At 40.0% G+C, this 139782-nt stretch overlaps 1 protein-coding gene across 1 annotated transcript; it reads left to right on the forward strand.

Moving 5' to 3' along the window:
* The first annotated feature begins 23562 nt into the window (after positions 1–23562).
* Positions 23563–119422, forward strand: ABTB3 (ankyrin repeat and BTB domain containing 3). The gene is made up of 17 exons (XM_089493004.1): positions 23563–24421; positions 84391–84540; positions 98471–98675; positions 106514–106666; positions 106983–107148; positions 107569–107658; positions 107970–108071; positions 108469–108562; positions 109200–109335; positions 109721–109941; positions 112656–112834; positions 116048–116153; positions 116681–116783; positions 117289–117370; positions 117560–117628; positions 118502–118615; positions 119213–119422. The coding sequence occupies exons 1-17, from the start codon at positions 23563–23565 to the stop codon at positions 119420–119422; spliced, it is 3039 nt and encodes a 1012-aa protein (XP_089349130.1).
* Positions 119423–139782: the final 20360 nt, after the last annotated feature.

Below are 139782 nucleotides of genomic sequence, written 5' to 3' on the forward strand. Positions count from 1 at the left end.
CCATACTGGAGCTGGATCCCTGAAAAAATTTTTTTGGGTAGAGGAGGTTCCAGTAAGGTGACCAAGAAGATCCAGCTCTTCTGCAGGCCATTTGGCCAAGGAGGGTAGGAAGGGGTCGTGTATCAGGATAGGTAATATGCAGTCCCCTGTCATGTGACGTGTGTCATGTGACTTCTTTTCTGCACTGCACTTGTCCAAACTTAAGAAAAAGTTACTTAATCTGATGGTTCCTTTTCCCAGCTCCAGGTTTCTTAGAATTCTCCTTTATCCTCGGATAATTCTGTGATTAGTGAGGACTAAAACATAAAACCGACCAGAGGAACTGCCAAAAACGTGCTAAGATTATGTCATGTTTTTAGGTCAGCAATAAAAATCAGGTTTTATACGTATATAAAGTTACAATTTACTCTGAATATAACTAGCTATTTCCTGAAGCGCGGCAGGGCTTCGTGTAGAAACGTTCCATCGTTTTTTTGGCACCACGTTCTCTATAATTGTGCCGCGGGTCAGATGTGCGAAAATCATTCTTACCGAAGAGGAAGGCGGAAAATTAGAGGGCAAATTCCCATGTATATATACTCCGGGGTTTTAGGGAGATCTTCTGGTTTCTGGTTATTTGTTGAAACAAGAAAAACATATTCACCTTCTACAATTCCGGATTTCTTGAAGGGTTTTTACTGTTGGTTTGAGTGTCAAACAAAGCAAATTTTCCCATTTCATGGAGCCAGAGAAAATATTAGCCAAGGAAATATATTTTTGGAGGCAATGGTGTCTTCCCACCCCTAGGACCTTGGTTGTTAGTTCCATGGGAGCAGATCTGGCTTCCCGGCACACCACTTCTCCTTAGGCCAGTTGGGGAGATCAGAGATCTCCATTGTAATTGGTACATCCTCCATGGTGACTTTACTCCATGCAGCGCATGAATCATGCCGAGATATGACATCATATCCCCACGTTCGACATGGTCGATGGGGCAGTTGAGATAAGTGGTAAGAGGCAGCCTTGAAGATGACCAAAAAAGATTAAAGATTTATTTATTTTTTGCAGACACAGCACATGACATCCACCCCGCCACCAGCCGTATGAAGGAAATTCCATCGCAACTCACGAGATACATGAAACGGGAGCTTCTTCAAAGTCTTCAAAGTCTGCAGGCATCAGAAAAACACCGCTCTCTGTGTAGGGCGCCATGTGACTCTACGGATCGCAGAAAAAAAACACAAAGTAGCTTTTGAAGAAGAGGTCAATGCCTACGAAAGAAAGAAAGAAAATAAAGAAATCACCATAGTATTGATTTGAGGGAGAAAAATCCTCACAATGCTTTTTTCTTGAACACTCATGATTTATTTTTAGAATGGAATATTGAAGCCATGCGCTACAAATAGTCCTTCTATCATATTCACCCCACATAGTGACTCAAACCTTCTCGTTTGCTGATGTACATACACAAGTCTTTTTTTTGTAGGCCTCCACAGTGAAAGCGGTATGAAGGCTCATTTTTACATTAAACTTAAAATATTTTTTAATGCTTTGTATGATTCTAACTAGTTACAGGCATAACTGGGAAGTTTCTGGCTCCCGCTACCTGGAGCCCCTCTTGCGACCATGATTTTCCCCTTAATGTCCTGCAGACACTAGGAAGCCTCCGGGCAACACCCGGAAAGTTCCCAGTCATGGTTAGAGGCAAACAATCAAGAAGTATATATTATATTTCTGCATTTTTCCCAAAAGTCCTGATTTTTCAGCATTGTCCCACTGTCCTGGGTACCTGATCCTCTGATATCTCCTGACTGGCCCAAGCACAGACCTCCATTGCAGCCGCTATGTGGCCACCTTGAGCGATGGTGGCTCTTCTGATAAGGCAGGTGAGTGGCCACGCATCCAGTCCGGCTTACTTCAAGATTCATCCCTGCCACCTGCAGCATAGCTCTGCTCTTCCCTGCTTCTTGCCAAACCACCCAACACAGATGTCCAGACTAGGACACCTGAAACGTTACTGGGTATATTTTGTGGAATAAAAAAGAAATGTATCCATGATGAATTAAACTTACATTGCTCCATACATTGCTCCATACATCTTACATCTGCAGCTCCAGTGGCAGATCTAATGCTGTGGCTGCAGGTTACGGCCTGTCATAGCTTTCTTCACTAGGCGGCCACCGGCCTTAAAGTGCCAGGTCTGTCTCGTTACCCCCAGTCTAGCCCTGGTTAATTGTTTGCCAACAAAGTTTTAACTAGGCATATGGGATCTGTGTGAGTGAACAATATGCACGAAAACTACACAGAACGTGGCCAATGTGACCTAGCATCAGTGGCATTAAAAATATGCGTGACTGTCATGTAATATCCTTCCCAGAACCTGCTTCTCTCTTTCTTTGCCCTTCCTGTATTCTATTTATATGTAGGTATATTCTTTATATAACACAGACTAAAACCACATAAGAATTTTTATAGATGTGCTTTGAAGTTGAAGCTTCAGTATAACACATGCAAGAATGAAACAGAAAACCCGACAGAATGGATTTAAAAGGATTTAGCATTGTAACCATTATTTAAAGTAAGAGTACATCATATAACGTGATCTACACATAAGTCTACCCCATTGTGACCCTACTTGCTTCATCCCATGGGTACCATGAGGCATCACTACAATTTAGATGGAGATTTTTTAATTTGCATATGTTGTCACATGATGATGTCAGAAATAACACATTTATTTGTAGTTCTGCTTCGGTAATGTATAGTTAATTTCTATGGCCTTCGTTCTTAAGGCCACATTGCCACCCCTGTTTGGGCATATCTTAAAAGATCTTGAGTTTTCTTACTCTGCTTCCTTGTGGGAGCTTAGTAGGAGCTGAGCCAGGTTGAGGAACGAAGGCCAATTCCTTTGACTCTAGAATGGTAGACACTGTGGGGGTCCTTGTTCCATCATTTGGTGAATGAAAGTCACAGTGGAAGACTTTGGTGCTATGAGCTTCTATCACGTTACGGATACAAGAGACCCTCTCTACTGCCTCCACTCCAAGGATAGGCAGGAGGGTAAGATGACGGGAACCATTGATGTCTACAAGGGGTGGTGGTTCTTACCACAAAGCCAGTTGTCAGTGGACACATGTTTAAAACAAGACAAAAAACTGATATATGTGATATAATGTCTCTGGGGCAAAACTAGTGACAGAGTACTATATCTTAAGTACGTATGGCTACACGCGTGGTAGGTTGAAGATTTTGACCTTTCCATAGTAATACCATTTTAGACAGGAATTGCTATCTTAGAATATTATCAGGGCCGGCCCGACAATGGAGCCGAGTGGGGCAACCGCTCCAGGCGGCACTTTTGAAGGGGTGGCACTTTGCCGCCCCAAGCCCTTTTTTTTTTTTTTTTTTTAAAGCGAAAGAGAGAGAAAGGGGCGCCGAGTGGTTTTCGCTTACCAAGCTGTCAGTACCCGCTCGGCGCCCCTCTCTCTCCTCTGCGGCGAGTCTCCCTGTTCGGTCTCGGTGCCGGCTTGTAATGCTGAGTGCAGGAAGATTTCCGGCGCTCAGCATTACAAGCCGGCACCGAGACCGAACAGGGAGACTCGCCGCAGGACTGCTGAAAGGTAAGTACAAGAAGGGGGGGGGAGGCAGGGACGGAGGGAGAGGAAGGGTAGACAAGGGGGGGGCAGGGACGGAGGGAGAGGAAGGGTAGATAGGGGGGGCGGCATTTTAAAATTCGCCCCAGGCGGCATTTTGCCTTGGGCCGGCCCTGAATATTATCTAAATTTATTGATGGGTAACAGTTTATGCTTTGTTCCAATTCTTTATTCTCAGTTAGTGATTTCTTCTATGAATGGTAATGGTCTGCAGGATCCCTAAACACATAAAGCGTGCACATACTAGCCACGTGATGCACAGGTCAAATACCCAAGAGGCTTCCTAGTGGTCTGAGGATTGATATCTCACAGATACATGTAATGTGAAAGCCAAAAAGCATACGTGGACTTGGGACACTGTTGGAAATTAATGAGGTCAACATTTGCTTTAATGTAAAAATAACAGACCACTCATATAGTGTATATTTTAAAATTAAAATAGTTTGTATCCACATCAATGTTCTAAATAGAACACTTTTGTTTTTTTGCACCAAAAGCTAATTTTGCCTTTTTATTTCATGGCAGTTAGGCCAGTTAAAGAAACCTGCCAGCTACTACGTCTGCCAGCTGCTTTCCTGGCACGCTGCTGCTGAAAATGTTACATTATTTAATTGCCAAATCATCAAGGGTGAGTCCAGGGTTGGCGGGACCTTGGTGCAGTATTTCTTCTAACACGCACACATACTAACAAGCAAATTCATTCTAACACTATACGTGCTGTCTACCTCATCCCACTAACCCTAGGCTCCATTCACTGATACACATACTCACACTAACACCCACACACATGCTAACACCAAATAAAACAGTACAGTAATACAAACTCAAGCTGACACCATACACTCTCACACACACATGCTAACACCATACAGTAACAAATCACCCTACTACTATACACTTACACATACAGACATACACACACACTCTCTCACTCTCACACTGCTGGCCTTAAAGTGCCATTGTGTGTGTTACGTCTCAGTCTGGTCCTAACCATGTCTATTCCGCTAACCTACCGAGTTTGGCATCACCCCTCCATGGCAAGCTTCAGGCTTGCCCGCTATCTTTGATGGGGGTCCAACCATGAGAAAAACTGTTAAGATCCACGACAGCAAGCTCTGCATCTACCACCCAGATAATATCTTTGTCTTTTAGCGGTGAAACGATAATAGAAGGTGAAAAAAGCTAAGCTCATAAGAAGAGGCAGATCAATATTTTAGAGAGATGGATTTGAAACTAATCCAAAACTTTTTTCTCGGCGCACGCCGCACGGCAATCCCTTTTAGAAATGGACTGGAGAACTTATTTCAATGAAGCCCTTGTACACCTTATATTTCATACCGAGGATACCAAGATCCACGCATGAACAGCTGAGCGCATGATGGCGGGGTATTGCGTTCCCTTAACTTCTGAATTTTACACTTTCCCTATAGTTAGGGAATGCAAAAGATTTCCAACTGGTGCGCTGGCTCCTTGGGGCTTAGAAAACAGGTGCTCATTATTCATTCACACATCATTATGGATTTAAACACACAGCAACAAAATGCCAGTCCTCGAATATTGTAACGTGAATCCTAAATTGAATCTGTTACTTAGCATAGTTTATAAAACACCAATTTGTTGTCTTAAACCTTTTTTTTTTTTCCAATGGTGGCTGTTGGTAAGATATTTTAATTATATATTTCTTTATACATTAGGATGAAAATATTAGAAGATCTTTATAATTGTACAGAATACTTGTTACGGAAGCCACAGATACATTATTTTCATGATTATTATTTTTTCTTAATAATAAATAGCCAGTTTAGCCAGGTCCAGAACCACCAGTAGCTCAATTTGATGACCCTTCTAATAAATTAGATTTATTTACCATTTGAGAGCTCCTCGTGCTTTATTAATAATGTAAATCGCTACTTCTCATATTTTTTTAAATGCCAACATACACGCAGTGTTCTGTTTCTATGTAACATATGCCAAGATACGATGCCTAAAGAAACATAGTCATTTTATACATTTAAAGTAAAAACATCAATAACGAAGTCACCGATCTATCTAAAAGCCTTATCAATATTTAATCAAAGCAGATTGAATGTTGCTGAAACTGCATAACAGCCAAAAATCCTGTTTTACATATTAAGTCATTTTCCACACAAGGTCAATGCTTTCGATGCTTTCTCCCTCAGGAAAATTAAATTTATATGTCAATGTGCAAAATTTGGATCCAACATCAATATAACCAAAACAACAGCAATGGCTGTTGTGTTATTGAAGGGTTGTCGCATGTCACCCCAAAGCCACAGGATCAAATTACTGCAAACCAGGGCCTAAATGACATACAGGTGGCCTCACACTATGGTATTATAGTCTTGTGTGTGGCCACCATACCTGGGAACTAATGAGCTCCGGCTACCCAGAGGGTATTCCCATGTGGGTCGTGGCCAGGACTACTCTGACATCAATGGGTGGTCCCGCTGACATTTCACGCAGTCCCACTGACGTCGATTGGCGGTCCCGTTGACGTCTATGGCTGGTTCCGCTGATGGCGCACGCAGTCCCACTGACATTGATGGGCGGTCCTGGTGACATTGCACGCAGTCCCACTGACGTCGATGGCCGGTCCCACTGATGACGCAGGACACATCCCTATTTAAGGGGGAAATGGGCGGGGAGTGGGGTGTGTCAGGATTCAGTTCATATCTGACTTCATTAATGTTAGAATCCGAAGAACATTCCTAAACTCTAACTTTGACGTATAAACCCTGCTTTAGACAGGTCCTTCTTATATATTTTTAAAACCCGCATCTCAACATCTTAAGAACATTCCTCATCCCCATGCCTATAATTCCTGGTGTTGTGTGTGATCTTCAAGCTGGATCTCTGAAATGCTCCATACCTCATCAGTCACATCTCATTTCAATAGTTGCCAACCGTTCCAATGTGGTTGGAACAGCAGAGCTATTGTACACTTGGCTAGACTGTCCTAATGCCATTCATAGTAGAATTGTTTTCACCTGTCACAAATCCAGACCTTACCGAAGCAGAATTGCCAACATCCGGTTACATAGAGCCAACGACCAACGTACAGAGTAAAATGTTTGGCCCAAGGGCGTCTGTCTAGATTCCGAGGAACTGATGCAACATTTATTGATACGTAAGAAGGATCTGCTTGCTGAAGCCATGTAGAGGTCACTTGACAGCACATAAATAAATAATGATCCAGTCATGGGAAACTACCAGCTGTGAAACCTGACAGACCGGCTCTTACGGGTAAGAAGAGGTGGAGGCCCGAATCCTCTGATGTCTCACTTGTTGCAAAGGCTTACAATGAAATTCTACAAAGTCTGTGTCCTAGCCGGCTGAGGTGTGGCATCACTTGGCCTTTTGAAGAAGATTGCTTGTGATGTTTGCAACTGCAGGTTTTATTAAAGAGAAATTAGGTGACACGAACTCGTGATTCATCAACTTTAGGCAGGTGATTAATTTATAATTGTTATAATTTTTAAAGTTCACATAATGACACGTAAAAAATGATAAAAAAAATCATAAGGCATAACAATAATTTAAAGTATTTTAAGTAAAATATGGACTGTAACGCCTCTGCTATCTTTGTAATTAAACTAATGTGTGTCTGTACCTACTTCACGGATAATCACCACCCAAAGCGTCCTTGATGGAACGTTTAAATGCAAGTCATACTTAAATTAAATAGCTTTTTGGAATATTCACAATTTAATATATCTACAAAATGCTACATGTTTTCACATATGGTAAGATATTTGGAATATAATGTCCTGGTTTACAATATTCTGGGGGAAGCAGTTATCCATTGCACTCCTTCAGTTCCTGTGCAGGAAATCATGCCCTACTGCCGCAAAGAAACGGTGCATAAAGTAATGGCTTCCCCCCAATTTTTTTTGGAAAACATCACATTAAATTTCAAGTATTTTAAATATATGTGGATTTTGGCTTATAATATGACTATAAGTGACTATAATGATATAATATATCATGTCCCTGTGATGACCCTGTGCATATTATATATCAAAGCTGACATGTTTCACCTAAATGTACAAATCTAATAAACTTAATGCAAAGAAGAAAACAAGCTTTCAGACAGGCAAAAGCGTACAGCATTTTATTGCAATTTCAATACATTACTATGGTTGGTTGTGTTATTAAGCAAAGCCTAGAGAGGTCCACAGCGGCTCCCAAGAGGCAAGGCCAGAATAACAAGCCAATGATGTGATAAACTCTCCACGATTAACAGCCACTGGTGCGTGGGAAAGAGTAATGCTTGGGGTTAATAAAGGGGAAAGCTTGCCAAACCCTGGGGTATCCAACACATAGTCCGCTGGCTGTCTAAGGACTATAGTTCCCATCATGCATATCCTGCACACTGAAAAAAATGGATAGCTGGGCATCATGGAATTGTTTTCCTATAAGAGCTGAAGACCATCTTAAGAGGTTAGGATAAAAAAACAAGAATATAAAAATAAGAGGACAAAGTCATTTATTCAATCAATCAGAGGCCAGCAGAAGTACCCCAACCCTACCACATTCATACCAAATTTTTAACCAACTTTGACAACCTTTAAAAATGTAGAATGTTGCCATTTTTGGGATCTGCCACCAACTATCTGTCCAAAGTTCGTACGTCTTTGTAAAATGTAAAGGTTGATTTCAAATTTGGAAACATTTCTGAAAGATTACTGGCTGGATAGATACTAATTTTAAAGAATATTTAATTTCCGATACTCTCAAAATACTCTCCTAGAATCAGGCATTATTGAGCATTATATGGTGCTAAGTTACAAGAATGTAGCAGGAACTTTGCAATGTTTTCCATAAGAACCGCTCCAAGTGTAGAAATTTCCCCTAAGTAATTAAAAAATAGTAGCCATAAATATTTTCATTAATCTAGTGCAACAAGTGTATTTTTATTGGTACTGTTATTTACATATATAATAAAAAATAATAAATCATATACAGTATTCTACAGCTAATGTAGGCTGTTATTGCAAATATTCTTTTTCGTATAAAAGCCGATAAAAATCTACATAAATATCAGTATAATACATGAAATTTGACAAAGAAATTATAATATTATTCTGAAAGTCAAATCAGAGCTGCTTTCAGGAAAAAAAAAACATTTGAAGATTTCAATAGAAAAAATAAAATGTATTGAAATGTGTTTTATCCAGCAAATAATAATAGGTACACCAGTAACATAAAGCAGCCTTGAATTTGTGTCTTGAATTCTTGTATGCAGTGCTGAACATTTTATATAAAGCGTTGATACAGATAACATGCAAGGCAACCATGGTGATGGTTTCCATGAGAAGTTCAAAACCACAACTTCTATGGCATATATGATGTTATTTGTCACAGGACACAGGCACGGCCTTCACTGAAAGGTCTACTCCAGCCTCCGGCATTGTATTTTGCTGCATTCAGTCGGGTGCGTCCGTTTCTTTGTTACTGGAATGAGAAAATTAGACTTCTGTCTCATTTAGCTCCTCCCCCAGCTGCCTCTACCAAAAACAGGAAGTGTTCTTAGGTACACTTCCTGCACATGCTTGGTTGTACTCCCATTCTCGTCAATGGGAATAGCAGGAGCCAATCACGTGTATACTAGCTGAACAGTGATGGTGGCATCAATGGGAGTGCTGCTGAGCATGTGCAGGAAGTGCTTCCTGTTTGCACTTCCTGGTTTCAGTAGAAGCAGCGGGGGAGGACTTAAATGACACAGAAGTCTCATTTTCCAACTCCATTAACTAAAAAATGCATTTGTCAAATGCATTTAGTAAAAGACACTGGAGTCCATGCAAAATGTACCCCAACATGTATTAAAAAATAAAAATACGATTTTGGGGACAAGACTGTTCCTTTAGTATTAAAAGCTGCGAGATAACGAGATATACAATATCATTGCCTTTGGGATTTAATTGAAATGCAGGTCTATTTAATTAAATTTATTTTTCATTGGAAGTCTACAGTAAATGCAGTTGCTACAATGTACAAAGACTCTTTAGTCATTTCAGCTTCTGGACCAAACTCGGAAGCCCTACGTAGAATGGATGGTTTGTTTGGGCAGCTGGTGATGTGGTTGAATCCTATATGAACATTTCAAGAAACATTTTTTTGGGGCATTTCTGTGGAAACAAAGGCAAATCTGTCTTAACTATACCAAAATGGGAGGCAGGACTCTAATTTATTCACATGGATGTATGGAATGTTCTTAACACTCACTAAATGGAGAATTGCAGGTGAGTTAAAAAGGTCCAACCTCAACGCACCAACTAATATAAAGGCCCAACAGTAGCAATCTTCTCAAATGTGACCCAGCTATACCCATGGATGGTTAATTATGTAACATGGAAAGAATTAAAATGATTGAGACTCATGCTTATACCGGGGAACGTCTTAAAGCTGTGCCCCCAGGAGCTTATAAGAAGCCCCAGCACACCTGAGAACTCTCCATGCTTTACTTGGAGTCTCCGGGTAAAGGATTGCTTACCCAGGTCTCCAGGTGACTTTGCTCTTTGTCTGGGTCACTTCCTTCCCAATTCAGCTCCTAAACAAATCAATGCTATCTGGGGCTAGCTCTGCCTTTATCGGCGCCTAACCACGCCCCTTGCACGGCTAACTATGCCCTTCATATGGCTAGCCCCACCCCTTTAGAAGTTGAGAGCTCCAGGTAGCCCGTCCCCGGAGGTATAGCCATGAGGGTGCATGGCCAAAATAAGGGGATGAAGTAGTTGTACTTAGGGGTGGAAACACTGCAATATTACTAGTGTGATTTATAGAAGGCACTGCAGGTGCACAATGGGGATACTGCCCAAAATTTCATTTTTGTTTTGTCATTTAATTTTGTATTTTTTTTTTTATAGATGTGGTCACTTTTTTGGACCTTTTTTTGCTCACAGATCCATGTCACGAAACCATTTATGCCGTGGCACATAATACATATTAATGTATTAATGTAACCTTATTAATATCCCACAATGTATCCATCTAGAGCCCTAAATCATGAACGAGGAGGCCAGTATAAATAGCAATTCGTGTTGTATATAAATGAAGATTTTTTGCCGCTGCACCTGCGTATGGAGGGACAGAGAAGGCGCAGATCAGATCAGTGATGGAAATATATATTGTATATATAACATGATTTGCAGAAAGCAGTTGCGAATGAATGAAGCTTCTCGCTCTCTTTCCAACTGGGATTTTTTTTTCTCTTCAGTGCAACAGAAGCACTGCAGTGAGACTGGTGCATTGGATTGCTGTAAGAATGCTGCATTTCATTAATTTGAACGGAATCTGGAGAAACCGACTGCTGCATTGAGACTATTGATTTAGACTGATTAGAGGCAGAGTCCCCGTGATGGATTACTAACCCCGCGTCTGTTTCAGTCGTCGTGAAACCAGCCATTGCAGTAAAGCTGATGCATCGAATGAAGTTTTGTTTTTTTTCGTGAGCTTCTTGCATTGACTCTGTAGAATTGATTGAGAAATGCCGTGTTCCATCAGAGACGTACACGGCATTCATCGACTGTAGTGAGATCGTTTGAAAGGATTAGGTCCGCTGCAATGACAGGACATCAGGGTGCAGTGATTAACACAACCAGGACGCTGGATAAGCAGCACTCACATGTCTGCCTTTAAGAAAGTAAAATCAGATTGGTTGGACATCACCGAATTCCGCTTCTGTGTTTAATTCTATTTCTGCTGGGGGGGGATCATTAACTCCTTCATGCTCTTGGGTATATAACCGCATATAAGGTTCTGATCCATTATGAATTTATACCTGTTTATAGATCAGGTCACTAGGCTGGCGATCATTGGTTCTGTCCGATGTTTCTTGCATTGGACCATAAGCTATAAGTACTAAAGGAGTTAATACCATAGTGCGCTACTGGCCGTTAAAGAGTTAATTCAGTAGAGCTCTGGATTGTGGGATATCCCAGGTGGGAGGTTTAATCTCCCTTAGGCTCTGCAATGTAATTTATGTTATATAGGTATTGTTGCTAGAGAAAATGACATCATTAGCAAGTGTGGGTATTCTCATCATGAGTCACAACTGACTAGGACCCTACTATACCTAAAGCAGGTTCAGGATTTTCTTATGGCATACATGGGATACACAAGTAATCTGAATTTAGAAAAATTTAAAATAGTAACCCTTTAATAGCTCATTGTGAAGATTTTATGTAGTGTATTAAGGAAATGGCTTTAAACATTCCCCATGGAAAACTTCACTTGTCATTACTGAAAGATACAGTTACCTGAGTCTCCTATAGTAGCATAACTAAAGGGGTTTCAGTGGACAGCATGAATGTGTAAGTGTTGTGAGATGGAGTGTGAGTAAGCATGAGTGGTGTGAGAGAGAGTGTGTTAAAATGAGTGTGTACGTGTGTGTGTAAATGTGTGTTAGGATCTGTAAATTTGTGTAAGTGTGTTGACCTACGTGTGCCAGAGTGTATGTTGGAAGGGGTACAAAGGGCAATGGTGGAGGAGATAAACTGTTTGGGGACACTGACAAGCTGGAGCAAAGATGGCACAAGCAGGCTGTTTGGGGGTAAAGATAAGCTGCTTTGGGGCAAATGTGGCACTCACAAGCTGTTTGGGGGCGAAGGTGGCACCATGGGAGATATTGCTGTATTGCTGCCGTGGGAGGCCCTGTAGTCACCCCCCTGGTCACCTGCATTCAAGAAGGAATATCAGCCATAACATAGCAAAAGAATCAGCCGCTTCAACCTTCAATCTTTTAAAGGAACTAAGCTTATACTAATAAATCTTCTTTATAAACTTGTTGTCAAGCCGACTTCTAGAAGATGGAGTAGGACAGACCAGTAAAGAAAAGAAAACGGGACGTGTCTGTGTGCATAACTCACATCCACCTTTGTAGGCACTGGACCTCCACACACTTCCATCTCATACATTCAATTAAACATACAGTGGAGAAACAACAAGTGGCATGTGGTCAGTGAAGTATCCTCGACTTGGGTGGCAGATTCAGGGGGCTGGCAGTTCCCCTGCTGCAAAACCAGGGGGCAGATAGCCCTGTTGAGTAACCAGTCCCCTCGGTGGGCTGCTGCTGAATGGGCCGTTTAAGAGGAAGATCTTTGATATCCCCAACCAGCCCAATTACACTATGGACCTGTAGTGAACCTACCTGGAAACTTTCTGGCTTCGGCTACCCGGAGACAAACTTATTCTATATACCAGAAAGATACATTTGGAAAAGTCTAAACCTGTATTTAAAAATGAAGCCAAAGCATATCCAATTTCCTTTTTTAACATATATTATAACTAGCATATTTTATTCCCCTATAGTTACAATTTAACATTTACAACCAGTGGAATTCTTTAGATGGAGTTCCAACTTCTTCAAAGCTAGACATTCTTCTCGGTCTAATAAGCTCTCCACCAGAAGAGTTGGCTAACAGCTAATAGGCTAAGAGCACATTGGCAAAGTCATATTAAACAAAGCCCCGTTATACTATTATATCAAGACCAAATTAACCTGTTATGAATGGTCTATCATCATGATATTGAATCATGAGCTATGTTTTAGTAAAGATATATCAAAGCCACACAGGAAAAGTGAGCAAAAAGTACTAGGAGAAGGGATTCACAGTTGAATTAATATGCCCCCTGGGACTATACTCGTTATTACCGTAGAGGGGGGGGGTTATTGCACATATGAAAATGGGAGATACTAGAATTTTCTGCCCCCTGGAAACTCCCACCAAAAAAAAAAGAAAACATATTTCTCTAGCTGAGCTTCCATAGTCGTTTGCACCACTTCAAAGGGAACGTTTTCCAACCTTTCATCAAGTTGTACTTCACTACGACGCTTTGGCTCCGACTTAGTCATAGCTCCTAGGTTGCTTTTCATCTTAACCGAATAGATATATAAAACGGAGAAGGTCCTTCTATCCATCTCTAACTAAATCTTGATTATAAGGAGTCCCAACAAACAAGAAGAAGGACTGGAAGTTAGCAGGCCATCATATATTTGCCATTTTCAAATTCCTATGAAAGTTACTCCTGTGGATGTCAGATACCACGTATAGTACGTAGAGCAGTTTAAAGATGTTTCATCTGCTTACATTATGGATATTTTTTGAGATGGGACATGTACCTGACGAATGTGGTGAACCAGAGTCTGTATTTATTAATAATGTCAAAACTTGGACCTTGAAAGGATTTCCAGGTATTATGCACATTTACGGTGGTTGGGTGCCATAATTGCCCCGTGGTTTCGGGTGCATTGTAGGTGATGCAGATCTACACAGAGAAGGCAGTCCCATGCCACCTACATTTCAGGTGCCCAAATTGGGACATCTACGTTGGGTTGTGTGGCTAGAGGGACCAGTTCTGGGAGAGGGTGGAATCAGGGACATGGTCACCCACTTTTCCCGAAGAGCATGTGTTAGTTGCATTGGTTTTACAGCTCCCAGGGCTGGTCAGAAGAGATCAGAACATCTTCCCAACCTGCCACATGTTCATCATTGCCTGTAAAACCAGGACAGAGGTGCAGCTTTGCGATACAACGGGAATATGCCTGAAAATCAGGACCGTGAGGTATGCCGTTCTCCAGCAGAATGAAGCGGTAGCAGAATACAGGTGTGTGAAAATCTAGATAGAGGTGGCCTCACCTATATTCCTCAAGACAAACGTTGAGTTTTAGTCTTCTGGTGGATCACTTAGGGTCAGACTGTGGGGAAGTTCAGCTCTGGTTTCAACATCAGACTAACGACCTCACCTTAAGTGCTGTCATTGTCTGGAAGGTAACAGATTAAGCTACCTACAGAATGATTCACAGCTGAAGAATAATATGTTGACTCATAACCCAGCATAGGAATTTCCCTAAGGTATGACATTCTATTTGACGGGACAGGGGCATTGTAGTTTCAGGAAGCAGAGATTAGCCATGAATATATACATGGAACAGCTTTCCAGTAGAGGTGACGCTTATACATCACTGCGGCCGTGGCTTTGTAGATTATATCACTGCCGTCAGATTCTGTGTATCTATCAACATATTAACCTAAACAGGCTTCACAGGGAAAATCCCATTATTTAATAAAATGCCTTAAAACAGCCTGAAAAGAATATCTTTTATTGGTATTATTGTACAGTTGGAAATCAGCAGAGGGGATCAGCTCTTGCGAAGAAATCTGTCTTCAGATTGTATATAATCATCTTCATGATTAATGTCTTTAGGAATATAATTTGTTTTTTCACAGTTGTGTGTGTTTTTCTAATTTGTAGAAAATACTAGGCTTGACTGTTGAATTTCTTGTAATAAGTATATATATAATAAGTAAGTTTTCCAGGAATTGAGCCACGCAGACCACCGATTGACGGATATTATTAGATTTTGGCGAAATGCTTCCTCCACATCTGAAATAAAAAAAAATTAAATATATTGGCATAAATTCACATGTCCTTCTCTTTTAATTTTTTTAACATTTTTTTGTAGGTTTTATGGTGGGGGAGTCCCCGATGAATTTTTTTTTTTATTTTTTATGGGTTTTTTTTTTGCATGCTGGTCAGCTGCCCATCAGCTTAGCGGCAAATACACCGGAAGTGGGTTGCAATTGGGCAAAATGGACAACGTTTGAGTGGGACGACGTCTATGTGTCATGTGTCACATGACACATATATGTTCCCAGCATTAATATAGAACCGGGACATAATTTGACATGATTAAATAATTACTTCTGGAAAAAGTTACTAAATTAAACAGAACAGGGGAAAACGGGACTAAAATATTGAGTTCTACATAAGAGTCTGGTCTCCTTTATGATGAATTATGATTATTTTTTAACCAACCTCTAAAAAAAAATAGCACTTTCTGGATAAAAGTGCCATTCAGTTCACCAGCAGAGTATGTAGCAGATACAGTAAGGCGTCCAGACACCGGTTCCCCGCTGCGTTTCTCTCAATCCGGTCACGGCGGCTGATAGTGGATGGATTCACAGACGTTGAATGTCTCTTTTAACCAAATCTTACCTTTTTTTTTTTTGCTTTGTGTCTTGATTGCAGGTTTACGTTGATAATTCTAGGATAACAATAGGATTCCTTCTTCTCTTTTGTTTGCGTCTTCCTCTTGGCTTCAGTTAGAAGCTACAATCTACCACTTGCTACACTGTTTTGGAGTTAAGAAATGTACAAAAATTGCCACCTTGTTACAAGAGATTTATGTTCTTAAAGCTAAACAATGTGTTGTAAATCCACGTGGGGTGAGGTTTGTTTAAAAGTCACCCGTTTCTTTATTCTATGGAGGAAACGCTGCTCTTCAGACGTGACGATGGGATTTGGAGTAGACGTGGGTAGCGGTGCGCCCCGGATATGACTGCTGCAGTTATATACTCTTTTGTAAGATATCTTCCCCATTCTGGAGATTTCATTGTATTTCAGCATCCTTATTGGTCCACTGCTATAAGACAGCTAAGATCCCTGCTTGCATTCAGGTGACTGGAGTTACAATATCTGTACCAACTGGTTTTTCATATGGACCAGTTGAAGAACCAACTGGTTGCAACCATAAGTGAGTCACTACAACAGAAATGTTGTCATTGCCAGAAAAGGTTAATATTTCAAAAGTCCAAAGGTCAGTCCCCAGAAGAGGAAAAACCCCCAAGTAGGAGATTCTCCAGTGTAACCCAAATGTTTCCATCCTTCTTTTCTCGGATCTCAGGAAGTTTTTGTCTTCAGAAAGCATCACTCAAGGACTGGCAGCTATCATCAAGTCCGAAATATCCAATAAAAAGTCTCATTGAATGCCTGCCCCCGACACGCCTCATAAAGTGCCCCGTAACCCCACAAAGTGCCCGCGTACTATAGTATCATCGCATGAATGATGCTGCATGTCACTTTCGTGATTGCGCGTCCCTTCCTCGGGTCTGCATTCTGTTACGAAATGCAACAGGAAATTTTGGGCATGTAATGAAGTCTTTGTTCCTGCGGCTTTCACAACCCCCCCCCCACCCCCTTCCTATTTGCCAAACCTGCCCCCTCTCATGTTGAAAATAGAAAGCAGAGGATGCCTTCCAATGCCTCTGTGTTATGATGCAAGGTAAACAGAGAGCTTGGGCATCCGCCGGACGGTTTGAAGAACACGTAGTCCTTCAGGGGACATCCTAAAACGTTGAACGGGTCACAGTGTGCCCAAACGTCACTCAACTGCGTCAGGACTTTGCACAACCTACGTTTTTAGTTTTTTAAGTAATATTTGTACTTCCCACATTGAAAATGAGTGACATTAAGCATGTTGGGGTTTTTTGGGGGGGAGGGGAGCCTAATGTACAAAAAAGAACTTACACATTAACCAAGTTCCTCCAAACTTTCTAGAATGCAAGAGTCCATCAATCATTCCCCATAAAATGGTTCTAATCAGACGTCAGATTCTACAATTCTATGTTATAATGCCATGTTCTACGCAGACAAAGGTATTTCCCACATACATCATACATGTAGCCCCGATGGACATACTATAGAATCCTAGGGGTTAAATGATCATAAAGCCCCAGTGTTGTTTAACCACAAGTTTCACGTGACGTGTTATGTGTATGAAGAATATAACGTTGCTTTGTGGTTAGTGCATTTTTTTCCCACTTTGATGTAAAAAGTACAAAAAGTCCCTTTATAACTCTAGTAATAAATTGCTTACTCAATTAAAATGTATGCAAACCCACCCCTAATATCATGTAAAGCCCCTTTAAAAACCCCACGGTTCAATGTCCCTTTACAAAATTTCAGCCTTCTCAGATTTAAGCCTGAATTATTTTTCTTACTACTACCTACAGCTTGGGTTTTTCTGTTCAGGGAATCGGGGTAAATGTTGGTATTTGGCTTAAAAGATTTACCTTATAGAAGTTGAGATCTGTAGCAAATGGTGGCAGAAATAACATATTCATTTTCTGGTTTTCCCTTCTCCTCCCCTTTTACGAAGGCAACAAGAATACGTTTGCTGCCATCAGAGGGAAAGTAACACAAAATAATACTGTATAATACTCATTTCCTAATACTGTATGGTTGGTGGTGCTAATAAAGTCCAATCCACCATAGACTTTCATTTGTCAGAGAGTCTGGCTGGGTGAATAATACTGAGGCATTCTATTCTAGGGAGTATGATAAGGAGTCAGGGTGTTTGCCTACTAGATTGGGTTTAGATATAAGATCTAGAACACATACATAATGATATTAGTGTACCTAAGAGCAGCCATTGGGAAGGCTGTTTCAGGGGTAGAGGTGGCACAGGCAGGCTGCTTCAGTGGCAGAGGTAGCACCGGCAGGTTGTTTTAGGGTCAGTGGGGGCACAGGCAGTGCCAGGGGCCTACCATGTCAATGTCTGGCTTAGTATATAGTGATGAGAGTTATGCTACACTACCGTCAATGTCTGGCTCAGTATATAGTGATAGGAGTTATTCTGTACCACATGCCACATACAGGAACCGCCCAGGTGCCAAATACTCTAGATACACCCCTGACTATATGGAAGCTGCCTGAAAACATTATAATATGCAAAAACTAGGAAAAGGTTCATGAAAGAACACAATATTTTTGTAGTAGTAAAACATTTTGTGTGGTAAGACACTGAGCTGTGAAAAGTAACTTTTAGGGAACGTTTAGAAGAACCTGGACCTTCCAAACTAAAACTTAAAATTTTACAGTTTGTAGATAATTTTAACATTGTATGGATTATTTGCACATCAGGAAGGCACGACGTGGGTTCCAAAGTAGGGCCGCTCTGCGCATCACTAGGAAACACAAAGGGGCGTCAATTAGGACTGAAAATGATCTGAGCATTTTCATCCCGAGCCATTTTTCCCATACCATGATGATTTAAGTAAAAGCCATGGTCCACAATGGCCCACCAGCGTTTGCCCCTGTGTTGGGCAGCCAGAGTGGTGCTGTGGCTACGTCCCATTCTCAGTGTTCAGATCTTTGAAAATACTGTATTTCGGTTTTATACACATATACACAGAGGTGGAAATATTCCTCCTACACATTATCAGAACATAATCATAGTCATTTACACCATGATCTTTCAGCTAGAAGGGGTTCTGTGAATTATAGGAGATTGTTAATGTTTAGTAACGAGTCCCATGAGTGTCATTTGGAGGCATGTTGCATAATGTGTTGGTGTGGTTTTCTACGGCTACAGCGATCGTCCGAGATAAAACAAGGTGGAGAAGAGAAGGAAAACCTTCTGTTTGAAACCGAAGGGAAATGGGAACCATTTTGAAAGAATTATGAGAATAGGCAATCGAGAGAAGTCCTCAACAGAGATATTAAGTAGAACCTTTCGTGGAAGCTGTCTTATTTGGTTTACACAAGGGACAATTTCACAATATGACCCAAGACTTGGGTTTGTCACTAGGGTGGATGAACTCAAAAGGATCAAGACAAGACTTTTTATGAGGAGAGAGTGATTATTTGTTATCTGGTGCACAGGAAGGATACCTCATTGTTTTTCCATCAGTGGAAGGATCAGCATTTGTTTCCCACTGATTCTCCTTCTTCTAATTCTAAAGATGTCACTCATTCAGACTGAATTTGTCACCTCCTGGAAGGCAGCACCATCGGCTCCACGAAGCATGAGCAAGCAATGTTGTGCACAAACGCATCGGGGCAAGTTCTCCACACTGTCACCAAAGGAGCAATTTGGGGTGGGGGAATTCTATCATCATGGAAACCAACGTGTCCACTTATGGATAAGTTTGAGTTTGGTCTTTTTAATGTACTATGTGTTAGTCCTAAGAGGACATTTCTTGATGAGCTGCAGACTCTGGTGAGATGTCAAGTGCAAGCTGCTGTAAGGCGGGCAAGCTGGCCGTAGCTGGCGTTCAGATAGACCTGAAAAGTCAATGAGCACAAGCTGGGCAGAGACAGGCATTGGGCCCAATCCCACCTCAACCCACCAAGCCTTAAATCAATGCACACGTTCAACTCAAGTTGAGTTGTATCACTTGAGTTTCCCTTAAACTCTAACTGATTTACCCCCAATTTTACCTTGGCATGAGCTGAGAAAAGGCCAAGTCAGACCCCATGGAGCTACACATGACTGAGCTAGACTTGTGTGCCGAGTAAACACTGTACTCATCGGTACAGAGATATGTGAGGACCAAAACACTGAAGTTGAGGAGATAGAACTCCACTAAGTATGACCAGCTGTAGTGTCCTGCCTAATAGCCAAGACCTTCCTCAGTCTCATGATCTACTGGGCTACAGACCTACACACGCCACACTTTGCCACAATCAGATACATTCTTTCTATGATTAATAAGAGTGGTAGAACAATGTCAAGCAAACAAGACACGGTCTATAAGAAGTATTGGAAGAGAAACACTGTTTATATTTGTGTGTTACAGGGGGGAATTAACAAGATGTAGGAAGTACGTAAAATGGTAAAAATTCCAGCATTTGTCAAAAATACTTTCTAAATTGCATCAACTCATTCGTTCAAATCAAAGTCTGGAGAACAGGTTTGTCGGCTTCCCAAGAATAAAAAAAACCCTTTAAAGAACAAAGCAAGTTCCCATCTTTTCTAAGGGGTGAGGCTCGTTGGATAATGTGATGATTTAAAGTTCTCCGGGAGCAGAAGGAAAACACCTGTACTAATGTATGTTTCATATTGAAAGGTCAATGCCATATAAGTGGTCTTTTTTAATTCCAGCTGATCGTGATAGGAGTTGTTGTGTCTCGTTTCCCATATCAGCGTCCCATGTAGATTTTAACGTGCAATTCAGAGCAAGGCAGTGTTTTCTATATCATTCTATATCTGCCTGATAGGCATACAATGTATGGATCTATATTAAAAAATATCCCTTTAATACTTTTAATATTTAAAGTATTTTTTAATAATATTTTTACATACTCCAAGTCCCTCTGCCCCCGAGGTAGTTCACACCGTGGAGCCGGGGGCTTTTATCAAATGGATTATCTAATCTTCTTGCTATTGCCCCTGCAGGTAACTAAACGGGTTCTGATCAGATAAGAATCAGGTTGATGTCTCTCCTCTCCCTTGTTGTTTCATACATACCTATTGTACAGTGCTACGGAATATGATGGCGCTATATAAAACAATAAAATATATATAGTATATATATATATATATATATATATATATATATATAGTGTATATATATATATATATAATTATTTATTTTATATATAGCGCCATCCTATTCCGTATCGCAGTACAATGGATAGACAGCAGATACCAAACAGTACATGACATAACAATTTGACTTACAGAAACAACAGGTGAGGAGGGCCCGGCTCAAACAAGCTTACAATATATTACTGCCCCTATAGATTTTAAGGTTGTGTCCCACTGTCTCTGCTGAATTTAACATTGTGTAACCAAACGCAGCATTAGACACACCATTAGTCCTTTTTTTTTTTGTCCACATTTTGTCATGTGACACTAAAGAAGGCACTGATTGGTTGTTTCCATAGAAGCGGAGAAAGCTTCATAAAACCTCCTGCATTGTTTTTAACCCTTGAGGTGAATAAAATGTCAGATCCACTAAGATTTATTTGTGTAAGAGCGCAGTTACTGTTTTGTCTAGATGGAGCTGTTAAGGTATTAAGCAATATATACATTGTGTCATCTCCGAAGCTATACACTAATTGCAGAAACAACTCTGGGGGTCTACAAGCTGAAACATATTCGTAGCGTTCGAAAAGGAGTTGTGTTTGCTTCAGGTAGTCCGGGGACCTTGCTGAAAAATGTTCTGTTTATTTTATCACTTTGAACATGGTAGAAAGAAGAAAGGAAGCTTTTTTCTCTTGCTTTATGTATTCTTGGAAGACTCAGACCTTAATCGGTCGTCGGTCTCGACTTAGATTCAGAATAACCATATGTCTATCCCATGCATGTTAAAATTCCCTCGCTGTATTAACCTCTACCACTTCTGCCTGGAGGCCGTTCCACTTATCTACTACCATCGCAGTAAAGTAAAACTTCTTACATCTTGACACTTTTGAATAATACTTAAAAAAAAACAGAACTAAAAATGCTTTTAAAAGGGGGAAATGTTTCCCTTTTCTCCTAGTACGGTATTAATCAGTCCCTAATGGCTGAATTCTGAGAAAGGAGTCAGTTAAGTGAAATAGAAAGTATAATAAATATACAGGAACATTTTTAGCAAGAACAGCTGTTACTGCACCTTCCCGTCCGCACCCTTCCCCCATATTCAACCCTTCAAGCAACTTTGTAGTGAAAGTTCTTTGTCCAGGAAAGACGCTTCATTTAATTAACCCCTTTAACACCAGGGATGGAAGCGCAAATCCCTACTTTTGCAGCGATCCTACAAAGTTACACCAAAGTCATATTACTAATCAGCGGGGAGATTCTTCCCTTTCTACATCTCGCACCTTTGATCCGGACCTCCGTCTGTTAAGCATCGTTTGGTGATACATACGGTACAAACTTTGTTATGAAAACACGTGGGATTGTTTTATTAAAGCAGAAGTGTAAAAAAAAGAAACAAAAGTGGAGAAAAAAAAACATAAAAAAAAATGGTAACCGTAATAACAAAATGATGAGTGTTTCACTTGGTAGCGGGTCGGTTGAAGCTTTAATATCTCCGAAATACAAAACTTGTTGGACTGTATCGTGCTGTATTGTGTATTCTACAACTCAATTTCACGACAACGTCATAGTTTTTTGGTGGGCAAAGTCCATGTTGGTCCACCGTAATGAAGACGTGAGATCCGTCTTTCCATACTCCCCTGTCTTGTAAAAGAAACAATAATACAAAGTATGACCTCATAGCTCATGTCGTGACTTAAGCCTTCAACAGACAAGTTATCTATTCATACCTGACCCCAGCGTACAGGGGTTGGAGGACACAGATCAACGCGATCAGCCAAGCCCTAAAAAAAGATTTTCCTACAATATCCACACCTTCCTGATTTCGTAGGAACAATCGGCGCCCGAGAAAAAAACTTCAGATTGTGGTTTTTTTTTAAAGGCGTCCAATTTTTTTAAGCTTTTCAGCTCAGAGGGAACACCGGTTATAGCGCAAAGCCCGTGGGTCAGGTAAGTAGTTGTACCCCTAACAAATCATGTTGTCTCGGCCGCCCTCAAAGACTGCATCTGAAAACCCTTACTTTTGGTTAAAAAAAAGCTATTTATAAAAAAAATTAATAAATAAAAAAAAAAGCAAGTATTCACTTGGCCGGGGTTTTTGTTTAAGAAATAGGAGTATTATTTTTTTTCCAAAAGAACCGCGTCCGAAGTGTCGTTCTGGTTCCTAAGATCCGAGACCCAGGAGAAGCTGGTGCCAACAGCTACTCCCAATCAATCGCTGGCAAAATGGGCTAGTATTTCCGAGCCAGGGGCTAGTGTTATTTGCATTGCTATAGCCTTTCAATATTGTGTTCTTATCCGCCGGGCTTCTTCATACAGAAACCAGGCTTGATCCAGAGACAAGAAGATGCCGGGGAGAATGAAAAGAATTCAGTCTCGTTTCTTATCTTCTGACTGTTCTCCAGGAACGTCTGTCTCACTACAAGACTGAAATTCCCAGTCCTGTCACTGCCCTCTTCCTTCTGATGCTTAGAACGCAGCGTTCTCATTGGTCACTCCCCTTTCTAGTTTGCATAGCCATGCCCAATTCACTTCAGTCGGTTCTAGAGCTTGCTTCTCTTTGCTATAATGCAGTGCAGGGCTGTGTGCTGGGTGGAAGGCGTTTTTGCTGCCGTGGAAGAAAAAATTGCTAAATTAAGAGCGGACTTTCTCTCCGATTTTGTTTCCTCCTTCGAGAGATAAAAAGGATCTTAGTCCTGTCGTGCCATTGAAGAATCGTCCGCAAAAGCCATCGCTCTATGAAGAGACGGCAAACTATAGCTGCAGAGGTGCTATTTTTTTCTCCTGTTTAGTAATAGTGGTGCAGTATGAAGTGCAGTTATGGCAAGAAGGGGTAAGACAACTGTGAGGACACTGGAAGATTTGACCCTGGATTCCGGTTATGGTGGAGCTGCTGATTCCATCAGATCGTCCAACTTGTCCCTGTGTTCTGATTCTCATCAGGTAACTTATCCCCATGGAGGAAACTGTTGGTATCTAACTGACTCCATGCACAGTAGACATAACAGCTTTGACACGGTCAACACTGTCCTGGCTGAAGACTCGGAGGTCCTGGACTGCTCGGGACAGTGCTCCAGGCTGCCTGACCTTGAGGAAGTCCCCTGGAGCATTGAAGAGGTGGAAGCTCTTTTGAAGAAAGAGCAAATGGTGGTTGGACCCAGCAGAGATGTCCTCTCTAAGCTGTCTACCCTGATCAGCAGGGCTTTGGTTAGAATTGCCAAAGAAGCTCAAAGACTGAGCCTCCGCTTTGCCAAATGCACCAAGTACGAGATCCAAAGTGCCATGGAGATAGTGTTGGCCTGGTCCCTGGCGTCCAGTTGTACTACTTCGGCTCTAAGTGCCCTCTCCCTGTACAATATGAGTACCGGCGACCGGCTCAGCCGCGGCAAATCTGTCCGCTGCGGCCTCGTCTTTTCAGTTGGAAAGTTCTACAGATGGATGGTGGACAGCAGGGTTGCTCTGAGGATCCACGAACACTCAGCCATCTATCTGACAGCCTGCATGGAGACCCTCTTCAAGGAGATATATAAGAGGGTCCTTGCGATGCCTCGGCCCGAGAAGGAAAACGAGGCCCCAAACTTTACTGCAGAGTCTTTCGAACAAGCGATCAACAACGATTCCGAGCTCTGGGGCTTATTGCAACCTTACCAACATCTGATATGCGGTAAAAACGCAAGTGGTGAGTAATGGAAACAAATTAAATGAAATCGTAACTTAACTCTTGTCACTTAAGAGTGGTCCAGAAGTCATTGTCTTTCGGAATGTTGTTTTGAATACTGTTCTGATGTGTTTAACCCTTTACGCCGCAAGACAGGTGGGTAGCACCGCCCACTGTAATGCATTTCCATCTCTCTAGCACGTTAAGGGGGTAATAAGAATAAGAGGTGGTCTCCTGCTTGCTGCAGGTAGCACTGTTGTGTATTTTTTTTTATGCCTGCTGTGATATCGCAACATACCATCGCCGACTACACAATCTCAACGGGTTGTCATATCGCATATAGCTATAGGGTACAGTAACATCACTATAACTATACGGGGAAGGGAGGCACAGGGCAGCATTAGCCATTCTATAGCAATGCTTTTATACGTACGGCCCCTCCAATGACATCAAACATCTTCCAAATCAGCAATCAGGAAAAAAAAAAGAAAAACACCCACTTTGGCTCAAATTAAGAGGCATAAGTATTGCTGTGCTGCCAAAAAGCTGCTGTTGGTTACGTCAATAAGAACATGATACGAATCTTAATAGAATGTAGTATTTTCCAGTAGTACGAGTAGAAGCAAACATACTTACGGTCACCTGTCTATCTATATGCACATATATATATATGTATAGATACACATAGACAGCAGTAACAGTATAAATATTTATCACATGCATCGGACTCGTTCTTGCGGTTGGTCTGCTGCTGTCTTGCAGCGAGCAGGTGTTGCATTAACCCTCCGGCTCTCAAAGGGTTAAGAATGTTGTTGAGTTTATCACGGCGTACGACGCTATTGCTTGGGTTGTCCAACCCCATATGTTTCTTTTAACCCTTTCTTCTGCTTTTCAACGTATACCCCCCCCCCCGCCCTGGCCCCCCCTCTTGGAAAATAATGCGTTTCTGTGTATAAGAACTGTTAGCTCTGGGTGTTATGAGGGATAAGCGTGTGTATGTGGTGCGGAGGGCTGTTTATAGAGCTGGTTTGGCCGGTGGTCGCTGCGGTCTCTCGTGTTTCCGTCCCCCATCCGGGCTGTTCATTCATGCTCGGATGTTAATGGTTTCAGTGCTGGCTTGTTTAAACATCCTGACACCAGCAGTCCATGTATCCTGGTCTGTGTATTTTGAGCATGAGCGTATGCATTCTCTCCCACACCCACTACTATCGCCTTATGTATACTCACATGCACAGACAGGTACGGGATCAGCTGATTATACAATACATATGCTCAGAGATACATATCTATTACACACACCTGTAATTATATCAATGTATACATGCATAAACATATATAAAAGGTGTGTTTATATTTATATGTGCGCATTATGTATCTATCTACCATCTATCTATTCATCCATCTATACATGCACACACACACACATATATATATATATATATATATACTGTATATATACAATATATCTATAACCATGTATGTATATATATATATATATATATATATATATATATATATATAAATACAATGATCCACCTACCAATATTTTACACATACACGCACACTGCACATGCTGTGTATATATATATATATATATATATATACCCATTGTACAGCCCTACGGAATTTGATGGTGCTATATAAAACAATAAATCATAATTATTATATATATATACTTTATATACACCATATATCTATAACCATGTATATATATAAATATATATATATATATATATATATATATATATATATATACAATGATCCACCTACCAATATTTTACACTTACTGCATATATTATATAATTTATATCTACAATTTACAATGTATATCTATGTAAGTACATACTGTAAACACATCCATACAGTATATAATATTTATTACCATCATTCATTCTAGACAATGCATTTAACCCAGGAGAACATTCAGTCCAGGCAGTTTAGTTACAGCTCCTTACTAAGAGCATAGCAGCCACATTTTGTTATTTGTTAATATTCCAGCAAGGAGCAAATATAATTATTTAACCAGGGAGAGAAAACAAAACTGTTGTTTTGTTTTTAATTATTATTGTTAATCTATGTTGTTGACCTACAACTCCCATGACTGTCAGCCAGCTCTGTGTCATTTTATAGGTGACTTTGAGTTTCCTCTGCAAAAGGGTGAGGATGATGGGAAATGTAGCTCATTCAACAAAGCGCTGTGCTATTCACTGCTGACTGAGCATTATGAGAGTTAGGGTTTAACAAATAGTATTTACTTAGTGAATGTCTTTTCCTCTGCAATATATATATATATATATATATATATATATATTTACACACACACATATATATATACCGGTATATATATATACACATATATATATATATACTGTATAGGTGTGTATAGGTGTGTATAGGGGTGTATATGTGTGTTTGTGTCATCTGGGGCTTCACAATGGCGCTACACCCACTTCTTTCAGGTAATTTCATTCACTTTGTAATGTAATTTTAAAATATATATATTCTTTGGACACCTTAAATGTTGGTGGGGAGGCTACGATGTCATAGTAAGGGGCTATTTTATACCTCAGGGGAACTAAGATCTGTGGCAAAAAGTGGCAAAACTAGCGTATTAATTAAGTCATCTCCATCCAGTCTTACAAAGTAAGTACTACTATATCTATGTTCTATAATGTCACTATGGATTTTTCAGAAAAAGAGTGAATAAGATGTAAATCCAGTAATTTGGGGTTGCAGTTAAAATGGGGAATCAAATTAAAAAAAGATGCCAATAATAACCCATAGGGCAGAAGAGTCTCGAGGACCACGTGGAATATAAATACAGCTCATGTCATCTTCACTAGTCCTCATCAAGGCCAGACGGGGAACGGCGGGGTGACCCCGGCACTTTAAGGCCAGCGGCCGCTAAATGACGTAAGTGTGGCAGATGGCTGGATATGAGAGGCCGCATGTTGTGCGGTGTGTGGCACCACGTATCCAATTGTTGGTGGCCACACATTGAGTGAGTATCGAGTGACGTCGGCCATTGGCCCACCAGACATTTACCCGGTGTGCCGGGAAGGCCAGTCCGGCTCTGCTACTCACGGATATCTATGTAACTTTCCGTGGTTCTTGTGGTCATACGTGGGAACTTTCTAAATGAGCCGATCCTTCTTAAAAGTTTAACTCTTTAACAGCCCATTGTGAAGATTCTATGTGGTGACTTATGAAATCTGTTAATTAAATGGCTCGAATACCGGTCGTCATGGAAACATTGACTTGTCGTTATTTAAAGATACACCTAATTGAGTCACCTGCGTTCAAGCAGGGATATCAACCGCAACATACTGGAAGCAAACCATTATACCAGCAAGGGAGAATAGGAAGGAGTGCCCCTGTACCCTGAGACCCTGAAACTGGGGCAAAAACCCTGAGACTCAGGCAAAAACCCTAGGAGTTCCCAGGTATGTTTGTGGTCCGGGTCCTTGATATATGTTAATTGGGCCTCATCTTTGGAAACGCTAAATTCGCTTAGCAAATAACTTTATTTTTATTGTCGAAGATACTCTTCGGCCATTTATATTCAGAGCTCAGGGTAGTCAACAACTCAAGTGTATAAAAATACATATTTATGAATAAACAGGTTTAGCGTCCACAGTGTAGCTGTCAGTTATTCGAATCCCATTTCTGGATTTACTACCTTATTATTTAGCAGGGAAAAAAAAAGGAAAAAATAATAATTCCCTGTTAATTAGCTGCATAGAGTCAAGTAACTGGTTAATACAGATATGCAAACTAAGCATGTTTGGCATGCAATAAAAAACATAGTCTAGTAAACTACAAACTGTGTAATTAATCACAAAAAAAGCTAAATTATATAGAAAAAATGTAGTGTTTTCTTGCTTAAAGCTATAAAAGAGAAATTGGGTTATAGCGACATTATAGAAAATGGATATAGCAGTATTCGCTCAAAACAAAATGGTCTTTAGTTGAAGTTGATACATTTTATTGGGCCAACATAGAAAAAAAAAATGACATAAGCTTTTGGGACCTCGGTGGTCTATTCTTCAAATAAAAGGTCTAGTCTTCAGAAGAAGAAAACTCTGATGTCGCGAAAACTTATGTAAGGTTACATCTTTTTTTTATGTTGGCCCAAAAGTATCAACTTTAACTAATGACTCCATTTTCTCTTGGCCTGGTACTACTATATCTATGTTCTATAATGTCACTATGATGTCAGAACTCAATTTCTGTTTCATATGTTGGTCCAGTAAAAGGTATTGACATCATATAAATTAAGGATAAAAAAAGCAAGTCCATCACATTTTCTGAGATCTATTATTCTAATTGATAAATAATTGCGCTCATGTTATTATAGAAAGTGAATCTTTTTTTTCAGATATTTATTAGGATATGGACGCAATTGCTTCACCTGAAGCCACTGATTCACGATGATGCATCAAACATGGCTGGTCCAAACCCAGTATATAACCAGACCAGAAACATAGAAATTGATGGCTATAAGAAATAAATAAAAGATAATAATAATAATAATAATAATAATAATAATAATAATAAATACCATTTGGCCCATCTAGTCTGCCCATTTTCCCTGCTTTAAAGACTCAAACTTAATTCGCTCTGTAGTCATGCCTTATATTCAGGATTCGGCCATAGACCGGTAAATTAATTATGTTACTTTCACATTTCTAAGTAATTTTTTTTAGAATAAGATCCAGGGCTGATGGAAATCTGCTCAGTGTCTGTAAACACGTCACAGACACCAGGCACGTGTTGAACATTTCAGAAGAAGAATGCAGACCCCCCCCCAGGCAATATTCATAGGAAATATAAACATTTTAGTGCCCCTCTAATCCTCCGCATGACTCTGTGGGCTTGCAATCCATCACTGCTTCATCTCAAGGGCATGGATAGAAAGAACAGGCCGCTGACTTAAATTACTTTTTTTTAGAAAATGTTAAGAAAACATTGTCCACTTCGCCCCCCCCCGCCATGTCTATGCATTTAATTCTAAAATAATTATTAGATATTAGCAGGTATTTTTTAATTAGACAGGATATGATTCTTGATCATATAGTCGTATTTTATGGTTTATCTGCAGAAAAAAAAAATATTAACAATAATAAATAAAATAAGCAATATGTAGGTGACGCTATATAAAAAAATAAATAATAATAATAATAGTGGAAGCTCACCTTAAGTTTATGATATGCAGCAGCCATATTAACTTCCTGTTCTTAGGATCTGCATGATTATTCCTGATTGTTTTTGATTGGTTGAGGCAGCCTTTGTATGAGAGATTGGTGGTTTTGACACATTGAGGCACAGATCTCAGCAGGACCGGGCTGGGATGACTAAGCGGCCCAAATCCCTCATGCGTGGCACCACTGGGCAGCGGGCCCACCAGGCATTTTCCTGGTGTTTCAGACGGCCAGTCTGGGCCTGAATTTCAGTTTCCACATGAAGAATTTTTAATTTAGATACCTCGAAAAGAAAAAAGTACGAGATAAGAGTTGACGTTGTACAAGAATGTCCTTGTAAAGCGACCCCTTTCTCTTTAACACAGTCTCGGTTTAAGAAGTAGTGGTGTTCTATGCTAATTTCCGTGAGAGTGTTCATTAAAGCCTTTAGAGATGATGGATGCTATTACATAGAAATCTACTAATGTTATGGCTTCTGCCCAACCCTAAGGCACAGGCAAGGCATATTTTTTCCAAAGTGCCAATTACACTATAACAAATCAGTTCACATGTGTAACAAAAGCACTTTAAGTTATTATTGAGCTTGTTCCAGTTAAGGGGATGGCAAAACAAAACTTTAATTCAACCACAAACACAAGTTTGAGATGCTCACCAAGAACAGGCAGCCGCTCCGTGGCCTGTCCTATGGCCGCTTCCATGGCCTGTCCTATGGTCCATCCCTCGCTTGGGAGCATCTCAAGGTTTAGCTCTCCTGTGCCATCACATATCAGTCTGATCCTGCCCCAAGGGGCAGTCCAGAACTGAAGTGTGAGGTATGTTTCCCTTCGGGGATCTTTTGGTGCCCATCCTAAATGAGGGGTGAGTCCAGACGTGGACCTTCTTGCTCTCTTGTGCTTTGAGGGATACCAACCGGACCCCACTGGCGATGCCCATGAAGGCCGAAATGTATGTTTGGGGTTGTCGGGTAAAACATGAGCTGCTCCCAATCTAGGTCGCAATTTAGGACAACCTATGAAGCGGCTGCCCGTTCTTGGTGACCATCGCCAACTTGTTTTGTATGGTAAAACTTTTATTTTCTAGCACGTACAGTAGGTAAAAAACCCACCTTCAGTCTACTAGGAAGTTCTAATCCAAATTGCTGTTTTTTTCAGGATGGTGGCCTATAACAAACTTATTGATTTCTCTCATACATGTATGAACAGATTTAAAGGCCATATTTAGGGATCAGCACATTACTGGGAAAAGGGTAAACTGGGTTACTTTCCTTTAATTCTGTATTCAGAATTAATGTTTATTTATGAACATTCCATTTATGTCCATTTTCTATGCATTAAAATGGGTTGAAGTGTCACAGATTACAAAACATTCTGCTGTATAAAGTTCCAAATATTATTTTAAGTTTCCCACCAGGTCACTGAAGCACGAGGGACATTATGCGTGTCTTAGGTCACAAAACACAGGAAGACTGGTGACATCATGTCATGTAATTCCCACGTTATACTGATGGAATCTTGGCATCATGGGGTGTACTCCCCAAAAAAGTCAGTAATCTGAGCGATCCTGTTGGCTGCAGGAAATTTATTGATGGAACCACAGCCAATGGGAATTTAAGCTATAAATTAGGTTTCTCGTGCTTTTTTTGAGGAAAAATAATCTCTTATTTAATGCTGTCTAAAGCAGTTTAATGCTTTTTGTTAATTATGATTCTTTCAAAAGCTTTCGGGCAACATTTATAACTATAGTTCCGATATTAATCTGTTTTGAGATTATACAGTAATTCCTGCTATTTATGTAGCCAAACTCTTCTCTTCTTATTTATATAATGAATATCCGGAATGGTTTTCTCTCTTTTTCATATGTGTGCCATGATTAGACTCCTAACTTCTCCCTTGACATAGATTTTCCTTTCTCAGATTATAATTCTGCCCCCATGGATTTGTAATAAGTAAAATCTGGCACCATTCCAACATGATATTGTTCCCAGACCTCATTCTGTAGTCTTTCAGTTCAGCTATTGCAGAACTGATAACATTTCCCGGTGGAATTGTTAACTTTCAGCATCTTTTTTGGGGGTTTCTTTATCTTGTAGAAGCTTCCTCAGAGACATTCATTTACACTAGTTTTTGGAATTGTTCTGAGGATAAGATCATGCGGTGTAGCACAATAATACACGAAAACGGTTACCGATCTGACCCGGACACCTATTGATGGTGTTTTTTCCTATACAATATGCAGAACCAGAGGTGGATCCCCATAAGTCTTGGATACAGGGATGGATTTCCATTCTAGGCTTGCCTGGACAGTATTCCCTCGAAATTGATCTTCCCAGCCACGAAACAGTTAATAGAGGAGTTAAAGGCATCAATAGTAGCTTGGGGCAGCCCTGCATAATGCATTTTCCATAAGAAGACATCTTGACTGTTTCTATTCTTGATTGTTCCCATTAGAGGGGACAAAGTCTAGTTGACACAGATATCACAATTGCCAACTTATCTCCATATCGACAAAAAAGTAAGAGGTACATTATTGGCATGGAAGGAGTGTTACCCACATAGCATTTTAACTTTTGACCATTAATAGCCTTTCAATTATAAGGTGTTTTAACCATATTTGAGGTCCATACGAGGCCCATTCCAGGAAAAATGTTGACGTCATGGACATAGCAGATAACGTGAGGCTGCCTAGGCAATAAGTATTAGAGGAGCTACAGTTACATCTTAAACAGAGAAGAACGTTCTTTGCGGTAAGGGCCGTAAAGCTCTGAAGTGCACTACCTATGGAGGTGGTGACCACAGATACTATGAAGGTTTTTAAGAATAATACTGGATTGGTTGTTCTGGGGTCCACATAGTAAAGATTATTCTGACTGCCCAAGGAGCCATGAAATAATTTCTTAAGGGCAAAGTCTTTGCCTTCACTGGAATCAGTATAATTAGTGAAAATCTTTGATAGACTTAACTTGATGGACCTATGTCTTTTCAACCCTACTGTAAAGAAAATGTATATAGCTTTATTAATCCAGGAGTAGATAGAGCCATATAATCTCTGTGGACCTTTTTCTGAATAATACATAATTTTTTTAACTGTGACTGTAAATAAAGATTAAATAATCAACATGTTTCTGCAGCATTATGAAAAGCTTTTGTATAAGCGGCATTTCCAGAAAACAGAAATACCTTCGTTATTTTATATTAATAAAAATTCCCACCATCACCAGTAGGGACCAATATGATTTTCTCCGTAATATGGCAGACGGCACTTTGTGCCGCATGTTTCTGTTTCCTCTGCTTACAGACAAATTGCGACCTTAGAGCGCAACAACAAATAAATCAAGATTGAGAACAGCAAGGCATAGCCGCAAGTTTAGCTCAGCTGACATATCAGATGGATATTCTTCATCCGAGGACCACAGTAACTACATTTTCCATGTACCTAAAAAAAGGCGTATAAGCAGTGATGTATTTGGGCTGGGATTCCTTTTTACTGCCAGGAAGTGACATCATTTTATGACATTTAATTTTTCATACAGTATCCTGTAATGTAACAGACCTGTGACAATGTTTCCTATATCTATACCAATACCACAAATATATATTAATACTGATATGTATATTATTATTTATTTCTGTAGTGACATCATACTCCGCATGGGTGACACAATGAGTAGACATATAAAAATGACAGAAACAAAAGATGAGGAAGACTCTCTTTAAAGGAGTTTACATTTAGCCCATTCCAAAGCTCTACAGCTTATGTAGACCAAACTACCCTCAAATTAGCTACCAAAACTTTGCCCAGGAGGTAGTTGGTGGATAAACAACCGTTCGTTGAATTGTAAATAACAGCAATAAACTAACTTAGCCATCGGCTGTCAACGCCAACGTACAGTAACGCTCTGCAGAACTGAGATATACAATATGGTCTTGCAGTAAAGAGTCTCCTTGGATTTCAGCATTGTTAAAACAGTTTGTCAAAGGATCCAACATGTTGCTGTTTCATGTCTGGCTCGCTTCCAGCGTGGCACCGAATGCAAAACACAATCCCTGTTTTATGTTCTTGGAGCAAATTGATACTAGGGCTTATTTCTGTTAACATTTGCTTTATGGGTTATTCATGAATGTTTTAGAAACTTCTAATCCAGAATAAGATATTTTAGAGTAGTGGTCCTCATTTTAGACATTTAATCCTTAAGGTGATGATGGTAGCACAGACCATCTGGTAAGCGGATGCATGTATCAGGATAACAGCAGTTGGTTGGTATGTTTAGAGATATTCCATTAGGAATTTGGTTCTTGATAATGAAATTAGGATTACGGTAAATGTTTGCCCAAAAAGTGGAAAAAAGATGACTTTGTTCACAATATGATTTTTCTCAAGGTCATCCCGGTGTCTCCGGGTGAGGCTCTGCTTCTCTGAGTCTCCAAGTCACTTTCCTCTTTCTCCAGTAAGGAGCGTTTGGCCATTCCCACTCTCTGCCTACTTTCTATACCACTTACTGCTTAACGCTGTATGGTGCTAGCCTGGCACCATGTGCCACTAGCTCTGCCCATTTGATTTGCCCCATTGACAAGGACGGAGCTAGCCCCAGATATCACTAAAAGGGAGTTGGAGGGGAATTAGGTGGTGAGTGAGCTTGGCTAAAGAGTGCTTCCCTGTCTGGCATAAAGAGAATGGTGACCCTGAGACCCGGTTAAGCAGCGCTTCACTCAGAGACTGCAGGTCAAACCCGGAGAGTTCCCAGGTATGGTGCTGCTACACCTGGTATATAACAAGCTCTTGTTGCTCCTGCATCATATAGGAATGAGAGTCTTTTGTTCCTTCTCCTGAGATGATTCCTGAGAAAATAGATCATAGAGAGGAATCCAAGAATGTGTTAATAAGGCAAATTATACATTCTTGTGTTTTCTCTATAGTGACTTGGGGTAGGACAGCAGGTCAGCAGGACCTTTAGCTTGAGAAAGCAGTAGAGGAGATGATTTATTTGCTAAATTAATGGGGCATGAACTGATTTGTTGAGGGTACAAAATAAGAAAAAATAATTACCCTTTTTTAAAGGGTCTCTGATGTTTAAATATACAACACATAGTTCAGATTTGGTTAATTATCCCATCTGCAGCAAATTTGTTCTCTTGCACACAAAAGCAGAATTTACTTATCCAAGCATGCAAAGAAACAAAAAAATAAAAAGTAACACTGGATGAAGAGGGCTGCTTTCTATTCACTCAGCGTCATGATTTTAGGGATCCTCACCAAAATAAAGTACATATTCAGCTTGACTGCATAATTTATTGGGGTTTTTTGGACCTGGAAAACATTATCTATGGGTCTTGCCATCTACTTGGCAAAGTCCACAGGACAACATTACAAAGAGGGCACTTTCATATAGTTATAAGTAATGTTACAACAGAACATGGATAGCTAGATGCTGGGACATACCCTGGCCTAGGGTTAGGGTGGCAGGAGACCCTTGCTGCAAATCCAGGGAGCAGATCGCCCAACCGGCCCATTTACACAATGGAGTCTGTGCTGGCTCAGCATATTCTCCATAGACTTCATTAAAAAAGGATACCATGGAATGAGATGCAATTAATCAAACATATCTTAATTTAAGAGATGTAATTAAAATACTACTATCCCCAAGTCAAATATATTTCTCTGTTTCATTTATATCTTTATATCTTTTTTTTTTTCTTTAAATATCCAATTTATGCAATTTAATTAACAAAAACCAAGAAAGATTCAGGACTCCATATTCGCCATAAAGCGGACTAGGTATTTTTGCTGTGTAATTTTGTCTTATCCTTGGTCACAGTGTCATCTAGATAGTCCTGGCAAAACATGGCATTTGAGAAGTGTGACTTAGTAAATGAACAATCTACAATATACTTAGACTTAGATAAGTACCGTATGTTCCTACAGTTTAATCTTCCTCTCCATTTGTAGACTCTGATTTGGGGGAAATCTTAGTTCATGGTCCAGTGGACCATGTAGAATGTTGACATGAGATCTTTACCTTTAGAATCAAATCTCCCTTTTTCCTCTCTAGAACATCAGGTTTAGAGCCTGGGGAGCTGGCGTGGGCTTAAACTCAACACATGGCTTGGTCCAGCTCATCAAGACATGAGGAATACATGATGAGGAAGGTCAATCCAACTCAAACTCATGCTCTCTTTTAGTGGTTTGATCCATACTTCCACCCAGACTTCATTTATTTTCAGCTTGCTCCGATAGTGGTTACTATAAGAAAAAATAGTTTTTGTTATTTTTAAACGTTTTCTGTTGTTTTAATGTGATTTAATCTTCAGATGGAAGAATAAAGTGACAGATCTAGTATGGTTAATGTGGACAACGTATGCTAGAGAACTCAATGTTCTGTATAAATAGAACAGCACCTTTAACTAGGATATAACATCAAATGGGTGCAGAACTGCCCTTTGAGACTCTATCGTTGCAGGATAAAATGGGCAGGCTAGATGGGCCAAACGGTTCTAACCGGCTGTCAAATTCCATGTCTATAGAAAAGATATAACCTTTTCTTGCGATGACATTTTATATATATAAATATATATATATATTTTTTTTTTATTTTTTTGCCCTATGAATATGTAAATGACAAATAAATCTGCACTGAAGTTTCTTCTTCTAGTAATTTAGTAAGTATGCAATCCAAGTGATTTGTCTGCTGTCCGATGCGGCAAGCGGTGGATGTGTAAACCTTTAATCATTTCGTCCCCCAATCTGAATTGCTAATAATGAAAATGTTGACTGAGTGACTCATGATGAGATAAGGCCATCACATTTAAATTTTAGCCGGACACTTTGGCGATGATTTCAAAGTCATTATGCATGTCATTGGATATAAGCCTGTTGCAGAACAATGGGAAAAAAAAGAAAAATGTATTAAGTACTTTTTTCATAATAGGTTATTGGAAATATATATATATATATATATATATAGATAGATAGATAGATAGATAGATAGATAGATAGATCTATATCTATATATAGTATTACTATAATTTATTCCTATAGAACTTGTTTTTTTTATATTGAATATTTTCTTTTACTGGGTTCACTTTAATGTTAATGTTCACTTTAATCACAAAGGGCAAGTGCAGTAGGGGTGTGTGAAAGCTAGTTCCCAATACCTGGGCATGTGCTACCGCAGCAGCTCATTTACCCGCTCTGGTCCTGGGAGATGCCGCTTGTGGGCTTCCAGGAGGCAGCTTCCAGCTACTTGGTAATACCATTACGACATGAGCTCGATTTAGGTGGTGAACTTACCATACACTAGCGCCACCTCTATTTTCTTGATGCTGTTCCTTAAAATCATGATTCTTTGCCTTAAAGTCCCCTTGCGTTGACTGGTGAATAGATCCAACATGTCTATGCCACAAAGCATGACCTTTCCCATTTCTTTAGGTATTTAGCATATCAATCAACAGTTGTTAATTTAAAGAAAGAAAGTTATTTGAAAGACAAAACAAAGACAACAAACCCTCAATTATCTCACCATTTCATTAGAAAGTTTTAAAAGAATATTAACCCCTTAAGGACAATGGGCGGTCCCTAAACCCATTGAAAACAATGCATTTTGAGCCCGTACATGTACGGGCTTTGTCATTAAGGGGTTAAGGTTATTAAAGCTGTTTACACGATGCTGCCCTTGGGACGGCCGGATGTAAAGGGACCCGGAACTCCTTATTCTATATAGTTTCAGCTCATAAAACCAGTATAGGAAGTAAGAATTTCTATAGGCTATGCTGAGCAACTCTTCAGCCAATAGGAATCCTGCTGCTTTATTTCCGAACATTAAAAACCCTATGAAATCGGCAACGGGGATTTAATCTACAATATGTTACTATTAGGGAATAGCTGTATTGTACTTGAGTTTTCCGCAGCGTACGATTATTATATCAAGTGATCACCACCGAGTGTTTCATTTTTTCCATGCGCGATTACTTTAGTTTCATTGGCATATTGAAAATGCATTCATTTAAAATCTCCCAAGGTGTGCAGATGTACTCTAAGTGGCATTTTGTTAACCAGACAAAGAGGCGCTAAGGTTAAGCCACTCCGCGATACGCTCTTGATTGCTTTGTGTTCTAATGTAATTGTTTTTTACAGACCTGAATTCTTTAGCTGTTTTAATTACATCTGTTTCCTCCAGTACATTTTTTTTTAAGCAAGGGATTAAATAAATTTCATTATTGGATCTGCAGTAAGGCTATCCATAGAACACGCTAGATGAAGATTATGTAGCTATTTTGCTACCCAAAATCCTGCATCCTGGACAGTGTCCTTGTTTATCGTCCCGTCTAGCTGTCCTACCGCCCAGATTTTGTGGGCACTGGATCCGGATCCCAATAAGACTTGGCTGTTTTTGGTGTGAGAGGTGGTGATGCCATATGGCCCCTGTCAACCCTTGAAGACTTCATTGAGCTAATGAAGGGGACCATGATCATCCAGTCCTCCTGCAGGCTTTGGTCAAGGAGGGAAGGAAGGAGAGGCATATGCTTTTTAGGGAGTGCGTCCCCATTAGACTATGGAGTCCGGATTCTCCACTGTGGTTCTTATCGATTACATTTTGCATCACCCACCACATGATCCGAATGGAAGCACCAAGAAGTGGGGATCATGGGCCAGTTGTGGAGATCCTCTGAGTAGCACAGGAAGCTGTAAAAACAATGCAAAGCACAGGCCTCCATTGTGGCCTTCTCATGGAACTCTGTAGAGTGCTTCAAGGTGGCTCTTTGGCTTAGGTAGGTGGGTGGCCACTCTTCTGGGCCCTCTACCCGCCTCTATCCCAAAAAGTCCAACACAGGTGTCCTGACTCAGAAATATTGGGGGGTACTCTTGTTTAAAATGGCAGCGACACTTAAGGCTCCTGTATGTATATTTCCCTTTTGAAGCCGTAAAAGAGCTATGTAGACAAAGCAGACAGGATACACTAGCAGACTGCACTACCCCGGACCCTCAGCTCCAGTGTTGTCTCTGTGACATTGAGAAGAAGCTTTGAGTGAAGCCTGTTTACCGACTTGTGAAAGGAAAATGCAAGCAATCTCATCGGGATTCTGACTTTGTAGCACTCGGCGCTGCAAAGATTTTTCGACACATTCTTTTCCTATTACTGATCGAGGTTTTCTTTTTTTGAGTTAGCTGGTGTTCAGATGAGCCGGTTTACCGGTGGTCAATGAGGTTTGGTAGATCACCTGTATTAATCCAGATTGTTCAAATATTATAGAAGTTGCTTAATTTAAACATAGAAGCATAACAAAGAATCTGAAGGCATATAAGAACCATCTAGTCTGCCCTTCTTCTCAACATAGAGACTCCAAAATGAATCAGTTATTGGATTCAGGATAACTTTATGCCTATCCAATGCATGTTTAAACTCCCTCACTGTATTACGCTTTACCACTACAGATGGGAGGATGTTCCGTTTATCCACCACTCCCTCTAACCCCTTAAATCCATAAGAGATGAGGAATCCTTTTTTTGGGTGGAGTAATGAATGAATTACTAGCTCTTTAATATGCACATAATGGGACATACGTCATGTGTAGCTGTTTTAGAGTTTGATGAGTAAATACATGGTAATTACATGGTCACCAATTTTACATTTTATATTTTTGTATCTGGCTTTTTATTCTCACGGTTTTATCTTGGCATGGGTAATGGATTGCAAACTTGGACACCGGACGCCCTACATACAATCTACTGTATAGGTTTGGGTCAGTCTTTGGGAGTGTTGCAAGGGCACGTTGTGTTCGCTAATCCAAGTTTAAGTTTAAAAGGCAGATTGATTGTCAGAAAACCCTTTTGCAATTATGTTACAGCCAGAAATGTCTTTGTTATTCCATGGAAACAGCTAAGTGACCCCAAACTTTTAAATGGTAGTATGTGTGTGTGTAAGTATGTGTGTGTGCATGGGTATGCGTGTGTATGTATGAAGGGTTGGTTATTACCCAATGTGTTTTCAGGGAGTGCTGTAATTTAATTCTGCTTTGTATTTTTACATAACATAGCGGGAAGCGGCGTTCTGACATTACCAATGCACGTATAAATGGGTAATTAGTATTTCTGAAGCTCACACAGTGGTACATGCATTATACATCACAGCGAATGCCTTCAAATGGAGAATGGACCTTGATTACAAAGGAAAAGGTCTAGGTTTTCTTTTTTTTATTATTTTACTGTGAAATACTTTGTCGCTGTCACCTCAAACAGTCAGAAGTTGGCCTTCCTTTAGAAATTTCTATGTAGGGGGGGCGTGGCCAACTGAGCTCCAAGATGGACGCGTGAGTTGTGAGCTCCGTGTACCCTCACTTTATAATCCCACCGTTCAGGTCATTTAATTGAGGATGGGCAAGCCTAACAGGTCCGCGGCAACGCCGAGGTCGCAGGGGGCTAAGGACAAGCAACCACTCACCTCGGTGCGCTCCTATTTTCAAGGGGCCGTCGACCAAGACTCGCGGGACTCGTTCCCTAGGCCTCTCTCCGCTCCCGGTAGCCCGCAGAGTGGCGTATCAGAGGACATCGGTCCGGCTCTTCCACCCGGGGACCGTTTTACCCCTCCTCTGGACTCACCTTGGCAAGAGGCTCTTAAACACCTGCCGTCGAAAGCAGATCTTATGGAGGTCGTCGACCGTGCGACACGTGGTATTCACGATGTGCTCACTGAGATCAGGTCAGATGTGAAGCACATTGGCGACCGGGTGGCCACGCTTGAAACGGACACAACCAAGATCTCCTCCACTGTCGATCTTCTATCTGCCCAGCTCCAGGATCAGGCGAGTACTATTGTTGGTCTTACTCGACGCCTCGACGACATAGACAATAGAGGCCGCAGAAATAATTTGAGAGTGCGGGGTGTCCCTGAGACTGTGGAGCTACCTGACATTATTCCCACTCTGCGTAAGATTTTTAACACCCTACTGCAACGTCCGTTGGACGCTGATATCAAATTTGACCGGGCTCACAGGGCCCTTCGACCGCGATCGGATGATACACAACCGCCTCGTGACATCATTTGCCGACTGCATGACTTCCCTGTCAAGGAATCCATCTTGGCACGCTATCGGCCAACGAATTCCGTCTCCTGGGAAGGCCATAAAATCTTGCTCTTTCCTGACCTCTCACCGCAAACGCTGCAGTTTCGGCGTCATTTACGCCCGGTTACTGACCTGCTCCGTCGCTCGGCGACTCCCTATCAGTGGGGTTTTCCTGCGGCTCTGCTGGTTCGGAGGGATGGCCGTACCTTCTCCATTCGGCGGGCGTCCGATGTGCCGGACTTTCTTGATCGTCTGGACCTCCCTCAGGTGCAGGTAGAGGATTGGGAGTACAGCTTTTCAGCACCACCGCGCTTGTCGGATCCTGCCCGGGCCTGGACTCCGGGCCCCCAGCGCCGTAAGCGTCAGCGCCATCAGAAGGCTCCGTCACCGGCTTGAAGGACCTCTTCTTCATCGTTCCTTTGGAGGAGCTTCCAGTTCTCTCTGTTGGTTTTCTGTCTCGTTGCTGTCGGTGTTGCCGGGACTTGGACTATCTCCGCGTCGCTTCGTTTTTTTTATTATTATTTCTATTGACTTACCTTATTCCGACGTTTTGCTTTTCCGTCTCGTCCCGTATCCGTTTCGTCCGTTCCGTCCGTTTAGCTCTTGATACTGCACCCCTGTGGGGGTAGGTTGCGTCTCATGTTGCCGTGGGGGTCTTTTTGTCCTCCCTGTATTGGTGCCCTCTTCTTTTTATTTATTTGATTTTTATTTGTTTTGTTTACCTTTTTATTTTATTCCTTTCTCTTGCTTTGTTTACATGATTGTGTTCTGTTGTACTTATGTCTCCCTATACACTTTAGTGCCCTTGGGCCATATTTCTGGTCCCTCACGCTTCCGTCACGCATGTACTGCCCCCTACTGGCGGTTGCAGTACTCTACTCGCACCACACTACACTACAATTTTTTTTTTCATTTTTTTTTTTTATTATTTTATTTTTTTTATTTATTTTTTTATTTTTATTTTTATTTTTTTATTTTTTTATTTTTTTTTCCCCTCGGTTCCCCTGGTCGGTGGTTCTCCTAACCTCCTATTATATTTTCATGAGGGTATCTGCTCTGAATGTGTATTGTTTTTTTTTTTTAATTATGATTACTCTTGGTTTGTTTGTTGGCCGTTGCTGCCCTGCCGGAGCCTGCCGTCCCCGGGCGTCTTGCCTGGTGGTCCTGGTTTTGGATCGTCTTTTCGATCTACTGGCTCATTCTTCAATGCGATTGCATTTGACGATTGCTTCGTCTTGGTTTGGTTATTTGTTATTTTGTTTCTGTTTTCTCCTCACTTTTTTTTTGTTGTTGAGCGGTGTCGACGTCATTACTGAGGGGTCCCTGCCATTCTCTCCATGTCTCCTGAGTTGATCCGTTTTACTTCTCTCAATGTTAGGGGGCTCAATAAGCCGCAGCAGCGTTCCAAATTGTTATATGTTTTACGCTCCCTGAAAACTAAGATTGCTTACATTCAAGAAACGCATTTTCTGGCCTCCAAACAGTTTAAGTTGTCTGATAGATATTTCCACTCGGTCTACTTCGCCAGTAGTCCGGACTCCAAAACTAAAGGAGTCGCTATCTTGATTCACAAAGACATTCCCTTTAAGGAGCTGGAGGTATGGCGGGACCCTGAGGGACGCTGTCTGTTTATTAAATGTTTTATTGGTCAACAAAAGGTCACCTTGGCTAACCTCTATGCCCCAAACCAGAATCAAGCTGCGTTCATAGTGCGAGTTTTAACTAAGTTGTCTGCCTTTCAAGAGGGCCTCACCGTCCTGGGGGGAGACTTCAATATGGTCCTAAATCCTGCCATGGATTGCTCTGCCTCGACTTCTCACATTTCCTTTTCTAGCATTAATAAGGTTAAGAGGCATTTGCACCTTGGCCAGTTGGTGGACGTGTGGAGGGCGCAGCATCCCCGGGATCGTGATTATACTTACTTTTCTGCTCTACATAAACGCTACACCAGAATTGATATGTTTTTTCTTTCCCACCATCACCTGTCCCTTCTTTTTAAGACAGACATTGGTATCCAATCCTTAAGTGATCATGCCCCTGTCTGTCTTTCCCTCTCCCTCCCCAGCCTGCCTACGAGACTTTGGTCGTGGCGCCTGAATGACAATCTTCTGGGGCATCCTCAGGATGTTGCGGACCTGTCCGGTCATCTTCGTGCCTACTTTCAGGAAAACATCTCCCCTGACACCCCCTTCCCTACTGTGTGGGAGGCCCATAAAGCGGTCATTCTGGGCCACCTGATCAAATTGGGTTCTCGGTACAAGAGGTTGGAATTGGCTTCTATTTTAAGTCTTAACCAACGTATTGCCCAATTGGAGCTGCGCCATAAGCGCACTGGGGATGATGCTCTCCTTCTCCAATTGCAGGCACTTCGCGACCACCTGGCTACCCTTTTAAATGATAAAGTTAAGCGTAACTTCCTGCTTCTGAGGAAGCACTTTTTTGAGCTAGGGGATAAGCCCGGTAAGTCCCTGGCCAGGGCTCTTCGACATAAACGCTCGGCCACGTATATACCTAAAATCCGTGACGCGCAGGGGACCCTCCACTACCATTCTGAGCGAATCGCTCAATGTTTTCGATCCTTTTATCAAAAGTTGTACAACCTGCCATCCTCTTCGGACAGCTCCGTTCGTGATGCCATAGATACATATTTATCCAAATATCAGAGGCTCCGTATTTCCGGAGACGATAGGGCGGCATTGGACGCCCCTATTACCTTGGAGGAGGTGGATCAGGCCCTGAAGCTCCTGCCGCGGGGCAAATGCCCGGGGTCGGATGGTTTCTCCCCGGTCTATTACCGCACATTCTTCCCTGTATTAGGCCCGCATTTGTTGAAGCTCTTTGGGGTTCTGTCTGATGGATCCCCTTTACACCCTTCTTCCAACACTGCTGTGATCACTGTGGTCCCCAAGCCTGGTAGGGATAATGAATGTTGTGGCAGCTATCGGCCAATTTCGCTCATAAATACTGATCTGAAGCTGCTGGCCAAGATACTTGCGCTCCGGCTCCAGCCTCTGATTCCCTCCCTTGTCCACCTTGACCAGGTGGGCTTTGTTCCTGGCAGGGAGGCACGGGATAATACGATTCGTCTACTTAATCTCATGGCGTACTCTCAATACCATAAAACTCCCTCTGTTTTGCTATCTATGGACGCGGAAAAGGCCTTTGACAGGGTGGCCTGGCCCTTCCTATTTGCGGTGCTGGCTAAGGTGGGTCTGGGTCCCATTTACTTGTCCCTCGTTGGGTCCCTGTACACCAATCCGTCGGCCCAGGTTAGAGTGAATGGTGTCCTTTCGGGCCGGGTCGCCCTGTCGAATGGCACCCGTCAGGGATGCCCCCTCTCCCCTTTATTGTTTATTTTGTCCATGGAACCGTTGCTTACTGCTATACGTCTTAACCCCAATATCTTGGGCTTGCGGATAGGGGGCGTTGATCATAAAGTTCTGGCCTATGCAGATGACGTGCTCTGCTTCATACAAGATCCACTTATGTCCATTTCTCACCTGCTTGCTGAATTGCGCGCATTCCAGACCCTTTCTAATTATAAGATAAACCTTCAAAAGTCAGATGTCCTGGGTCTTAATGTAGACGAATCGCTCCGTGTCCGCTGTTCTGCTTCCTTCCCCTTTCATTGGCGTTCCGATCATATTAAATATCTTGGTCTTCTTCTTTCCCCTGACCTTTCTGACCTCGCCTCTCTTAATTTCATCAGACTCCTCCGCTCCATTGATTTTGATCTGAGGAGATGGTCGTTCCCCCATCTCTCCTGGTTTGGTCGAATGGGGGTCCTTAAAATGAATGTCCTCCCTAGGTTACTCTATCCCATCCAGACCCTCCCCATTTTCTTGCCGAGGTCGTTCTTTAGGGCCTGCCAGAGGCTTTTTACTGGATATGTTTGGAGGGGTAAGGCCCCTAGGCTCTCTTATTCTCATTTGACTAGACCGAAGTTGTCGGGTGGTGTGGGGCTCCCTAACATTGAGCTTTATTGGATGGCCTCCCATCTCCGGCGGCTTGTAGAGTGGTCCATCTTTGCGCCTAAACTCTGGGTTGTTATGGAGCATTCGATTTTTGCCCAACATATCTCAGTTGTCCCTTGGGTTCCTGAGCCATCTCGCCACCTGCATATCCCACGTCACCCTACCGTCTCACCTACCTTGAGGGTTCTTAAGAGAGTCCTATCCAGGGGTCATCTCCTTACTCATCCTGGTCCCCTCACGCCTGTCTCGCATAACCCGGCTTTTGTCCCGGGTTTGTCTCTGGCACACCTGGGGGCATTGCTGCCTGCCGGGTCGTCTGTACTCCGGCTGCATCATGTCCTCGCGGGTTCCTCTTTGCGCCCGCTCCTTGACCTTTGCAAACTCCGTCCTGTTCCTAAGCACTTTAATTTTTTTTATGTCCAACTTAGGCATTTTGTTTCAGGCTTGCTCCGCGATCCCCGGGTGCTACGTCCTCTCACGACCTTTGAATCTCTGTGTGATGTTGGCAAGGAGACCCCTCATCTTTTGTCTCTTTTGTATGCTGCCCTGCTGGACACCACTTGTAAGACCAAACCGTATTACTATAGCTTCTGGGAGGGTGAGTTGGGGCTTCGGTTTTCGGATCAGGAGTGGGGCAACATTGCTTACCTTACACACAAGGGGTCCATTTCTAGTAAGACGCAAGAACTGGCGTTTAAGATACTCACCAGGTGGTATAGGGTCCCTGTGGAACTCCATAAGTTCTTGCCTCAGGTTTCTGCGTTGTGCTGGCGCTGCGAGTCGTCTGCGGGTTCCTATGTTCACATTTGGTGGGACTGTCCCCGGGTACGCCCGTTCTGGTCTGTGGTGTTTGCGATTATTAAAGAGTTTTGTGACCCGGATTACCAGTTGACGCCTCAGCTGGTTCTCTTACAGGCCCCTCCCATTCCGATTGGTCGCTATAAGCGTTCCTTGACCCTACACTTTTTGAACGCAGCCAGGGCCCTGATTCCTCAGCTCTGGAGATCACATTCCACACCTCCGATTAGGCTGTGGGTGCAGAAGGTTAACTTTCTTTGCCAGATGGAGTCCCTGGTTATGGCTTCTAAGGGCTTGTCGCATAAGCATGAACTGCGCTGGTTTCATTGGAAGACCTTCCTCCTGTCTCCGAGGTTCCCTGCCATAGTGGGTGTGGATGCCCCGCCGTCTCTCTGAGTGTTCTGCTCTCCCTACTCTGCATATGCCCACTCTCCTGCACCTTTGATTACTTACCCCTTATTGTTTTCGATTTTTTCCTTTCATTTTTGTCATTATTGTCGATGCCGCTCACGTTTTGTCGTTTATTGTTTGTTTGTTCTGATCAATGCCTCACATTCTGTGGTTGTACGCGCTGAGGCGGTGTGCGCTCGCAAATTGCCAGTACCTACTCGATTCTCATAGGCCTTTGCATACACTGCTCTTGCTTTCTCAATTGAACCGCATATTGTGCTACTTACCTGGTGTCATTCTATCGCTAAGGTTACGGGTACTTTGTATTGCATGCCTATTTGCCTATGGCATTCTGCTGTGGTTTCAAATCATGTTTTGTATATCTGGGTATGTCTGTACCTGTGTTCCTCGTATGTTCACTCACTTTGTGACTGTGTACCGTTGTGGTTCTCTTTGCAATAAACGGAATTGATTAGAAATTTCTATGTAGAAAATGACCGTTAAAATTAGTGGCTGTCATTATTTACACGGCGCAGGGTATAATATAGCTATGGAGGGCAATTTGCATGGTGATTGAGAGCTTATTCCAGAAGCTGGTATGGGCTTCTGTATTATATTAAGTAGAATTTTCATGTTTTGCTGGAATTGTTTTAAAGGGACAGGTATTTGTTTTTAGGGAAATCCGACAGGAATCACAAAATTGGTCCCCGCACTTACATCGGGTTTGGTAAGACAATATGATGTAAGTCAAATCTGATTTCAGGTAGCATTAAATCGGGTTGTTTTCAGGACCTTAACGGTGATGTCGAGTTTTTGTATGTCGGCGGCCGTGCCTCTAATGCCTTATCAGCTATATTAACAGCACAGCGGATACATAGTCCACCGAACAATACAGGATACAGTTATCCAAAGCATCCTGCTTTGCATATGAAAGTTACACAGAACTAAGTATTTTACGAAGCATGTTCTCAGTTTTAACGGAAGAGAACATAGAACAACATTTACTTTTAATAACCATAATAAGGAGATATGATGTATGTCTGAGTCTGCCTGATGTAACTTGAGATACAGTCCAAAATGGAGGAAGAATGTAAACTGAGTACTACCTATTCAAATAGGTTGAATGTATAAAAACTGACTATTTTCAGCTCTAATTTTGTCTCCTTAGTTCCTTTATTGGATGTCTCCCGTGCCCCGACCTCCAGATTTCCATGTAGTGAAGGCAGACAGATAGGGACATGCAGAAAATGCCTTCATCTGGGCACTCTGGTTTATTTAATTAAAATCCATATAGAATTTAGTAATTACGGAAAAAAATAAAATCCATCATTCGCTATAAACAATATCCTTTATTGAATCCTTCGTTATAATGCTTACTTGCGCACGTAGCGATCTGATTAGTGATAATGACGCATGCATTATTACTTTGATCTTCTAAGGAGTGCATGGGAATATTTAGATATGGTTTGCAGTTTCTGCAAGGATGAAAGAAAAGTACGAATTACTTGCCGTTTGAATCACAGCTTCTACGACATAAATCAACATTTTCAACGTTAGGTTGTGATTTTAAATATTAAACCTGGAAACATACAAGGTGACGGCAGACCAGACCCATTCGGCCTCATCTACTGTGCCGTTTTTCCAGATGTAAGAGTCAGACTTTAATCAGTTGTCGATTTCGTCTTAGATTCAGGAGCTGTATGACTATCCCATGCATGTTTAATCCCCTCACTGTATTAGCCTCTACCACCTCTGATGAGAGGCTGTTCCATTTATCTACCAACCTCTCAGTAAAGTAAAACTCATTACATTACATCTAAGCCTCTGACCCTCTAGTTTTAAACTATGACCTCTTCCCTCCTTTACTTTTCTAAATCAACTAAGCCTTTGTTTATTAGAAGGAACCGCTTGAAATTCAATAAAAGGAACAGACAGGATGTCATTGGCATTGGCGAACCCGAAAATAAAACCCAAGTCATGTGCAGGGCTTCTGAAGAACGTGTCTCGCATTCCATTCCAAGCTTTTCTGACCACCAGGGTTGTCCCATCAACAAACCTGGGACCTTCGGCGGGTGGACTCCCTAGAGCTCTCCCTCTTCGGAGATAGTGGCTTCCTGAGAGGGCAGGGATAGCCATGAAGGGGTGTGGTTATTTATGGAAGGGCGGAGCTAGTCCCAGATCGTTAAACCCCACTTACCGGACCTGGAGCAAGAGATTGACCTGGCCGGAGTCTCCTGAGAAGCGGTGCTCCACCCGCAGACTCCAGGTCAAACCCAGAGAGTTCCCAAGTAAAGCAGGCTAGGATTAAATAGAGTAGAAGGTGCAGGGAGAGGCAGGAGCCAAGTCCTGCTATCATTGCCATGGGCAAACGTTGCCACGCAGTAGGTACTTCATTTGCATAAATAAACACATAATGATGTCACTGATTGTAGGTAATATATTTTTCCCCCGTAATACACATTGATATGTTCTTTATTCTATCTTTAAGCACTGTCCTATAAGCATGTGTGATATAATATATTTTTAATAATGATGTGATTGCACTATGGAGTAGGCAGTTTAGCATGTCTTTGATGTCATGAGCATTGCAGGTTGGGATTGCTCATGATACTGAATGATGCATTATTTTAGAATAAGAAATATCGCTCCATATCCACGGCCCCCTTCCCCCCCGTTGCTCAAAAGACCTCAAAATCTTTTCCAATGCCAGAGTCAGCCAGAGTCCAAGCAGACCTCCAGATGTTAAAGCTGTTGAAATCATTTGGCTCCAACCCACGGTTTGTTTGATGTGATTGTTGAAAGTGACTCAATCTCAGACTGTCTTCCTCCTCTCTTGTTTTTTTTTTTAGCAGGGCCAACACATGAATTAACTACCTGCTAGAATGCTGGCGTCTTAGACTTGCCAGCTCTTGGTAGGGAAATTATACTTTTATTAATATATTGACGAGGAGCCCATTGTGTAAGAATAACAGCAGTGGGGTTTGGTTGAGAATGATGGAAAAGGTTCAAAAGTGGACATAAGAAAAAAAATTATTGAAATATTTTTTGGCCATTTTTACTTTTTTTTATAAAGCTGTCCCTTTGTAGCTCATTAAAGCCAGGCCAGTCAGGACAATACTTACAAAATGCATATACTTATTGTTATCATTGTTTAAATACTTATTTCCGATTTCCCGCAATGGGATGGACTTTTTAAAATATTTATTTATTGAAGCATTTGATTTGTAGACCTCTACAGAGAGATTTTTCCTCTTTAATGGCACGTGTGGGATAAAATTTCAGATCCTACCTAACATGGTTTCACCGTAGGACAGGCTGTGTAGACATTGTCCATTCTCATTATTTGTTGGGCAATGGTTAGTAATGGTAGGAAGTACAATATTTCCATCACAGCGGTGGGACGAAATGGTTTGCATGGGGTTAAAGGCCTGGGGACTTTGCACCACTCATGATGGTGATCTGTTGTGGACAGGAGCAATATAAAGCTGAACCAAAATATATTCTTGATCTATACATTGTCAGCTGTGCATACATTTTCATTAGTTCCAATCAGTGTCACGTACAACGAATGAGTATGGTAGGAGTTCCCTCTTAATTCAAAGCATGTTGTTTGTAAGTGGACATTAAAATGTCCTCGATATTTTTATTATTTTTTTATTGAAATTTTTTATTTGGCTTGTTATGTGTTCATTGTTAAAATTATATCGTGTTGCCTAAGACTTTTCGACCTGATTCCACAAAGCCTTCCATCCAAACAACTAATAAAAAACCTAAATAGGGCAGATAATCGGGGCTGTTTTACTTATTTAATAAAGCTTAATAAAGATTGCATGAATTCCTGTAATACCAGTGAGGGAGTAACAATTCCAGTTTAATATTAATGGCCCAGGATTCCAGTTTAATGTTAATGGCACAGGATATCTCTCATGTCTCATTCTTCTCTTTCGTCTCATTCTTTATTTTATTTTTTTATTTTCGTCTGGATTTCTGCTCACGTCGATATTTTTTTTTCCTTTCCGATTTTCACTTCCAACCTCCCAAGTTCTGTCTGTTTCGCCCCCCCCCCCCCTTTACAGTCTTAGAATGAAGACAGAAATGTGAGGAATGATTCTGGAATGAAGATCTGGTCTGTGTTATTATGACTGCATCTCCAACCGCAAAGTGGTAATGAGAATAACATTACTGTGTGATTATGGCTAAGCTTAATGTCACACCCTGACACAACAAGATCGTTTTATGGTTATGTGTGACGTCAAAGCCATATTCTGTATAACCAGAAGATTCGATGCACGAAACAAGCATTTTCTTCTTTATATCGGACATTAAAAACTTACGGCCCCTGCAGATAAATAAAAAACATACCATTTACATCCGTAGAGAAAGCCGGACACAATGTCATGCTCACTTTTACTTATGGTTAAAGTATTCAGGTTGACATAGCTGCCAACAGTCTCGAATTTTAGTTACGTTTGGAATCTGACAACTGCCGTGCTCACATATGTAGATCCAAATGTTTGTAGATCAAAATACACAGACCTACATATCTCATATTTATTTTAATGCAAATATGGCCCTTTAAAAAATGGGGGTTTTTTAAAGTTTTTCTGTGTATAATTTAGTTTTCATATATATTTTATTTTTTATATACTATTTATTTAATCTAGTTGTTGAGGTTTATGTCGCGTATTTTTTTGTAGTGAGGGGGTGAAGGTGGGGAACTGGGAGTACTTTTTTTCTACTTCAAAAAAACCCTGAAACGGGAACATTTTCAAATGGAAAAAATTTATACCAGTTTCTGCTCTGAAAAAATTAGAACCACCTGTCAAAACAGCAAAACGAACACAAAAAGGTATTGTATCTGGTTCTCTCGGCAATCCTGCTTGGGGGGAAAAGAAATCAGTTCAACGTTCTATTCTTGGCCATCTGTGGAGCGTAAAATAAACATGAAGCTTTCCCCGATGACCCTGGAGTGAAGGTGCTCCGTTACGTAGTAATGACAACCTTTAAAGCCACTGATAGATGAGTGTGGAAATCCTGTACATATAACATACATGAAACATGGCCCATGATTCCTGTTTTCTTGCAGGTGGATGAGCACCTCACCTATCTGCTCCTGGGGAAGTATCACAATGCATTCCGGCGTGTTCCTTGAGTTCTGGTGAATGGAACATCTTGAGATCTAAAGACTGTTGGGTAATAAAAGGGTAGCTGTTGCCATCACAACTTTTAGCTTAACTAAGTGAACTTATTGAAATTTGGGGAAAGTGGATGATCCAGGCCCGGTGATGATCTGGGGAAATGCCCTGTGGCCTTAAAGTGCCAGGTCTGCTTTTCTTCCCAAGTCCCACCCCAGGCTGATCTTCTTCAAGAGTTTCAGCTCTTTCCTTGAAACCATACAGAACATCCTAGCCTTGAGGATTGGGGCAACTTCCAAATTGGCTTTTTGGGGCAACTGGCGTTTCTGTACTATGAAACAGGGCTAGCTAGTAGCTACTCAAACTTAAACAACCAAGTTACTGGTGTCCATCTTCTGAGAACATTACCCGTGAAACATGAACCTTCTCTTAGATGTTTCATAATATTTATGATAGTGTGCCTTTAAGTAACGCTTATCTCTATTACATATGCTTCAGTATATTCCAGTTCACATAGTTTTGTTGGCCGTCTTGCGTGAAATCATATTTATATTTTTTTAATTACTTGGCATCCGACACTGCTGAGCAGAGTTTACTTACATGCAACGCTCAAGTGACCCAATTCCAACCAAACACTTAGGTCAATGTCTGGATCCAAACTGGAATTAGCAATTATTGGTTTGCAAAAAAAAAAAAGACAAAGCAAGACAGAAAATATAAGCGTGTTGGTTATCTTTTTTGAAAGTAGTATAATCATCACTGGAATAACCCTAAAAACTGTATCAATCTAAAGGGACGGTCATTCTCAGTTTTTAGGAGGATCTGCCCGAGAGGATCTCCGTAGGGTAGATGATTACTAGGACTCTGAGGAACTTTTTCTGAACTTCTTCCAGTTCACAACCAGCCAGGGTCCATCATAGCTAACTCTGGCTTCCTAGTCTGGCTCGAGTCAGGCTGCCATATAAAGATGGGGTAGTGATTGAACCCCCTGACTTTTTCAGTCCTTCTCAGGAGATATATGGAAATATGGTGGGGAGACATCTTTGAAACACACAGAAAAGCCACATACTTACCGATAATGCTGCTCCAGCAGCATATGGGGTTCTGCGGTGTGTGGCCACTGGCTGGATACTCGTTGGCCAACGCTACAAGAGTATAGCATAGCTAGTGGCCACTTGCATGTTATTTAGCGCCTGCTGGCCTTAAAGTGCCAGGGACATTTATTCATCCCCAGTTTGGCCCTCTACATACACTTCTGCTCCTAAAAAAATAAATAATAAATAAATAAATAATAATAAATAAATACAAATACTTATTTATTGCACATATACCATTTAAGGAGTCCAGACGTTTATGTAACGGGAAACATTGCATTATATGACTGAGTTTTAAAAATATCACCGCAATTTCCAAGCCCGTTTATGACATTAAAAAAAATGAATGCTGATTTATTTCATGTTTCTTCTATTCAAACAGGTCTTAATTGCAAATTGCATTGCATTTCATTAGTCTGGCCGATCTCCGTAATGTGGCAGTGTCCATTTATTTGATTGATTGATTATGATTGATGGTGTTTATTCTCCTCAGTCAGTTGGATCGCTCCCATATTACTTTGACTTGGAGACAAGAAAATGTTTAATATGCATTTTTTTTTTGCCTGGTATAGGAATAGTAGCAGAAGTGGCAGCAGATATAATTATAAAGTGCTCGAGGCAATGAAAGCTTTCTGCTTATTGAGCCGTTTACCTAAAAGAAATATATATGTTTTAAAAACTCCCAAGTACAGGCTTCGGATTGTGGCACCTTTAGGCACATGGACAGCAGCAGATATGTGGAGCATGTCGGGGGGGAGGGTAGATATAGGTATGTGAAATAGCAATGTCAGTGATAGTTCTGTGGAATGTGTTGGTGGCAGTAATGGGGATGAAAAATAGGTTGGAGAATGAGAAAAAGCCGCAATGAAATACGTTCAATAGAAGTACAGAGGTCTCCTTAACCTCTTAAGGATAATGGGCTGTCCCTAAACCCATTGAAAACAATGCATTTTGAGCCGGTACATGTACGGGCGTTGTCATTAAGGGGTTAAGAGCTGTTCACTTCATTCATGCACGCATGCCTATACACAAGCATCACACAGGCACGTGACTGCGCTATGCGAGGATGGGTGCGGATGGAAGTTCTGATACACAGAAACACAGCACATCTAGAGAGAAGTCAAATCACTGCAGAGATGGATATGTGAAATGTGTTGGTGCAGAGATGGATATGTGAAATGTGTTGGTGCAGAGATGGATGTGTGAAATGTGTTGGTGGCAGCGATGGATATGTGAAATGTGTTGGTGCAGAGATGGATATGTGAAATGTGTTGGTGCAGAGATGGATGTGTGAAATGTGTTGGTGCAGAGATGGATATGTGAAATGTGTTGGTATAGAGATGGCTGTGTGAAATGTGTTGGTGCAGAGATGGATATGGGAAATGTATTGGTATAGAGATGGATATGTGAAATGTGTTGGTGCAGAGATGGATATGTGAAATGTGTTGGTGCAGCGATGGATATGTGAAATGTGTTGGTGCAGAGATGGATATGTGAAATGTGTTGGTGGCAGAGATGGATATGTGAAATGTGTTGGTGCAGAGATGGATATGTGAAATGTGTTGGTGCAGAGATGGATATGTGAAATGTGTTGGTGCAGAGATGGATATGTGAAATGTGTTGATGGCAGAGATGGATATGTGAAATGTGTTGGTGCAGAGATGGATATGTGAAATGTATTGGTATAGAGATGGATATGTGAAATGTGTTGTGCAGAGATGGATATGTGAAATGTATTGGTGCAGAGATGGATATGTGAAATGTATTGGTATAGAGATGGATATGTGAAATGTGTTGGTGGCAGCGATGGATATGTGAAATGTGTTGGTGCAGAGATGGATATGTGAAATGTGTTGGTGCAGAGATGGATATGTGAAATGTGTTGGTGGCAGAGATGGATATGTGAAATGTGTTGGTGCAGAGATGGATATGTGAAATGTATTGGTATAGAGATGGATATGTGAAATGTGTTGTGCAGAGATGGATATGTGAAATGTGTTGGTGCAGAGATGGATATGTGAAATGTGTTGGTGCAGAGATGGATATGTGAAATGTGTTGGTGCAGCGATGGATATGTGAAATGTGTTGGTGCAGAGATGGATATGTGAAATGTGTTGGTGGCAGAGATGGATATGTGAAATGTGTTGGTGCAGAGATGGATATGTGAAATGTGTTGGTGCAGAGATGGATATGTGAAATGTGTTGGTATAGAGATGGATATGTGAAATGTGTTGGTGCAGAGATCGATATGTGAAATGTGTTGGTATAGAGATGGATATGTGAAATGTGTTGGTGCAGAGATGGATATGTGAAATGTGTTGGTGCAGAGATGGATATGTGAAATGTGTTGGTATAGAGATGGATATGTGAAATGTGTTGGTGCAGAGATGGATATGTGAAATGTGTTGGTGGCAGAGATGGATATGTGAAATGTGTTGGTGCAGAGATGGATATGTGAAATGTGTTGGTGCAGAGATGGATATGTGAAATGTGTTGGTGGCAGAGATGGATATGTGAAATGTGTTGGTGCAGAGATGGATATGTGAAATGTGTTGGTGGCAGAGATGGATATGTGAAATGTGTTGGTGGCAGAGATGGATATGTGAAATGTGTTGGTGCAGAGATGGATATGTGAAATGTGTTGGTGCAGAGATGGATATGTGAAATGTGTTGGTGGCAGAGATGGATATGTGAAATGTGTTGGTGGCAGAGATGGATATGTGAAATGTGTTGGTGCAGAGATGGATATGTGAAATGTATTGGTATAGAGATGGATATGTGAAATGTGTTGGTGCAGAGATGGATATGTGAAATGTATTGGTATAGAGATGGATATGTGAAATGTGTTGGTGCAGAGATGGATATGTGAAATGTATTGGTATAGAGATGGATATGTGAAATGTGTTGGTGCAGAGATGGATATGTGAAATGTATTGGTGGCACAGACGGATATGTGAAATGTGTTGGTAACATTATTATATATACATATATATAATAATATATATACAGAATGTCGTATGGCAGAGCCTTTTGGTCTCCGGAAGGATGCTTAGCTCTGCCAACACCCTGACTTGGAATAGAGCAGGCCTATAGGACAGCATTATTGAGAAAGTATAGTGTATGAGATGGACGTGGGAGAGATACAGTCTGTTTTGAAGGAGGGTCCACATCACGAATACAGGGCTTTACAGTAGCTTTGATAATTTCACTTGGAAGATAAGTATAAACATGTTTCTGGTGGAAGCCTTACAAATTGGTCAATTCACCGTAACAACTAGTTAAACGGTCTTTCTCATTGGACCACTTCATCATCAGCGAAGGTCACAAGACCACTATTCACGGTTTGGCAAATTTTTATGCATAATCCCCATGCTGTGATTCAAAGGGAGGGGGGACATGCATTATGTCTCAGATTGCCAGGAAGTTGTCTATATATATATTTTTGTTGCTTTCCACATCATCAGCTTTGTCATTCTTAAGAAATATCATTCATTCCTGAAGAAAAGGAAAACGTATATTTGCGTGAGTCAATAAAACATTCAAGAACATTTATTCTCCGTAATGCCTACCATCGCAGTCGTTAACTGCTTTGTTTTTCGTGCAATTAAAGGATATCTGGGTGTGTATGTAACTCGGCTTCGGTTTCATGCCAAAACGAAGCGTGGGAAACAGACCGTAGTTTGTTTCTATTTCAAAACCCGCAAAATATTTTCGCTGGTGTTTTTAGTAACCGCAGTGAAAAAAAAAATAGTGGTCAAATATAAATTTATGATTAAAATAAAATGATTAGGATATGATACTCTTTGTTCAAATTCTGTATAGTTGGGCAGTTCATTTACCATATCAAAGTCTTCCCTCCTTTGGCACTCAACTGGTTAAATGCTAAAGGGTTGCATTTTTAAGGCAGCACCCCGTCCACGACAGCCATACTTACTACGCAGCGCCTTGATATGATGTCATATACCAGTGGTTTGTGTCTTAAAGGCATGGGGCGCCTTTTAATGCAGTCCGTGGGGTCCGCACCAGCTTAGCGTAAGTGGGCCAGTATGGCCCTTTGAGTAGCAACACACTGGGGGCCCTAATGACCCAAGAGGCCGGAATACGTAATTGCTGTCGTTTGACGTAACAACTAGGTTTATAATGTCCATTTTTCCAGATATAGCTTTTATTGAGTATTTTTACAAAATAATTCTTCAGGTCCGAAAGAAAGTAAAGAATTTATAATTTATGTATATAAGCTCTGACACATAAAAATATTATTCTGTGCTGTGTGCATGCGTGGAACCAGAATATTATGAGTATTTTTTGCTTGAATTCTATTAATTTAGCACTTCCTCGTTTTAGGTGGCCCCATAGGTCAAGGGGCTTCTAAGCATTGTCTTAAAGAGACGATGTAGTATCCTGTAGCGTCGCATTAACAAAGACCACCGTGGTTCCCATTTCTCTGCCAATCAGTGGCAGGAGATTACTTTCGTTGAAATCAATAGGATTTTTTTATTGCGCAAGTGTTCGGGGGGCCTCACTAGACCCCCAAAAGTTGGCTGTTGGTGAGTACAGTGCATGTGTGCTTTGGCACGCAGGAGATTCTGTTTGGCCAAACATTATTATTATTATTAATATTATATATAGCGACATCATATTCCATAGCGCTGTACAATACATGCTGCATACCAACTCCTAATTTTATATATAAAGGGTTTACAAAGTATTAAATCTTTTTCCTGGATTGTGATTGTGTTATGTCGCATTGTCATTTCATCATTCACACCGAGTCCGCCATGAAAGATATTGCAGAATAGACAGGAAAAAGAGATCTGTCAAAAAAAAATTAATAAAAAAAAAAAACCCCACACAGAAGGAGGAAGACGGAGAGCGAAGTGTTTCGGTTATAAAAGAGTTTCCGCCCTGCGAACATATAATTAAAATGTGTTACTGGTTTGTTTGTTGTTCAGAGAACAATCCGTAAGGATGCGCTTAATGGATTAATTACCAAATGACGATAAACGTGCGACACTCGAGGAAGAGGAGTATTTTTGAAAGTTAAATAAGGCTTCAGCATACCTCCCAAGTGTCCCGGTCTTCGCATGACAGTCGCAATTTCCTAGCGCTGTCTCATGTAGCTGCCCCTCGTCCTCATTTTGGGGTCAATAGGGTTTGGGGAGATCCTCTGAACCCACACAATTAACATTTGATGGCCATAAAGTAGCGATCCCATTGATATTATTAACACTATGGTGCCCATTGTATTTTTCCATGTGTTTTTTGACCTATACATTCTCACCTCTCTTAGTTTTGGGCCTTTTTTTCCTAGTCCTCGGAAGCTCTGTCTGAAATCTCTGCGGATATCCTCGCTATAATTCGGGTTAATAATGAGCGCACCTTTGATACCCGATATATCATGACCTCTAGCAAGCTTTCCTTTCTATTTTGTTCGATGATAAATTGACGGTGGAACGGCGTCAAGAGAACAGAAAAGAAAATAAAATAACAGGATGGGTTTATAGAAAACATGTTATTTGGTCAATTTGTAGTAGAGAGATTTTCACAAACCGAACGCAGGAGGTATTTCTGTAAACTCCGGCACTAAATCTTCCATGTCATTTACCGTACAGAGAATTAAAGTCTCTGGCCTGACCAAAATTGTTAAAGTTTAAAGGGCCAAGACTGTCCCCTAAAATCAAGCAAACTGGTTTGTTGCTCGGGGGGGCGGGGGGTTACCTTAAGGAGAATCTGCAGCTCCAGAGACATTTCGTGCCACCGATTGGCTACTTGAGCAGCCAATCAGTGGCAAGAGAGTGTTGCCGGTAAGCTCAATTTGGGGTCTCATTCAATCTCCCCCCGGAATGCTTGCGTAGAAAGCGTTGGAGCTGACTGATTTACAAGCTTTGTCACTATAGCAACCAAGGCACTGTTCCTGCTGATTCCATGGGTTGTTATGGTAACAAGACTACTTTTCAAACATAGCACCACAATTAGTTTTTTATACATGAGCCTTGTTCGTAGGGCAGATTTTACGTTTTTTGGTTGCGTTACCTTTTTCTGCATTAATTAAACTTAAAAACAGAACATTGGCTTTCTTCTAAGCGAACAATTAATTTATGTTATTTTCCCCCCAAATTTCAGCAGCAATTCCCAGGTAATTCTAATTATGGAAACAGCTTTTGGCTACTACCATCCTACAGTACATTACCCGCTAGTGATACCTACGTCGATTGGCTAATTAAGTGATAATTAGAGATATTTCGAGAGCCCGGCTTGCCCAGGGCAAGGCAATTATTGGCACGCCAGCTGTTAGGAGAGTATAACTCCCATCATTCCTAGCTATCCACACTACAGTAAAGAATTCTGTGACCGAAATCCGACAGCCGCTTTATTTTATTTTTTTATAAAATAACCTACATTCTGCCGTAGAATACGTAAAAATGAAAGAACTGGGTGGTCTTGCCTCTTTTTACTTTATGTGAAAGACGCCAACTTCTATACGTTGGTTATCCTTTGACATCAGAGGAAAAGGGTAAATTGAGAGGCGATTTAAATTATTTAAGGACGTGTACGGCTAGGGAGGCTGCACTTTGTAATTAGATACACATGAAGGACCTAATTAATCCCTTACAATCCCCTGCAATTAAAAGATTACTGAATAACATCAGATACAAATGTCGTAAGTAAAATTAATGGGAACGGCTTTTCATCATAATAAGTGACCCCGGTAACAAAAAAGTATATTTGTTTCTATATGAAATGCGTGGCTTGGGATATTAGCGTTATACCGACATATACAATGCTGAATTGATTGATAAATTATTGATTTGTGTTTGCAAAGGATTCTCACATGAGGAAAAAGATTTAAAGCAACAGTCATATCTTTGCTTTCGTCCTTGGTCAGACTCAGGTGATTGCCCCCAGGTGCCGCCTTATCGGTGGCCGTCCTTGGCCAGACTCAGGCATTGCCCCCAGGTGCCCCCTCATCAGTAGCCGTTCTTGGCCAGACTCAGGGGATTGCCCCCAGATCAGAAGCCCTTCTGGCCAGACTCAGGTCATCGCCCCTAGGTGCCCCCTCATCAGTAGCACTTCTTGGCCAGACTCAGGTCATCGCCCCTAGGTGCCCCCTCATCAGTAGCACTTCTTGGCCAGACTCAGGGGATTGCCCCCAGGTGCCATGCTTGCTGCTGCGTGTTGGGTCATGCACTCCATGTATTAAGGGCGCTGGGCTTGGTGCTATGGAGGCACAGACCCATTGTGCAGCAGTGGTCCATGGAGCCCCTGGTTTGGTGGCAAAAGGGGCTTCCTTCACCGCCACACTTGCCACCCTAGGCCTCGCCGACCCTTTTTATTAATAGCATGTTAGGGTGTTCAGTTCTGATGTTCAATTCTGACTACTACTAGAGATGAATGCATTGGGAACGACCAGCATACCTTGGAACTTCCAGGCTCCGGCTCCCCGGAGACCTTTCTTTTTGGGTAGTCTGATGATGCAGATGGGTGGTGCTGATGTCATAGGTGAGCGGGGCTGATGATATCGGGGGGGGGCAGTGACACTGAGAGCTGGTCGCTTTATACACATCCCAAGGGTCCCAAGGTATGATGACTAGTCTTGTGCCCCAATGCGTATGCACGCGCAAGAGATGTTGCGGTCTTACATGCTTCCGCAAATGACCAGACTTAATAAGTGAAACAGCACTGGCTTTATTGAGGGGATCTATTATTATTTATTGATTTTTATAGCGCCATCATATTCCGTAGAGCTGTAAAATGAGAAAACACATCACATATATATATATATATCCAGTATATATATATAGTGAGTGGGTGCATATGTGTTTGCATACAGGGTAGAAAGAGAGGTGGATTTCAGAGGTTATAGAACCATTTTTGGGATTTTTCCACAAGCTAACCACGTACTTTTCTGGAAACGTTCTTGTTGTTCTTTCAGAGAAATATACCTATGAATAGCGGATGAAAGGCTAGAGTTTGGTTCCTTTCTAGTCCATGTGAAATCTTAATTGTACCGAACTGTATTCCACATCCTTCTGCTTCCAAAGGGTAGCCGGAGGTCACGGCGGTCTTTAGCTTGCCTGCCCTAAAAAATTCACCGCTCGAAATTTGGGATCCAGACCACATGCTCTGAAGAGTCGGCAAACACATGTTATATCCTTTGTCTTTCCTTAACCCTACAGCTGCCGGGAACATAATCAGCTGCTACCAACTGTTTCACAAGCAGGCCATTAGGTTGTTGCAACTGCTGCCTGGAGATGTTTGTGCGATCCCTTCCACGGGACATATGGATAAATAATGCGTCTTTCAGAAATTAGAAAAATAAAAATAAAGAACATTATTTTCCATCATTTTATTCTATTTTTTTCTATATTAAAATGGAACATTCATCAACAGAGCACAAGGAATTATACACATATTTTATTATAATTTTTTACACTTTTGCAGTTTTACGATGTTTCAGTGACACACTTGTCCATTGGTTGGAATGTTTATCTGCGTGCAACTCGTCTCCTCGTCCTTATTGGCTGTCCACCTGGGGGTTTATGTATAAAAAATGGTTGAAACAGTTCTCCCGAGATCCATGTGATGATAAGTGTATTGTGATTTGTTACATAAGCCATTACAAAGTATTTTGTAATTTTATATATAAGACAAATGGCAAGATAATCACTTGTAATGGTTTAGTATTTATGTATTTTTTTTTTTATACATAACCATACCTGAGGACTCTCTGGGTTTAACCCGGGGTCTCCGGGTGAAACTCTGCTCCCCTGGGGTCTCCGGATCACTTTCTTCTTTCTCCAGGTAGGACAGTGACATTTGGACACGCCCCCTCTACGCCTCCTCTAAAAATAGCCCCACCTCCATGTATGGCTATCCTCCCCCCTTGTGAAGCCACACCCCTAGAAGAGGGAGAGTTCTTGGTAGCCTATCCAGTGTTCTGTATTAGAAGCGAAGCATTAATTAACACCTTAATTTCCTTAATTTTTTTTGCCACAATTGCCCTGTGCTAATAAATAATAGTGTATCTACTTGTGTGTCTTTTGTAGAATAATATATTCCGGCATTGCTTTGCATGCCCCTCTGTGCTTTAATTTCTAGAAATATTAGCACTGTGAGCAAATTTTAGACTATGATGAATTGCTGGAGCGTAAACATTTCTTCTTTTTCCGCTGGGATCTACCCGGCAGAAAGGATTAGCGAGCACAATCTCAACAATATGCCAAGGACTGGTTTGGTCGGAAGAGGGTTCTTTATCATCGGTTCTGTGTTTCATATTATTGTCACTATGTGAGCTTTGGGGGGGGGGGGAGAGTTGTTTTAATGCTTTGGGGACTTACGAAAGTTTTCTTGGTACTTTTTCTCATGGTTTTAATGAGAAATGGCGTTAGTACACAAAGATGCTGTATAATTGAAAAGTGCACTTTTTATCAAGGAAAATGTGCTAAATCAGGAGAATGCTAGGATGCTTAGTTGAAATATGGAACATCGCCCAATACTATCATGATATCATTGGCTATGAATGTTACTTATAGACCTGATAATGTCCTCACTGGCAAAATATAGACCTGCATATAAAAGAGAAGCTGGTTTCATAATCTGAATGTTATATTTTGTGTTCTTCCTGGGTATTTTCCAAGGTAGGCTACCCGGAGCATTCCCTTTTATGTGGATCTGGCTTTGCAAGGGGGCAGGGCTAGCTATGGAGAAAGGCGGGGCTTTCCTTGGAACTAAGTGGGCTGGGAGTAGGAGGGGAAATGGGCAGGGAGTGGGTGGAGCTAAAAGCCTTATAGGAGATTGACCCTGAGACTGCGCTTTACCCGGAGACTCCAGGTCAAACCCGGAGAGAGTTCCCAGGTATACACGCATATAAATAGAACAGTACAGACCCTTTCAACAAATCACCTTCGCAACGTCATCTAACACTCATATTCTGCCTTTCCACTACACAGAGAAAGTGTCCCAGTCTACATAAAGTTTACTTCCCGTCTACATTAAAGAATGCTTCCAATTAGGTTATTTTCAATGCATTATTACACTGAATTAGTAACATTGAATGTAACTTTTTTATTTATACATATTAATGACAATGAATATACTATATACTATGAATTAAATATTTTTTTCTAATATTATTGTTAACCGCACAGATTGACCTTCAACCAGGTGTATAGGAACCCCTCCAAATTCTGGTTCTAGATTAGGGATTTTATTCCTTTTAAACTTTTCGGCTCCAATGCCAGCGATCACAACCTGTCAGCGGTAGTTTACATCTGATTAGATGTTACTTTCCACTTCAAATGAAAACAAATTTACAGGGCATCTACAATCATAGGTACATTCATTCATCTACATCAAAAACCTTATCTTCATTCCATAGCATTCCAGTGATAAAAATATTTACTATTTCAAAAGAGGAAACATTTTAGAACAAGAGGTCATCATTAAAAAAATAGAGGATCAGAGGCTTAGATGTAATTTAAGGAAGACTGGCTTTACTTCAAGGGTGGTAGATAACTGGAACAGCCTCCCAGTAAAAGTGGTAGAGGCTAATACGCCAAAGGAATTTAAGCATGCATGGGATAGCCATATGGCCAAGATTAGGGTTTAAGTCTTTACAGCAAGAGAAATTGGCACGGGACTGCACGGGCCAACTGGTTCTTATCTGCCGTCAAATTCTGTTTGTGTGTATTAAGAAATTATTAAGAATTATTTTCCTGTTTTTTTCTGTGCTGTAAATTATCAGTGAGGGTTTATTTTTTTGTGCTTTTAAAGGATTTAAGTAAGTCTTTGCTCTATAATGACTGCTTATCCTTACACACAATACAAGACTGTACTGCAATCATATCAGAGTTCCAAAGGAGTCATCTGTCAAACAAAGCCCATTATTCACATTATGTCTGGGAATCAGTGTTTATGTGCGGATACAGAAAATTCTATGTTGTAAGTACATTCGAATGACTACGGCGTCAATTAACTTGCCATTTTGAGATTAGTGACATGTAATTTATTTTTATTTAATTCAGAAGGGAGCCGGAATAAGAACATTTTAAAGGCATTTAAGGTGAACGTCTTATTTTTGCAGTTTCAGTATTATTTTTCTTTGCAGTGGATTTCTAAGAAATAAAAAGCCAGGTTATATATTTTTTTTTAGTATAAGCAAAGCCTTATTGTAAACTCTTATAGCATTGCTAATAAAAATGTGAGCTTTTATACAGCATTGACCTGAATGTAAGACATTTTCATTAGTCAGAGTGTCCGGCTGGTGATTAAGACCGAGCCATTCTATTATTTACCACAAGCAGCATAACAAGGTGTTTGTGAAACTAGATTTGGTTTAAACAATCAAACATCACAATGGCTTCACTAGAATCCATTTTCAGTCATTTTCAAGGTCATTGGTTGAAAACAGAGGGTTACCTATTCTCAGGGTTTGGCTCTGAGTCTCAGGGTTTTTGTTCCAATCCCAGGGTCTCCGGGCGATGGGTCAGATTCTCAGAGGTCACACAGTCTGGAACCGACTCCTTCCCATTCAGCACTCCTGTGATCATATCTAAGATTGCCAGTATGTTGCAGTCGATATCCCTGCTTGAATGCAGGTGACTCAATTAAGAATATTCTTTAACTAACGGAAAATCAAGGATTCCATGACGACCGGTATTAGCCCTTATTTGGTTAACGCATTTCGCAAGTCACTACATTGAATTTTAATAACAGGCTCATTCAGAAAGTTCCCAAGCATGATCGCATCTCTGAAGCTTATCTTTTCATCTACCAGTTTCCAAGCCAACGCCGATTATCTTCCTTTCCAAAACAAACTATATTAGTTTCCTTAACAATTAAAAATATACGGCTCAATTGTAAGAACAGTCAGAATAGTATGAATAAAATCAGAAGGAATTTTGACCTGGTACAATGTAGCTCAGATGACATCTTGTCCTCTGTTTTCTGACGATAGTCCTGAAAGTTGACTATGCATTTAAGTGTTTTTAAGAGGACCTCGGACCTTTATCAGATGGATATTTTAGTTTTTTTTTTATATTGTTTGTGCACCTGTATTCAGAGGTAAGGCTTAAAAAAGATTTCTATAAATAACAAAGATACTCTTGAAGATGAATGAGGCGGCGTGAGCTTTGTGCGCTCCCCCTCGGCTGTTTGAAATGAATGTATGTTATTCCTGCAACAAGCATGAGATAGCGGAACACTTGGTCATACCTTCATTTGAATAGCATGCTCTTTGTATTCCGTGGCATTATTTATATTCTCGCACTGTCTCAACCTGCGCGTTTGTTGCTGCCGTGTAGAGACACAATCGGTTCTTCAAGCTGGGGTCGGGGAAGAAACAAAAGAAGCGGAAAAGTTCAGCTGCTGAAAGTCTAGACTGGAGTTTAGTACTTCTTTTTAACACCGCCGGTTCTCTTCTGTCTAGATGCCAGTAGCTGTCTTACACAATTTGGGGGGGCTGAAAGAAATGTAGTCGAACTGCCAATGATGGTGCCCATTGGCACGACTGCCAGGTTCAAATGGATCACTGAACCAACTTAATAAATTTGAGTGTGAGCTGCGAGACCGACGTTGTTGGGTGGGTGTTATTAGAATCAAAATTATGTAAAATACCCCTGTGGGGTATTAATAATGAGACCTTACTTTTTGACCTCCTAACTCAGCAGCTCCGGCGGGACGGAAGACAAAAACATCACAACATTTGTGACCCAAACGAGTATGGAAACCCAGCCGCGGAAACATGATTTATTTCAGCTGGGTGAATTTTAGCCATTTAAATGCCAAACGGATTCTCTGAGTTTGGCACGGAGGCGCCAAGAATCACAACTACTAACCAGGCCCTTGGGGCAGCCTTTCACCTCTGGGTAGGGGGGGATGATGTTTGGCGGGGCCCACTCTCCTCTGCTCTTGGAAGCAGTCATCTTGGGGCCCGAACTAGCCACCTGACACAACGAGCAAATGCCTGGTGAGCCGGTGGCTGTTAGGGCCACATGCTTACTGACACTGCCACTCCAGAGGCAGATTGGGTTGGGCAGTTTGGCTGCCAGTTGGATAAGGGCAACTGCATGATGCAAAAATGTAAAAGACATAACGTGCGGTGAGTTGGCGGCCGCTGGCCTTAAACAGCCAGGGCCACTTAGTCATCCGCAGTCCTTATCAAGTTTCACAGAACATATTCAAAGCTCTTTTATTCCTGTAAGCTGAACTGAAAGATTCCTAGGAGCAGTTCAGAGCACTCCGTAAAGGGTCATCACATTACATTCCAAAAATGAAGACAAGTAAAAGCAGTGGCTTTCTGATCAAGTTATCCAACTTTCTCTGTCGGAATCCAACAGTTTTAGCAGGGCGGCAAAACATTCCTTTTTAAGATTGACTTTACGTCGGTAGACCCCATACTGGTTCTCTCTGGAGTAATCTCACATCTGTTAACTGGGCTGGACTGGGATGACTTAGTGGTCCTGGTACTTTAAGGCCAGCAGCCGTCAAATGACCTAAGCGCAGGCACTGGCTGAAAATGTGCGGCCAAATATCACATTTTTATACTCGGGCAGTGAAGCACCTGATCAGCTGCTGGGGTGGCAGTATCGCTAAGTATGAGATCCTATCAGCCACCTGGCAAATGGCCAGTCCAGGCTTGTATGTTAGGGCTAAATAAATAAAAATATACTTACATGCAACCTTGCAAAAAAAGGCAATCAGCTGTCTTGTTAGACCATTATAATCCGAGTGTTGCAATCTGAAGGTCACTCGTATCCAGACTAAAGCCATGAAGAGAGCAATTATTGATGCTAACAAGGCCTTTTGGGTACGCGTGAATTATGTAAAAATAGTCGGTTGTCAAGGACGTTACATGTTTTGGTTAAAAATGAACTGTCTTGGAAAAATGAAATCTGTTTTATATACCTATCTACAAATGTTACTCACTATAGGAGTTTGGAAGCCAACGGCATGACGAGCAGAAACAACCTTTGGGTGGCTATGGAGATAAGACCACTTGTACTTGGTCCCTTTTTTATTCTTACCACCTATAGAGTCAAGGAATCATTGCGCAGAGCAAAACCAAATTGTATTTGCTGCCTTCGAACACAATTGGTGGTTTCTGGGCAACAACACGAAAACTCTTGGATGATGCATCACATACCTGTTCTAGGGCCATGTTCATCAAGACAAAACAAGCAATTATGGAGAACAGTTCTTAATCAGCAGAGATATTCCTGCAGATGAAGAACTTTTGTCTATAATGTATCCAGTTTTAGTTCCGAGGGTTCTACGATGAACAAATAAGTCCTGAGGTACAGATTCTTCATAGAAATCCCTACTATTAGTTGAAACTGTTTATACTTTACCCTTCAAAAGTTTGGGGTCACTTATAAACATACACGGAACTCTCTGGCTCCAGCTACCTGAAGCCCTCCTTGAGGTAATGCTGGAAGGAGGTCCTGCCAGAAATCCAGCACAAACGGGGTTAATGCTGTAAATGACTATTGTAGCTGGAAACGACTGATTTTTAATGGAATCTCTTCATAGGCGTACAGAGGGGCTCCTTTATCACTCCAATCACTCCTGTGTTCCAATGGCCCTTTATCACTCCCATCTCTCCTTTATCACTCCCATCACTCCTGTGTTCCAATGGCACGTGGTGTTCGCTGATCCAAGTTTAAGTTTAAAAGGCTAATTGATCGTTAGAGAACCCTTTTCTTTGAAAAGTGACCCCAAACATTTGAATGGTAGTATATATATATATACAGTAAATTAGATTCTTAAATATTAAATTGTAGAGCGCTAGGGAATATGTTAGGGTTTAATAAATAAATAATTATATATACTGTACGTACATATATAAATATATATATAAATATATATATGTACACACACATGTTCTGGGATTGCCGTTACGCTTGTGTTCAATGACTTGCACTTTCATCTTTCACTTTTGGTCTAAATTTGCAAAGAACAGAGTCATCAGAAATTGCCTAAAAAGGATTAAATTGGGCAGAACTAACCTCGCTGATAGAGCAGCAATACAATTCCTTGATATGTTTTCATACAAGATTCTGCTTTCAGAGCCATGTAATGCGAACGGTAAGACACAGCACAAGCAAATGACCTTGCAGGATAATTAAAAATGGATTCTTTGCAGCTTGGTCTCTTTTCTTCTGTTTCTTATGAAACATTATTTGGCCGATGCGTATTCTTTTAACTGTAACATGGATCTTCCTTTGAAAAGCCGCTCTGGAAAACAAAAATTGGTTCTGGATGTTAAACAGAACTATCAAAGAATCTCAACTCGTTTTCCAGTTGGGAATAGTCTTTCCTTAATAATTAGCATCTTCAGTTACCGCACGGCGCTGCTTGTTTGAATTAGGCAGCAAAAATGACTTATCGTAGCTTTGCAAGCAACCCAGTGAGAGCAATGTTAATACGTCGGTGGTCTCTGCCGGTACATGGAAGCTCTCCATATTTCCTCCATCAATTAGAGTTAATTACTGGGTCTCCAGGTCTATGTGCTTAATCTCTGGGCAGCAAAAGGGAATTGCACAACAGTACCTCCACACAGATGGTTTACCCACTTCCTGCCCCTTCTGGGGCATTTTGAGGCTAGGCCTACTTCTTTGTGCAGTTAGAAACGTCCCTTTATCTTGGCCAAATACTGTTCCTATAAGGAACAAGAGAGCGACCAGCCCTGGGCAGTATCCATGTACGTCTCTGCAGAAAGCAGACCATGAGTGCCAATTGGGGGCACCAGTTAAATGTCTGGTGGGTCACTGCCACCATCAAGACCACTTCCGGTGGATGATGTTATCATGAAGCATGGAGCCGCCTGCTGGATACATTCTAAAGTAAGTTAAATTCAAATTGTGATGTGAAAGTGTAGCTCTTATTATGTGCCTGTTAGCCCATGAAGAAGTTCCTGAAGCATGTAACATCCCAAGATCTAGGGACTATCTGACCATGTTCCAGCAGTAAAATCGATAAAACCCGATGAACTGTTGATGTGACTTGGGCAGTAGGTTGGAAATAGAACTTGGCCATTCTGTGTCATCCTTCAGAGGGACTTTATAATATTGCACTGGAGATTTTTGATGGCCAGGAAGTTGTTGAGATGACCCATGAGAATTTATCATATTTTAGAAATTTCGGGAACTTTTCTCAACTTTGTTCTTTGCCTTTTGGATCTGCCTGCCTTTCGGAACCTGGAAACTGTTCCAAAAAAAAAAAAAAAAACCCATAGGAATTACACGGCCAGTGCTTTGATTTGCTTCATTATCCTGAAACTGTCAGTACTTATCATGGTTGATGATTTATAGCTGAATCAATTTTTCCGAAGTGCGCTGGATGTTGTCGCTTGGCCATGAAATTTGCTGACACAGTATTATCCAGCAGGATTTGGCCAGATGCCTGAAAAGTCTCATTTGTCTGCAAAATTTGGCCCATGAATGATTATAGATGGGGAGACCTTGCCTACTGTAATGACTATAGATATTTTCAGCCGGAAATAATCAGAATTCTTTTTTTTAAAGAAGATAACTACTTATTTTAATAAGCATATTATGGAGTAAGGTAACAGCAGGGGCAGCAAATATTCCAAATAATTAAGTTTAATATTGTTCACTTTATCAGTAAAAATAAAATCTCATGTTTTTTGGGACCGAAACATATTAATCAGATACTGCAGAATAATGGGAAATAACTAATTGGATAATTTAAGCTGATCAAGTTTTACGAGAGATCCAAAGAAAAGACAGCTATGATGTCACATGTCTACCAACCAGTTACATCACTGTCACACTGTGTGTGGAACGTTTACTTCTATTTACCTACAACAAACGTAATTATTACATTGACAGCTCATCATTACCAACTTTTCAGTGCCCTCCTCCAGAGTGGAAAGTGGACATCACGCTTTGCACGAATTTTAACCTGGTGGATTAGTGACCTCATCAGGCATTCTGTGGACCATCTCCTCATTTCCGACATGAATTTGGACAATGCATGCTAACCTCTCGGCAGTGCCTCTTAACCTCTGGCAGCCTCTCTTAAGGCATTCTTAACATGACTTTGGACAGCTTTACGGTCTAAAGACTTCTGCTTATTCATATCTTCTCTATGACCTGGTCCATGCAATGTTCCGTTACCCAACGCAATCATTAGCTGTATGTGAATCAAACCACTCTTCATTAAGATTCAATTAGGAATTCTGGTGTTACACTCTTAGAAAGCTACCTTATTAATTTCCATGCCTTTAGCTATTTTTAATTTTATTATTTTTTGTCTGTGAAACCTGTCTGCCGATTACTGTTCATAAGAGCATGAATGTTCACGAGGAGACAGACCTGAGAGACTTATTCATAAATAGTTTTTAGTTAAGAGTATCTAGTAGAAAAGTCCTAATTATTACATTCTCTGGAATCTCTAAGGTATTCAGATTTGAAATGAACTGCAGCTGTGGTACTAGAGCCCGGTAATTAACATTAAATATATCAGTGGTTAAGTAAAAAACAGAGACAGGTTTATTAAATTTTATCGGTAGGCACCCCGCAGCAAAGGAGAAGATGTGTATGTGGGGAATTATCCCTGCACGCCAGAGCAATCTGTGATACAGGGTTAAAAAGCTGTTGTTTTCTTTCTCTGCAGCGAGATATAAGTGGTCAAGCAAATAGCCCCTCAACAGTGCGACGCAGCCATTTTTTCACCACCTATGACCCCCTCTACTTAGTGATCTCCCAAAAGAACAGGAAGATCTGAGGACTTGAAGGTAACGTTTTTTCTTCCCCTGATAATGGCCACTAAGTGTGTTACTAGGGACCCAGGGTCCCCAGTCTAGATGTCATAACAGTGGGAAGCGAGTCAATTAGCATCATTTCGACAGACAGGTAAATGCATAGGATAAGATGGATGCCAGGTGGTGGGCTTCAGACGATTTAGTACATGAGGCCCACCTAATATCAGTTATTCTGCGTGAGTAAATGAATGATTAATACATTAAAAGGAAACTGGATGAATGAGACAGCTAGGGATATGGTGGGAGAGATTTAGGTATATAAAATATTTTAAAGAGAGAAGAAGACAACAAGACGTAAATTAAGCAAAAGTCAACAAGCATGTGAGAAGGTGAATATATGAAATGGGGTAAAAAAAATCATAGAGAGCAGGATGGAACCGGTGGCATTCCCTGAGTGGGGTAAGATTCTGCATTGTGTTCAATTCTAAATTCAAAGATCTCAGTAGCTCTCTGTTATGCATAACTTTTCCATTATTTTTCTTCTATTTGTTTCATGGTAACGGTTTTGTTGGGAATATTTTGAAGTCCATTGTAAAAGCTTCATTCGGGGAGTACTAATGCTCACAACAAAGCATATTGTCTGATTCTAAAACCTCAATATTCTATTCAATAAAGGAAATACACTAGTCCAGCAGCAAATTGTATTGCCTGTTATTTTCAGAGTGTTTTTTAAACCCCTGAACATTTTTGCATCCAGATCTGGTTGGGGTAGTCTCGAAAGTGGGACCAGATGTCCCGGCCAAGCTCGATTTTTTAGTCTTTAGGAGTCTTTTATCAAACTTGATGCATTTTATTGGGCCAACATCGAAAACTATGTAAGTTACATGAGCATACCTGAGATCTTTTGGTTACCTGGAGCCTACCCTTACATGACATGGCCAGGACTGCCCACAGACGTCGGTGGGCGTCCCGCTGACATCGAGGGTGTTCCTGCATCCACCACCAAACCAGAGAAGCAGCGCTTCTCCCAGAGTTCTCCGGGCAAAAAAACTGGGAATTCCCAAGTGTGTACATGAGCTTTCGGGTCCTTAGATGTCTCCTCTTCAGATGGACATTCCTAACAAATAGGGTTGGATGTCCTTTGTGCAATATTAGCAGAGCTTTTTGCCTGACTTGAGACATGTCAGAAGAAAGGAACAGAAGGAAGCAAGAGGGAAGTTGTTGCAAGAAACAAAAACTAACAAGATTTGGGGGTTTGAGTCGGCTCAGCCCTTTTTTACAAGATCTGAAGCAAGGCTTTCGGCTCCGGTTGCCCACCTACACTATTTAATTATTAAAAGTAGTTATAATATTCCTATGTTTTGGCAACTAGAAACTCTCTAAACCATCTTGTTATGCATGTTGATGATATATAGCCTATACATAAAACATATACATAATCACCCCCATCTCTTTATGTATTCTATTTGACATGTAAAGCACTGCGTCTTCTTCTTCTTTTACAACTATATTTAAATTCAAAGCAGATTTTAATCTAAGTCTTGGAGTTTTTTTTCTGGTTAAACAGAAGTACATATCCAGATGGAAGTCATTGCTTCAACCACAGACTCGATTATTTATTTTAAAGTTGTAGTCTTAACATCTTTGATTTGGCAATAAATAATACGGCTATCCATCAGGAGTCAGTATGTGCTGCCAGCTCCATATTCTGATTAGGAATAGTCTGATAAAGTCTAAAGACTGGGACTAAAATACACTTTATTAAAACTTAATTTAAAAAAAAAATTAAATGTTTTTTTTTAATTAAAAATATTTCAACTATTGATAGATGTTTATGAAACTAACTTAAAAGTAAGCCGGAAGAAGAGTATATTTTGTTTATGCTATCGTATCCACACTTGGAACGTATAAGCGATGCTCATCAGTTAGTTTAGTGTTAAATTAAAGTTTTGGCTTATGTTTAAATTGATGACTTTTCTTGGTTTTAGACTAAACTTTTTGGAGAGGAGAATAACAAAATAGAATATACATTTCCACCCATACTTCCTTGTTTTTACAGCTGTGAATGGACTGTTAGTACTCAGTTTAACCCCTTAAGCATAATGGGCGGACCCTAAACCCATTGAAAACAATGCATTTTGAGCCCGTACATGTACGGGCTTTGTCATTAAGGGGTTAAAGGGATGCACACATAATAACTTTTTTACATAACTATTTTACAATAACAAAATTGGGCATCAAACCCAGTCCTATATATTTTATTAAAGATATATGAATATGCAGAAGAATAGTAATTAAGTATTAACCCCTTAATGACAAAGCCCGTTTTCAATGGGTTTGGGGACCGCCCATTGTCCTTAAGGGGTTAATAAATGTTTGGGGCGGCCTTGTACCAATCTCTGACATGTGTAAATTCCCTCCCTGGATTAAAAGGGGAAAGAATATTTATGTCCTTGAGTATAAACTCCAGGACTGTATTCAGTAAGATAGGTCAGTACTAACAAAAACCTAGTTTTATCTCATCTGTGTCTTTGTTTGTCTGCATACAAGCCGCCATTCTTGTCAGTCATGCTGATAATTTGGGTGACTTTCCCCATTTAAACACCACACTGAGCTGGTTCTTTATGGCAATGCTAATAAGGTCCATTCTTCCATCGAGATTCATTAGTCAGAGTGTCCGATGCGGAAATTAAGACTGAGCCATTCCGTTTACCACAACGCAGTATGACAAATAGTTAGGGTGTTTGTCTAGTAGACTGGGCATAGATAACAGAGCAAGAACTCATACAAATGGCTAATATGAAGCTGCATGAAAACATTATATTATGGAGAATTTAGAACCTTTCAAAAAAAGACAAAGAAAAAAAAGACACAATGTTTTTAATAATTTATTTTTTAATCTGATACAATTTCTTCATCTTCCTTAATCCTAACCACCTAAGACACCAACTCTCTAGGTTCAGTAGGGCCTCTTATCCTAGTGTGTGTATATATATATATATATATATATATATATATATTGTGACAGAAAGCAGGGGATGATAATGGAGGGAGTGTATATATCCCCTTATATTTTGCAGGGTGGTTACCCACAATAGGTTTTCTAGCCCCAGGGAGATGTACTGTTAATATTGGACTTATTAACGTCTGTTGTTATTTGTGTGTTTTGGGTCCCTGGGGTGGAGCATTTGGAGAGTAGGGCGGGCCAGTGCTCCACTCCACAGTTTATGAGCAGCCGAAGACCAGCAGGTGGGAATCCAGTCCGGAGATTATCGGATACTCTCCTAGTACTCACCTGGTTCCACTAATTAATGGGAGAGGCAGTTAAGTAGCCTCCTGGTCTCAGGGCAAAGGAGAGATCATTTGGCTCCCTGAGAGAGAGAGAGCTGCCAAAAACACTGACTACTGCAATTTTTGCATATATTGTGTTATTTTGTTTTGTTGGAACGGATAAGCCGTCCAACTGCAGTTAGGTTGGAGTAACTTGTATTAGTTAGTGCTCACAAGAGCGAGGCTTTTTGTTTGATTTATTTATTTTCTGTTATGCCTGTGACGAAAAATAAAAACAGGCCCAGCCTTTTATTTTACCCTCCTCGTGTCTGAGCCGTCTCTGCAGCCTTGAAGACTGTGTGTAAGTAAAGATTCCCGGACAGAGTACCAAAGTGAAGGGGTATTCTGTCACAATATATATACACACGTTCCTAATGTAATTCATAATACATTAATTCATTTATAATGTAACATGGAATCCTGTCTAAAATGGAGACCTGATGAAAGTATGAATTGCTATAAATGAAATTAATGTGAAATGAATAGCGTCTGTACTTATTCCCCAAGACAGTCAGTGAATCTAACATCATGTTTCTGCCTTTGGGCAAAATGAAATAGTATCAGTCAGTTTTGTCATCGAAAGCCCAGTAACGTTGACATGTTTTGAGAGATCCAGGTTGTAGATATAAATGTTTCAGTCCGTCTTCTGTGGCAACTTCCCCAAAAACAAGTCCGCGGTTTGGGAATTTGAATCTATAATTGTTTCCAGAACCGACCGTTATCAGTTCGGGCCTATTAGAAAACATTCTTGAGAATTGGGAGTTCAAACATATTTTGATCTTACTTCTAACGAATTTCCCATCTGTCGGTAATATCGACTCGTTGGGAGAACCTGATATAGGTTGTGAAAGTTAGGAAATCTAGGGAGACATGAAGCTTTTTGTTTTTTTTTAAACTTTTAGACAATTTTGTTTTTGTAAACACGTAAATATAGAATTTGACAGCAGATAAGAACCATTCGGCCCATCTGGTCTGCCGGGTTTTCCTGAAGACTCAAACCTTAATCAGTTGTTGGTCTCGTTTTAGATTCAGGAGTCCTGTGCCTATCCCATGCATGTTTAAATCCCCTCGTTGTATTAACCTCTACCACTTCTGATTGAAGGCTGTTCCATTTATTTATAACGCTCTTTAATATCTACTTTAGAAAAACATTGTAGGCCTTCCGGCAGGGGTTGGCCATGGACATGAATGGGCTGCACCTGGATGTGATATGAGACAGGCGCGTATAGTCATGCCATTAGATGTGATGTCTGGGTATGATTTGGATTATAGACTACTCCTGTGGCAGCCCTAACAATCATAAGGTTAACGAGGAACTGAGAAGTTCATGTGTCATCAAAAGATGTTGGATAGAATGCATGTTTATGGAGCTCGGGTACATAGGGCACGCATTAAATAGCCATCTTTATTGGCCCAAAAGCCACAACCCAATATGGATGTTTCTACTTTCTTTTTAGGTTGACATGAATGAATAACTGAATGAGGACATGAATGAATAAATGAATGAGGAAATGAATGAATAATTGATCAAATAACTTGGCTATGTCTTTGGTGGAGGTAGATATGAGGTCATCACATCGGAAGATATAAATCTGAATAGATAAAAAAATGGAAAATTAGAAAAAAAATAACAGGACTTCTTTTTGTATATGTTACAGTAGTTCCTATAAACCTCATCTAAAGTCTAAAATATGTATATATGTATTATTTTATAGTTAAATCAACATTTTTTGAAAGATTTGGACAACATGTTGGTAACCGCACTCATGAGTAAAAACAAAAAGAATAATTTTATTAACAATAATAAAAATACACTTTGCAAAAGAAAAGCTGAAATATCTTTTTCTTTACTTCTAAAACCAAATTTTTTTTCTGAAAATAAAATAACATTTTTTTTATTGATTCTAATATTTAGAATTTTTATTAATTCATATATATTTTAAAAAAAATAAAAATCATCACGTATGTTTACTTTAATTATATTTCCGTAAATGTCAGATATTAAGAGAAACAGCGTGCGCGGAAATGTTTCATGCATATATCAGACATTTTTAGTCACAAATTATTGTTTTGAAAAAAAGCATTTACAGCAATACATTCTCATCTCTGAAATTAGAATTATTTTGCATACAGAAACATTTTTTGGGGTTAAATTAAGTCACGCACGAGGTACCATCTGCTTCTGGTAATCAAGTTTATTTTCTTGCCATCATCTCATTTCTAGGTAAAATGACTTCAATTAATCCCATTTATATAACACCTTATCAGTTTTATCACATTTTCTGTCCGAAACAAAAGGCTCCCATTATTCTTACTGCCATAATTTATTAATAAATCCATGATTATTATCAAACTTTCCACATAGGATTAAACCTAACTAATGATACAGAATAACATATGTGGAGCCTTCTAGTATATAAGGTTCATGGGTACATTTAAACCCACCTATTTAACCCCCTTAAGGACAATGGGCGGTCCCAAAACCCATTGAAAACGGGCTCTGTCATTAAGGGGTTAATACTTAATTACTATTCTTCTGTATATTTATATATCTTTAATTAAATATAGAGGAGTGGGTTTGATGCCCAATTTCGTTATTGTAAAACAGTTATGTAAAAAAGTTATTATGTGTGCATCCCTTTAACCCCTTAATGACAAAGCCTGTACATGTACGGGCTTTGTCATTAAGGGGTTAACGTTTATATTGGATAATGATACATGACATTAAGTGTGTGTAGGCACCCTGGTTTTTATATGGTATAAATTTCCCAAAAATATATAACCACCCAGGTTGTCTAGGTGAATTCGGCAGTAGATAAGACCCATTTGCCCCGTCTAGTTTGCCCATAGACTGTAAAGATTCAAACCTTAATCAGTCGTTGGTCTCGTCTTAGATTCAGGAGCCATATGCCTGTCCCATGAATGTTTAAATTCCCTCACTGTATTACCCTCTACCACTTCTGCTGGGAGGCTGTTTTACTTATCTACCACCCTTTCTATAAAGTAAAACTTCCTTATATTACATCGAAACCTCAGACCTTCTAGTTTTTGATCATGGCCACTTGTTCTAGCATTTCTCCTCATTTAAAACCATATGGTATAAGTTAAGGTTGTTCGAGAATGACACAAACTTTCTAATCAACGTCATCGTTAAAGATAATGGGGAAGCCTCTGATTGCAGGTCCGCCAACAGGTTCTCCAATCATCTGCGGAATCTTTTTTTTTTTTTCCCGTTCGGAAAAATAAATAAAATAAAACCCATCCTTGTTGAAATGTCTATAAAATAATAAAACCTCTACTTAAAATCGATGCCATTAACAAAACAAATTACAAAAAAAGAGTTTAACTGTTAAAGTATCAAGCTAAATATTACCATTCTTGATGGTTGTCGCAAAAAAAAAATATATATATATTTAAAATCTGTAATAAAAAAATCAGAATTAGAGACAAAATAATGGAATTTAGCAAAACTAAATATTGAAGATTCCCATACAAAGACAGCTTTTATAAAACAAATTAAAAAAAAAAATACCCGCAGTAAGAAAAACATTTGGACGGTAAAATGTGTACTGTTAGCGTGTTTTTTTGTATTATGATCTCTCCTAGTAAGTATTCAAAGAGCAGCTTGTGTGTTTTACTCAAAAATAAGGGTTCTTTCTGTTCAATCCCAAGCATCAAAGACGAGGCTGGAAAAGGGGAAAATAATTCTATGTGAGTTACTTTGTCTACGGAAAGCAGTCAACACCCGGCCCATGAACTCACGCGATCTGAGAAATGAGACCCCATTAATCTGGAGTCTATTGGCGCATGTTAACAAAACCCTTTTTCATTCACAAGTACTTTAAGTTATCCAGGCCGGTTAAGTGCCACTCAACTGAAGAGACTGTTATTCTAATCAGCTGGTCACATTACATCCCAATTAAAAACAAATGAACGTTTTAGTTTGTTAAAATTTCCCCCCAAAAAATAAATAAATGAAAATGAAAAAAAAAAATGATAGAGTGGCTTATTGTGTCTTTTTTTTTAAAAGAATAATTTTAGGATATTTAAAACTTTGATTTATTTTAGCATTTATTTTAATTAAGTGCCATTTTTTTATGGAATTATGTATACGCTCCTGTGTACAATGTTTCAGTGCGATGTTGTTTTTTTTGTTATTTACCCGGTAGCTGCCTCCCGACAGCTTGTCTGGGTTCACCTGCCACCAGTGGCAACAATTAAAATTGAACCTTATTGAGCCCAATCACGCTTTTTGGCACAGTAGCCGACTATATTTTCTCCAGCACCGCCTGGGAGATGCTTAAGAGGTCCATAGCTTTTTTTTACTGAGGGGGTGGTTGGTAAGTGGAGCAACCTCCCAGCTGAAATGGTTAATACAGAGTGAGAATTTAAACATGCATGGGATAGGCTTAAAGCTGAAGACAAGACAAGTACTGATTAAGGTCTGAGTCTTTGGAAAAAGGGCGGACTAGATGGCCCAAATGGTTCTCATCTGCTGTCAAATTTAAATCCCAGATTTTTGCTGTTTTTCGATAAAGTAAAGCTGTTTTGGTGTTTGGAGTTTAACTTCAGTCCTAAATTTAGAATCGAGAAAGAAAACGTACGAACCATCTGCTTCACGCATGTTTTTTGTTTGGAAACACTCATTTTCCTGGTTGTAAATTTTTAATAATTTTAAATTATTTTTATTATATTCCCATTATTTATCTATGAATATTTTGGGTTAAAAACGTTGTGCCAGAAGTTAATATTCTTTAAAGCTCTCCTCTGGCCAACTAACACGCCTGGCAGGTGGATACATTTTTGTGTTTTTTTTTTTTAGTCTGGCTAGTATTGTGATTATTCTTTTTATTGTTTTCCATGTTTATTTTGAAAATTAATTTTTAATGATGCAACAAATCATGAAAGGTGATCAGGTCGGTGATCGCTGAATGGTCTTGTATCGTGAATCGTTAGTGACCTTTCACAATGACGTGAAGCCAAATATTCCTTTCCAGGCTCAAAAATAAGCAGAGATTATTGTATCATTTGGCACTTTTTGTTATTCTACAGAAATAAAATACTGTTATATTAAATACTGCAAAGGGAGGTCATCTGGTAATCGGAGATCACTTGTTATAAATTGAGAAGACTCTCTAAAAGTCTTTTTTATACGTAGGAGAGATTTGACCCCGGAGCGAACCGTACTAGGAGAGTCCTAGAGGCACACTCCCCGTCACTAGGATTTGGATGGCGAAAGGTTGAAGTTAAAGGCGTTTTATGAAAGGTTTTATTGTTGAGACGTGGACGTATTCCAGGAAAAACATACTTTTAAGTTGTGTCAGTCTTCTTAAAGAATACACTGAGAACCTGGCTTAGAAAAAAACTGTATGCGGCATTCGGTGTTAATTGTATGTAAAATACAGCGAGAGTTTAAAAGTGTCGCATGCACGAAACTTGGTGACGGAGATCATATGATCATATCATAAAAGTGGCACATTTTTGCGTATAAATATTTCTTGGGATTTAGCATTAGATTCTATTAGACTGTAGATTTGCCACGTGCAAAATTCTTAAAAAGGTCCGGTCCTACCTGGTCCGACCCAGTCGTGCAGGCAGCGGAGTCACGTAAATGGTTAAAGTGCAGGTGCTCGATCACAATGTGTGAGCAGCTAAAAAGAACACCTAAAGAAGGTAAAGGGGTGAGAGGAGGAAGGCAGGCAATGAGGGAGAGAGAAGGGGAGGAAGGGAGGCAAGAAGGGAGAGCATGAGACAGACAATAAAGGTGTTAGGGTAGTTGTGCTATTTATGTATGTTACAGTGTGTGTGTGAGCATAAGTATGAAAGTGTGTGTGGTAGAGGGGGTGTATGTTAGCATGAGTGTGTAAGTGTTTATGTGATAGAGGGAGTGTGAGTATGTATGTGTTTGTATAAGTGTAAGTGTGCGTGTTAACATTGGTGCAAATATATGTGTGTTAGCATGAGTGTACTGTATATACACATGCGTGTTAGCATGAATGTGTGTTACAGCGTGTTAGTGGAAGCATGTGTAGCATGAGTTTGTGGATGTGTGTATGTGTTAGTGCAAGAGTGCAGATATGTGTGGTAATGTGTATGTAAGTTACCCGGGGGGGGGGGTCCACTTGGCTTTGCCTGTCCCCTGGCCAGAAGGTGCCAGCCTTCCCCTGGCCACATGCAGCCACAAACTTCAGCTTCCTCCAAGTAAACCATTAAACAAAACATCTCCAAAAACAATTCAAGTAATTGTCAAAAGACATGAGCTATTGGTAGTTTTAATAAATAATTAATTTAGTTACGCAAAATGCTGTATCGGCAACATTTCCGCTTTAAGAAAAATTGTCCTCTCCAATCCAATCACCGCTACACGTGTGACCCACTTGCTTTTCTTAACACACCAAGTCCTTTGTGTAAGCAGAATATTTCCCATGCACTCCCAATTTTCCAGGCTTAAAATAGCTCTCTTTTCTTTTCTATTTGCCCCTGAACTTTTGATGAGTACGAATGCCATTATTTATGGTCCAAGAGAAAAAAACAACACTATTTCCGAGTAAGCTAGTTATCATCGTCCACCAAGCTTTTTGCAACCCGGGTTAGATACAGTTATGGAGGGAGTTTTTGTTTTTTTTACCATAATCCCCCAGGAGTTTTGACATTTCTGTAACATAACCAGGAGGAAAACTCATGACAATGCTGCGAATACCATTAACCTAGTTCTTCGAAAATACACGGTTTACTTTAGCTCGGGTCACATGGTTCATTTGCCGTAAGAGAATAGTTGACAAAGCTTTGAATCCTGAGTTTATTTATTCTTCATGATCTTGGAAATGAAACAAAGGCAGGTTTGATTGATACAAATGATGTTACAATGTACACAATCCTTAAACCAGATTAGCGAGGAAAGGATGTTATTGATAACGTACACCCTGTGGTTTTCATTATCTAGTTTTTTAAGACAATGGGGAGGGAAAACAGATTTTTTAATAGTTTTTTCCTTTAATTTGCAAATTTTTTGTGTGTATCTGTAACTTTCCGACTTCCCGATTGTTATTGTAACAGTTCTAATTCATAAAGAATGGTTCTGTTGAGGGACTCCAGGGAGGTGGCAGGTCCAAGGGGGTAGCAGCAGCCTCTCTGCCGCATAACAGGGAGCCTCAGCTCCTTGCATTGCTACTACTCAATCGGCCAATTAAAAAAGGGATCACTGATCTCTCCAGCCAATCCAAGAACATTATGGAAGGCTGTGTTGAGTCGTTGAGTTTCCATCTGGGTCCATGCTTCCTTTAAATGTAGGACGTAAGGACAGCAGAGCAGAGGGGGCAGCAGGCACTGTCATGGGATAGGTCTAGAGCAGCGCCGAAGGTAGATACATCAGTGGGCGGCACCAGTAGTCCAAATGGGAGTGGTATAATTATAGCTCCGCCCCCTCAAAGTGTAGCACCACCCATTTTACTCATGCCCAGATCAGTTTTTACCCCTCAATATAAAATATTTTTATTTAAGTTAAACTTGTGCTAAAGCGTTAGTGAATTTACAGATAATTCTATTAACATTTACATAATTATCCAACGAGGTCCCTTTAATATATATTTTTTTATTTAGAACAGGAAGTTTTCACAAGTCTTAATTAATTCCAATTTTTCTTTTTTGCCAAAAGCAGCTGGATATATTTTGCCGAGACAGAAAGAAAAATCGACTTGTATGATTTAAGTCCGGCATGTGAAGCTACAAAAGGATTTCTGAAGCTCCCAGATGCTTTTCTTTAACTCCGTTGCCAAAAATGTTCCCGCAGATAAGCCGTTCATGTGTTGGGATGCTCCCCTCTAATCAGACTCCCAGGTGTCTTAGGGTTTAGAAGTTCCTTTTGTCCCCCGCACATCAATAACATACAACCAAAGCATACATTAACCCCTTGATGACAAAGCCCGTACATGTACGGGCTCAAAATGCATTGTTTTCAATGGGTTTAGGGGCCGCCTATTGTCCTTAAGGGGTTAAATACGTAAATCCATATTATCGTCATTTCAGGATTCTGAAACAAATTATGGAGACAAAATCTGTAATTCCTGGCTGCGTTGCCAATTAAGACGGTCTATTACGCAAATAAACTTGGAACAATTGACGCTGGAAAATGTAGAAGACGTTATAATTACATCATCTTCTCTCCCACGTTATTAAAAATAAGATACATGGATGATTTCCAATTTAGAGACCGTCGAATAAACATTCCGTTAATAGAATATTTTTTGTTCTGTGTGTTCTAAATGATTTAAAAAAAAAAAATCTTTCTATTTTTATAAAAACGATATAAAATGCTGTAACGGTACATGTCATGGGATCTCTGTTTGAGAAGCAGGTGATCTTTTGGAAGCAATGTGCCCCGTATTGTGGCAGTTGATGGCATCGAGCGTTGTGGGACAGTTGATGTTATGAAATCTTTCACATCAAAAAAACAGTAGGTTCTGCTTCTGACTCCATCAGCAAAACAAACAAAAAAAAAAAAGCTAAGAAAATAGGTTGAGATTAAAGATCTGATATGAATGGGATAATCTCACAGAACACTATTTTACTTTCAAAGGAAAGTTTACGGTGGTGTAGTTCAAAGCCTCGCCACATATCCTTAAAGCGGACCCTCTTTTTTACAACACAAGGGCGTGACTTGGTTTTATGGCAGAACCACGAAAACAAAAGTCTGGCTTTTCTTCCTTTTCATGCAAAGGATCACATCAAATAATCAGTAAACCATATCATTATTACGAGTTCATATCTTTAGCATTTAAAAGACATTACTTGGTAAAGTGCAAGGCGTGGGGGGGGGGTTGAGTGCTGGTGCTTTCCCTAGATCTGGTCAACTTCAAGTTTGGTTTTTGAAAGTTTTTTCTACTTTCTTACTAAAGAAATACAAGCCTCCTGGAGAAGAACAATGTTTAATGTGTCAATGGTGAAGACAAGACATTCTATGCACAGAGGTCACCAACACGGTATCCAACGGGTTGGCTATATGTCAAACATATCTGAATTTTGTTTACTGGTTACTACTATATGTTGGCACCTTTATGTTGACTCTAATCTCCCTGTGTATGTCTCTATACTACCTTGGATAGGTTGACATATAGTAAAAAGGCTAAAATATGGAGAACCCTCATTATTTTGTAGTACCTTTTATATGAAAACAATCTTTTCCATAATTAGAAGGAATTTAAAGTAACCCTTGTGGGTCAACAAACCATTTTGTATGGTGTGTCCTTTACAAATCCCGACGTGAGTAAATATTAGTCCACCTCTTGAAGAATTTACAACATAAAGACGCGCAGAAGAAAGGAACCATCTCTATTGTTTTGCTATAGTTGTGCGGAATGTGGATCCTGGTCTTTGTGAAAGAATATCAAAGAAAATGCCTGGATTAGTCGACACAACCTAATGCTTTTAGTAGTAGCAGGTGTGCATAGTATGGTGGCAAAGAGTTATTCTCTAAATAATGTGATGTCAAGACACAGTTCTACCCTATGATGTTTATAAACAAAGGTGCCATAGGCGCTGCGGGGGACTTAGAGTAACTTCTTCTTGGAACCTTACTCATAGCTTTGTAAGCAGCTCCTACTAACTTCCCTAATCCAGTGTAAGTGTATTGAGTTTTGATTGAATCGCTTCATAGAGGTGATGTCATAGTTGGTGTTACAGTTGGAGTTCATTGACAGCTGGAAAGTTCTCACCTGCCGGCCACTGCTTTAAAACTATTGGAATTAAAGCAAGTAAACTGGCGTATATTTTATTAACCACGTTTTTTTCATTAAATATTTGGATTGAGCCGGCTGTCGACTTCCTAAAGCCAATTTCTCATGCTGGCAGAATTCATGTAGTAGCAGCAATATAGTCAACGGGATAATCAAAATGTTGGACAACAATTCGTCAACAGTTGACCATTATTACTGGACAGCTGTTGCTCAAGGATAATCTTACAGAAAAATATTTATAAATGCTGGTGAACTGGATTTTTTTTCAAGCAGAGACATCAAAGTGTTTGTTAGTCTTTTTTTAAAAAAAAAATATAAAATTTTTTCCTGGATCATTGCTGAAAGCCAGACTCATACCCATGCCAATACCCTTCTACAAATGCTGCCCCAAACACAAAGAGATTTAGAGATCTGAGGATCTACAGGAGGATTCTAGATATGGCCCACCCAGTTATTACTACCAATGCAATAGATCACCCTAGTCCTGAATGCTCCCAGCTCACCCAGGCCATATAATGACGTTTCATCACTATTATAGGTAACTTGGTGTTGGTGTTGAGACCAAAGAATTAAGAAGGGTTAGAGCAGGGGTGTCCAACCTGTGGCCCTCCAGCTGCTGCAGGACCACATCTCCCATAATGCTCTTTCTGCTAAGGGGCTGGCTGAGGAGTCCTGCAGCAGCTGGAGGGCTGCAGGTTGGACACCCCTGGGTTAGAGTCTTGGCATAAAGTATTCACATACAAATATTCTTGCTGATTGCTTCTTGCATATACAAACAGTTTCCAGAGTGGACCTGGGCTGGGGAATGTCCCAGTTAGTATTCAATATTCCGGTTATACAGGGTTTAATAACACTGACTTATTATATATATTATATAAGACTCATATAAAGAATCCTCATATCATTTTACATTCAACAATAAGTTAATTAGAGGGACTAGGGTGAGCGATACCTTTTTTAATGTAGTTTGTTCTTTCTGGCTAGAATTACCACTTTTGTTTGCTTAATAATAATTTAACGGCAACATTAATACTATTTTTAATTGAATTGAATAAGATAAACAAAACTGCTATCAAATAATGAAGACGGATGGGCGCACGATGAGAACGTATGTTCCACCACTGGAGATGCAACATGAAAGTCCATGTGTATCCATGTGTTGGAGGAGCCACCAAAGGCCACCTAGTCATAAAGAAGCATCTTTAAATCATTCTAAAATATGAATATCTATTTTAAACTATATATTTAACTTGTTCATTTAAAGAATGCCCCGGTATTTTTTTTTTTTGCCCAGAAATATCTATAGCCATTCTTGGATATAATCTGATTGAACACCAGTGAACAAAGGCTTCTCATTCACCTCTATTCAAGGAGGGAACTCCTCAAGACACAACGTTTGCTTGTGTGTAGCCGTAACAAATTCAAGGTCTGAGGGCTCGTTAGCATTATATTAACTCTGCCTTCCCCAGTTGACCTCAAAGGGTAATTTCTTTTCTTTTCTTTTTCTTTTAAGCTTTAGAATTCTGTATTCTTATTTATTTCGGTTTTGTATTTTCAGGAGTCCTCTGCCTTCCAGACAATTTGAATCTCCATAGAGAGCAGCAAAGGTCCAATAAACCAGGGGATGTACAGATGGTTAGCCAATCAGAACTGAGGACTATAGAGCAGTCTTTGCTTGCCACACGTGTGGGAAGTATTGCAGAGCTCAGTAAGTACAAGACTGTAAATATTATCTTTTTTTTTTTATTTATTTTTTTTATTTTTTACTTTTTTCTTTCAGTAGCAGCATATTGCGTGGGAGGCAACCATAGTAACAATAATATATGCAATTTATCATAGTCCGGTATATTTATGGGAATACAACAAAGATGAATGAACCTGTCACTATTAAAGAACATTGATTTTCATCAAATGCCAGAGGAAAAATTATATTTTGTTAGATTTTAGATTTTTTACCTAAACAAAAACAACAAAAAACAGAATCGCAAAATAAAAATAAGTAAAATCATACATTGTTCCCTACGATTTTTTTTACTTGTATTTTTGTTAAATTTTAACCTAATCAATTTTTTTTATCAGGATGATTTACAGAAATTAATTGATATATATTTTAGCCTGTAAAAAAAAAAAATATAAAAAAAATATATATATATATATAATTAAACTATAAAGTTATTTATAAATAAAAGTAGGATATTAAAATTAGAACAGGATGTAATCCTGCTGGGGTCTGATGACACGGGATCTGCCTATTAGTTGGTCGGAGTAAAGGTTAGAAGTGTCTCTGATGACGTGGCATCTCCCCATTGGTTGGCAGGAGTAAAAGTTATAAGTGCGTCTAATGACACCGCAGCTCGTTATTGGTTGGAAGGAGCTATAAATGCCCCCCAAAAAATTAACTTTATCATTTCTAGGTTGAGAGATGGCTGTTTTTAAAATACATTCAACATACACCTCCTGATAACATAGCTTACATGCCACATTCATTGCACATTGTATTTGCTGAACATACCGAACTTTATTATATGTTTGTATTTATTTAATCGCATTATTTATTTTTTTACATATTTCTAGACATGCCAAACCCATCCTGTGTTTGCTCAAATTTTATTCAATTCCATATTTATTTCTACATGTCAATCACGGCTTGGTAACTGCCTTAGATGTAATTAGAATGATCATGATGGTCATGTATGAAACCTTTTAAGAGGATACTATAAATTATGGGATACTGTGCTGAGAGGGTGTATATATATATATATTTTATATATATATCTTATATATACTTATACATCTACAGTATAAATATATTCTAGAAATCTTTTTTACCGTAGCTGGATTTAAGTACTTATACTATGGTTGCTTCCACCCAGTTTTTTGACAATATTGTAGTTGGGGCATAGACAGGGTAGAAGTAGACTGGGTTAGCATTTCGCTACACTGTTTAACCCCCTTAATGACAAAGCCCGTACATGTACAGGCTCAAAATGCATTGTTTTCAATGGGTTTAGGGACCACCCATTGTCCTTAAGGGGTTATAGTGTTCTATAGGAAATCTAACCCTGTACTTATTTCCATTTCGATTACAAGCTACTTAGGAAGAGACCGTAGAAAAGACAGGCGTCCGAGGTACATTTGTAATAATCGAAACATATAAGCTGGGTAACTATCCTCTCTAGGACATTAGAGCTAGACATTAAATATAAGCTTTTTACTCCACTTTTGTGATTCCTTTATTACAAAAGAACCTTGACTCCTGACAATAATGATCCTTTTATACGTGAATAGTATTTTAGTATTCAGTAAGTCATAAGCCCTTTGTATCATTACATTCAGATCAGTCTCTGAGATCAAGGTTTTTTTCATCTCCATCATCAGTCAAGAACGTGTCCAAATGGAACCAAACAGCCAATTACCAAGTTATATTTTGCCTAATTACTTTATATTTCTTTATTTCTATATTAATAATTACTTTTGTTTTTGGTAAAATGAACCAATACATACATTTTGTGTTTCTACCTCCAACATCATGGAGAGTGGAGAAATAAATCCAGACAGAAAGAGCTCCGAAGTTGCAATATGACGGAGTGTTGTGTACTACTTTTGGTGGGAAAAAAAGGAAGATCTCCAGCTGTTCACGGTGAAATTAGCGGCCCAAAAAGGTTTTATCGCTTGAAACACAACAGCAGGAATTATAAGAAAAAGGACATAAAATAATATAACCATTTATTTAACAAGATAGCTCTGGCTGCTACGTTCAATTGGGATTCTGTACGTAATAGAGGCCTAGGGACTGTATCCATCAGTTTCCCTGCATCCCCCATTCCAATGCTCGGTTAAAAGGTATATTATGGTAAATATTCTCACCTAGGCCAACTAAGCCTAGGGCAAAAGGTCCAGGGGCGCGGGTAGTCCCTATGCTGCAAACCCGAGGGCAGTTTGCCCGTCTTTGGGTGATCAGTCCCACATCACATCCCAGCGCCCGGCCGTAAAAATGGCAGCCATGGGAAATACACCGCTGCTTGATACCGCTCTGAAATGTGTCCAGCTCCCTTTAAGGCCTGAAACTTTTTTATATCTCGATATAAAACATATTCTTTTTTTCCATTAAGGGTACGTCTACAGAGACAAATTACCAAAGCCATTTCTCTGTGTCCTCTATAACAATTTTTATGTATTACGTCTCAGAAATATGAGAAAAATAAGTATACTTATAAAGCTATTTCATGCCACATGTTTTGAGTATCACTTTATTTTCTATAATTTAAGGAACTGGTGTTTTTTTCTAGAAACACTGGCTTCGGTTACATTGTCTCTTGGGTTCTAGATGTGCCAGTGGCACCCAGTCAAAATAAATTAAGATCAGCATTTTAACTGGTGCTGTATTTAGCAAGAACCTGTTTGATATGACGTAAAGTAACATTGCTCTTACGCCCCATTTATAATCAACATTAGGGTGTTTTTAGGGAACGGTCCACAAATACAACCTTATGCAAGAGCTAATACAAACACAGAGATGACCCCATTGTACAGCGCTACTGAATTTGATGGCGCTATATAAAACAATAAATTATAATAATAAATGACTTGTATATGAAGCTATACAACACTCACAATTAATGGTAACTTCTAAAATAGAATTTCATTGACATTAAGGCTGGCCCGAATATAAAGGCTGCATTTGATTTGAGGATAAATATAATTTGGGGACATTTTAAGAAGAGAAAATAATGTAGGGCCCCTTTTAATAAAATATCAAGGTAAAGGGGAAATCATGGTGTAAGGAAATTTCCCAGTGAAGCCCTTGTGAGTTGTGTTGTGCACCAAAACACCACATGGGATAAGTAGTAGTAGCGTTTAAAGATAATCCCAATAAAACATCCTATCATGACGGGAGGCCTTAAATTATTCCTGTCCCAACTGACCAACACAAATGCTTTTATATAAAAAAATAATTCTACAGAAAGCTTTCTCTGTTACTACATTAACATACTGTTTCCATGGGTTACCTTGAAAGTGCCTTCAGAAAAAAAAACATTTACGAGCTGTATCTTCAATCTCAAATTAGGAGACTAAGCATTTATCATGCTCTCTTTCTCTCCTCTTTAACAACCTCCCAGACGACATACAGTAGCCATTCCTGGGGACTCAGGGTCTCCGGGTCTCTCTGGCTCACTTTCCTCTTTTTTTGGTTGCTCCTTGTCCTCTAAAGACTATCTCTGGCTAGCCCTGTACCTATATTTGACTAGCTCCACCCTATGCACGATTACCCCCCCCCGCTCCATGGATTAATAGCCCCACTCCCTAACAAAGCCACCCCTCAGTAGAGATAGGGATCCAGGAAGCATACCTAGGGATAGACATAGATTTTTACACCCACTCTACTGACACACCAGAAGATACAGTGTATGAAAAAAGACTATGTGTTGGTGAAAAAAAAAGACTTTCACTATGTAATGTTAATTTCTTGGCTTTTGACTCAATACCCAATATATGACGACTATGACAGTCTAGAATACAAATAGCACTTTTGATTAAAATTAGTACTTTTTTATTTTGCTTACATAAACTGTTTCTGTTCCTAACATTATAACATAAAAATAAAAGTCATGTTAAATATTCACCCATTTTTTAAATTTTGTAAATTATATTTATGATGTCGGAAAATTCTATTTTTTTTTTTAATAAAACAATTCTAGTCTATATGTGAGGCAGGACTTCTGTTAGATGCAGTCATCCATTGTAAGATGCTGGTACATGAAGCATTGACATCTAAGAAAGGAAGAATGAACATAACAAAAAAATTTCTGAAAAAATAAAGCCCTAAACATTATATTTTCAATTTCGAAACTAGGATGTGGGTAAGTCTAAATCACAGATTTTCAGGATACCAGGAAGATTCCACTGATTTTTTTTACAGAGAACAGTCTGGTTGTCTTAAAATTAAAAGTATCTAGTATCTCAAATTAGCTTTTGAAATTCTGGAAGACTCTAGAATCAGATTCCAAGATTAGGTCACCGCTAGAAAATAGGAAAGTTTGCATGCCAAGAAGTTGACCATCCCATACGATAAAGCTCGATAAAGCAAATCACTTCTTACCATTTAGAAGGTACCCTATAATATTCAGAAGTGACGTGGCCAAAAAATGGAATTTGCCTACAATGTTCTTTTTAAACAATATCACATAATGATTAAAGGTGAGGAAATAGTATTTTCTTGCCTTCTTTCATATGTTGTATACATTAAACTCATTTATCCTTTGAAATTAACTTGATTTGCCTTGCACATGTTTCCAGAGGCTTCTTCTTGTTTTTATTCTAGCCTTTACATTTTGATGCTTTAATTAATATTTTCAATTTTATTGGTTTTCTCGTACTTGTTTCCATGGCGCTATGCTTATTTTAGCTTATTGCTCGTACTGTGATAATACAGCTGCCATTTTTTTTTTCTACGCTGGTTTCATTCTTTGTGTAGAGTCTTACTTAAGTAAGAAAATAGCATTATTTAACCATAGACTTTTTTTCCTAGTTCTCCAGATCAGCAGTTGAGCTGCTGGAGCTGGAGACAGAAGGGGCACTCGGTGGTCTGAAGGGGTCTGTGGCTTAGAGCGATAGAGTGTGATAGCCTCTCAGAATGTATGTGTCCTACTGGAAGGGGACTTTCTCCAAAGGCTTGGTCTGGAATTTACTGCTGGAAAAAATCAATATACCTTATCTTCCGTAGGACTTACATTAGCTGCTTGATGGGGCATCATACAAGTTTGGTGGAAGGATGATGGGAAGATGGGTCCTTAAGTTTTTCTTAAACATCTTTCAAGTCCTACATTTCTAGTAAACAAAGTTCTTAGAAAAATAGATTTTGGCAGCAAATAAGAACTCTTCGTCCCATCTAGTATATTCTGAAAAACTTAAACCATATTTTGTCCTTGGTGACTTCTTATATTCAGAACAGTCTTATGACTAGCCCATGCAAATTTAAATTCCCTAACTGAATTAACTTATTCAATTATGAGGCTCCGTCCTCAAATTTTTACATTATGACCTCTCGTCCTAGTATTTTTCCTCCTTTGACATAAACTTTCTTCTTGTACCCTTTATATATTTAAGTTTTGAAAAAATGCTTCTTCAGTTCAAATTAGATCTATATTAATTATCCTAAAATTAAGGTATACGACTACTTTGTGCTGAAACTTAAGTCATTTTAGGAAGTATTTCTCTATTCTGCAACTGCCAGGAGGATGTTGTAAACACAGGACATGATAAGGCAGAAGACGAGAAGGCCACAAAGGAATGATTAATAAACAAAGTGCAAAAAAGGAAGTGTATTTCAAAAGAGGATAAAGAATAGGTCATTGTCTAAAACTAGAGGGTCTAGATTAGGTAAGAAGGCATTGCTTCCGGCAGAAGGTCTAAAGGTTAATACAGTTAAGCATACATGACAAGGCGTGAGGTTATCCTGAAGACCAAGGGCCATGTTTGAGATTGTAGACCAAGTAGAAATACGGACAGACTGGATGGGCTGCACAGCTCTTATCTGCAGTCAAATATCATGTTTCCGATCATGTACTACATAGAAAGGAGTACACGTTAAATTAAATAATCTCAACAGAATCTTTCCTGTTCTCTCAATAGCCTAACGTCCTGCCACTTAGTCTTTGTAATGTGCTTGAAGTGTTGAAAAGCTATTTTAACAAAATAACAGAAACACAGCGTTCCAGGCATCTGATGGATTGCCATGTGCTGATGTGATCTCCACAATAAGAAGCTGCGTGAAACACTCATTCAGGTTCACAAAACTAGAGTTCTCTACGGTGACCATCACATCATCATTCAGCAGCTGGCCACCGGTCTTCTGATGAGACCTATACTGTAACGCATACCGAATTGATAACATTTCCAGTCCTTTCAATTTTCAACAGTCTAATGTTTTTCTTTTATGATAATTTACATTAACCCTTTGCTTGATCAAATTCCGTTTCTGGGTTCCGGATCACACAACAAAACTATGATTTTCCGGTTGTCTCCTGTTCTGAAAAGAATTAACGATATGTGCACAAGCCTTGAATATTTCATTGGTCGATCAGTCTGTAGATTACTGCGTCGATTATTTGGTACATGAAACATAGTTACAAAAAGTGGTGGAAATCTTTCAGGAGTATTTATTTTATTCACTAGTCATACTGTCTCGACCGATCCCCACCATAAACCCGCAACAGATCTGTTTGCCTCTTTGGTATAAGACGCATCATACGCTCTGATAATAGACTCTTGGAACTAATACATCTATTGACAAGCAAAAATACTTTAGGAAACATATATTACAGAGCAAATCTGGTGCAATTGGTGAAAGTGGAGCACTCAACAGAAACATTCTATTAGTAACTATGGCGACTGCAAGAGTTTAACCATTTTGCACCATGAAAACTCTGTATGCATAACTCTTTTGTTCCAATGATCTCGTTTTTCTGTAGTTTAAACAATATATATATATTCCAAAATGATTATTATTTCTGGGGAGAACAGTGGTGGTGTAAATATGGTGTCATTATTTTTAGGACACTTGACATAAGAATTCTTTGGTCAAAACAGAGCTCTTGACTTTTAAAGGACAGCTCTTCAAACACAGAGATGTATGACAGATTGCATAGAATTCTTTTTGGCTGTTTTTAAAGGTTTACAAAACCTTTCTACATTTATTTGGGGTTATTGAAATAAAATTTGTATTTATGAGGTTTTTGTAAATATTTAATGTGAGTAGAGCTCAGAGAAGCTCTCTGGATATTTCTGTGATCTACAAGTTTCTGAATAAGCTTATAAACTTGAGAAATCGTGTAAGTTCAAGTTACGTTTTTATTGTAATTACTTTCCTTAGAACTATCTCAAAGTCTCAATCTCATCTCAATGACTTAACAATGGATTATAAAAGCCCAAATGGATTGAGAGTCTTCTGGAACATGGGCTTAACTGGCTCTGAAGATGACAGTCAAGAAATCTCCCCGCATTTACTATATATTATGCAGAGCCAGACTAGCAGGAGATGTCCATTGGGGTTATAGGCACTCACAAGCAAACACACGCTTTAGTGAATAGACTTCTTACATGTCATTCACAAATAATGACCTCCCTGAGCTAGATAGTGAGATAAAAATATAGACAGGGAAGCCATGGGATGGGGGCAGCCAGTAGACATGTATGGTGCTCAGCCACCCAGAGGGCACCCTGGAATCCATGACTTTGTTGTTTTCAACAGGGCAAAAGGGACCATGGGGAATGGTTTGGTCAGCCTTTTTGTAAAATATGAGGTCCAAGGGGTGATGGGTACTAAAGAAAGGGGCCCTATGGGAAGACAGGTGGTGGGCTGTGATGGGTTGGGGGCAAAGCTGATACTGGGCTGAATAATATCTGATAGGGGACATACATGGCGTGTTTAATATGTATATGACAATGTGATTCTTGGTCAAGAATCGTAAACGTTCTCTTGAATGTGCTGTGGAAATCAGTAGGCTAAAGAGATTTTTCTCTTTAAGATACAATTTGTGCAACGTAATTTTTTTTTAGTTAAGAAAACAAAACATTTTAATATTCTTATTAATAATATTCTTTATTCAAGACTGGCATTGCATCTTCTGTGTCTGCTTCCTGCTTGGTCAGGGAGTAAGGCGCTGACTAACTTGAGCAATTGCTTGTAGGCATCCCTACAGACCCAAAGCACCATGGCCATCCAGGGCACATCATAGTAGAAAGCCATTATTGAACATCTTGTTTTGTTAATGGTAAGAATTATATTCTTCTTTTCGGTCCAAATAACCCTATTTGGTGATTGAATTAAACTAGAAACAACAGGAAAAAGGGATTTTCTCTTTAAAGAGAAAATGTTTGTTATCCAAACACTATGTTCCGGAAGTAAAGCGCATGGTCTGGGAAAATATATTGACATTATTCTGTTTGTTGTTAGATGTGCTTTGTTGTGAGATTTGTTCAGCTGTTCTTTTTGAACTCTGCCGTTTTCACACTGGGCATGCCCTTGCAAAGTCCGCATTTTGTTGGATAAGAATTGAACTCTTTTAACGTTTTTAGTAAATGCATTGAAAAGAGACTGGAGATACTTGTCTTTGAGGGCATGGGTATTTTCAGTGAATTAATAAAATTTAAAAAAAAAAAAAAAAGGGAGGGCAGCCATACAAACAAAGATGAAATGTAAAGGGTACAAGTCCCAGGGGCAAGAGTGCTTAAGGTGCCAGGCTATAGCTGCCAAGTGTACCTAATTAGGAGGGAAAATTCCTCTGTGGGACCCAAACCCTTCTGTTCCTCCGTCTTCCCAATGTCCCTCTTCTCTGCTATTCTACAGCACTAAATGTCCCTAATATGAATTCCACTGTGTAAACAAAACACATCTCAATAAATAGGGTTCTCCTCAAGTGTAACAGTGAGTCCAGATGTGAACCTCCTTGCTCCTCTTGTGCCTAGAAGGAAGCTAACTGATGAGGCCGATAAGGGCTGAAACGGATGTCTGGGGTTCTTGGTTTCCTCTGGCAGAGTAAATTTGCCATGCGGTGAGATCAGACCAGATGTGGCCCTCCTTGCTCACTGTTGCCTAGAGTATTGCATACCACAACTCACTGAGGAGGCCCATGAAGGCTGAAATGGACATCTAGGGTTGTTGGTTTACCTTGAGCAAAGAACATTTGCCTGCATTTCATACTCTGCTTTTGGGTGGGGTAAGACTGATCTGTTGATGGAGATTTATTCTCTAGAAAGGCACAAGTGAATGAAGACATTCTTGGATAGGAATGCAATGTAGAGCTGGCTATCACGTCCTTTTTCTCAGTTCATCCCGTACTTTCTTACTCAACTTTAGAAAATCTCAAATTCCAGTCTCCTAGTCACACCTCCAACCATAACCCCTTAAACAAGTGTTCTACTTTCTCATTTAAAATACTTGGTGTTATGTACCTCTTTTTCTCACCCCAATCCCCTTGCCATACATGCAAGCTTTGTAAATGTTCTCAACCCTCTTTTGCTTGGCCTTGTCTTACTTGTTTGAACAGAAGGCTGAATCCATGATGTCAGAATTTTCTTTAAAAAAGAACAATGTCGCATGGATCAATTTTAGCAGTAACTGAAGGTTCTGGGACATGATGTCGCAGAATTTCCAAGAAAAAACCTTGATATTGTTAGCACTGCTTCCTAAAAATGGGCCAGTGTTGTTTACGTTTATTCTATACCAATGTTTGATGATCTCCCTCCGGAAATGGGATTTGCTGAGCCTGTATTTGGTTAATGACCTGTGGCATAAGCATGTTGTTATGGATTATCATGCTGTTTTCCACATGCTGAAAGCCTTCGTACGAGTTCTTTCTGCCATCGCAGAGCGTACATTTGCTGCACACTGAACTATCTGGTCCTATAGTTTCTTGCCCAAGTTAATAAATTCTACTGAGCCAGAGAAAGTTTACATTTTATCTTTTTGTACCACGTTGTATTTGCCTGCAGCATGTGGTATTTGTTCTAGTTTTTCTGTTTTAATAAACGCAATTGTTGATGAAGTAGCGGTGGAAGAGTTCGTCCTGGCTGGTATTAGTAATGTGGGGCCCTCAGCTAAACAGAACATTTAAAATCTTACCCAGAGGATCCAGAAATCCTATGGAGTTTAATGAGCTGGGGTGGCCTGGAGACACCAGGTCTAAGGTCAAGGTCCAGCAGCAGAAGAAGAAGCAGAGAAGTTCTTTGCTGTTTAGTTTAGGTTTTTTAATTCTATCCTCAGCATTCATACTTGGTTTGAAATCCAACATTTTCTGACATCCTCTGCTGTGCCAGATAAACTAAAGCATATTTCCAATATTACTAGCAGATTTAAGTAATTTGACTACATTTAGAAGGCAACTTGATCCCAGATGCCTTTCTTTACTGTACTTCTGATTATATTATAATTGGTTCCCTTTAAAATTCAGATATCAGAGTCAGAGATTGCACTGGAACCCGGTACCTCCCTACTCCGTTATATTTATGTCAATATAGACTGGCCCTTTAATACAGAAAATGTTTAGAAACAACACCAGGAATACATTTGAGAAACTCCAATTTAGAATCAAGGAGACTCAAGCACTTTTTCTTTGGATATACAACCTACTTGCATTTTTAAAGGGACACACCAGCCATCATATTTAATGTATATGATAAATGAGGGGTCCTGTTAAACTTCTATGGTTACCTCCTTGCAAATACATGGGTGGATTCAGTAGGACTGTGTTTTAAAAAACACAAAATAAGCAGGAGGTAAGGAAGTTTGGGTTCCTAAAGTATCATTAGTATTTAGACTTTGCTGTCAAAGTTTTGCATTACCCTGTGATAAGACGATGTGTTTTGTTTATTTCAATATAAATAAGTAGAGTTCAAACTCGAGGCTCTTGGACATGTATCGGTTGAGTCTGGAATGCATTACTCTGGTCCCATTATCCGTTAAACTGATAAAGCAGATTAGAGGCTTCTTACATCATTTTTCGAAAGCACGATAACATGTCAATGATTGCGTCCATATGGTGATAATACTTTTGTGGCTACAATGAGATAAATATTTTGATATAAAATCTGCGGAACCACATCTGCAACAACCCATCTGATGTATCATGTGTTTTCCAAACTGTGTGTCCAAATTAGCTACACAACTGTGATTCCTCAAATTTGTGGCATGGAGATTGGCTATCCTCATCTGTTCCACTCATGCGCTTCAAGGGAATCTAAGGTTAAAACACATTTTTGCAGTACTCCGTATGATAACCAAAAGCATATGTAGACATGTATATACCATGACAGGGCATAAGATATATAGTATTGTACTTCCTAACTAACAAGCAGCTGAGGGAAGCCATTTTTCATTGTATTTTCTACTTCCTGCTCTGCTTCTGCATAGAACGAGTGCAAAAACCAAATTCCAGTTTAAAGTGTCATGCGCAAATATCAATTCATATCCCACTATTCCAATACTACACTATACGAGTCAACTTAACAAAGTTGACCTTTTTTGAATACACAAGACTCATTTGTTCACAGCTCAGACATAAACATCTCATTGTAACCTAAGGAGGCCTTTATGAGTTGATACACCTCAAAATGTCAGCCAAGACTACCAAATCCATCTTCATATGTCTATAAATGAACTTGTTGAAGCTTTCTTACCCATGTAGGCAACTCATCTTCATGCCAGTCCATACATCTTCATGCAAGTCCATACAAAGTCGCACACCCTCAAACATTTCAAGTGTCCAAATCAGGACACTTATGTTATTGGGTTTGGCAAAAGGAAAGGAAGGGCAGGGCCAGCTGTTTCCTTACTTGAATAGTCCCCTTTGGGCAGCAGTGGAGGTCTGTTTTGATTTTTGACCTCTTTGGGCCAGACAGTGAAGTTCAGAGGATCTCCCCAGGGATAGGCAAAGGGTACGTACAAGGACACCAGTATCTGTGGCAAGGTTTGTGATGTCAATAGAACATCATTAAATCGTCCACCACAGACCCCAGTAAAGGTCCACCATGAACAATGTTGCTACCTACCCCTGGATCTCTCTAACTGGCACATGCACACCACTGCCCTCAAAAGTTGTACAGTGGGACAACAAGCTGGGAGCTATGAATGCTGCTCGACAAGATGATCCCAGGTGGATCTTGGCTCATTCCATGCCACGGGACTGCTGCACCACCTGTAGTCTCTCCTTACAATGGTTTAGTTAGAGGCAGCTCGATGTAATGGACATTCTAATGCTATGGCCGTCTTCTAGAGTGAACTTATTTGGGTCATGAACAATGCCAACTATATCCTTTTGCTAAAATATTCTACTCCATTGGGGTTTTACCCCCTTGAATCTATTTCTTGTAACTCTTTAGTCTAAATCTTTTTTTTATCAAACTAAAATTATGAACTTTTAAAGTACTGGGGATTTGCTGCCTGCTTTTTATATATCAAAGTTATAATTTTTTTTTGTTTATTTTTCCCACCAGTTCCTCTGTTATTTTGAGTGCAGGTGATATTTACAGAGTGAGGATTTTTACTGCAGAATTTCTTAGCATGCACTAAAAATAAATCAACAGTGACTTCAAATCCCCCTTATAATTAAAACAAACACCGCAGATTTCAACAGATAGTAATATTATTCAAAGAATCGGGACAATATGTTTTTGGTTTGATGTTTTGTTACTTCACCCACAACTTCCTTGTGGTACTGAGAAAAAAAAAAAAAAGTTTAACCACAAGTTTTAGGCGGTAATAAATCTGTTATAGACTCTCATCATCAGTAAAAGCTCTGTCTCTATCTGGCCATATGACTTTAATTAATAAACTGGCTTGGAATTAGGACAAACTGTTTACCAAGAGCCTTCTTTATAGAAAAGAAGCAGGAGGATGCATTAAATATATTGATTTTTATCTCTTGTTTGTTAGTGAAGGTCAATGAGGGCAGAACTGACCCTACCATATATTCAAGGCATTCAAGCATACCTGCCAAGTGTCCAATTTTTTCAGCAGTCCCAATTTTGGAACGCTGACAATGATGTGTACCTTACTGTCCTGCTTTTGCGGGCACTGGGTCATCATAGACTGGTTGGGGAAATCCTCCGATGTTCCTTTTACAGTCTTGGAGCACTCTAAAGTCAATGGAGGTCAATGGAGGCCATATGGCCGTCTCAACTGAGTGGCAAGGGGCAGATATTTGAGTATGGTGACCCCACCCTTGACCACTCCTTCTCACAGAGCAGCCACACCCCCAGCACAGGTAATTGTGATGTAGACACCTGAAATGGTGGGTATCCTCAAGCTCAGATGTTGAGCTCTTGGGTGCCACTGCCAGGTTTTTGGTGAATGCAAGCAAGTGCACCAGAGACGGTGCATGCCTAGGGTGCTAAAAACCCTACTGAGAGTGTTACAAACCCCCTTTCCATCTGTGAACAGGAACCAGGGGAATGGGATCTATGGGTATTATAGTTTTGACAGTGATCACATCGAGGTGGGAAATCTTTGGATTCTGTGAAAAGAATCCAAGTTTTAGAACATGAGCATTTTGATGCTAAGTGCTCCTCACGTGATAACTTTTCCTTGTACAGAATAAGAAATGCCTGGAGACAGAACATTTACTCGCCTGACAACTAAGCTGAATAATTCTAGGATAAGTTTGACATGAAGAAAATGCTAATAATGACACAGAAAATAGACCAATTTTCACATTTCCCCTGCAGTACATTGACTGGAAACTCTAGATTTATGAAGTGACTGGCAAAAAAACTACATCAGTTCCACTGACAGTTCATTCAAATGACACTGAGGTCTGGACTTCATGAGAGTTGTAGCTCAAACCCACTAGTAGGCTAGAAGCTGCCTAACCCTATCTAGGAGGGCAAATGGACAAAGGATGAAAAGGTATCTCGAATGACGCAGAAACATGGAAGCAAGGAACACCTTTAGCAGATGGGTGGAAAGCATAGAGGTTGTTACTGCTGTCTAAGAGCCCCCAGTGGCTATCTGTGGAACTGCAAGTGAACACCAAAAAAAACATTTAGATGCTTCCCCATCCATTGCTATGACCCTTCAGAATAGGATGGCTCTATGCAGTTAAGATGTTAACAATTTACTCATTTTGTATTTTCTTCTCCAGGTGATCTGGTATCCCGGGCAATGCATCACCTACAGCCTCTCAATCTGAAGCAGCATGGGAATGGAACGCCAATGCATAGCAAGCAGGGTCCTCTTTACTGGGAGCCAGAGGCCCTATACACACTCTGTTACTTCATGCACTGCCCCCAGATGGAGTGGGAAAATCCAAACGTAGAACCTTCCAAAGTCACCTTACAGACAGAAAGGTTTGGTTTTTATTACGCTACTTACTGAAAGTTCTTAGAATGATTTACTTTGAAGGGTTGCGTAGTGCATGCTCCCAAAGTTTCCCTGTTTAGAAGGAACAGTCCCTCTTTTGGCCCTAAATCCCTAATCACCCTTAATCAGAAAATGCTATTTATGTGTGTATCCCAGTGTTCTACATGATAATCTTCTTACCAGAGTTATGTGCGTACCTGGACACTTGGCTTTGGCCAATTGGAGCCCCCTGTTGCGTGATGTGGGCAGATAGTCCTGCTGATGTTGGTGGGTGGTCTCACCGCTGTTTAGGGGGGGAAATGGGTGGGGAGTGGGACGCTCCCCCAACCTGGATCTCCTATTGGTTGCACTGTGTTATAAATTGGAATACCAACATGCAGATACAGACTCTTCCAAACATACACACTCTTATATTAACACACATACTCATACCTTATTCCGTTTTTAAAGGGGCTGTTCCATTTAATTGTTTCTGCCAATGAATATAGAAGAGGAAACATTTTTCTTTTAAAATTAATTTCTGGGAAGGGTTTGGGCATTTAATAGTACTGTAAATTCAATAGAATTTAACTAAAACTGCATTTGATTAAAAAAAAAAACCAACAACAAATTTAGCGGAGTAACTGGAACAGCACCTTTTGTAGCCTCCAAGGAAAGTGATGCAATACATGTGTTGAATTGCTTGCTTTTTACATTTTAAATCATTATTATTTGAATACGTCAAGCTTCTCTATCCTATAAGGGGGGGGGGGCATAACAAACTTTGTAGTCTGCTTATATGGTAGCACCACCTATGTGAATGATAGATTTCCTATTGACAGCCCAGTGTTCCCATCACTACAGTAGCCTTCTCCAATAATGAGATTCCGCTTACATCAATGCAGATCTAGCAGAGCAGTCCATTTTTTACTACTATAATGAGAAATAATGATTTCTGTCGGGGACTGTGTTGATAAAGCCGTCGTCATGGCGCATCAGGTGGATACGAACAACATCACAAGAGGATACCTGAGCAAATATTTTTGTTTTAAATAATTCCAACACAATAGTATTGTAGACTTCACCCAGAGACTCCAGGGCAGACCCGTCGAGTTATGATTTGTGTATTGTTCATTTTTTGGGACAGAAAAACGCTGTTTTCTTAAATATTATTTCTGTGTTTTTTAATGATGAAGTATCAAAAACTCTATACGATTCCTGAGTTTAAAGTCGTTCAAGATAGAAGAACATCCATAACCCGAATCATCATACAATAGTCTCTGTATGTTGAATTATAGTGCAATATATTTTTTTCAAGATAAAACACAGTTTTTATAGCTACAAAGTAAGGTTGGGGAAAAAAACCCATACCTTCATCAACCATAACTGGCGTACCCCTAATTTCATTGATTGAGATAAGGGGGGGGGGGCTTCATAATTTATGAATCCATGGGCAGTCAGAATAATCCTTGGATTAATAGCTTTAAATTACACCCTTTTCCCGGGGAACACTAAAACTGGGCGAAAACAATCACTTATCTCTAAAAATGCATAAAAAAGCATTTTCCATCCCATGTAACAAAAACCAACCCGATAGCCACGCTCGCCGCCTCCATAGGTAGGTCATAGCTTAAGAACACCCTTCTTAAAATAGAACTGGAGCTCCTATAATCTTAGGGGGACATCAGGGCCGGCCGAAGACTTAACGCCGCCTGGGGCGAAGTTTAAAACGCCGCCCCCCCCCCCCCCGCCGACGCCGGGGGGGGGGGGGGGGCGGCATTTTAAACTTCGCCGACGGCATAATCTACGACCCCCCCCCGGTACTTACCTTTAAACAGTCCTGCGGCGAGTCTCCCTGCTCTGCCACGGTGCCGGCTTGTAATGCTGAGCGCCGGAAATTGACGTCACTTCCGGCGCTCTGCATTACAAGCCGGCACCGGGACCGAACAGGGAGACTCGCCGCAGAGGAGAGAGAGAGAGGGGCGCCGAGCGGGGTAAGCTAAAACCACTCGGTGCCCCTCTCTCTCTCCTCCGCTTCAAAAAAAAAAAAGCGCTTGGGGCGGCAAAGTGCCGCCCCTTCTAAAGTGCCGCCTGGGGCAATTGCCCCAGTCTGCCCCATTATAGGGCCGGCCCTGGGGGACATTGAGCGTTTTTGGGCATATTCTCCAGCGTTCACCTGCCCCTCCCCCAATTATTTTTGATTTTTGTGTTTTTTTCCATAAACCCCCCCCCAGAAACTCACAAATAACCATCTATCTTGAATCTAAAACAAGACCAATTGGGACCTTTGATTGAGTCCTTATATCAAGAAACATCTATTATCTAAAACATATAATACATTTTTAAGCCATATTGGATAATGTATATTTTCGTGACCCTGATAGATCCATCCGTCATGCGGTTCGTCAATGTTGACAATTCAGCTCATGCCTGAGGTCAGCTGTGCTTTCTCCTACGTGATCCATAGGATGCCTGCGAACCCCAGCTCTGCTTCTATAGTAACCATAATCCTTATATAAAAAAAAAAATACTGTGGAATTCATACATCGAAAACAGCAGGTGACTTAACTCTTTAAGTGCCTGGATATATGTGATAAAGTCCTACGTGGTAGATAAGTGGAACAGTCTCCCAGCAGAAGTGGTAGAGGTAAATCCAGTAAGAGAATTTAAAGATATATATATATATAAGACAAGACTGTTTAAGGTTTGAGTTTTCACAGCAGGGGACATCGGCAGACTAGACGGGCCGAATGGTTCTTATTTGACATCACATTCTATGTTTCTATGTCTCCCGAACCTCGGTCTATTTAAATATTCATCAAGGCTGTAACATGACCGCTTGGGTGGAGGATGGAAAGAAAGCTCATGCGCGTACCTGCCTAGTGACACCTGCGTTTAATCACCTGCGTTTAATCACCTGCCACTCTAATGCCCATATGTTTCCATTCTTATATATAATGTATACATTTTGAATAATTTAAGAATAATTATTAATTAATTTCTGAATATATATTAACTATATATATATATATATATAATGAATGAATAATTATGTAGTTTTTTTTTCATTCAATATATTTCACCTTAGGTAAACTATACAAAAATGAAATTAATATTCTAGCAAATTAACCATAAGCTATATTTAACGTCTCTGAAGGATCTATTCTTTTCCCAGAAAACATAATATTTTTTCCTGTAAAGATGTGACCTTCTGGAGGCCTGAGATAGGGAATCCTTCTCTTTCAATAACGCAGCGGTGTCACCTTCATTCTATTTCCCCATCGTGATCGAATTACCGGCAAGGCTCGGAGCACCTAATATATTGCTCGGTGTAGCCTTGTGTTTCATCGCTTATTATTTTACAAGGCCTGTTAGGTAGGTTGTGGCTTTTGAAGTAAAAAAAAACAAAGAAACAGTGATAGTGGTTTAAGGATAAACATCATGATAGTCCAACAAATATAGAATATACACAATATAATAATAATAATAACATAATAATATCCCCATCTATCAGCAAGGACGCACATAAGTTTATCCATCTATCTACCTATTTCTATCTATCTATATTTACATCTATCTATCTACCTATTTCTATCTATCTATCTATCTATATTTCTATCTATCTATCTATCTATCTGTCTATCTATCTATCTACCTACCTACCTATTTTCATCTATCTATCTATCTATCTATCTATCTATCTACCTACCTATTTTCATCTATCCATCTTTCTATCTATTTTTCTATCTATCTATCTGCCTATCTATCTATCTATCTATCTATCTATCTATCTGTCTATCTATCTATCTACCTACCTACCTATTTCCATCTATCTATCTATCTATCTATCTATCTACCTACCTATTTTCATCTATCTATCTATCTATCTATCTATCTATCTATCTACCTACCTATTTTCATCTATCTATCTATCTATCTATCTATCTATCTATCTATCTATCTATCTATCTATCTATCTATCTATCTCAACATTAGGAAAAACACAATTCTGTGTTTCTATGTTAACATCTTATTTATCCATTCCGTTTTATCTGACATTTAGAAAGAACAAAGAAAACAAATTGTATCTTTAAAATTTTTTGTACTTTTTAAAAAAAAAAATATTTTAAGCTGGATGTTTTTTAAACATCTAAAAAAAATCCACCATCGAAAAAAGCTGGAGACAGCGTAATTACATTTTGTCATTTCCTTAAAATGTGGGGTTTATTTTGGAGAGAAGCACGATTTATCCATTTACTCTGTAGAATGTGCACAGATGCAAGTTAGCACAAAAAAGAAAATGAACAGAATTGGAAAGATGCCCGTGCTGTTTGAAATTGCGTTTCACACTGTGACAGAGGTTGCCACGCAACATCGATCTGTAACTTCAGCAGAAATTATAGATATTTAAGCCATCTCTCAAACTGGTTGCGGAGTGTACACTCCAATTTAAAGGAAAACAGCAGCTAAAGTCAAAGATTTCAGACCTATACAAGATTTGTTACATTCTAACTCTAAGGCAAGGTTTGTACCCAAGCGACCACATAAAACGGACAAAGCTCTGTAGGTAGAGGAAGAATTGGGACCTAAATGAGCAAAATTGGGTGGAAAAAGCTCAAAGGATGGATTTTTTCTAAATATTCTCTTACATGGGGTATCGGGACATGTTGTTTATGAATTAGAGGGTTGCAGAGGTGTCAACGGAACAAAATCATCTGGGGTTGTGCTCTTGGCCCATACTTCCCAAGTGTCTCTGTTTGCAAGGACCAGTGGGGTATTCTGGCCCGGGGTGACTAGGACTAGGGCAGTAGGTCAAGGGGCAAAGCATTCTCTCTGCCGTATTATGGGGAACCAACTGGGATCACCATACCTAGTTAAAAGTGAGATCACCATACCTGGGAACTCTGTTTTTTGCCTGGAGACTCCGGTTTAAGCGATGCTTCTCTGGGTCACTGTGGAGAATCTCTGGGTTGCGGGAGCAGCATGGAGGTATGCCCCCCCCTCACTTCCCTTCCTACCATGTACCACATTACATTTTTCTCTAGCCCCAAACGCAAGATCAGCAGACCATTCACTGATATCAGTAGGCCCACCCGCTACCTGAAGAGAGAGAGCTCAAAGGAGCTGGAGCCTGGGTGTTCCCTCGTATGTAGATCACTGATCTCCCCAACTGGCCCACAAACACCATGGACAATTTACAGCACAGCTTCTATAGTTTATTTTAGAACAGCACCACCTGTCTTTAACGACAGAGCGATAATATATGATGTCATATCCCGGCTCCCAGCCACAAGGGGGAGGCTGGCGGTGCTGACTTGGGTTAGACCTAGTGCAGCGCCAAAGAGAAATTATTCTTTAGCACCCAAATCTCCCTGTTTCCTCCCTTGATGCCCATTTTTTTCTAGTAGCTCCAAATGTTTGCTGGGTATGAAGGTATCACAGGGTTCTACAGCCTGTTTAATTAAATAGTTTAGAAAAGTAAATATGCATCGGCGAATATTGACTGGTATTTGCAGCTAAATTCCACTGAGCACAGGTACTGTCTGTGCTTGAGCTAGATTGCTATTGTCATTCAGTTACACGTCTGCGACAATGTTCAGAAATGTGTTCAGTGAATGAATGGCAGAGGAAGATAGGACGAGTGAATTAACACTTGAGATAAAATATGTGTTTTCTGTTTAACATGACTCCATTCACTGGCGTGGTTCAGCCGTTTTGTGAATTATGACAGATAAGAGGTGTTCCGTAGATAAAATACAGGATGTCTTCTTTTATCATTATTTTAATAGATTGTAAGCAACCGGACCTTTTCTCCTTCTTAACACGTGTTAATGTAATTGTCAGTTCTGTATATATATATATATATATATATATATATATATATATCATTCAGTTCCTGTGCCTAAGCTTATGTTTGTTATTAACTAAATTTATTAACCCATTCACTTGATATAAAGGAATCACACAAACTAACATTTCTTTAAATTTCCTTTTGTATTATATTTTTAACCCAAAGCCTTTTGTATATCAATACATGCCCAGTTTATCTCAGCTGTAAATCATTTTTATTTTATTTTTTTATTTCAAAAAATAAGATTTTATTTAAAAATTGAATGAACTTTTAGAATGTAAACAAAGTGTTGATCGCTGCTAATAAGTCGTCATCAATGCTGCCTGCTGTAATTGTTCATAGTATGGGAAAAATGTGCCCTTTGTTAAAAGGAAAGAAGGACAAATATACGATAACGATAACCAAAGTCTAATTAATTGCGAAACACTGGGGTGAATTCTTAAGGTGTGATTCAGGAATAATATTGCTTGCGTTTACGTTTGGTGGTAAACAAATATGCAAGCAGTACTTAATATGTACAGTACTGATGTATATTACATAATAACATGTTCATGGAGACGGTATTCACATGGAATCTGGCAGAATTCTTTATATCGGTGCTGCAGTTGGCACCTTTGCCGAATTGTGCAGCAATATTTTGAAATTAAATCTGTCAACATTCGATTTGGCAGACTTCCCAGACGGTTTCTATGGCAACTGCAGGCTACAATGTGAACTAATCACAAGGTCGGGCCTCTTATAGGGTAAAAAAAAAATCTATTTACTTATCCAACCAGAGTCAAATATCAATGACCCCCCCCCCCATCCCTCCCCTTCTGGGTTCCAAAGCTACCCAAGATATGGTGAGATTCCATCAGAATGTCCCTGGTACCGAATTTTCCCCTATGTACTTTAAGCTTTAGGGTAAATTATGTTTCAAAAGTATCTTGATTGCTTTCTTTAAACGCCATACAATTTATAAAAAATGCGAGGACCAAAATACCATTGGAAAGAAGTTTGAGTCAGCGCTGGTCTGGATAGCAATGTTTTATTATTGGCGAGCCAGCTCTTCCAGGAGTTAAAGTCAAATGTGGATTTTTTCACCTTCCATATTATAGAAAGAGAGGTGATAGATTGATATGTCTACCAGCGTTACCCAGAGACAATCAAAAAGAATTCGGCAGGACCCCCATGTTCTATTCAGCCCAAGATAAAAATCTTCCCATAAAAACTGAAGCAGAATTTTTTCTACTGAGACTATCCCTGCTTTCTACTTGTTCACAGCGTGCCTTCTTTTAAAAACGCACCGCAACAGGAACAGTTTCAAATACATTCATTCTATAAGATATGCAAATCATCTGTGCTGTTTCATAATAAAGATATTATTTTTTCTTATATTGGTGAAGCAAGAAAAAAATGACCCATGTGTTGCCAGCAAATGTATCAATTGTGAGATGATCCACTGACTCTTAGAGGTCACAGGAACTTGTTCAGATTTTCTTGACCATAAAAGGCAACTTTGGGTCAGGGGGTGTGGTTAGAGGCATGGCTATGGGCGTGTCTTTCCCAAGAAAGTGTAATTGTTAATTTCATTTATCAACACAGTTAATGATGTTCCTATGCACATTCTTGTGGATTTTACATCTGTAGAACCCTGTGATACCTTCATACCCAGCAAACGCTCTGAGCTCCTAGAAAAGGGTATATCAGGGGAGAAAAGAGGGGCTTGGCTCCCAAAGAGGGAGTTTTGATCCTAATCAGGAACACTTGGAAGGTACGATACCTGAAATGTTCATCAAAACTACACAGCAGGGCAATTTAGGTACCGTATATCACAATTTGAGAAGACGCCTTCGTCCCCAACCAAAACTATTGCATTAATTTGCCATGCTGTACACTTAGAAGAAACAGAATACTGGTTAATAATAACATCACTTGCAGGTAGACTCCATTAATGCAGTGTAAAGATTACAATATTTCACAATGATTGACTATATAATGTGTTTCTATGATCAGGCCATTTTTAATGCTCCCACCTTTAATGGAGTGGATACGGGTTGCTGTTGCTCACGCTGGGTATCGACGAAGCTTCTCTGTAGATAGCGATGATGTTCGCCAAGCAGCTCGGCTCTTACTTCCCGGAGTGGATTGCGAACCTCGCCAACTAAAGTATGTATTATTATGCATTGGAGGTTTCAAAGGAATATTTATGTTTACAAAGAAACCAACTAATAGAGTTGTTGTGATTCTTGAACGTAACACCATTTGTTCCACAATATGACAGCATTCAAGGTTCTGAGAGCTCCTGTCATTCTCAAGTCTTCGTAAAAAAAAAAAAGAGAACGCTTTCAAATATGCTTTCTAACTTTCATCTCCTAAAATCAGAGTTATGCTTCACATTTTTGGATGTATACAATGAAAAAAAAGGGAATTTCAAGATCCTTTTCACTTTAAAATCAAATAATCATGTGTTCATCTGTTGCAGGGCTGACGATTGTTTCTGTGCATCTCGAAAACTTGATGCGGTGGCCACAGAAGCAAAGTTTAAGCAAGACCTTGGCTTTAGGATGCTCAACTGTGGTAGGACCGATTTAGTGAAACAAGCTGTGACATTACTCGGTCCTGATGGGATTAACAGCATGAGCGAACAGGTAAGCGCTTCCTGGAAACCATTTCTAAGATTCCATCTAAAATAACTTATGTATGCCCTGCTGTGCCAGACTAATTCGATAGATGGCTACAGTTCCATTCCGTCACGGTCCTCTCAGAAGCTAACATCATGTGGCCAAATCATCACATCTGCTCATAATAAACTCAGTTCCATCCACACTCCAGCCCCGTCCTTCTCAGTAATATTTGTTTTTCTTTATATGCTGCTTCTACCGGCTGTGGGGAAAAGGCTTGCCTGGTATTTTCCCCACAATATGGCCCCCGGAATGGGGTGATAAGTCACAGCTTTCATAGAGAAGATAAGGAGTGGTGGGTTAAGGGTACACGTGTACATGAGAGCATTTCCTGAATTAAATATAACACCCTTTTTAATGGTATCCCTTTATTTTCATAATACCCAGGGCATGACCCCACTGATGTACGCCTGTGTCCGGGGGGATGAAGCCATGGTCCAGATGCTACTAGATGCGGGAGCAGAGCTGAATGTTGAGGTGAGACAGTCGAGAATATTTAAGAAAATATTATTGCTGGCTAGACTGTTCTCTTTAGATAAATGACTGCAAAATTTTTTTGATATACCTATAATATTTAGAGCCTACGGACTAATCATTCTGAGTTTCAATGGGGTCATATGATCAGGAAGCATTATACTATTACTCCAATGTAAAGTGGTCTATAATGTCTCTTCACCCCCAGGACATTAAAGCTGCTGTAGATGTTACCTGTACCTATTACCTGTACATTACCCCTTTATTCTAATTGTCTAAAGCTGCCCCCTATCGGTGTGTATTTTTTTTATTAGGTCCCAACAACGGCGCATAAGTTTCCATCCGTCCATCCAGAAACTCGTCACTGGACCGCGTTGACCTTTGCTGTTCTCCAGGGACATATCCCGGTTGTGCAGGTAATTCTTCTCTAATAATATGATAGAAAAATATAGGGATGGGGGGCGGGGGTATCTAACACTCAATTCTTCACCTGCTCTTACACTACAACACCCACAATCCTCTGCCAGAGTAATTTGTCTTAAGGATCTTGTTTGCACGGACCACCGTATTAGTTGTCTGACGGCAGGCACTTTGAGTGTGAAAGTCAAAAATCCACCCAGCGGGAGGGATGGCGTTACATGATGCAGAAAACACATGTGTATACTTCATATGGAAAAAGATCTATCTTCCTCTTATTATGAGTGGGTGGTATGAGTTTATGAAGATGCGTACTAAAAGACTGCACTCAGATCTCAGCGATACCGCATATGTGAGCATTTCAAACCTTGAGCCGCTTTATATTTCTGTTCACAGTTACTTTTGGACGCCGGCGCAAATGTAGAAGGGTCTTTGGAAGCTGGAGAGGAAAACTATTCAGAAACTCCGTTACAGCTGGCAGCAGCCGCAGGTAAAAAACAAAAAAAAAGTATTATAGAGAAGAGAGATTCCTATTAATTGTGAAAAAAGAAGGCTGCCCTGGACAGAAAGAGCAGGTCTAGAATCCCATCCCATGCGGACGCACAGGTTACTTTTTTTTCCACCTAAAAATAGAAAATAAAAGTTTAATAACTTTGATCCAGAAGGGGAATAAGGTAGCGGGAGCCCCATGTCGAGAAGCATCGGGTGACAGCCTTCCGACAGTCTTTGCCTTGCAATTACTTAGTATATCTCTCAATTCATGGTTCCTATAGTGTTCCCCTGGAACCTTATAATGCCAGATTCCTAATGCCCTTTGTGCTTTGTGCAACAGTGAGATTTATTCTCTTCCCTCTCTCCACCCCATTAGACCACCAGAAGATAATGGTTAGTAATGGGCGCATAATGATTGGACCCAAGTTGACTTTGGACCAGTTTATCAACCATTCTCCATACGACCCCAGAAGTTATACCCCCTTAATTTATCAATGATCCACAAACCATGCAGCGCATCTGCATTCGGTATACGAGTCTATTTTCTTTAAATAAGTAAGCTCCCGGAGTGCCGGAGAAGAAATTGTAAGCTTTAATTGCTTCCTAACATTTCGAAAACCTCCCGCTGTTTGCAGGAAACTTTGAGTTGGTGAGTTTGCTGCTGGAACGAGGAGGAGATCCCATGATAGGTACAATGTACAGAAATGGAATTTCTACCGCTCCTCAAGGAGATATGAACTCCTTCAGCCAGGCAGCTGCACATGGGCACAGGTACAGTCCATGATTATGTTCTTCAACATTTTAGAAGTTGATTACTTTAGGAGACAAAACGGTACCTTGGTAATCAAAGAAAGGATCTTCTTATCTATCTATCTATCTATCTTGGGTTGTTAGAGAAGCCCAGTGGTGGTCCTCTCGGACTATCAGTTTGATAGTATTGGATACCTTACTGGGACCTTATTGAACAAAGTACAAGAAGTTATTAATTGTTAACAATAAAAGTCTACATGGCCTATTTTTTAAATGTATTGGTTCTGGTTATTGACGCCACCTTATATCATAAATAATGCCAAGAAGGTTCACCTTTTTGGTCATTGCATTTTTACCCAATATATAGTGATATTGCTTGAAACTTTTGCTTCTTGTCTTGTAACAGGAATGTTTTTCGCAAGCTGCTTTCCCAACCCGACAAAGAGAAAAGTGATATATTGTCGTTGGAAGAGATTCTGGCGGAAGGCAGTGACCTGGCTGACACAGCCCCAACCCCACTGTGCCCAAGTCGAAACAGCAAAGCCAAACTGAAAGCGCTGAAAGAGGCCATGTACCATAGTGCAGAACACGGATACGTAGATGTGACTATTGACATTAGAAGCCTAGGTGAGTCTACATGTGGGACTATCCCATTAAAACTAGATCTTGTAGCTTAAATGTTAATTTAATTGTTGGGGGTAGACCGTGGATGTAACGAGTGTTGAAGACCAGTAGAATATCTCCAACTTTCCAAGTCTCCAAACCCAGAAGCCTGTTTTGGGAGGTATGCCGATGGCGGAAGTGGTTAAGAGCGAGTCTTGTTACTAAACCCCAAAGCCATCAAACCTCATTGATATGTCGATACCTGGGAACTTCTTGGCTCCTGCTACCCGGAGCCTTACCTTGCGGAACTAGGTCTTCCCCTCATCCTACCATTAAGGCTGCCCGAGACAATGAGTTACAATCAGCAACTTAACAATACAGATATTATAGACGCAAGGTGGAATTCTAATATATATATATATATATATATATATATATATATATATATATTGCTAATATTAATCAGTAATCACCATTATATAGGTTTATTTAGTGCACAAATCTGTAATATCTGGGATTTGGCAAAAAAATGGCATATCTGGTTTAAATGAGAATCCATTTTTCTGAACGAAAAAACCAACAGCTGTATAAATGTAGGTTTTTATTTCTGAAAAGTGTCTGCATTTACATGTAAGGTTTCCTGGAGCGCAGTAGAGAATCATCTCATGTTAGCTCCTGGCCCGGCTACATATTTTATGACATCACTTGGGATTTTATAGAGAACGTTATCACAGACGTTAAGCTCTATTATTCATATGTTTGAGGCAATGTTACTCAACAATTCCATGTTAGATTTTGGCAGTTACTGAGTGGTGTTTTTTTTGAACATGTTGGCGTTCATTAAACAGACATGAGCTTAAACTCTCATGGCCGATAATCTACACATAATATTATCAGAGTATTTGTATCGTCTGTATTCTTAAAGGGGAATCACCCAGACAGCGTTTATATTGATGTACATGGATTTATATACCGGTATCGTAAGAGCAGAACTGGAAAATTGGTTTTAAGTTACTTGACTCCCTCTCCTTTGTGATATTGAAGCAGCTATTATTTTAAATACTTAATTTGCATCTGGGGACACTATGTGATCTAACAAATATGAAATCTTTTTTTATTTGTTTTTGTATACACTACTGTTCAAAAGTATGGGGTCACTTGGCTATTTTCATGGAAAACAAAGACATTTCTGGCTGTAAAAGAATCGTAAAAGGGTTTTCTAAAGATCACTTCCCCTTTTAGACTTAAATTTGGATCAGCGAACACAATGTGCCCTTGGAACATCTTGATGGAGAACCAAAACACTCTGCTCTAGTACTAGAACGATCACGGGAGGAAAGAGGGACACAGGGATTTGGGTCTGAAAGATGGGACTACCTCTGCTAAACAGGGACACTTGGGAAATATGGCTTTTTCTTACTACATCTTCCATCCTCTACCCTTACAAATAAATACTGTCGTAGCCATAATTTCTCTAAAGAAAAGCTCTTTCCGGAATAATCTCTATGATTTTAGCCGTTCTCCCATTATCCAAGCTTAGTACATGTAGTGATGTCATATTTTTTTTAGTTATTTATGTTAACTTATATTTTCATAATGATCATGCTGTATTTTGTAGCACCCCTGGGAGGTTAATCTAAATTACTACGACGTTAACAAGCAGACGGTGCTTTGTCCCTGATACGTTACGCCAACCTGATAGAAACTATGTGACAAAGCCTTTTGAAAACCATAGAAAGAGTTAAAGACGCACTACGTCAAACCTGTAATTGAACGCTGACCTTTAGCTGAGTTGTTTTGTAGCTTAATATCCCCTGATTGATGTCATTTATTTTTCATGCAATCTACAAACTCTTACACTTAAAGGCATTTGAAATACAAAGAGTCACAAGACTCTAAATGCCCCCCTGCTGGGCAGGAATGGACCTCGCTGAAGGACGATCGGATATTTTTATTTGAAGATGAGAGATGAGTAGGAAATAAAGGAACGGCTGAATGAATGGCTTCCTTGTGGGGGTCTGTTTATAAACCCTGGTAACATTTACTCCATGGTATACAGGCTTAAATAACCATGTATGATAAAGATGAGGAAATGTGACAGCTGATCAGACCCATTCGGCCCATCTAGTCTGCCCATTTTTCCCGACGACTTAGGTCTGAATCAGCCAATATCCTTCTGGAGATGGGGGGTCTCCAAACCTATAAACAATACTCTAGGTGAGGTCTGGCCAGAGATCTGTAACGTGGCAGAACCTCCTCCCTCTTCCTACTACTACTACTAATGCCTTCCCGCTATAAAACACAGCACCCTGCTTGCCTTTTCGATGCTTTATTGCATTCTCTACTGACCTTTAAGTCCTCAGAAATAATTACTCCCAATGCCCCCTCTTCTGTTGTCGCTGACTGGACAGTAGCCCCGGATACTATATTCGCCTTGGGATTTTTATGTCCCAAGTGCGTTATTTTACATTTATCAACATTAAACTGCAGCTGCCACACTCTTGACCATTCTTCTAATTAAAAATTTGTATGACATTTTGTTAGTTCTAAAATATGAATAGTTTTATCGTATAACATACATATATTTAGAAAATCAAGAATGATGTATTTCATTTGTTATAATGACTTCAAGGGCTTTAGAACACTCCAACAAAAAGTCCTTCAAGGACTACAAGGACACGCAAAAGATATGCAACCTTCGTACAACATATTAAAACAAGACATGTTGATTTTCACAGGTGTTCCGTGGACTCTTCATACATGGCTGGAATCTCTCCGCATTTCATTTCATCAGCACAGACGGCCTCTCATCCAGTGTTTGCTCAAAGAGTTTAAATCTATTCAAGAGGAAGAATATACAGAAGAGCTAATTACACAAGGGCTGCCACTTATGTTTGAAATCCTGAAAGCCAGCAAGGTATGGACGCCCGCTATATTATTCTATTTCGGAATATTTTGAAACACCTTATAATCTCTGTAATGGTTGCATATGTCGATCTATACATCAATAATGCTGCATAGCACCCTTTCAGTAAAAGTTATAGGAAAAAGAAATTTGAACCTAAAGAAAATAATGCAAAAGGGTTAATTTTTGTTCCCCCGGCTTTATAGAACGCCATCCTATACTTTAAAAAAATAAACTATTTCCATTGTACATAATTGGCTACAATGTGCTGAGCGCACATGTGGCAAGTAATGCAAACCATTTATCAAGACCACATGGCTAAAGTACCAATACTTCCCCAGCTAAGATTTAATAGAGTTTTTTCATAATAGCGATATAACATGATGGAGGAAAGCAGTTCTCTCTGAAATGGTTAATATATCTCCATCGATACACGGGGTTATAATGTGTTGCACACATATGGCAAGTAATATATACCATTTGGCAATCGGTGTATTTACGCTAGAGGCCTGCTTAGGCCCGGCGCAGGGCAGCAATCTCCATGGTTACCTCCGCACCTCTGTCCTAGCAGCACGGATACCGCAAGCAATGGAGGCCTCAGCCTCCATCCTTTTAGTGGGCCTTTTTAGAAGGGAGAGCTCTGATCTCCCCATGAAGACCCTTAAGTCAGCGGTACACGGGGACCCAGGTTGCCCAATAGGACAAATGGCCCCTCGTTATGACAAACTAGATGGGCCAAATGGGTTTCATCAATTGCTAAATTTCTATAAGTTCTCTAAAGGGTAGATACACGTAGTTCCCCAGCAAAGATTTCATCGAGTTTTCTATATGACGGAATATGTTTCATGACCATATATACCATAATCACTTATAGCTACTATATCATTGCCACATGTCTAAAACATATCCCCTGTCTCGGGGGGGTAAGCGTTTTTGCTTTGATTAAAGCATACTTTCCAAGTGAAACTCTGGCAGGTTTCCCGGCATTAAGTCTAGCGGGGCGTTATACGATTCACCTCATTTCATTTTGCTTTGCTGGGGAAATAACCTTCATCTGCGTTGAAGAAAGAAAGAAAAAAAAAAAGCTTTTCAAAGTCATTTCCTACAGGAGCCCATTTTGTTGTTGGAGACCCCAAAGTCTCTTCAAGATGCTGATTGCTTTTAATTCTTCCTGCTGCCCTAGTACCAAATACCGGTTCTCTGGAGTAAAATTTAATTAGTTTTACTGCGGTTAACAAACAGAATTCCACCGGAGAATGTAGGTATTTGTGGGCCGAATAATGGATGAAAGATTTCTTTACTTCAGTGAGTTTGAATTTTAAAGAAATAATAATAATAATAATAAAAATTTGTGCTCTAAGTTCTAGTGTAGACAGATGGTGATAGATATAAAGTAAAGGTAACATGTGAACCAGACTCCCAAGCAAGGATATATACCGTATATATATATATATATATATATATATATATTGTATATAATATTCTATTTATATAAAATTACGCAACACTCTTTACAAGACACCTATATCTATCTATCTATATATATACTTCATGGACAAAAGTATTGGGACACCTGACCATGACACCAACGGGGACTTTGATGACACCATATTCTAACTATACACATTAAAATTAACATTAAAATTAAGTTGGTCCTCCCTTTGCCAGCTTCCCCTATTCTGGGAGGGCTTTCCACCAGATTTTGGGGCAGCCGGTGGACGTCTGCGCGATGCGCTCTGTCATAGAAGCCCCGGCGGAAGTGCCGGCAGCAGCGGAGGTTGTCTGCATGCATCGCGCAGACGTTCGCCGACTGCCAAAGTGGAGGATCCAGCTCCCCTGCAGCGCTGAGGGGAATCCTCCTCTCCTGCAGCCGGTGAACGTCTGCGTGATGCGCTCAGACAACCTCTGCTGCTTCTTTTGGCAATTCCGCTGGAGCTTCTATAGTGGAGCACCGGCGTGACATAACCTTCCAGTGGTCCACCATAGAAGCCGCAGCGGAAGTCCCGGCCACAAACTGAGGGACGCGATTAAACAGTCACTTTGTGAGACATGTAAGAGGTATGGACTCTCAGAACACTGGGGCACCTGGAGCAATTACTCTGTGTGCTCCGCCGTTAATCCAGCCCAGCATGTTACTTCTCCATAAAAAGAAATTGTCACACGGGGTATGAATATATCACTAAAATTCAATGACCAATTCTGCTGAGTTAATTAACATCTAAATAATGCAAGATGTAGTGGCCGATACTTTAACTCATTCCATTTTCAAGTTTTGTTTCTACTTTCTTGACACTAAATTAATTTCAGGGGAATTATCATAACTCAGTTCTTCCTTTTATTTTTGAGAACATCTATTAAAAGCAGCATTTTTAGAGAAACAATTATTGGTATTTCTGCCATATATTTTGGACATGAGTGTAGTCAGTGGTGGAAAGAGCACTGTAGGATATAAATGTGCAAATCTTTATATATATATATATTTAATCAATATATTCAAACTCTCCTCAAAAACTTTACTACCCGAGTGAGGGTGATAAAAAGTGCCATACAATGCGCCTAATTCATGTCTTTAACAGAGACTACAATAATGTTTTCCTTTACCTGTTGGGAAAACCATATGTTGAGATCCTTTTGAGCAGGTGGCTCCCTGGCTATAAACATAACTTAAATGCAATTCTATATAGCTTAAACTTCTCAAGGCCTTCAAACAAAGGTGTTCCCTGGTCAAAAGTGGTCTGGAACACACCATCCGTTGTTGTAATTAGGGCTGTCTGCTAATTTGGCAGTAAGTTGGGTCATTGGTGGTCAAGTGTTTAAGGGACAAGACAAATGGTGGTACTGATGGTATAAAGTTAGACGTGCCTTACATACTTGTTTCTGTGGTTCAGATCCTTTATGGCACATCAAACCATGGTGTGATTTCATACCCTAGTATGATGATTTAAAGAAGAGGGCTAGAAAAGAAAAAGAGCTACACTTCCAGTGTTGTTGGTGACACATATCTCATTGTATTGAGCTGCAAAGCCTGCACGGGTTCAAAGGCACTAGAAGTTGGTACTTCAGCTCATGTCTCAACTTCATCATCCCATGACTGCTCTGGATACACCGCTGTCTGCAGACATTGGCAAATATATGCCAAAATGAAACAATATTTCCCTGTAGTGGGTTTGTAGAACGTTCGTGGTAGTTGTGATTTAAACTCGTGTTGTTTCCTTTGCTTTTTAGAATGAGGTTATCAGCCAACAGCTGAGCGTCATATTCAGCCAGTGCTATGGTCCGTATCCTATTCCGAAGCTGACGGAAATCAAACGCAAGCAAACTTCTAGACTGGGTGCGTTTCTAATCCAGAATCCAATGAGTTTTTCTTAAAATTCTTTGTTCGTCGCTACATGAAATTATTTACATATATATACACATACATGGGAACTTTCTAGACGAGCTGACCCTGAGACTCATGAAATAATAACCCTTTGATAGCCCATCGTGATGATTCTATGAAGCGACTCACCAAATGCCTCTAATATTGGTCCTCATGGAAAACTTGACTTGTCATTATTTGAAGATACACTTAATTGGGTCACCAGCATTTTAGCAGGGATATCAATCATAACATACTGGGAACCAAAGCCCCCATTGAGTCTAATATATAATCAGAGCAACAATTAATAGGAAGGTGTCAGCTCCAGACTGTGTGACCCTGAGAATCTGCCCCTTCACCCTGAGACTTTGAGACTGGGTCAAAAACCTTGAGATTCAGGGTCAAACCCTGAGAGTTCCTAGGTATGATATATACACAAACAGACATACTTTATCATTTACAATAATGCATAAACTAAATGAAATTTACTTTTCTTTCAGATCCTCATTTTCTTAACAACAAAGAAATGTCCGATGTCACGTTCATTGTTGAAGGCAGACCCTTTTATGCACACAAAGTACTGTTATTTACGGCATCCCCAAGGTGCGAACACACACCAGCAAACTGTATTAACATAGAACATTGCTAAGTAATTCGTTTCGGAATATTGTATTGTGTAGATCATATAGCGTGGCTTGGTGATTGAATGACTTCAAGGACTTCGTTACTGTTTCGGACAATACTGTCCAAGGAACCGGGCCGTGAACAGTATTGTGCTTAACACTAATGAAGTCCTTTAATGGACAACTCTGTTGACCTGTCTCTATACAATGTAAGCAATGGTAATGTATATATTGGCACTTAATTTAGCTGTATAGCAGATATGCAATATTTGGATTTTTTTAATTAATGCATCATAGTAAGTATTCAATATGTTTTGTTTTTTTCAGTCTTTAGATTATTGATTATGGGTATACGGCACTTAATGCTTTGCATGTGACAATAATTACTTTCTATATAAAACTGAACACATTTTTTTTTAAAATAAATGTATTTATTCAGCTCATCATGGACTACTTAAATGACATATTTCTTTTTCTCTGTCCAGGTTTAAAGCTCTTCTCACCAACAAGTCGTCTGCAGAGAACAGTTGCATTGAAATCAACTATGTGAAATATCATATCTTCCAGGTATAAATATATAATAAATGAAACCATAATTTTCAAGGGGTAGCAACAGCTTAAAATGCCCCAAAAAACACTTTTTGGTCAAATAAGTGTAGAGCTTGCTATAAAAATGCCTGAAAGTGATTAGATCCAGAGATAATCTGACAATGTTCGTTTTAATAGGTTTTTTTTCTTTTTTTTTGTATTGTCTAGCTGGTTATGCAGTACCTATACTGCGGAGGGACAGAGTCACTTCTCATTAAAAATAATGAAATCATGGAGGTAAGACGTGTACAGAAGAAGTCTTTCATCAGTTAAATGTTGAGGATGAAATAGCCACAGATGTTGTGTCCAATAGATGTATGACCTCATAGCTTTGCAAGGGGCATATGACCTAAAATGAGAATCTCATGATGATGAAGTGTATATTGGGGTACTTTCCTCTTTGGGTTGTTTCCACTGATCTCCAATTCCTCGAAGTCCAAAGTTCTTAAACACATAGAAAACCTTAGAAAAACATGGATTATTCAGTATGTTGTAGGGTTTAACTTCAAACTGCAGAGGTACTTTTTGGACGGTGCTAGAGACTTAAATAACCAAATAGGAATAATGAGCCAAAAAATTGTGGGAACAAAACACATTCCTTACACCATCAACCCCATATACTTCCTTTTCACCATACATTGATGGAGCAGAAGCCACAAAGGGTTTAAATACAGAGGTCTATAAAGCTATAATCCCTACTGTGGTTGACAGTTCAGCCCTGAAACCATTAAAACTGATTTATTATATAAAACAGCCCTGGAAAATGCATTTTTTTTTAAATAAGGAATGTTTTTTAACTGTTTGTATGCTGGACTGTTGCCATCTCGGACGACAAATGTTTTAAGTCTGGTCATAAATGCGTTTTATTATAAAAAAATAAAATCCAAAAATAAATGGTGCAAACTATGTCCACCAGGATTACAACTCCTCTCCACACAGCCAGCCAATGGGGTTGGCTTAAATCAGTGAGATTTACAGTGTCCAAGTGTAACAGTTTGCTCATCATACCTATCCATGGATTGGGGCGATGGCGCCATTGGTAGTAGACATAGCATAAAAGCAACTGTTGGATTAAAACATATTTTTTTTACCCTTTTTCTTTTCTTACAGCTGCTGTCTGCCGCCAAATTTTTCCACCTAGATGCTTTGCAGCGTCACTGTGAAATTATCTGTGCAAAAAGTATTAATACGGAGAACTGTGTGGATATTTATAACCATGCCAAGGTAAGTTCAATTGAGATCATCAGCCTCAAAAGTTGAACTTTTTTTTTTTTTTTTTTTTGAAAAATAGACTTTTTCAAATTTACTAACAATGTAAATTTGGATATTTATAGATATCATATGCAATATGTTATAACACATTTACCCACCAGCCGCCCCTCCGGGCCACCGTCCTTACTGCTGTGTATGTCAGCAGTATGACATCATATCCCTGCGGACTGCCTCTTAAGGATCCATGTTACTAGTATTAGTACATTCCTCTATAGTGTTAGCAGGCCGCTTGGGGAGACCTGTCGTCAACCTTTTAATTGGCCCATTCAGCAGTGGTGCTACCCAAAAGGGCAATTGGCTCCCTGTTATACAGCCACCCGACCCTGCTGCCCTACTTTGGCCTAGTCAGCCTAGGCCAGAATACGCCACTACAATTACCTTTCTAGATTTATATAATGCAGATAATATAATCACATGTTTAAATAGCAAGATACATTTTAAGTTTGTTTTTTTTTTAACATATTCCATTTAATCTTAAAATCATTCCGAGAAAGTCAACAGATACTGGCTCATATAGGTAATTATATTTTGGGTTTTTTCCTCCCACAGTTTCTTGGCGTACCAGAATTGTCATCTTATTGCGAAGGATACTTTTTGAAAAACATGATGCTTCTTATTGAAAATGAAGCCTTTAAACAATTATTGTACGACAAAAACGGGGAAACAACCGGGCAGGATGTACTCGGTGACTTACAGAGGACGTTGGCAACCCGCATACAGTCTATACATCTGTCTTCTTCGAAAGGGTCTATAGTATAGAGATATATGGAGCTGGATGGACTGTGTATTGTGTTTACCCCCGCAAAGGCTTTATGCGACGATAGCAAGCTTTTCACGCCTTTCCTGAATTTCTGCTGGCTTCTGTCCTCGGAACTGGGAAAAATAAACAGGAAAAAAAACTGTAATTTCAAATTTTTAACAAAAAAAAATCTGTTTACTCAGAAAATGACTGCTCTACTTTTGTTGCAAAGAGAAGAAATAAAGAAAAATGGATCAACAAGGTCATTAACGGATCTACAAGGAAGAGAAGCTACTCGTCAAGAAGTTCTAAAAATGCACCTAGCTGTGTGTCCCGGTGCCCTCTTTAAAACGATATTTTGATATGCATCTCCTTAATGTGCATTAACAACAAAAAAACAAAAAGAAGACGAAATACTACCGACTGTTTGTATTGTGGCCGTTAAACTCCAATGGAAATAGCTGTCAAGTTTTTGAGACTTTTTCAAGATTTCTTATAAAAACAAACAAACAAACAAAAAAAAACCTTGTAGGTTAAAAGGAAATTTCGTAGCCTCTAGATCTCAGTTTCCCAAAAATTGTACTGTTCCGAAGAACCTGTTATTTTGTTGAACGACACGTTATGTGGCTCCCGTAAGACTGCAGCTATCTGCTTTATCAAGGCTGTATCCCCCCCCCCCACTTGGGATAAATTTTAAAACGCGGTGATATTAAATAATATATTACGATCACATTTTTTAAAATCGGCATGTCAGTAGTTACCTTTTTTTTTGGGGGGGGGGGGCTAAAATTCAGCTTGGAACTTGGATTTGCATGGGATCATCTGTGTGCGTCATTTTTTTTGTTTGTTTTCTTTGCCAAGAATTACGCGGTTACTATTTAAAATCCATTTGTGAAGTACGAAAAAAAAACCACAAAAAAAACCCCCACAATTCTTTTTCCACTGTGAATACGTTCAAATTGTTGATTGTAGGTGTTCGTTTTTACATGACATAGTTCACATAAAGCTAAGATATTATTATATTCTTGTAATATACGATAATTATTTTTATTGCATTGTAGAGAAGAAGAAAAAAAATCCAGTGTGCCGATGTATTCAGATTCTTTAAGCCATACGGACCATCGCTATCTTTTAACCCCTTAAGGACAATGCATTTTGAGCCCGTACATGTACGGGCTTTGTCATTAAGGGGTTAAATACACGCGTTATTTCTTGTTACGTTGGTTAACGAACGCTGCCTCGATCTTATAGGTCTTTCCACGTCTGTTACGTTGGTACTCGTCATATTATTTCTGTCCTGCCGGATAATAAAGACTTGTAACGTGCCACATTTTTTTTTTCCGAGACACCTTTGCTTAGCAATTGATTTGCACGGACAATTCGGTGTTGAAATTTGTGAACCTATGGCAAATGTTATTAGAAGAACGGTTTTTTTTAAGTTATTTCCAAGGAAAAAATATGGCCCTTTGTCCCTTTTATACCAGCATGCCACGTTTACATTAAGGCTTCGATTACTGGTTAATGTTTAGGGACATATATTGGTCAATGCGTTTGTAATTTTGATACATTGTTTCGATATGAATGTTTGGTGCTCCTTGATGTCCATGGCTTTTTGGGCTCATCAACTCATACTAGTATCGGCACCTAACAGAGAGCTGTTCTATAGCTTTTATTAGCGTGGTCACTTTGTCCAAACGTCACAAACTGGCTACTAGAAATCGTTAAAAAAAAAAAAAAGATAAAAAGATACGGCATGGCAACCTTCAAATGAAGTATAGATGATTTGTCAATATTTGGTATCATAGTATGTTGTCTGAACTACTAGATGAATTACCTTTTGTAAATATTGTACAATGTTAAAGTCTGATGTAATAAGTGACATGTCGGGCAAGAGAGATAGAACTTTGATTGTTAAAAAAAAAAGTTATCTGGTGTATTCCATAAATTTTTAACACACAAAAACAATGTCACACATGCTATGTGATTCATTCTGTTTATTGCCTACATCCCATGTTGATATAACATGATAATGTCAGAAGGGAAAATGTTCAAATAGGTGTTTAAAGGGAATCCATCGTGAACATGTTTTAAATTTCTTATGTTGTAGCACAATGGGGTCTAATCATCCCTTGGAACTCTACAGATTGGATCAAGGGACTTGAGAATCACAGGATTTGGCTCCACGCAACTATTTGGTCTCTTTTGCCACCCTTAGGGGCTTAGCCCAAACCAAATACATGGTCCTGCCTCCCCAATCTGGCTCTACCCATTGCTTTCCATATAAAGGTTGAGTACTCACAGTACCACCCGAGAAAGATCTCCAATATGCTGTAGAACACTGTGATACCCTCATACCCAGCAAACATTCTGAACTCCTAAAAAAGGGACATCAGGAGAAGATAGAGGGACACATAGATTTGGATTCCAAAGAGGGATTGGCCTCCATAAAGAGGTACATTTGGGAAGTTTTCCCACCTTCTTCTGTTGCTGGAGACTAAGGATGGAGACTCAAGTCACATCACACTCCAACTTGCATTCAAATGACCCAGTAGGTCAAACTGAAGAAGAAATGTAGAAATGTATCTAAAATCTATTTATTTGCTATAAACCTAGAACATGATATGCATAGGTAGGGTATTATTATTCTAAGTAAGCTATAAAACCACACAATACTCAATGTCGAGTATAAGAGAATATTTGTATGTTGATCGATTCCCTTTAAATACATTTGAAAAAATCTATATATAATTTACAGAGTTAGCAACCGTTGTACTAAATATATTTCCAAGTCTTTCTTGTTGCTGTCAACTGGATAATATTGCTTTGAAATGCTTTACAGGCTCCAACGGGAAGGAAAGATTATATTAGCATGGGCTAAATTAATTAATCACATTGTATTTAATAAAAAAAAATGACAAATATTGACTTGGCTGATTTGTTTTTGGCCTTCTAAAGTCATCTGTGAATGTTCAAGTATTATTTTAGTGCGATGGATCGTTGTTTTGATATTAGAAGCTTGTAAAAACTAGGAGACAATCCTGGGGCTTATTCAAGTAAACCACTTCACTATGTTTTAGGAAAGGCTTAGATGTGTAATGCTCACTTAAAATCAGTTATACATTATTGTGTAGAGCCAACGGCAACAAAGTTCTACTCTACAGGACCCGGCCCATTGAGGACCTGTGATGTCCAACTCAACAGCCATCAACTGAACTTGACTGATTAAGCGTTCTTTGGTGCGTGATCTGGAAGGGCTATGGGGTCTGTTCACGTAAAGAGAGAGTTGCGGCTTCAACTCCATGGCTTCGCTATACATCATGGAGGCCCAATCTCGGTGAGCTTCTGCTTCAGGAAGAGTTTGACTGGCCCTGTATGATGTATAGTTAAACAGGTTAGTCTCCTTACCCAATGAATTATAATTATACACAGGTCCAGCCTTTCTGGTTGGAGGAACTTGCCAGTGTTAGACCTCTATAACGAATGGCGAAGTGAGGGAGTTGAAAAGTCTATTTCCATGTACCCCTTGTCATTTTAAACAAGGAACTCTTATTTCTTCAGCTAACTCACACCAGACCAAACAATCGTCAGAGGGACATTTGTTTTTTTGTGTGTGGCTATGGCCAGGCACAGGGCCACCAAACAGTTTTTATATGATTGTTTTACCATTGTGGAGCTGTGCCATACCCGTACACAACAAATGTGTAGAAAAACATGTATAAAAACCGAAAACGGGATTTCGAAACCCAAAGAGGGACTCCAAACAAAAGAGTATGGTGGGTTGAAGCCATCATCTATTCTACAAAATAAGTTCAAAATATTGAAAACAATGGGTGTAGCAGCAGCCAATCACATCTGTGCTATGAGAACACGGATGTTTTGCTAAAATATATTGGCCTCCGTATTTCTGACTTCAATAGGAGTGCTACTGAGCGTGTGCAAGAAGGTTGACCATTAATGCTTCCTGCTTTCAGTAGAGGCAGCCAAAGGATGAGGAAAATGAGACAGAACGCTTGCAGTCTTAACCCCAATGACTAAAGAACGTGTATTACCGGTTAAATGCGTTCAAAACGTATTAAGAAAAATAGAAATACAATTTTGGGGAGCCGATTGGTTTTTTTTTTTGAGGTTTAATCAAATTGATGACCACAAAGCTTAAATTGTGCAATTTAGTGGAATTAATAATTAATCCGATGCCAGTTTCCATGGATATCATAACTGAGAGAGAGATCGGAACCTTAATCAGTCTTTGGCCTTGCCTTAGATTCAGGAGCCATACGCCGATCCCATGCATGTTTAAAAACCAAGGGACTCCTAGTTCTTGACAGTTCAGATAAATTATAACCATGTTTCCTTTTGCTTGTAAAATAAACCCAGATAGATAAAAAGCCATCCATACAATGAAAAGGCAGAGCAGGGATTATGTAGCCTGTTTCCCGAGGTAGTAGTTTGAGTGAAGATATCCAAAAAAAAGGTTAATCTGGGTGATGCCCGTATTTGATCTTTAAATGTAAATCGGGGATGTTTATTCTCACTAAGCTGCTCTTAACAACCTCTCGACAACTTTGAAGAGTGTCCTTTTCATCTTGGCTTGTAAACGAAATCTCAACCGATTCAGCCGCAGACGAGTAATTGATTGCAAAATATTCAAAGTATATGCGGAATTTCAATACTTACAGCAGTGAATACGCTTATTACACCAATGATCGGGAATTGCTATTATTTTGTGTTCGTGCTGAAGGATTCTGTATTATTAATCGGACCTACTTGCAAATTAAATGGGGCATCCCACGGAAAATATATTTTTCTCCACAAGCATAAACCCCAGCGTAATATAGAGTGATATTGGTCGGCATTGACAAAAACATGGTCTTTTGTTTCAATAAACTCCCTTTATCTGCAGGCCTGGAGGCGGCCATTGTTGTCAGTCATGTGATATGTTGTGTGACTTTCCCTGCTCAAACGCCACACTGACTTGATGCTTTATGGCAATGCTGCTCCCATAGACTTTCATTAGTCAGAGTGTTGCCTGGGTAATTAAGATTGAGCCGTTCTACACAGTGTCCCATAAATCTGGAACCATAAAAAGAAGACCCATCAGATTACAAAATCTATTCAAAGTGCCCGCCGGAGACGCCTTCACTCCACCAGAACACGTGTGATCAGGGCCACCGGACTTTACGGACATGCCTCATAACATAAAAACATCAGCATGAGTCCTATGGTTCCAGACTTATGGGACACCCAGTATTGTTTCATACAAGCAGTATGATAAGGAGTCAGGGTGTTTGGTAGATTGGGCTCAGATCACAAAAAACATTATATTATGCAAAACACGGTTTAACAACAATATTTTTGAAAAAATATTATTAATCTGATACTAGTAATAAAAGAAAACCCGTAGCAGAAGTTCTCCTTTAATTTATAGGGAGAGTTACGTTAACCCATTGTGGAGTATTATTGAAGATGTGTCTCCATAAACACTTGATACAAATCCGTTTCACATAAAGCAGGCGTTCCCAAACCTGTCTTCAAACAGCATACTCTGGTTATGTAATAAATAGATCTTTGCTTAATTAAAGCCCATCCTATCCAGGAGGAGAATTCTCATGAGTCCTGAACTAGTTTCGCAATACAAATTGAATCTTTAACTATTCGCTAATGGAGTAGGAAGTAGAGGCCAAGTGCTTCATTCTGATAAATATCTTATTATGGGGGGTAATATTAAACAGACAGTTCCGTGAAATTTTTTTTTTAGTTTTTATTCAGTGGGAAAAATAAAATCTGAATAATGATTACCGTACTTTAAAATGATACCCCATCCCCAGATCTGCCGTCCTATTAACCCATGAATTACCAAGCAGTGGTAGGCATTATAATGGAGCATTCACTCTCACTTCTTTTTTTGAGTATGTGCAGAGTATTGCAAAATATTTATCCTTTCCTTAAAATTCTTATGTGAATTCTTTTACCAAAACTGGCACAGTGAAAATGTTCACCTTTTTCAGGAAACTAATAAATTCACTGTGTGTTTAATGTTAAATTAATCATTCTGGAATGTGAGTTACTCTGCCATCTAGTGGCTGAATACTTATTAGCATCTTGTGCAGGGGCACCTTTCTATGTAAAACCCATGGAAGGGGCTGGTAAGGGGGCAATTACTGCCTGAGCTTCTGGGATTTCAAGATGTGATCCACACTAATTGGCTGTTTTTTTCTTTGTAGTCTGAATGCCGTCAGCCTTCTTCTTTATGACTGCAGCAGCATTTTCTAATCCCGACTATGGGGGCTGCGTTGAGTTGGCACAGCCCCCATAGTGTAAATGGGCTAGTTGCGGAGATCAACGATCTCCCCTGTAACCAGCCCATTCCGCAGAGGGATACTCAGGGGCCTGATCGCATAAGATCAGCAGGGGGACTGTCGCCCCCTGGACCTGCCAAACAAAGCCTAGTCAACCTTGGCCAGAATATGTCATTGGCCACCTTGTGATCGCCAGTCCGGCCCTGGTTTAATATTTATATATATATATATATATATATATATATATATAAAACTGCAGTTTCTCGAATGATTATTTAAAGAAGTCCCTGGAGTGCCGGTATTTTTGGATGTTTTATGATTTGCTGTTGCAGCTACTTGGCACCGGGCTAAAAAAGTGGTAATTGGTGTGCAATTGTTAATTTTGGACTTTATATATATATAAAAAATAAATAAATAAACATACTGGGAAGATAAAATAATGATTTGAATATAGGGGTTTAAAAACTGCATAGATATGAAGATATGAGTGTCGGATGTTAATAGTTTTTTCCAAATTTCAGTGAATAAAATAATTAGACATATATTTTTTATCATTATTCTATTTATTTCAACGTGAGTTTTGATAAAAGGAAAACTCTTCATAATGTATCCCTTGCAAAAGCAACTGTGACCGTTACATGGCGCGTGATCGCACTTGTGTCTGGGTAACATGACCCTTTATTATTCCCCCCTCCCCCGGTTATAAACGGCTCTGTCATTTTATTCTGAAGCAACTGTGTCGCTGCGTGTGTGAAGCTCTGCCAGCGTGGTGGGGTGTAAGCGTGAGCCGCCGTGCCGGCGTAACGAGCGGTGCATCTGCCGTTTATGATACATTGAAGCATGTGGCCGATTCCATTTGCTTATCTAATCGGAATTTTGTGTGGACTGTTCGTTATGTGGGAATACTTCTCAGGCCCTGTATCAGATAGCTAAGACAATTACAAAGTCACCAGAAACCCAAGGGTTTAATTGTCCTGAACCCCAGAAACACTTGGAGCAGATTTGTTAATTTTAAGAATTAATAGGCAACTGCCCCTTTCACAACTTTATCATTGTGGGGGTTTTTTGAAAGATACCTATAGCTTGTGTTATTTTTTTAGGATTGTGTGTAATTGTATGTGATTTCAAACTGAAGGACAACTTTACCTTCTGAAATCAGTGTCAAAAGGACCCGTGCTGTATTTTCTCACTAATGCTGAATTTGATGACACGGTGGATGCAAGAAGTAATGTCAACCAAGGTCAGTGGCTCCACTGTGAAGACCCCCCCACCAAAAAAAATGCCAGAAGGTCATGGTAGACACCACATCCCCTTCTACGTTTCTTCCGGGGCCACACTCCCCGAAGGGCTATGCGACCCCTTCCCACCCTCGGCCTGCAGGTAGGCCAGATCTACTTGGTCCTTCCTCACAACCATCAGCATATCGCTCTAAACCCGTTAACAATGTGAGGCATGCAAGACAAATCTCCTCTGCAACCTACAACCCCAGACGCACCTTGTGGCTTTTATAGGGCTCTTCAATGTAGTGTGGTTGGGATCCTTCTAGTCATGCTTTTTTCCATGCTCTTGGATTTCTGCCCAAGTGGAACGGGGAGTCCAGACATGGATGACACCAGCGACACCTTGTAGCTGAGGCCTATGAAGGCTGGAGTATATGGGCTGGGATTGTTGGTTTTCTTGGATGGTCTGCCCTTTTGGGAAGGATCCGAACAATATGCTAATAGCCATCTTTTGTTTTAGGACAGGGTATTAAGATGTTGAAGAGTAAGCTTCATATATTTTGGTGGACAATTGGTATGACTGTTTTCTCACAAGTGACATAATTGTGCTTTATATTAACAACGTATTGCTTTCTTATATGAACCACGAGTAGTTTGCTGCTGCCTCAAGTTCTTACTGAAGATATTTAGTATAGTAGCAAATTCTAGTGGATTTTACGATAAAGGCAGAACAGTCTGATTTTATTACAAGGAGAAGAACTGTCAGCTGGTATCAGGTTAAAAGGGAATCTGTTCTTGACTTCTACAGATAAGACCGGCTGAGTACAGGGAGGTTCCTTTCCTTGCCTCAATTAGGTGTCATGGCGTTTAGATCAGAGATGCTGGAGATGCTCAGACAGTTTGAGATGACAGATCTAGTGAGTCACACACAGCGTTCATTTCCAAGAATCTCCCTGTAGAAACGAATCACGTTTCCAATCTAATATGCCGCGCAGGCTTCCCACACACTTACAGAGTCACCCCTGACAGCAGAAAAATAGCCTTACTTTCAACGCCCGTATCCAATATTGTTTAACATTTATTGTTCAGGACATGGCGCTAATTGAGTAACCAGAATACCTTTTTTTCCAGGGTACAGGACCCTGATTGAAACCTCTAATACTTAATACTATCTGTCCTTTTCTCCCCCAATTGTCAGAAATAACAGACCTAAAATTATTCTAAATGTAAGAATAGAGCACATACCACGTGATGTATAGATTGTCCAAGCAACCATACAGATCAAGATACTTTCAGGTTTTTATGACATCATCATGAGATGCATTATGCAATTGAGCTACTGCAAAAATAATTTGCATATCGTGCCACATGGTGATGACACCTTTTTCTTGATTTATGAGGATAACTGGCATACCAGGTTTGATATGAAGTCTTCGGATGAAGCACTGCTTCCCAGGGTCTCTGGGTCAACCTCCTCTTTCTACAGGGCAGGGGAGTGGTATGTATCCACTTGCCCCCACTAGCCATACCTGGGAACTTCTGGGCTCCGGCTACCCGGAGCCTTCCCTTGCGGGACGCGGCCAGGACTGCACACTGACGTCGGGCGTGTTCCCGTTGATGGCAGCGGGAAACACCCCCATTTAAAGGAAAAATGTGTGGGGAGCGGGGCGTGTCAAGACACTTCTCCCGCAACCCGGAGGATTCGGGTCTTTACCCGGAGAAGCGTGGCTCACCCGGTAATCTCCGGGTCAAACCCGGAGGGTTCCCAGGTATGTTGATAGCCCTGCTCCTCATATGGTTTACCTCTCCCCTTGTCCGCAGCTATCCCCTCACAAAGCCACTCGCTCAGAAAGGGCAGAGATTCAGGTAGCCCCCAGGGAAGTCCCCAGGTATGTGTATAAGAAGCTCCAAATTTGTTTGCTGCAGCAATTCATGGACTGTTTTCTGTGCGGCACCTTCGTAGTGTAAATCATGAGAATGTTAGTAAGGAATACAGAAAGATATCGCAAACTCATTTTGCTGAGTATAAGAGGGACATTTAGAGTTCCCAGGTCAGGTCCTCGAGGTCCCACTTATTCACCCTGTATCAGCAAAGCCATGGCAGGTTTTAATAACATAAGAAAGATCCAGAAATGGTTATGGCTGGGATTTTGTGTAGTGCAACAACACCACCTGCTGTTGACAGAGCAGAAACCAAGTATGTTGGTTCTTATCGGCCATCAAATTCTAGAACGCTTTAAGGTACTCTTATTTAACAGCATGGAAAAGTTATATTGTGTTCACAGAACAGAAAATACGTTTTTAGTACAATGATAGAAAAAAAAACAGGTTAAGCAGAGCAGTAGGTCCAAGCAGTGATGTATTCAGAGCCCACTGTAAGGGGAGAGCTCAAAGATGTCTCTCGGATGTCAGGTAACCATCCGTGTCCCTTCTGTGGCCGTATGATAGTGTAGTCAGTGACAAAGACAGAGAAACTTGGCAGGGCAGAACACACATGTGTGGCCGAGACAGACCACTACTTGGGGGCCACGGCATCTATGGTAAGAACGACCAAAAACGTGGCACTTGGATTTGGAAACCGAAAAAGTATTAAAAATGTCTAAAAAAAAAAAATTGTGACAAGATTTTCTATGCTGCGAAATACAAAAATTAGTGAATAAAAATATGCAACCATATAAAGCAGAGAATAAATATTTGTCAAGTCAATAAAATGAAGTACCATTAAAGGCTGTTTATTCGGTTTATACAGTATTCATCGCTCGCGACACCTTTATGCATTACGGGAGATGTGTTTAGCCATTACAATCTCCCAAACAAAACTCTATAGAACTAATGCGATGAAACAACTAAGTAAATTAGAGATCTACATATAATTAATGTGGGGGTTTTACTTAAAATCAGTAAATAGAGTGGACCTTCGGCAGAAGGTCTTCTCTATGAGTCAATGTGTTCCTTGCATGCAATACCACATATGGTCCATTGGTGGGGCTGTTCCCTCAAGACTAAGACAAACCTCTGATTACCATCGGTAGAGTAACAACAAAACTCAATCCAGCCTAGAGTCAGAAAATAAAAAACTTTTTTATTGACAAAAAGCAGGTGATTACTATAAAAACATGTTGCTGGTAGCCTTTTACTGGGGAAGAGGGATATTACTATCCTTTCTGAAAATCCCAAAAATGTTCCAGGTCTTCTCGGCTTTAACGAAATGAATCATTACAGTTAAGTTAGTGAGTCCTTCTTTGTGATCTATTATGGATGAAGAAACTTTGGAGGGGTAATGTTGTATTCAAATCGCATTCATTCCAAAACAAAGTGATGATTTGGCCGAATTCTTAGAATCATGGAGACACCAGAAGTGATAGGACCTAAAACAGAACACTAACGAATGGTTCACCATTAGCCTATACAGAAACAGATTGACGAAGCTAAAATCGACGTAAAGTGTCCATTGATAAAGCTACATCCCAGGTATATCTACTGTCAAATACTACAGGAATCTCAACAATGTTTAGAAAATGGCGCCCAAACCTACTGAAAACTCTTTTGATCAGTCTGTATGTTCTTAACCAAGCAAGTAAATCCTGTCATATGATCTTTATGGGATAAAGTAACTTTATATATTCTACTTTTCTATCCCATCTTTAAGGCAGAAGTGGGCAAAAGAGGAAGCTATGGGACCTTAGGTATCGATGGGCAATGGGCATCTAACCAGCTTTATCTAGATTAGAGCTGCCCAGCTTTTAATATGGAGGCAAGTCCAACTTCTAACAGCATGGGGCAGAATATTTTTCAGTGATGTAGTCTATGGAACCGATGTGAATTCTTTTGAACATCAATACATGAAGATCACTGGCCTCCAGCTAAAGAGCCAAGAGTCTACACTCATGTCTAATATGAAGAGAGCCTACAAAACTCCATTAACTAAAATGAAATGGAAACCACTACCAACTGCCATATTCATATCGGTAGAGTCAACGTCAGCTGCCCTGTTCATTCAAAGACGGGCTGCTTACCACAATATGTCCGACAGCGTCAACAAAACAAGCATCTCTTCTCTAATCACAAAAAAAAGTTTCCATGAGATAAACGCACCGTGAACGATGTTGATGCATCGTAAAAATGTCTTATTAAACCTGACAGAGCTTTTACGCTTCCCTTTCCGAAAACATTCTTGAGGGTAATTAATTATTGCCAGAAAAAAAAACCTTTATTGAGCATATAATTATGATTAAGCCATGCCTAAAGCCTATTAATTAGAATTTATTAGTTTTTTTCTTAATTAATGACTTGCTTGCCTAATCTATTTTAGTAATGAGAAAAAAAGGTAATAAAAAAAAATACATATTAATACTTCTTTAAAGGAACAGTATATTACCCAAATATGTATTTTTAGTGTTAATGACTAATGGAATTAATTTATCATGGCCTCCAATACAGCTTACTTTAGATATTATCTCATTTAACTCTTCCCTTGGTGAATGGCATGTATGCTAGCAAAACATGTGCTGCTGTTACTCCCATTAACCGGAATGGGAGTGGTAGTGAGCATGCGCAAGTCCAATTGTTATTAACTCCAATAACAAAAGAATGGCTGCACCAATATACAGTCGGAGTGGTAGAGTGAGTGGGATGTTGACGGGTGGTCCAATGAGAATTTGTCCAGTGTGCTAGATGGCCAGTCCGGGCCTGGAGTCTTAAGTACACTATATGGATAAAAGTATTGGGACACCTGACCATTACACCAACAGGGACTTTGATGACACCACATTCTAAAAACATAGACATTAATATGTGGTTGGTCCCCATTTGCAGCTATAACAGCTTCCACTCTTCAGGGAAGGCTTTCCACAACATTTTGGGGAGCTTCTGTGGGAATCTTTGCCCGTTCATTCAGTAGAGCATTTGTGAGGTCAGATACTGATGTTGGACAAGAAGGCCTGGGCCGTAATCTCCGTTCCAGATCATCTCAATGGTGTTCGATGGGGTTAAAGTCAGAGCTCTGTGCGGCCGGTCAAGTTCTTCCACCCCAAACTCACCCAACCATGTCTTTATGGAACTTGCTTTTTGCGCTGGGGCGCAGACATGCTGGAATAGAAAAGGGTCTTCCCCAAACTGTTCCTACAAAGTCTTAAGCGTCCAAAATGTCTTGGTATGTCCCCTTCACCATACTTAGGTATAAATAAATCTGATATTATTCATTTACATTTTTGTTACATACCTGCAACTTATAATTTGTATATAATTTCATTCAAGGATTTTTTATGGAGCCAATAGCAGCATATGCCGTAGAATTTGTTTAAAACCAAGAATGCCAGATAAGCATTGAAAACCATAAAGATTTGGTATAGACACTAAATTGTATATCATCAAACTTTTGAACAGTAGCGTAAGACAAAACGTTTAGGAAATTGTTTTAATAAATGTATTATAATACTAAAAACAGTGTTGGCGACTTTCCCATTTTTAATCATTGCAGAACAAAAAACTCTTACATCATACTTGAAAAAAAAAATAAAATAAAAATAAAAAAGCATAATTATTCTCAGGAGCTGGAATAAGAAATAGCTCACAGCGGCGGGCGTAATAAGCAGAATAGGCAATATTACTTTACTTTTTTTTTTATAAAGTGTGAAAATTGCCAGGGTGAGCCTTTATATTGTCTGGAAAAAAAAAGAGCGGTATGTTAGTCTTTTTAAAGTGTGAGACACTTTGCCTGACAGCTGGAAACACTTCTATTCCAATTATCCAGAGAAATCACATTTATTACTATTGGGGGAATAAAATGAATAGCTATATGCCCATATATATATTAGGTTCTATAAGACCCTGCTGGGACAGGTGATGTCATATAAATAAGTGTAGGTTGTCGTATATGTTACCAACAGGGTGCCTGCCTACGTTAATTTGACCTGGAAAGATTTAATCAAAAGGTTTACGTATAGTGCTAAGGAGATGTGGCCTTTGGCCAAAGTTGATGAATGAAGGCCCATTCATCAGGGAGATGACAAGCCAAATTTGTGTTTTCTAGTAAAATAAATTCCACTTTTTTCAAAATAGGCTTAAAGTTTGACAAATATTGGATCTACCCGTCTTTTAAGCGACTTTTTAAAATAGTTGCAGGGCTCAGCTTTGAATGGAGATCAGAAAGCAGATGTGTGGCCACTAAAGAGTCACTAATCACAGGCAGATACCGATGGCCCTCCTGCCTGCGAAGCCCAGGTCAGGGGCCATGCTTGTCCTTACTTAAAGGTTTGTCTGCTCAGAATAGGTGCATTGCGATCCAATGTAACCCCTAAAAACATCTCAACATTTCAGATGACCAGGGTGTCCCTTTGGGAACAAATATTTATAGCTGATTAAAGTATCAAACCAGGGAGTTAAGTCTATTAGGTCTATTATGAGCCCAAATTTTAAATTTCATTTAAGACCTAGGACCCCTGATCTTTTTTTTCTAAGTGCTAGGCAGATAAGAACCATTGGGCCCATTTAGTCAGCCATGTTTTCCTGATGTTGAGACTCAAACCTTAATCAGTCCTTGGTCTTGCCTCTAAGGTGCGTTGCTGCCTAATGGGACAGTTGCAAGGGTTCTGATCTCCCCAGCAAGGCCACTTACGCTAGGAAGGACAGTTTCGAATAAGCACAGCTTCCATAGTAGTAGTTGTAGTCGTAGACGTCATGTCCTGGCACTCAACGTTGAGGACGGTGGCCATGGAGGGTGCGCTGGCCTGCGCCAGGGCTATGGAAGCACGCAAGGTTACCGCTGCTGCCAGGGATGATATCATTATTTAAAAAAAACAAAATACTGTCTGCGCTTCTCACCCTAATAAATGGGAGGAGGTTTAATTGCACCTCCCCCAACACATTAATTTGGTTTTGGTAGCAGTATAAACTGCTTTGTGTGCCCACTATGTAGGAGGTGAGAGTAGGTTCTCACCCTATTGAGAGTGTGCCTTGACGTGGCGGGTGAGCTTAATTATGCTTTGGCCAATTCATATAACCAAAACCTCTCATTTATATTATGTTTATATATTTGTTGCCAACTTTATTAGGGTGAGAAGCGCAGACAGTATTTTGTTTTTTGTATACATTGTACAGCCAACACACTGTATTTGCAGCATGCTCACACTGTTTGGTAGGCCTCATATTATACATTTGTATTATTTGAGCCTGAGACTAGCTTAGCGCACCGACATTTTTTCTTTTCCCTATCATTATTTAACACTTAACGCTCAGCCTTTGGAATCTTGAGTAAAGTTGGAGTAAATACAGATGATTGCGCTTGTCCACTTCAGTAGATCTTACTAAGTGACTTTGGGACTCAACATAAGCGATAATGGGATAAAGAACTGGGGAAGGAGACAATAATGAAATGAGTGGGGATGGAAGCCAGGACAACGATCCTGTTTTATAAGCCAATGTAACTCCTGCCTTAGATTAGGTTCAGATTTTATCATTACCTAAAGGAAGCATGTGCCTTGTTACTCGATGGGAGCCACTAGATGTACACAGCAATAAATAATAAACCTTCTGCAACCTAATGGAACCGAGTGGATTTTTTTTCACCTGATACAATATTCTTCTAAATGCATTGCGCAACTGGATAAATAATTATCAATCGGTTGCAAAATAGCATTAACCCCTTAAGGACAATGGGCGGTCCCTAAACCCATTGAAAACAATGCATTTTGAGCCCGTCCATGTACGGGCTTTGTCATTAAGGGGTTAAAAAGCGTCTGTAAACTCCCATCCTACAGCCAGTCCATTCGAAGGAACCTAAAAACCTAAATGAAGAAAAGAATAACACCTAAGGATTACGTCAGTGACCAAAACAGTTAAAATAGTGGAACAAAAACGAAGCTAAAATGTATAACGTCTACCCTACGATCTGAAAGAATACAAAAGAATTATTGCCAGCGATCTCGAGAAAATGTCCCTTTTTACTAGGTGGGCTCTGGCATCCATTTCTTCCACATTCCCAAGTATTCCTCTTGACCCTGTCGACGAGTTATACTTTATTCACCGCGTATAATAAAGATCGCTTTAAAATGATAGAAGTGTTTTCTTTACCTGAATGCGATATTAAATCTGTCTCACGCTCGGGATTGCTCCGCTCTATCATTTTTACCGCCCGCCACCAGAAAACCATATCTTTGAAGGCAAAGAAACAAATCCTGCGATATCTCTACGCTCGTGGCATCCATCTCCGTTCCCGTGCCTCGCGTTGCTGTCTAGGTATTAAACGTTAATCCATGAAATTGCTTTCAGGAATTTATGAAACCGCTAGAATTTCTGTAAATAAGTAACGAAAAAAAACCTGTATCGGGTAGTTTCGGCTAAGCGTGATTTTTGAGTATTAAAGGTACAATAAGTGGTACGCTTTCTTTTTTTTAATTAATTTTTTAAATAAAAGTGGACTCCTACAGAACTTTTTTTTTTATCATAAAGAAATTGATTTATATGAAATTCCGGTGAATTTGGCAAATATAGGCTTAAAGGGACAGCAAACTCAAACGTTTTATTCAATAGGTTTTATATTTTTCTTAAAAAAAAAAACCAAATGCCTCCATTCTATACCACAACTACAAGGGAATAGTGAAAAATAATAATAGTATTAGAATGAACAATATACAAAATTGATAATACATTAAGACACATTGAGATATACTAGTATTGAAAGAGTCTGTTAGGACTGTTGGCAGCTATGGTTAAAGGGGCTAGAGAAAGGGCATTATGTACACCGCCAGGGCATCTACAGTAGTGGGCATCCTAGCGGGGGGTTGACAATATTGTCCGATAAATGCACCGTAGGCGATTTTTTTTAAATTTCTTTTTTTTTGGAATGCTGCTAAGGCAGGCAAACTGGATTTCACCTCTCTGCTGGGGTAATTTTTGAAGCAAGGCAAATGTGACTGGAACCAAAAGTCACTGAATAATTAGATGTGAATTCATTTTTGTTTTTCCCAATTCAGTGAACCGACTTGTTTTTCTTTGTTAGAGGGGACACTTTAACCCCTTAAGGACAATGGGCGGCCCCTAAACCCATTGAAAACAATGCATTTTGAGGTCATTAAGGGGTTAATGCATACAAGAGGGCCACATTTTTGCGGTGTCCACCTTGCAAGTGAATGGACGGATTCTGTATTTGCCCCATTTCCCTGCCCCCTGCCATGCAGGAGATGTCCAAACATGTTCTATACAGTACTTACCATCTGTCAGACCGCCATGCGCATGCACTGAACGTGATACCTTTGCTTTCAATAGAAGCGCTTCCCTGCTACCGACTGGCTGCTTCAATCAGCCAATCCGGGGCCGGAGAATTCCAGACGACGGAGAGGGCATTCTACTACAGGTCTGGGGCAATTAGGTTGGCTCCTCTACAGAATTAAGCAGTATCACATCTTTTACAAGACGTGTGCATAATGGGTAAACAGGACATAACAAGTGGTATAAAACATTAGAGTTACACAAACTACAGGCGAGGAGAACCCTGTGCAAACGAGCTTACAATCTAGAAGATATTCCATAAAAAAATGAGCCGTTTCCAGCCACAATAGTCATTTACAACACTAACCCCCTCTGCGCTGGATTTTAAATGGTTGGATGAGTTTGGGGTGGAAGAACTTGACCGGCCGCACAGAGCCCTGACCTCAACCCCATCCAACACCTTTGGGATGAACTGGAACGGAGATTGCGAGCCGGACCTTCCCGTCCAACATCAGTGCCTGACCTCACAAACGCTCTACTGGATGAATGGGATAAAAATTCCCACAGAAACGACCCGAAATCTTATGGAAAGCCTTCCCAGAAGAGTGGAAGCTGCAAAGGGGGGGGGGGGGGGGTCAACTTCATATTAATGTCTATGTATTTAGAATGTGATGTCATCAAAGTCCCTGCTGGTGTAACGGTCAGTAATGGTCAGGTGTCCCAATACTTTTGTCTAAATAGTGTATTTATATGTCTTGCCAAGATAAACTCTATGCAAAGCTCTGTGATATAAGCATGTATGTATGCATGTGTATATGTGTGTGTGTGTGTGTGTGTGTGTGTGTGTGTGTGTGTGTGTGCGTGAAAGTGAGTGTGAGCATATGCAGCATTGCACTCCATCAGGGGTAGGCAGCAACATGCAGTGTTGTACTTTGGGCACTCCGGCTCAAAAACATTCACCATCATAATCCCGTTTATTAATAATCTTGCACCTCTTTAAAAGAGATTGGAAGCCATCTACACATAAACATGCAGCGTGCCGCTGCTCTGACATCATCAGGTGTCATCGCCAGTCTGGTCCTACTCACATAAGTTAGCAATACTTTACTTATGAACTCTGCTGATTCCATTTCCACGGGGCTGCCTCCTGCAAAGGGCATCAGCAAACGTCAGGCTGTTAGGACTGCTCCAGGAAATCTGGGGTAATTAGCAGGTATGGACAAGTGGCTCTGCAGAGTTATTCCATACATACTACAGGGCTGATTTTTTTTTTTTTTATCAGTGCTTTTTACTTTGTATTTTAAATTCCTATATTACTCGTATATTCATACGCCCGGTCCCGTGCGTCCTCCAAATAACTTTTCTCTCTTTTTCCCCTGACGGAGGCGCCGCTCGCTCGGCCGCTCATGTGACAAGGTGACCCGCCGCTGAATGATTGATAAGATATTTGGACGATTGCTACTTCTTGCTACCTGAGGCTGGCAGTTTTGCAAAACAGGTTGTTTTGCAGAAATTTGCTTGTTTTTGTCTTTTTTTTCTGGGCTAATCATCACGTCATATAATTTGTATTGACCCCGTAAGTGCCAGAGGGGTAAACAAAGCATTGGTCAACCTTTCTTCTGAAAACGTAGGGGCGTAATAATGCAACGCGCACATCAGCATCCCCGCCTCATTGGTAATTCTAATTCTAGGCAGCCCAAAGTAACAGGAAAAATGTTTAAAGCAACTATTATTGGTTTAATTACACCGAAAGAGAATTGCTAAAACCTTGATAGGATCGTGACTTTAAGTTTAGCATGGCTTATTTCACTAAGTACTAGAAATCTCTAAATAAATCAATCAATTGGATTATTTTAACCCCTGATGACATGGATATATGTATTAGCCTCTACCACTTCTGCTGGGAGGCTGTTCCGTTTAGTTGTACAATCCAAATGGTATAGGATCAGCACAGCTCTACATAACGTCAAATGATAAGTGGGTTCGAGTCCTAGCATGGGGTCTTTAGGGTGTGGATGATCATGGCAACATAGACCATCACTGGCCTTCAAGGGGTTAACAATAAAAAAAACCTGGAGTTAATTAACTACTAATGAATATTAATGGGTATAAATAGAGGGGATAAGAGGTGTGGGAATCAAGTCCTCTCTCAGATTGCGCGGTAGGATTTTGGGGGTGTAGGAAATACAGGTATGTGGCATGTAATAGGGTGTCGTTTGTTCTCAGGACTCTGTTATCTAATATTTATTTATTTATAATTAGTTTTTTTATGGTGTCTGTGTTGCTGTCTAGGTTGTTTGGTGAATCTGTGCACTTTTTATTTTTCCTCCTCGCTGCATGTGGTCCTGTTGCACATACATGTTCGGGGTATTAATGTCTATGATATATAGTTAGTGGGTTTTAAAGAAAAACTTTACCATTCTTACTTAGGGCCACAATATAAACTGTAGCATTAACTATTTAAGTGAGGTCTAAATCCCTTATATATTTTTCTTTTTATCTTTATCCTTTTAGCCTAGTAATATAGTATATCGTGGCCCATAGAAATACCCTTATGTTTCAGAGCCGGCGCTGTGTATGTTTCCACAGGCACTCTGCTTTATTGCTGCCCCCCCCCCCCCTGCAGGGCCTGCAGGGGCCAGTCCCCTTGTCTATTCATAGCCATTATGTATGAAAGCGACTTATATTTTAATAGATGGCTTCAGTAGGACGCTGATGCTCATACCCAGCCCGTGGAATAGATGCGTAGAGTGGGAACTGGGGGACAGAGGCAGAATCTGGGACGCAAAGTGAGGTCGTCTATAGAAAGAGCACCACAGGAATCCAGTAGGGGTGTAAACGCACAAAGTACCTTTTATAGGCATCTGTTATGCACAGGATCCAAACTTACTTCTGGCTGTGACCCTGAGACTTTGAATCGAAGCAATCTGGGTCACAAACGCTCCTCGCCCCTTGTTAATAGGGTTATTTATAAAGTGGCATTGTTACTTTGTGGTTATCACACGGCGACCAGTTGAGTTCATTTTTTATAACTTGTCACAAATGCTCTTTATTTAGAGCAAAATGTCTTCTAGTTATATAGGACCAAAAAAAAAATGCACACGGAACGTCTTACAGTCCATACATTCGCAGGTTGTGCCAGAACCAGAGTTAACGACTAGGTCGATCCGATACATTGAGTAGATCGGGCCAGGCTCACACTGTAGATCTTGGGGATGCTGTCCTGATGCATTGGCTGTCGGTGCCTTCTCCTAAAGCGATGGCTGCAGCCTTGAAGTTTAGGGTAAGGGGGCGGAGATGGGCTGGGCTTGAGGTGACCTTGTAGAGCTGTCCTTGGAGGGGATTGAGTGAGGTGATGGGGTGTGTCCCAATCACAATGATGTAACCACGACTACAGGGACTAAACGAAGACGCCGGCCCCTCCTCTGCTTCACTCTGCCTGCCAGAACTTCGAGATACAGCAGGATCCTCCGCAGCAAAGCCTTCTCTGCAACGTATGTATCGGCTGCCGGCACCCATAAAGCCTCGGCCTGCCTAACCACTGGCCTCTCGCTACTGCAGCCCTGAAAGGGTTAACCCTGCGAGGCTGCTATGTTGCGTCACCCTGCACGGTGAAAGAGGAAATGCACGGCTTCTAATGGCAGTTCTAGAATTTCT

This window comes from Sceloporus occidentalis, unplaced genomic scaffold (assembly GCF_023333645.1).
Source record: "Sceloporus occidentalis isolate IW3139 unplaced genomic scaffold, rSceOcc1.0.p SCAF_62, whole genome shotgun sequence".
NCBI lineage: Eukaryota > Metazoa > Chordata > Lepidosauria > Squamata > Phrynosomatidae > Sceloporus > Sceloporus occidentalis.

What these genes read in the sequence shown, in the direction of transcription:
- ABTB3 (XM_089493004.1), top strand. Translation starts at nt 23,563, where the DNA reads ATGGCAAGAAGGGGTAAGACAACTGTGAGGACACTGGAAGATTTGACC. An exon ending in GGGAAGTATTGCAGAGCTCA is followed by an intron (nt 84,541 to 98,470) that starts GTAAGTACAAGA and finishes TTTCTTCTCCAG; the next exon opens with GTGATCTGGTATCCCGGGCA. An exon ending in GTCACCTTACAGACAGAAAG is followed by an intron (nt 98,676 to 106,513) that starts GTTTGGTTTTTA and finishes TTCTATGATCAG; the next exon opens with GCCATTTTTAATGCTCCCAC.